This window comes from Mya arenaria, chromosome 13 (genome assembly GCF_026914265.1).
Source record: "Mya arenaria isolate MELC-2E11 chromosome 13, ASM2691426v1".
NCBI classification, from domain to species: Eukaryota; Metazoa; Mollusca; class Bivalvia; order Myida; family Myidae; genus Mya; species Mya arenaria.
Genome location: NC_069134.1, coordinates 56,804,207 through 56,948,385, shown reverse-complemented (window position 1 = coordinate 56,948,385; position 144,179 = coordinate 56,804,207). Strand labels below are relative to the sequence as shown.

Below are 144,179 nucleotides of genomic sequence, written 5' to 3'. Positions count from 1 at the left end.
CTAAGTTTTGAGATGCAATATAAGGATCAATTTCCACAAAATCTATTAGTTTTTTAGTATGAGCATTTAAATCGCCCATTATAGCAAAGTATGCATTATCAAATTCTGAGTAAATATCGACAATATCGCGTTCTAATTTATCAAAAATATCGATAGAACTGTATTTTGAACCTTCAGGTGGTATATAAACTGTACCGACAATTACATCACTGGAAATGAATTTAAACCAGAGGCAATTTTCATTGCTATAATCAAGAATTTTAATTTGATCAGCCAAATCCTTCTTAATAAAAATTCCTCCACCTCCAGATTTTCTCATAAACTTTTCTCTACATATACCTTTAAAAACATAACCATGCAAGACAGGAACATCATAACTATCTAATTTTGTTTCTGCTAAACCAATGACATTATACTTGTTAATAAGATCAACAAACTCAGGGTATTCAATTTTGGACATAAGTCCACAAACATTTATAAAGGCTAGTTTCACAACTCTGGTATCAACAGACAAACAATATGAAGTATGGTCGACATTATTAGTAAAAGTGATACAATTATCATCAATACTAAAGTTTGAGGCAGCTGCATCAAGTGTTTTAGCAACACCATTATTTGTAAAATCTACAGAACAATCAACAGATTTATGAAAACTGGGAGTATTAATTTCAGTTTGACTATCTTGCACAGTTTGAACACATAATGAATTTACATGACTAGAATTAATATGTAATGGATAAACAGAATTATCTAAACAATTTACAAAATTCTCATTTGTATTAACATCAGACAAACAACTTGACATACATGTATGAGCATGATCATTGCTAGTGGTAATAGTACATTTGATAATACTAGAACTTGTAACCTTTGCAACATTACTTGTAACATTAATATTTGCAGCATTGAAAGCATCATCAACATTTTTATGAAAATTGGAAGTATTCACTACAGTTTGATTATCAATTTGTGATATATGTGCACATAATGTATTTACGTGTTTAGGAGTAGAACTAGTATGTAGTTGATATACAGTACTACTTGTACCATTATCAAAATTCGGAGAAACAAATGAACTTTTAACATAACTGTCATAAACAAAGTCATCGGGGATTTCATCCTCCTCCTCTGGATCCTAGATGTATCTCTGCAGACCCATGTCCTTTAACATATCATCTGTAACATTCACACCAAGCTGACCAAAGATGTCATCAGGTGAGGACAGGATGTAATGTTTACCCTTATACATACAATGGATATTACCATTTATAACAAAAGTTTTTTCCACGCCTGGAAGTTTCGAGACCACAGCTTTAAGCTTTATGTGCAAGGGAGTCAGGTCATCCATAATGTAGATATTCTTATAGTGCGGGTTAGGACTGGATTTGAGATTCTTCTTAAATCTGTGTAGTGTACGGATTGGCTCGCGCGATACAAAACGTACAATGATCTGCTTCTTTGCCCCACGCGACTTGGGATTAGTGTAGTGACAGGCACTTATGTCAGCCCTAGTGATGACAGCCTGACGAGTACTGGGAGAAATGACAGATTGGCTGAGCTCCTCCTCCTCCTGCGAAACATCATTCATGGCTTTGTTTTCCAGTGAAATAGCATGGTTTAACATGCTTAACACAGAGTCAGTTAAGTCTCCATCCGGGTAGAAGTTGCCGATGCGAATATTCTCCCGTTTAGTATATTGGGCCACATTGACATTTTCGTATCACAACACTCTGATGTTGCTTTTGGCAAGTTGGAATTCTTCCTGTTTTACACAATCTTTCATTATGCATTCTAGTTTATCAAAACGTTGATTCAGTCTATTCTCTAATTCATCTAGGTCAATTCCAGACTTCGGACCACGTTTCCCAGCCATGTTAAAATGGTTGGTGGGGTAATGACGACAAACGTTGTTCCCTGATACAAGAAGAAACTCGTTGTTTCCGTTGATGTTTATCTTCTTTAATGATGAAAAGTAAAAGAAGGATTTCCAGAATGAAAATAAGTTTATGGCGTGCACAGTTCCGATTTTGAGTACACAGCCTTCGCAAGGTGACAATTATGTACAGGAAGATCCAAATTCACCTTATGTATAATGTTTATGTTACTTGATTTTGTTTCCAAGGATGAGAGAATAATTGTTCTATTAACAACCCTTAATTTTTATTTTTAAAAAAATGGAGTCCTTAATATCCTACTTTAGTAAAATTAATGTAGAATAAACCATAAACTAGCCCTAATGTCTTGTTGGTATATATTTATTGTATACATTATCAAATTTTCATTGAATCAATTATTCAGCTATTTTTCTTAACCTGGTTTTAATTAACACCATGCAGGTTGTGATTCAACCGTTTAAATGACCTTTTATAGGATATTATATTTCGAAGGCAAACAACAACAGAGAATGGTTGTATTTAGTTAAAGAACTTCAGCTACCTTTTTGGATGTGTTCGCTGAAGAGAACGCCGTATCCAAACCCTACCAGAATTCGTGACATTTTTATGTCACGCTGTTATTTCACTTGTATGCATTGTACAGACAAAAATAACAATAACAAATTTGGAATAAATAAATTGTTTTTACTTAACAAAAGGTATTTTCAGCCTTACTGCAATTGGATTCAACTAAATGAACAATGTGAATCCGATGCTATAAATAGAATCCATCGACGTCGTCATGGTCATGTGATTGCATTGCATCATCACACTCAATTGATTTTGGTTGACTTTACTATGGGGGTTACGCCATAACTTTAATGTGTTTTAAACATCAAAAAAAAAAATATCAACATTAAAGTTATGGAAGCCAGAACTAGGTTGTATTATAATGTTATTAATTAGGTAATTGCATATTGGCCTAGGCCTAAAAAAAAATGCTTGGTTAGGGTTACATCCTTTTCAAAAATAGGTAGGGTAGGTAGACTTTTTTTTTATTAGGCTTTATATAAGAATGTCATTTTCATCATTGGAGAATGGTGTTAAAAGTTATCTTCTATTTAAACTACATATTGAAAAGCAAAAAAAAAGAAATTTTTCGCGCTTGTACAACGTTTCCATCGCGACAATTACCGATCGTGTGCCGCTTCTACTACGTTGACACCACGATGTACACGACCCTACTACGCTGGTAGACATACTTAAAAGACTGCTTCACGATGTCGCCGGGTTATTGTCGTCCACACTACGGTCTCTCCACGATTATTGCACGATTGGATTCGATGCGTATATATAAATTGAGGGATTTCAAACAGCTTTTAGTTCTCTCAAAAGCGTTTAACAATGAACAGGCCAGAATTGTTACAACTACCCAGTGTGAACGGGGTATTAAAAAGAAAGAAAATCGTTAATATTTTTCGTCGTATATATAATTATCGTCTGCATATATATCCCCGGTTCTGACCAACCTTTCCGGCGTAGGTACTCAGTGTGTTAAGTCGCGGGTGACGGTGTCGTACAGATGCGGCTTCTCCTCATCCGAGTCACGTGCGCGGTTGATCCGGGTCGCCACAAACGATTGCACGCGCTCCAGAAGCTTGTCAAGCCATCTATAGGTCATGCAATGTTGAGAAATGATATAAAAACCTCCCCTTAAGGGTAAATTATTAAGATATAAGAGGTGAAATGGAACAGGTGTCAGCCCTTCAGTCAAGATAACTCGGGCTCGAATCTCAGAATGTAGCACCTATTCTTTGACTATCAAAAAACACCAGTACAAGGTCCATATTCACAGCTTGATTACAATCATATCCTTATAAAGAGATAAGATCACGCAGCTTATGTCAAATTGACCCTTTAGTGACAGCTTTATTTGAAAAATAGTTATTCCATTAAAGAAATTTAACACATTTTGAGGGAATTTAGTAATTATTCAGGGTAGGAACTCTTTCTCATTGTCGAAGGTTCAATTGTCCGCCCTTATTTATTTTGGCGCCTTTCTCTTTTGTTCTTTAGTTTAAATCCGGCCAAAAATGGCACTAGTCCCTAAGAAAAAAGTATCAAAGCGTACTGCAGCATTCAAGAGCATTTAAGAGCAGCTGGTTGGTCATGAAAATGAAGTGGTTCGTATGAAATCAGATTTATATAAGCTGACGCCAAAGAAACATCTCCTGATAATGAAAATACGTGATGAAATTTTGCGTGAGCGAGCGCGGCTTCAACAGCGCCGTCAGTCGGCTGAGACTCGAATAATTCGTAAAGAAATTTAAAAGCCACGACGTCAACTTGATGACCACGTCATAGCAGATAGCAGCAAGTCGGTCTTTCCAGAGTTTGGCCCAAGAGGCCCCGGCACAATGCATGATCTGCGAGCTCCTGATGTCCTTTACCGGAAGGCGGATATGAAAAAGCCAACAGAGATCAGCGATTCGTTAGAAGGTTTTCATCAATGGCAGAAAATAAGACCGGTACAGTCAATAAATACGCAGACATTCAAATTAAGGAAACTCAACTCTGGCCAAGTGCTCCAAGACGTCATTACACTCTGCGCGGTTCGGAGTTAAGCACAGTGAAGCACGTTTGTGCGACGTGCATTTTGAAAGATCGGGAACTAATAGAACTAAGAGACCATCCAGAGAGCTTTGCGTCTCACTAAACACCAAGAACTGAATGTATTGAACTATGTCATAATCCTGTCATATCCGGATAATATGTGGTGAACAGTTATATCGCATTGCTTCTAGCGATTTTACGATTCCCGAGTTCTTCGTCGTTCATCACTGAGAGCTCATGTTCGTCTATGGATTCTCACGTAAACGTTGCTTGTAAACCTAATGTTTGTGGTGATATTATTGTATGGTAAACCATGAACTTGATGACATTTGAAAACGTCATAATATTGTGTTTAACCCAGGTGTACAAAAATACAAGGGTGGAATATTTCCTTTTTACGGTCAGATTAAATGAATTATCATGATTATAAAATATGTGATTTTCTTGAATATGAGTTTATTGGTTATTGTAAGGACATTTCACCTGTATTGGACAGTATAAATCACAAAGGATACCGAGTTTAATTTGAAAGAACTGAGCATAAAACACAGTATTTCTACCGTATGATACTATAGTAGACCACAATAATTAATATTTTCTATAACCGCATTATTTAGCAAGTAGTCAACGGGTTATCAGTCAGAACTGATGTTTGTTATATAGGTGTATGTATTGATTTTGAATAAGAGTGTCACATTAATTTTTTGTCGGACAAGTTATCAATTATATATTTGTTCTTATGGTAAATCCTATTTCTTCCCACTATTATTTAAGGGTATTGGATATTGTATTATGTTCTCACTTTATCATGCTTTCTGATGTGGTGTATCAATACATGGAGGATTTATGACTGCTTGTGACACCAGCTTTATATCTATGTTAATTTCATTTCCAATTTATCAGCCTATTATTTCGGACAAATTAAATTTATGTTTTACATTTTACTTTGTTCTTCCTGAGCGCAATAATTACAATTGAAAATCCTCTGATACTGGTTATGTTAATGATACAACCTGTAGTGTTTTGTGATTTTTCCAAGCAGGCTGGAAGACACGAATTGCTCAAATCCCTCCATGAAATATTTCAATTTTTCCGTCCGACCCAATTTGTTAGCTTTGTACCGCCGGCCTAAAATGTAGTCATATTATGAATAATGTATTCTATATTATCTCTATATTTGATTAGTAATCACATGTAAAATCAAATGAATTTCGGATGCCAGGCGACCCAATATTTTTGGGTATTGTTTGAATGAGGTTAATGAGCACAAAAAGAGGTAAATGAACCTGGCTACACATGGCCTTATAAAGGCCTTTAAACATAATCGTCGACTTTAAAGTACAGCTTTATGAAATGAGCTGAGAAAATACTCAAGCGAACAAAATATACACGTATACCAGGTGGGAATATGAAGGATTACCAAGGAAAAGTTCTTAGTAATAGAAAAACATGAATGAAATGCGGACAAGATAACATTTTTATAGAAGCGTAATGCAAGTTATTTGTGTCAATATTTGTTTTTTTTTGTAGGTATTGACTCATTTCAAACATTTTTGAAAAAAATACACTGAGCATTAGCATATCAACCTTTATCTTCTTGACGCACACCAGCGCCAGTCCTGGCTGATATAATGTTTCTAATGGCGGGGCTAGCAATAATTATTATTTTAGCTAAAGCGGTACCTATCAATCCTTGATAAACATATCTATTTTTATATAGTATATATGCACTGTGTTGTTTGTTGAGTTTTGTGATGTTGTTCCATATTTCTTGTTTGTGATTTTTTGATTTTGTGTTCTATGTCTTTGGCGTTTACCCTGTGCTATTAAACGGAGTTTATGTTGAAACTTTTAGCTATTGGGTTTGTTTCTGGGGTAATTCACATAAGTATTGACTCGATGCTCTAGGAGGAAGTGTGCCAAAATAGCCAATGTAAATGAGGCTCGTGGAGCCAGTGTGTTTATTGCTCAAGTGGCATTGTAAGAGGAATATTATTTGTAAACTGGAATCCCAGTTTGGAGGCAAATGTGGAGAGCGTTGGAGACGACTGTGGAACGTGTCGGGGACGAATTAAGAGAGTATAAGGAGACGAATTGGGAAATAATAAGGAGACGAATTTGGAGAGAATAAGGAAACGAAGTGGGAACGTGCCTAGAATGTATTGATAGTGACGTGTTCGGATTAGATTTTGCCAGTAGTCGGATACGAATTGGGAGAGAAGAACGAAGCGAGTGGAAACAAGGTGGAGAGCAGTTGAGAATGTTTGGAGTTATGAACGCAAGATACAATCGGAGACTTACACATTTTTCTATAAACTTGTCATTATATTATGAACCATTGTTATCATTTGATCCTAATTTAAAATTAGTCAAATTGTTTCTTGTTAATCTTACACTCATTTAAGGGACTTGAACCGAATGTCACTATAACATTATAACCTAACATTTAATATATTCAAGAGGAAATCCAGGGTTTGGCGCTAGCGGGCGCAACTTTGGCGCTAATACTTAGACATATTCCCATCCATAATAACTTATTTCTGATCATAGGGATATATTGGTCTGCATTTTAACAGTATTTTAGCTGAAATGGTGCTTTTCGGTGTATTTTATTTAATTGTGTCCTTGATATTGACATAAAAAAGTTTACTTTGACAATTTAAAGCGCACTGGTGATAGCTATGTTCACAGTGCACGTGGTATCTTGCTTGTGTTACCAAGCATCAAAATGTAACATTATGGCCAATGCCACGCTTAAACAGAAGTCTTAAAATGTAACATTATGACCAATGCCACGCTTAAACAGAAGTCTTAAAATGTAACATTATGGCCAATGCCACGCTTAAACAGAAGTCTTAAAATGTAACATTATGGCCAATGACACGCTTAAACAGAAGTCTTAATTGTATATTCAAAATAACTATTTTAGCAGTGTACAATCACACTTGCCTGTGTAGTGTACATCTTGTACACGTGGTCCCGATTGTAATTCGGGAAATATTTCCCCAACTTATCCAGCGTGTCTTCCCAGACCTTTTTCTCCGTCCCCGGTTGCCTCCCTTCCCTGTCCTCGACAATGTCCCACTTGTTGCAAACAAACAAGGTACAAGCCGGGTCGAACCCCGACATGCCACCTTTCTTAGCGTCCCTCTGCTGTTCTCGAACGATCTCTACCAACTGCATATTATGCAATTGCAATAAATATATGGTAATTTTAGTGGCACTCGTATTTAAAATCAATACATACACACGTTTAACAAATATAAATTTCAATGATAAACCTTGAGCTACTTACTGAATACTGCAGTTATGAAAAATATTTATAACTGAATACACAATTGTAACCTCGTATTTAATAGCTGATAACGCTCAATTATTAATTGACTGGTGGTCCTAACAGATTTTCAGTGATCAACTTTAGTCTCATATTTAAAGGTAGAAATACCGTGTTTTTCTGCACCTTCTGTCAAAATATACACGGTTTTCTTCCTAAGAATCATTGTTTTCGATATGCATGGATCCTTTTCGGTTAATCAAAACATTTGTATTAATATTGGTTCATCTTTCTTCGGAAGTTAGAGTGTATCTTCAAGAAAAATATATATGAATGCCCATCCTGTTACACACAAACATTGCACAAACCCAGACATGTCACATTCACATAGCGTCCCTAACCTGTTCACGGACGAAAACTACCAACACTGACTACAAACATGTTTGATCTCAACTAAGCACAAAAGTTCTGCATGGTTTGTTTTAATAATAAAAATAGCAACCACAGACTATCCCAAATAGAATTATACTTTTTCAAACGAACAATGAAAAACTATCCATTTTCGTTCCTTGCATATTTGTTTTAGCAGGATTGGCTTTTATCTGGCCAGGCACAAATGTGCGTAAAATTAGCACCGCAGCACCTTATCACCGCTGTACCGTATCACCTCAACACCGCGGGGCAATCACCGAAATTTTACCAAAACATATTTATAAATGATACAATTCGTTTTTATCACAGTCCTATATGAATTGCGTATGATTTACGGAAGGCTAGATGAGTTTCAGACATAAAATTTGCTAGTTTAAGGTTGTTTTAGCAAGTGTATCCTTGCTAAAGAGAAAATACCTTAACCGAGAAGGGGGGCCAGAACTACTTATAACACATCGAAGCCTAGGCATTGCCCTAAGCTAGAGCATAGGTCATCGGACTGCGGTTTACGCAGGTTTTGGGATTCAGATCCATTTAGGCAGACACGTTGGCGCGTTCTAACGTAATTTCATCAATGTTAAGCATTGATGCCTTAAAACGAGAAAGAGGACCTAAGCCACATATTCTATAGCGTAGCCTTGGCCTTGCCCTATGTCATGGCATACTTCATTTGTCTACGATTTTAGGCAGGCTGTGGGGTTTGGGTTAATTTAAGTGAGTTCTCTAAACAATTCTAACACATTTTATCAATGTATGGGTCGCTACCTTAAAAATGAGAAAAAGGTACATCGTAGCCTTAGCTTTGTCCTAAATCTTTGCAAAGGTAATTAGTCTGCGATTTAAGGCAGGCTGTTTACTGTTTGGTCCATTTAGGCAGATACCCATTAATTAGCACGAGTGCCATGATATGTCAAAGAATTACTAGTAGATTGTAAGACAGTCGGCAAGTAGAACATACATTCGTTGTACACAATAATAGTTTTAATCAATGTTTACTTCAGTAATTTATATTATCCTACAGGTTGTGGCGATGTTGGTGACGCAGATAACGACGAAGATGCCGATTGGGGTGTCCACATAGTAAATAACTATGGGGAGTACAGAGGGTTGCGGATCGAGAGGCGACAGCGAAAAGGTTAGATTAGATGAACGGAACGAGAACGATCCTTTTGACTCTTAACCTTCTCTGTATGACACTTGTTTAAAATGGTACCTTATCTTCCTGTATTCCACCGGCATTTGCGCTGTTGATAACGTAGATGAACGCGATGGCGTTTGGTAGGTAGCGGAAGAGGCGGCTGGTCATCTCGCCGCTTTCTCCCACTCCCGGGGTGTCCACGATCGTCACTTGGGTCTGATGGAGATAACGGGGTATTGGGAGATGTTTTTTTTTACTTTACACGTTGTCAACACATATGAATACTTATGTGAAAAACTACAATTAAAAGTCCTGGGTAAACGCCAAAGACAAAGAACACAAAAACAAACAATCACAAACAAGAAACATGGAAAAATAGCACAAAACTTCACAAATAGCACAGTGCATACATACTGTATATAAAATAAAACTAGGTATGTTTATCAAGGATTGTTAGGTACCGCCTTGGAACGGTCATCAAAATGAAAATTTACTTAGGTGTTTCAGCAAATTTGTGTGCACAACCTCACTCTTATCCCAACAATCCCGAATAAAGTAAAAACATTGAATCTGATTAAAATATGCATTAACTTGGGGAAAAATAAACTCCGTGTAATTGCACTGGGTAAACGCCAAAAACATGAAACACAAAAACAGTCACACACCAGAAACAAGGAACTACAGCAAAAAACTCATATAATTCATATATTAAAAATCTACGGACGTTTATAAAGGATTGTTAGGTACCGCCTTGGAACGGTCAGTAAATATAAATTTACTGGGGGTTTAAACCAGTTAACGTGCACAAACTCACTCACTCCAAACAATCCTAAATACAGAAAAAGCGTCAAAGGTAAATCTTATCAAAGTATGCATTAACTTGAGTAAACTTAATAATAAAACAAATAATAAAACAAATAATAATAAACTTATAGGTAAACCCCAAGTACTTCAATGATAAGTGATCCTAAATCTATCTGCAGACGGGGAAATACTATTCAGTGCACCTAATGCAAACACTTTTCAAAAATACGATGCAGTCATTGTTTGAAACTATGAGCATCACGCACAGTATGTCTTATAAAATGAAAGGTTTAAAACTGTTTGATCATAGAGTTTCATTATAAAAAGCACCACTGTACCAAAACTTGGAACAAATAAAGAAAACATAAGTAAAAATAAAAGCGACATATATAAGCTAATCTTTTCTTTCCCTGTAATTCCCTTCATGTAAAATCTTTGAAGAAAATGACGTCACATGCCAAAACACTCCGAGTCAGACTAAGAAGGTTTTAAAGATAACATGAATTTGCATTTTTTTATAAAATCAAAGGACCGAAAGCTTAATTATGCAAGGATGCTATATTAAACCCCATATTTTGTTTCAGGCATTCATCTTCAAAAACTAGAAGGCAAGTACTCTTCAACGTATAGCTTTTATATCCACGGTTTAAATAAAATCCAAGTAATTCATTGAGTCTATCTACCCAACCACCTGCTGGAAACGTTTTAATTATACGAATTTTCTTTATACCATCACCATAAAAATCGGGATGAGCAATACTTTAAGCAATCAGCGATTTAAGACTACTGTTATTGTACTTTGATATAAGATTATAATGACCATTAACAAAATTTGAGAAAGTTTCCCTAATTTATAATACCTGAATCCCTGTTTAAAAGATTTTCCGTCATAAGTTTACTGCGAGAGCTAAGATTTTTGACATCTGTACATATTTTAGCAAATCGTATCAACTGTGCAATAAAAACTAGGTGAACTAGGAACATCTCCATATAAAGAAGTGTAATTAATTATTTCAAAATTCAAATTATCACGTTTATCATAAAGATTGAAAACATTGACTTTGATATCCTCTCCGCTACCATAGCCGCTTAATGCAGACCCCAAATTCGGGTGTCCCCATTACCTCTATCGTACACCAGCGAACTACCGCAGCAGTGTAAACCGTACACAAATTTTCGGCTTCTGATTACCGCTATCGTACAGCGTGGGAATACCGCTTATTTTTATAATTGTACATGTTTTGCTAAAAGCAGAGACTTAAATCTCACGATTAAAATGCGTAAGCAATTAGGTAAAACGTTATCAATTTCGAAACAGTACAAATTTCTAACACAATTAATGAATTTATTACAAACATTATATAGTACATAAAATTATATAATATAACACCCTTATTAAATCAAGTTTGCATTTCAAGAATTAGTGACATATACATTATCCTTAATTAGGTAAGGTTCTAGTAAAAATGTACATTTTTCCTTTTACTTAAACCCTTTTATAGACATATTTATACACTAAAATGCATTTTATCGGTTTTATTATGTAAAGTAAATTAAAATATTAACTTATCATTATCATTAACTCTCATTAATACACTACGGATATGATGATTATTGAAGAAATGTAGCAATAACCGTAGACGTGTGTTGTAGTAATTTAATTGAAGATCATCATCAGTAGGTAAACGCACATGCAAGAAAGCGCAATGGTAATCCTGTGAAAAGTAGATGGTGGTATTTTTCATCTTCGGTATTAGCTACTTTTGAAAAAAACTCCTATAGGCGAGTTTTGTAGATAGGAATTGCTTCTTTTAACAATTTGTTAAATACATAAAGGATAATAATATTCATTAATACACTCTGGTAGTTCTAGTACAGACATTTCATCTATATGTATTTCAAAATTGCCGTAGACGTTTAATGTTATTATTAATCTTGAAATTACACCACGTGTGCGTGCATATATCATTGCTTCTTCAACAGATATGTATCGATGCATGTTGTATTAAGTCATGCTACTTTCCCATACAGCTTCCATAAGAGAGGTCACTGTGAATCCAATGAAACCTTGATAGCGACCTTGGGATATTTGTCCGGTTGGTTTAATTTCTATTGCAGTGGTCTCCATGACAACTATAGAGCTATTTGGTAATGAATGGTCTGTTGATATATTTTGCAGTCACTATGGTTTCCATGATAACGTTATAGCGACCAGGTAATAGAAAGCCGGTTGGGTTTAAAAGAATGTTATAGCTTACATTTCAACAGTTAAAAGGAGCATAACTAGCGTTAAATGACCTTCAAATGCAAATTCATTCGCCTTTGAAATGGGTTGTGTTATGTTGATTACGTATTATGTTTATACCGGAAATACCGCTGCGTAGTTTTGCATACTTCTACCAAAGTAAATTTAAGTGACTGATTATAGTTTAATTCAATCATGAAATGTCTACCTTATCGCAGCTAACATGCCGCGGCCTGTCAGTCAAACTCGCCGGACTATATCCGACTGACAAATCAGCGTCCAGATAAGGCGGGGCTTATCAGTTGCCCGTTGCTATCCGCCATGACCTCCGACAATCTGCACTTACCAACAGTAGTGTAATTACTCTGTTTTCTGTATATTAAACACAAAATAGGTTTTTTAATAATAGAGAGATAGTAAAGACAAGGAAATTTATAATACTGACATTTTCCCTTATTGCTGCTCAAATTATGCAAATTATGCATTTTTAATGTGAACGTACATATGCTAATATACGTATCTTTTTCGTTAGTCATAAAACACGAAATATCCTTATGAGTATTAGTGTATAATATTGATGACATCTCGCGATTTATTTATATTTTTTTTATTTTTTTTCTCAATATGCGTAAAGTTTTAAATCCGAAGCATATATATAAATTTGCTTTTAAATGTGTTTGTACAAACTGTTCATATAGCTAAAGGTCACAAAACGTATATAGTATAGATAAGACAAAATCATCTTCGTAAATGACGCAAATCAATGTATAAACATGTACATTTATAATGACTATGATCACTTCTAACTCCTACATGTATGTTCCTTGTAAGAACAGTTTTGCATTTCATTTAATACGGATATTAATTCATTGAGCGAAATATTACGGTAATTATATCAATAATAATAAATCACTCAACTTGTATAAAAGGTGTTTTTTAATGGAGAAAGGAAGAAAAACAGCAAAATCCATTTCATCTAGACAATAGTCATTATTTTGTTGACTTTCGAAAGGAAATTAATGCATGTTTTGTTTTCCTAAATTTTATGTTTACATTACTACTGAAACAAATTCCGATGTTTTTTAGAAATTAATCATTTTAAAGTTTAGACATTAAATTATTTCTACCTGAATCAAGCATTGAATTTAATTAATTATAATAATTAAGTGATTTAATGTTATACTTGTTTTTATTGCTATGTTTTACCATGTTCCATGCATTTTTTGGCTGATTGTAAATAAATTATACGATTATTCTGTATGATTATCGTCTGCTTCTGTGTTCATGTCGGAGGGCCCTTAATGAAGGGTAACGTGACACTGTAGGCGTAGCCTTATCGTAATCGGCGTGGTGTCAGTTAACACACAGATCCGTGAAACAAATCTCACAGTAATACCAATACGCAGTTTTGCTGATTTTTTTAATTTAACAGTGATACCACAGCGTACTCTTGATACAAGAGGAAAAACATAAGCATGCTGTTTTATTAAAGCAAGTATACAAAAGCCAGAGCCGAAAAATGTTGAATGATGATTTTTAAAGAAATACCGTTGCTTATTTTTGCATAGCTATTATATTGGAAAGAAATTCCGTAGTGTAGTTACTGTTTCTAAGACAAAGTACCATAGCGTACTAATGCTGTTTTTAAAATTCACAAACCTTATTTTAATGAAAAACGTACCATAAATTTTGGAAAATGTGCATTTTGCGGCTGTGGAACTGGATGTACCTATTATTTCGGTACGTTTTAGTCGTCTACAGTATTCCTACAGTAAAACAGTAGCGGTAACCAGCACCCTTGAACAATTGGTCTGCAGTAGGCGGTTACGGTAGCGCGTCGATGTCCGGTAGCGGTATTCGAAAGGATATTCGTAAGCGATCAGGCGGTTGAGAATGTTGTGGGAAAATTGTTTTTGGAAATAAGAATTTTAAATAAACTTTTTGGAAAAATATTTGTGGTGACATGGCTGGTAATGTTTCGGTGGGAGACATTGGTGACATTATCGATGAATGTGAATCGGACAATGATGAGATTTATTCACTCGAACGCAAAATCGATTAAAACAAAGGAAAAAGGCGGCGATCGAGGCTACGAGACCGTCTCACGAAAACGAAAGAAGGGGGGGGGGGGGGGGCAAGGTAGCATAGACAGGTTCTCACTTATGAATATCGATAATAAATTGATTTGGATATACGCTCAATTGAACAGAAACTATGAGAAAGTCACAAACGTTGAACACCAACAGTATAAATGTACACAGGAAATTCAAGATATCACGAAGGCGAACACAGATCTAGATAAAAAAAGGACATAACCTAGAGAAATATGTAGTGCACAGATGAAAGCTTCAAAAATACTGACATATAAATCAATAGATAGCAAAGTCAGGAGCATGAGAAATAACATTGTTGTATATGGACTAACTGAGAGATTTTAAATGAGCTTGTGAAGAAGACGTAGTTAACAATTATTTTAAGTATGAATGGAAATCAGAGAAAAAAGAATTGTTTGTCAATATTTTAACTAGTGATAATGTGACACAGAAGCTTTTAACCGTTTGTGAAAATACACATTCAGCTGTATACTTGTGATGTTGACAGTCGTCTCTCAGATTTATGTAAAATTATTGATGATATTTGTGTACCTTTATTCAAAAAAGAGGTTAGAAGTTTGAATACAGTATCAAGTCAAAATGTTAATACATGTTTCTTTGATGGATGTTGAATGTTAAGAAAAGAAAATAACAACTTTTTTTTATAGATATTTGAATATCTATAGAAATGTTCCAAATACAGGAAATAGAATAGCCATAGTCGAAGCTAGCAGCAATTACAAAAACTGTCAGAAAGGAAAAAAATATATATGATAGTAGCCAGACAAAAAAGTTAAAATGTGCAAAGTTGTCAAATGCTAAGGCCTATTGGATATTGTTAAAAGGAAAGGTTAGTAAGCAATTCTCTTCAAAGTTGTCAGCAGCCAATGATATTTTAGCATATTTTTAAGCTATTATATAATGACCTGATGAAAATGTGTATAAATATTTTAATGAAAGGTATTTAGATGGTGAAATGCTGAAAATGTTTGATGAGCTAAACATACCATTTTCATGTGAGGGGATTTTTAAGGCTTGAAAGAAGCTGAATTGAGGTAGTCAGCTTGACCGGACTTAGTGCTAAATGAATTTTTGAAATATGGTATTGAGTCTGAACAGTTTTTGTCATATATATAGAGACACAATCAGGCTTTAGAAAGCAAATGGGAACTGTAGACAATATATTTGTGTTACATGGTATCATAGAGCATTTGTTAAACAACAAGAGATAATTATTTGCAGCCTTTATTGAATTTACCAAGTCGTTTGATTGCATAATGAGGGATAACATGTGGTTTAAACTCATAAAGGCTGGTGTTAGAGGAAAACTATTAAATATAAGTAAGTCAATATATGAAAAAGTTAAATCAAGGGTCAGATACATAACGAATTAAGTGATGACTTTCCTTGTGTGCTCGGTGTTCGGCAAGGTGAATCATTATCACCTTTTTTGTATGTATGTATATGATATAGAAGAACACTTTATGCTTCAATGTTTTGAAGGATTTGATTTAGATATGTTAAAATTGTTCATGTTGCTAAATGCAGATGATATTGTTATTTTACCAGTATCTGAAAGTGGGTTACAGAATGGATTAGTACTGCTAGAAGATTATTGTTACATGTGAAAACTTAGTCTTAATGCAAATAAAACAAAGGTGACGATATTTAAAAAAGGGGACAATGTTAGAAGAAATATTCAAATTAGGTACCAAGGTCCGGGCAAGGATAAGAGCTAGAGATTGTAAACTAGTTTACTTATCTAGGCTTGTATTAACACCGGGTTGTTCATTCAGTACAACTTTTGAAACCTTGTCAGGACAAGCTATGAAGGCTATATGTAAGATTAATTAAGATCTTATTAAGTTTCCTGGTATATCAATAAACCTCTATTTGTCATTATTTGATAAACTTACATACCCAGTGTTAAATTATGGCTGTGAGGTCTGGGGGTTAAACGATAGTGTAAATATAGAACAAGTTCATTTAATGGATTTTAGGTGTAAGAACCCAAACACAAAACAATTTATGGAGAACTTGGAAGAACACTATTAGTTACTAAAAGAGCTGTAAGCGTTATAAAGTACTGGTTAAAATTTTTGCATTGTGATGCATTTGTCAGTTTATAAAATATTGTGTAGAGACCTAGTTGTAAATCATGGGCAAAGAGGGTAAAACAAACATTAGGATTTAATGAAGTTTGGTTATTTCAAACTGTTTGTGACGTTGATATATTTATATATGAATTAAAGCAGAGACTGCAATGTGTTTATATGCATAACTGGTTTGCAGAAATTAATAACTCACCCAGAGCAAAAACATATGTGCCGTTTGCAGATTTTAAGTTACAATCTTACTTGTGTGATGTTAATATTGAAAATGTTCGGACAGCTTTTACGACTTTCATCACATAGACTGGAAATCGAGTCCGGTAGATGGCAGAAACATGAATTTATACTTGTAAATGAACAAAAATTTGAATTTTTCAATATTCTCGAAGATGAGTTTCATTTCTTGTTAGAATGTACATTATATAATGATTTAAGAAAATTCTACTTCATTAAATATTATTGGAAAAGACCAAATGTACCGAAATATATTCAACTTATTGCCAGTGAAAGGAAAGCTACATGTAGAAAATTATCGATATATGTACATAAAGTTTTAAAATTAAGAAATACGTTTGTTTATATTTGACATATCTAATAAGTTTATATTTATATAGATATATATGATAGATTGTGTTTTAGAATAATATAGTGTTCTTTATTGTAAAACTTTGTAACTATGGCATTGTATTTGACAACTGATCTATGAATTGTCATGATACGTGCATATATGCATAATTCTTGAATGCTCATGGGCATATGGCCTTTATGCATTTGAAATAAACTATCAACTATAATTACTTGTACTCATCAGATATAAAATCATATACAGTGAAATATATTCACTGGCACCCTGTTGTCAAAAGATGTGATCTGCTACACAATATTACTTTCTAATGGATCGCATAACTCATTTTTATACAGAGAACAGTGGACGTGCCATAGAACAACTTAAAACTCAATCACTAGTATTATTTGGCCAAGGGACAGTGAAAAATGTATACTTTATAATAACGCTTTTTGTCTTGCCACTGTATATTAAAAGACTCACATTTTCCCCTAAGAGTGGTATGGGCCAGTATATCTCGACATGGGACCAGTTATCACCGGGCGAATTCCGGTCCTCGCTGACAGCGCGCTTCAGTCTCTCCAGAGCTTCCTTCTCGCGGCCTTCCTCAACTTTGTGACAATCCCCCGGGCCGCCACTTTTCGGGTAGACAACGAAGCGGCGGCGATCCGTGCTGCGGATGTTACGGAGGAGGCAGATGGTGGAGGTGGAGGAAAGAAGGGAGTATGGCAGGATGTCCATCCCCAACAGCAAGTTCAATAGGCTGCTCTTACCGGCGCTTGTCTCACCTGGAAGATATCCTTTTCACATCACTAATAAACAATGACGTAATTAGCAACGCATTTTATAAATATTAAACAGCATTTCATATGACATTTCTCTGACAAAAAAGCTTTATAATAACCCATTAAAGGCGGAGTCCTGTTTTACAAAAATGAACAACCTACTGGAACAATTATTTCTTGAAATAATTCCGCTTTTGGAAAAAACAACAACAATACTCTGTAAAGGACAGCTGCCTATGGACATCAAAACATGATATAAAACCACATCAAAACAAACCCGCTACAACAATGGGACAATCCCCGTCCACCAGCTCCCTCTGGTTCACCTCCAGACGGGCCGCAAAGTTCTTTCCGTAAAGCTCGTCAATAAGGTCTCTTAGCTCACCGTTAAGGCCGGTCTTGATAAACGCAATCACTCGGTCGAATATCTCCGCCAGCTCTTGTTTCATCACTGTGTCACTGTGTCCCTGTTCAGCGTCATGGTTATGCTATCATACTTGAAAAAAATAGGTTTTTATACAAATATTTAATAATAAAATGTGTTTATTGCTTCGATGACAATTATTTTCATCGTTTGTACTTTTGGTTTAAGTACCTAAATTACGTAAGAACCTGAGCGCACTATTGAAATAAATGGTAATGGAAGTTTGTACATTCAATGAATGGGCTGATCATGCACCTTTGTGTTTCATATACCCACAACTGCATAATGGAAAAAAAAATATTTGAATGCCGAATAAAGGCGAAATATAATTGCAATATTACCTGAGTTTAACACTAAAAATTCATGTAAAAGTAAACTTACCGATATTATTGTTAATATTTCGGATCCATTATTTTGTAAAAGTAAATTATACATGGAGAGGAAATATAGTAAACGTAGTACCAAAGGTCAGGAATAGCGCAGAACGGGGGCAGTCCAATTAAGTGTAAAGAAACACAATTAACCCAAACAATAATGAAATTATTATTAAAATATTATATTATACAATATTTTTCATACGTCATAAAAATACAAAAGAAATGAAATGCTTCAGTCATTCGAAAACAATAAGTATACTTCCTTTTGTATGAATTGTTCTTCAGTGAAGAGATATGATTTTAGTCAGTTCTTTAGTACTTAATATGATAAATCCTGGTATAGTTAACAAGCAGCATATAATGCCGACATTGGCCTGAATTTTCACAAGGATCACTAACACTCCGACGTCAACAAACAATCCAACGACGATCACACAGAGTCTCTTATTCCCATACTCCGATGTCACACGAATGTCGACGCTCACGGAAGCACACCCGACCACACAAACTATCACACAGCGTCACGGGCTCCGCAATTCACGTCCTCCGACGTCAATCGATGTTAACATCCATAGAAACTGGCATAACCGACGACCACACAGATATCATAATCACATAATTGCTTTGGTCGTATTGGAGTATCCGTAGTCAACTTAATATCATGCTTACCAAGGGTGGTTTATCCCGGCTTTGTTGGCAAAACGTCTCGGAATTCAGACAGCATCTGCGATAAACTACTAACCTCTTCCGTTGATAATTGTTCACTGATATGACATTCTTTTTCTGCCTCATTTAAAGACGTAGGTTCTTCAACAATTTCGCCTCCTTCATGACTAACTCCACTCTCACACTCAACATCAATCACTGCGGTGCTTACGATCCCAGCACACAGTTGTTTCGATATGGATCGCGCTCCACATACAATTTCAGCATATTTGCATGAAAGGTTTTTACCTTGTTACCAGCCTGTGTCTTGTAGTTCCAAATCACCCCCTCTGTCAATCACTGCGTGTGACCCTCGCCACTGTAACAAAAGCTTATTGGACTTTGTGGGCAAAACAACTAAAACCTTCTCACCTTCTCACCTCATCTTCATCTGTTTCACCCTGGCCGTGCGATTGTAGATGGTCGCATACCGACTATTCGCCTTCTGAAGGTTGGAATGAGGGATTTATTAACTATACTCAAGTCTTTCTTTTAAATCAACCACATCATCGTAAACTGGCTTTACCTCTTGGTCAACAAAGTCTTTGGTCAAAAACTCCCTTCGAATTCTCTTGGGACCCCTAACTGAACGTCCATATATATCATCTCGAATGGCGTAAAGCTTAAACTTTCTTGGGGTGCATCCCTAAAAACAAACAAAACCGGCCCTCAGTATCTGTCCCAATCCTTTGGTCGTTCTATACAAAGTCTCTTTAACATCAGCTTTATGCTGCCGTTGAACTGCTCAACCAGACCGTTACAGATTGTAGGGAGAGGTAGTAAGTTGCTTAATGGAGAAAAGCCTACTTACCTCCTTTATAACCTCAGATGTAAACTGTGAACCTAAGTATGTAAATAACTCTCGTGACACACCTAACCTACAAAACATCTCCACCAACGTTTCAGCAACTCTCTCCGTTTATATTGACGGCAGCGCTATAGATTCTGGATATCAAGTTGCATAATCCATAAGTGTAAGGATATACCTATTTCCCTTTGCCGATCTGGGTTTTATAGATCCAATTAAATCTACAGCAACACGCCGAAATGGAACTTCAATTAGGGGCATCTTACCGAAGGATGCTCTCTTAACTTTACCCTTTAGAATGGATCGTTGACATGTATTACATGACTGGAAATGCCGCTTCACATTGGCTTGAACACCAGGCCAATGAAACTCAGACAACACCTTCGTCATGGTCCTCTTCACAGCAAAGTGTCCTGACATTACAGATTCATGTGCAAGTTCCATAACTTTAGAACGGTGTTTTGCTGGAGCTATTAGTTGTAGAAACTTCTTACCTTTTTCAACCGTCGGTGAACTAAATTCACGTTAAATCAGTCTTTTGCGCATGATGAATTTAGCTTTCCCTGTATCTATCTTCGACCACAAAATCTCTGACTTTTGTAAGTCTGTCATTACTTTGTTGATCCCTCATGATCTCGTCTGGACCAGCGTTACTGTCCACTGCACTCAATACATTCAATCCTTTAAACCTCACATTTTCTGCCGCAGATTTTACCTGATGGCGCGTGTTGACCGCTGCCACCGGTACCTGTGAAGATACTTCATGTAAAGCTGGACCACTAGCTCCCGTAATATTCCCAATTATAACATCATACAGTGGAGCTTGCATACACCAAGCATTTAAACATTATGTGATAAACGGTGTCTCAATATAAACACTTACAACATGAACTTATACTTTTGAACCATCTGCTAAAACACAAATCTGGATCGTCTTGGTAAATTGATCAGCATTGACTAATGCCTTCCTACCTATCACACCACTACATCCCGTGTCTCTTAAGACTTGGACTGGCTTATTGTCTAATTAACATGGTGCTGTTGGCATTTTACCCGATGTCGAAGCACAAACATTTGTATCTAAATCGGAATTTGAATAACACCGCCGTGCATGTAACAAAAGCCGCACAAACATTTGCACCTGCACCCTTCTGTGAATTGTCTTTATGATTATTATTAGCAAGGTTCACCTGTTGCGGTATTTGTCCCTTGTGTCCTCCTTCTTGTTCCGCTGCTGCATTTCTTTCTTGATTTCTACCCGGACAAGCACGGTTTGTGGTATGTTTCTCTTTCCTCTGAAACAAATCATTCTTTACCTTGGGTTTATCTGTATGGTCGTTCGCTTACTTTATTTTGAACGTTGTTGCCCTGTAAGCTTTGATCAAATGTGCGTGGCTTACCACTGGTAGAGAAACATAATGACCTAATACTCACGACACGTGACTCTCTGAACTGATATTCAAGAGTGACCATAGTTTCAACATCCTTGGGAACGTGTTCTCTTAAAACAAAGCAAAATCTTGGAACATAAATTTACGAGTTGCTCTCTCATCATCGTATGATTTTCCTGTCCTTGATAGCTCAATCCATCTGCCCAGATATCCCAATAGTCTATCACTATACGGCAAGAATGTTTCACTATTCTCGGGTAAGCTAGATTTAAACTCACTCCTGAAACCATCTTCACTTAGCTCAAACCTCTTTAAGCTGAGCTGTCTTTAACTCGATGTTATCTTATGGTTTCTGACTAGGCAATCTAGCATATATATCAAGTGCTTTACCTTTTAACAAAGCACTCAAATGTATGGCCGACACTGATCTATCCCATTTATGAATAATTGCATACCGTTCAAAACTATTGAGATAAGAATCCATTTGGTCTTTATTTTCTTCAAAAGCAGGTAGTGTAGGAACCTTAATAAAGTCAGTACGCTCAGTACTTTCAGCATTATGTTTTACCTCAGTTCTATTGAGCACCCTCTCATGCTCCATACGTTCCCTTTCCCTTCGTCGCTCATGCTCTAATTCCTCCCGAAGTCTATCATACTCTAAACGTCTCTCCTCTATCAGCAGATCATGCTGTTCCTTAGCAATGTTTTTTTAACTCATTCCCAGAATAACCCTATTCTTTCCCACTATTTGTCAACTTCTAGAACATCCATGATTCATTAACTTCTTATCCCTCAGAACAATACCAACCACAGGCTAACAATTTTTAAGAATATATTAAATATTTAATAGTGCAAACACTAGCTTTGTGCAATTAAAACAACAATATACACCTAATCAAAACTATGTATGGACATGACGACGTTAGTTCCTTAACTGTTATTGTTGCCCGTCAATATTGTCAATGTCGCAGGGTCATTTGTCTATGTGTTTGTCATTGTTTGTTTGTCTATATGTGTCTAATATTATTCATCATAGTAATAGTAGAACCTAACCCCTGTCACTCACTTTCACTTTCAGTCTGGTCTTCTTTATTCTTTCACTTTCATTTTCACTTTATTTTTCTATATCCGTTAACCTTAACCTTTCACTCGTGCACGAGGAATCTGCGCACTCGTATATTAGATTTTGGACATCACAGACGTGTTTTCTTTATTTCTTATAATTATACTTTGCGTGGCTATGTCTTCAGGTAAATTTCATTTATATTTCATTCTGTATTCATTTTATGCCTTACATGCTGTATTTGTATTTAAACACTCGTATATTAGATTTTGGACATCACAGACGTGTTTTGTTTATTTCTTATAATTATACTTTGCGTGGCTATTTTCTTCAGCACGCCTGGGTTTTGAACCCTCGTACTCCGAGTATCGCGACATCAATAACGTCAGATGTTAGCTTACAGCACACACAGTACCGTCTCAACTACGTCTCCAGCATTTCAAAGCGACATGTCTTCAGCCATTACCCATTTACCATGTACCAGAGAATGAACCGTTTGACCAACTAAATCCAGTGTTATTCCTACACTCCACTTCTCCTAAATAACAAAAGGGCATTAAAACACAAACAAAAGAATCTAAACAATTAAAAATAAGATGTTTCAGACTTTAATGATAAATAAGGTTTCCTTCAAAACTCATAGAACTGATCGCAGAACGTGGGCTAGTGGTGTCAATAATTATCGACGAAACTATGTACTGGTATTATAAATAAACGAATCACTGATTGGGCTGAAAGCAATGTTATGATAAGTGATGCACAGTTTGTCTTTCGGAAGAGAAGGTCAACAGTGGATGCTATTTTTGTTCTTACTGCTGTTATTAATAAATTCTTAAAGGAAAACAAGCGATAAGCATGTGCATTTTGATAGTATTTATTGAAATGGGTTATGGCTAAAATTGTACACTTTAGGTATTCGTGGAAAAGTTTTGCGCATAATTAAAAATATGTACGAGAAGGACAAGGTTCGTCTTAGATGCTGCATTTCTTATTCAGATTTATTTTAATGTTCTATTGGTTTAAAACACGGCGGTTATGTCGCCTTTACTTTTTCCATGTTTTTGGAATATTGAGAAATGTTTTTATGGATAGTGTTTATAGCGGTATAACAAACTATGATATATCATTGATTTTAATGTTGTTCGCTGATGACATGGTCATGTTTGAGGTAAATATCGAGGACTTGCAAAATAGTCTTGGTCTTTTATACGAATACTGCAAAAATGGGTATTAGAAGATAATCCTGATAAGAGTAAAGTTGTTGTTTTAGGATAAGAGGTAAAAATGATAATAAAAGGTCATACGGTGATAAAACCCTAGAAGTTGTAGATGATTTTAATTTCTTTGGTACTGTATTTATATACACTGGAAATTTTGTACTCGATCAAAGTACTTTAGCTGGTAAAGGATTAAAGGCGCTAAACACATTGTTAGTAAATGTAAAAGCTTTTGGTTTTAGGCCTAGTACGGTTGTTTGATGCCTTTTGTGTTTCTAGATCTAGATTACGGATGTGAGATGTGGGGATTAAGTAAAAAAAAGGAAATAGGACATATTCACTTAAAATTCTTGAAAGCATTGTTATATGTCAAAACATCAACATCTATACCAGCTGTGTGTAGCGAGCTAGGAAGGTACTCATTGTATATTAATACAGATTTTAGGATTATTAAATTTTGGTGTAAAATACTATAATCTAATAATATTATTGTACAAAAACTATATGAAAATATGTTTAATCATATTTCTCAAGGAAAAAGTAATTGTGCATCTAATGTCAAGAATTTATAAGACAATGCAGGTATCTCAGATATCTGGAATAATTCAATTAATATAAACTTGAAATTTTCGCATGTCCTACTCAGAAAAGGCTGTTAGATCATTTCAAGCAAATATGGTTTAACTCATTACAGATAAGTCCTGTTTAGTATTTGTACAAAGAGTGTAATAATGCATTTGTGTTATCATTATATTTGGATAATCCTCCGAAAACTCCGCATTGCATTTACAAAACTAAGGCTATCCTAGCACTCCTTAAGCATTGAAACTGCTAGAATAGAGCATTATCAAGGATACTGTCTTATATGTGGCTTTTTTATTCACGTGTATCCTTAATAAACGCATCAACACATTCCTCTATGATAATAATTTGTCAAACGAGAACCAAGCCGGATTTCGCGCAAATTATTCAACCTGCGATCATATCCTTACATTGCATTTCCTTATAAGTAAATTTAGAGCCCAGAAAAAAGAAACTGTTTTGCTCATTTATTGATTTTTCGGCCGCATTTGGCTTTGTGCATGCGAGCTTCGTGTGTTGACCGTTTGGTAGGTCTCAAATACGGTTTAACGGGTACGTATTATGCAATTTTTGAGTATAAAATAACAAAATATGAGTTTGTAAACCTTTGTTTTATCCTGTTGGTATGTGTGCATGCGCGAAGGGAAAATTTTCGCACGGGTGCTGGTCCGGTGCCAACGCATTTGCATTTGGGTGCGGATTTATAGATTATTTGTAAATAATTGATAAATTATTTTGTTAAAAATTAATTATCTTGTCCTTTGTTGTTTTCCATTTCAGGTTAGATGACAAACAAATAGTAGGATGAGGAGGTGGAGTGGCTAGTCCTTGATGGTGTTGGGAGCCCACCAGTACTCCGGATTGATTTCGATCCCGAAAAAAAACCATCTAGGTATTGCGCGAAGTTGGTCCAAACGATTGTTGCTGTCCGGTAAAGGAAAACCTGATCCGGGAATTGTTGAAAACTTAAATGAGAAGTCCCCTTTCGCCAAAAGATTTGGTCAGGATTGACTTCTCTGTTAATGTTTTGTTAAGCTTGGCAGGTAACACTAGTTAAAAGCAGTTCCTTTGGAGGCTGCGGTCAAAGTTGCCTCCTGTTTTCTCCTGTTTTCTCGCCAGTCCGCAGCAGGACGATATACACGGCAAGCGATCCTGGATGTGAGGCCGATGAAGGTGAATAATCTTCGGGTGATGAGCGCCTGCGTGAAAATATGGAGCAGGCCAACGCATTTCTGTCCCAGTACTACTAGAGACACAGGTAAATGTATCTTATGTAGCCAACAGAGGTTCATGGGCATCGCCATTTAATCCCAGGGCAGACATGTCACTACCGCATGGTCGGTCTGAGGCAGCAGGGGAAGGTATGCTGCTACACCCCAAGAGACGGTCATCTTAGGAGGTATTAGCTATGCTACGAAGAAATTAACAGTTTGACGGTAAGAGTAATTTAGCTATGTTCCGTCAAAAATTTAAATAAATGTTTTGCAAACCTTATATTTTTAAGTAATTCTGTAAAAAAAATACAAACTATGTCATGACCCTTTTTTATTTTTGAGACCGTTACCATAAACACCGATTTTTCTTTTTTTGGTCTACTTTAGGCCCAACTCTTTTTCAGTCGAGCATACCAAAGTTTACCCTTACTAAATACACACAAAATCCTCTAGCATTAATCAGTCACAGACTTCAAAGTAATAACATGTGACGTCTCCATACCAGTATAATCCAGTAAATATTGTAGGGGAGACAGCCTTCCAAATACATGTACCATTGCGTATCGATAGCCGGCTCATGTCACTGTATACGCGCGTACCATTCAATATGTCACGGTTATGTCGCTGGCATGTGCACCCTCCTGCCATAGAATTAAATGCTTAAGATTGTCAAATATTTATTTTTTCTGATTAAAATATATATGATTCTAAATACAAACAAACTTTTCATAATTAGTAGTTTATACCTAATATTAACCAATAGAAATACCAGGAGCTCACTCCATTCGTGCGACTGTATCAATTCGAGACAATAGAAAGATACATGTGAAAAAATAACAATGTTACGACGATTTGAAAAACGACACAAGTATGTCTATGTTGTCAATGCCATAAGCTTTCGGCATCCGCGCATGCTCTCTTTCCACATCAACCAAGCGGCCATCTTGAATGAATATCACTCCGATTTTTTCTTGCGCCCACTCCACGATTTCATTGATGACCGGTGTATCCACTCCAACCATGTCAGCTATCTGCTTTAATACCACAAGTCCGTAAGGTATGTCCTCCACAATGTATCTGTATCCGAAATCAGGCACGTATTTCCCGTCTTTTGTCTTCGACATTGGATGCTTAAGGCCCTCATAACCGCTGTTGGTTTTCAGACAAGAAACTAATGTTGACTTGTCAGCAATTTGGTCTCCATAGTGATGGATAAACCAATCTTGCATTGTTGGAATGCCCAAGAAATCGTGCTGAGGAAACTTCTGTGAAAGCCTTTCAGCAGTTGCTATAACTTCATTGTTGACGCCATCAAGGTATTTAGCAGCTGTCTCGTCAACACCTTGGTAAAACAGAGGCGGGCTCTCCAGCGGTCCACCGTCCCAGTCTTTCCACCTGGCATACATGATCGGAGGATGAACTGTCGATATGGCCATCAGTGTAAGCTTAACATAATTCTCGCAAAGCTTCACCACTGGCTTTGGTCCAATCAAAGTCTGCAAGAGGGTCATCAGCGAATCCTTTTTTGTCGTAGACCCTTCCGGATTAACCATCGAGCAGTAAACCTCTTCCTTTGTTCCGACTATATCCACCTCCTCTCCATATTTCGTATATCTGCAAGCCCAGGGTAATGTCTCCAAAGCAACGATAGTGTTGCTCTTTCCATTTTCACGTAAGATAGAACCACATTGGTATTCGAATCCAGCATGTCCTGGCATTCCAATCACTATTGCTGTTTCCTTCAGGTGAGGTGTAATTAGTTTGAGGTACGTCTCGTGTGCATATGCTGGTACGACTGAAAAGACCATATCCGACCTTGAAATAACACCAACATCACGTGTAACGCTAAACTTCGTCTCGCCAGGGCGCTGTTCTCTGACTTCTCCATTTCTGTATTTGACTCTGAACCCATTCTTTACCAACGTCGCATTCCAGCGCTCGGCCTCGTCTTCGAATATATCAAGAACTGTCACGTGAGCATTCTCGACCAATGACGAAATCCCTGCAAACGCATGCGCACCATTTCCTCCACCGCATATGGTAACGGTTAATCCTTCCATTTCCACTACTTAAGTATGTATGTAAATATGTATGCGGAAAACTGGCTGATCTCTATGGACGTTAGGTTAAGTGTTTCTAACGGCTAAAAGTGTTTAGATGTAACTCTTTGGTGTTCCCTTAAACATTTCGTCCATGATATAAATAAAACCTATATTCAAAACACCTTTAAACCTAACTTCTTTCTTCAAATGTTTATGATCCAAATTTTTCTAATATCTCCAAAACACTTTTGGACGTATGTTAACTTGCTTCGATTATAAACATCACATCTTTCTAGCTTCATAGTCATTTGCAATAACTGAAATGATAAGATGTTGATATCGTGTTTGAAAGCATAAAGTAGGTTAAATCATACATGGAAAGCAACGATGTGAATATATTAATACTTGTAAGTTCTCTTATCTCAGTATTACTACACGAGCATTTAGCATATGTCACTCGTTATTTTCGCGCTAATTCGCTGAGTACATCGTACACAAGATACAAAATAAAAGATACGAAAATCTTTATTTAAAGTCGGATATATGAGATGATAACGAAAATAACAACAATGAGCTATTTTCCGACATGAATAACAAACAATACATAATGAACGTTGTTCAATCAATAGATGACCTGGAAATAAAAGCATATAGCCATGTCATTGAAGTTACATATCTTAACATTACGTCACTGTATGGTAGGCCGACCATGACTCTGCAAAAAGTATCTGATATCGTTTAGGCATTTCAAAAGTTATTTGTGATACTATATTATTTAAGGGACTCAGTTATGTTTTGTTCCGGTAATGCATCTGATACCGAAATTGCAGGGGAAAAATACACTTCAAGTATAAAAAATAATAATCTGGTTTTAGTTGGGTCCAAACCCACACCTGTTCAGTGAAGGAGAAAATAGAAAACTGGCAACAAAACTTTACATCCACGAAGACTCATACACAAACTCTAGGATAATTTAACATATAAGCCTTTTGTTAAATCGCTTTTCAAAAGCATTAAAAGGAACCGAGCATTAATGGAGATCTAACTACTGTACAAGTTTCATCGAGATACAATCAAAACTGAACACTGTATCGTGTTCACAAGAAATTGTTTACAGACGCACGGACGCACATTACCATCGCATAAGATCAAAAAATCAATCTAACTACAATCTAACTCCAAATGTCCTATCATAATCAGATCGAGAAATACCTATTAACTCGTTATTATTATATCATTTTGATTCTTATTTTCTTCTAATAGAGAAGATATGAAAATTATACAATGAATCATAAACAAAACATATCGTAATTGCAGCAACTAATCCACATGTGCAATGCAAGTGTCAACTTGTAAAACGGATTCTATTTATAAAATAAATTGCTGGCCGACCTTGCAAACGAAGATGTAACTCAATGAAATTCCAAAATATTTGAGATATATAATACCCTTATTAGGTCATGCGTGTTACGTTTTTTTGCACGAATGATGTCAATTTAAATGTTTGCATTTTGAATTATTGCTTCGATGGCAATTATTTTCATCGTTTGTACTTGGTTTAGGTACCTAAATTACGTAAGAGCCTGAACGCACTATTGAAATAAATGGTAATGGAAATTGGTTTGTACATTCAATGAATGGGCTGATCATGCACCTTTGTGTTTCATATACCAACACAACTGCATAATGGAAAAATATTTGAATGCCGAATAAAGGCGAAATATAATTGCAATATTACCTGAGTTTAACACTTCCTGATAATATGTTAGCCAGTATGAATCAGGAATATGTTAGCCAGTATGAATGCTAAAAATACATGTAAAAGTAAAAATACCGATATTATTGTTAATATTTCGGATCCATTATTTTGTAAAAGTAAATTGTACATGGAGAGGAAATATAGTAAACATAGTACCAAAGGTCAGGAATAGCGCAGAACGGAGGCAGTCCAATTAAGTGTAAAGAACCTCAAACAACCCAAACAATAATGAAATTATTGTTAAAATATTATATCATACAATAATTTTCATACGTCATAAAAATACAAAAGAAATGAAATGCTTCAGTCATTCGAAAACAATAAGTATACTTCCTTTTGTAATAAATTGTTTTTTCAGTGAAGAGATATGATTTTAGTCAGTTCTTTAGTACTTAATATGATAAATCCTGGTATAGTTAACAAGCAGCATATAATGCCGACATTGGCCTGAATTTTCACAAGGATCACTAACACTCCGACGTCAACAAACAATCCAACGACGATCACACAGTCCCCTATTCCCACACTCCGATGTCACACGAATGTCGACGCTCACGGAAGCCCACCCGATCACACAGACTATCACACAGCGTCACGGGCTCCGCAGTACACGTCCTCCGACGTCAATCGATGTTAACATCCATAGAAACTGGCATAACCGACGACCACACAGATACCATAATCACATAATTACTACAGTACTCACTGTCGGATAGTTCGATAACTCTAAGATCAATCATACTCTTTACCTCTTCTACAACTGTTTGCTTCAACGTAAAGGGGACTGGGTATTGCTTTGGTCGTATTGGAGTATCCGTAGTCAACTTAATATCATGCTTACCAAGGGTGGTTTATCCCGGCTTTGTTGATAAAACGTCTCGGAATTCAGAAAGCATCTGCGATAAACTACTAACCTCTTCCGTTGATAATTATTCACTGATATGACATTCTCTTTCTGCCTCATTTAAAGACGTAGGTTGTTCAACAATTCCGCCTCCTTCATGACTAACTCCACTCTCACACTCAACATCAATCACTGCGGAGCTTATGATTCCCAGCACACAGTTGTTTCGAGATGGATCGCGCTCCACATACAATTTCAGCATATTTGCATGAAAGGTTTTTACCTTGTTACCAACCTGTGTCTTGTAGTCCCAAATCACCCACTCTGTCAATCACTGCGTGTGACCCTCGCCACTGTAACAAAAGCTTATTGGACTTTGTGGGCAAAAAGAACTAAAACCATCTCACCTTCTCACCTCATCTTCAACTGTTTCACCCTGGCCGTGCGATTGTAGATGGTCGCATACCGACTATTCGCCTTCTGAAGGTTGAAATGAGGGATTTATTAACTATAACCAAGTCTTTCTTTTAAATCAACCACATAATGGTAAACTGGCTTTACCTCTTGGTCAACAATGTCTTTGGTCAAAAATTCTCTTAGAATTCTCTTGGGACCCCTAACTGAACGTCCATATATATCATCTCGAATGGCGTAAAGCTTAAACTTTCTTGGGGTGCATCCCTAAAAACAAACAAAACCGGCCCTCAATATCTGTCTCAATCCTTTGGTCGTTCTATAGAAAGTCTCTTTAACATCAGCTTTATGCTGCCGTTGAACTGCTCAACCAGACCGTTACAGATGGTAGGGAGTGGTAGTAAGTTGCTTAATGGAGAAAAGCCTACTTACCTCCTTTATAACCTCAGATGTAAACTGTGAACCTAAGTATGTAAATAACTCTCGTGACACACCTAACCTACAAAACATCTCCACCAACGCTTCAGCAACTCTCTCCATTTATATTGACGGCAGCGCTACGGATTCTGGATATCTAGTTGCATAATCCATAAGTGTAAGGATATACCTATTTCCCTTTGCCGATCTAGTCCATAGGTCCAATTAAATCTACAGCAACACGCTGAAATGGAACTTCAATTAGGGGCATCTTACCGAAGGATGCTCTCTTAACTTTACCCTTTAGAATGGATCGTTGACGTGTATTACATGATTGGAGATGCCGCTTCACATCGGCTTGAACACCAGGCCAATGAAACTCAGACAACACCTTCGTCATTGTCCTCTTCACAGCAAAGTGTCCTGACATTACAGATTCATGTACAAGTTCCATAACTTTAGAACGGTGTTTTGCTGGAGCTACTAGTTGTAGAAACTTCTTACCGTTTTCAACCGTCGGTGAACTAAATTCACGTTAAATCAGTCTTTTGTGCATGATGAATTTAGCTTTCCCTGTACTTCTATCTTCGACCACAAAATCTCTGACCTTTGTAAGTCTATCATTACTCTGTTGATCCCTCATGATCTCGTCTGGACCAGCGTTACTGTCCACTGCACTCAATACCTTGAATCCTTTAAACCTCACATTTTCTGCCGCAGATTTTACCTGATGGCGCGTGTTGGCCGCTGCCACCGGTACCTGTGAAGATACTTCATGTAAAGCTGGACCACTAGCTCCCGTAATATTCCCAATTATAACATCATACAGTGGAGCTTGCATACACCAAGCATTTAAACATTATGTGATAAACGGTGTCTCAATATAAACACTTACAACATGAACTTCTACTTTTGAACCATCTGCTCAAACACAAATCTGGATCGTCTTGGTAAATTGATCAGCATTGACTAATGCCTTCCTACCTATCACACCACTACATCCAATACAATGTTAAAGTGAATAGAAATTTAGCTATGTATATACATAAGGCATTTAATGTTAGAAACCAATACCATTATTACTATGAATAATATGTGTTTTTCATGTACACAATGATCTCTCGCTGTCATATACATGTACATAATGCTATATTGTGTCTCTATTATGACATGAAACATGAATATTTATTTATATGATCATTGGTGATTTATTTGACCATTTGATTACTTACATGCATATAATTCTCTATTTGTAAATGTATACTCATGGACATATTGTCTATTGTATTTGTTAATAAACTAAAACTAAAAACTAAACATCCCGTGTCTCTTAAGACTTGGACTGGCTTATTGTCTAACTAACATGGTGCTGTTGGCATTTTACCCAATCATTTGTATCTAAATCGGCATTTGAATAACACCGCCGTGCATGTAACAAAAGCAGCACAAACATTTGCACCTGCACCCTTCTGTGAATTGTCTTTATGATTATTATTAGCAAGGTTCACCTGTTGCGGTATTTGTCCCTTATGTCCTCCTTCTTGTTCCACTGCTGCATTTCTTTCTTGCTTTCTACCCGGACAAGCACGGTTATTGGCATGTCTCTCTTTCCTCTGAAACAAATCATTCTTTACCTTGGGTTTATCTGTATGGTCGTTTGCTTCCTTTATTTTGAACGTTGTTGCCCTGTAAGCTTTGATCAAATGTGCGTGGCTTACCACTGATAGAGAAACATAATGACCTAATACTCACGGCACGTGCCTCTCTGAACTGATCTTCAAGAGTGACCATAGTTTCAACATCCTTGGGAACGTGTTCTCTTAAAACAAAGCAAAATCTTGGAACATAAATTTATGAGTTGCTCTCTCATCATCGTATGCTTTCCCTGTCCTTGAGAGCTCAATCCATCTGCCCAGATATCCCAATAGTCTATCACTATACGGCAAGAATGTTTCACCATTCTCGGGTAAACTAGATTTAAACTCACTCCTGAAACCATCTTCACTAAGCTCAAACCTCTTCAAAAGAGCTTTCTTTAACTCGATCTTATGGTTTCTGACTAGGCAATCTAGCATATATATCAAGTGCTTTACCTTTCAACAAAGCACTCAAATGTATGACCGACACTGATATATCCCATTTATGAATAATTGCATACCGTTCAAAACTGTTGAGATAAGAATCCATTTGGTCTTTATTTTCTTCAAAAGCAGGTAGTGTAGGAACCTTTCAGCATTATGTTTTACCTCAATTCCATTGAGCACCCTCTCATGCTCCATACGTTCCCTTTCCTTTCGTCGCTGATGCTCTAATTCCTCCGAAGTATATCATACTCTAAACGTCTCTCCTCTATCAGCAGATCATGCTGTTCCTTAGCAATGTTTTTTTAACTCATTCCCAGAATAACCCTATTTTTTCCCACTATTTGTCAACTTCTCTAGAACATCCATGATTCATTAACTTCTTATCCCTCAGAAAAATATCAACCACAGACTACCAATTTTTAAGAATATATTAAATATTTAATAGTGCCAACACTAGCTTTGTGCAATTAAAACAACAATATTTACACCTAATCAAAACTATGTATGCACATGACGACGTTAGTTCCTTAACTGTTATTGTTGCCCGTCAATATTGTCAATGTCGCAGATGTTAGTTACAGCACACACAGTACCGTCTCAACTACGTCTCCAGCATTTCAAAGCGACATGTCTTCAGCCATAACCATTTACCATGTACCAGAGAATGAACCGTTTGACCACCTAAATCCAGGGTTATTCCTACACTCCACTTCTCCTAAATAACAAAAGGGCATTAAAACCCAAACAAAAGAAGCCTAAACAATTCAAAATAAGATGTTTCAGACTTTAATGATAAATAAGGTTTCCTTCAAAACTCATAGAACTGATCGCAGAGCGTGGGTTAGTGGTGTCAATAATTATCGACGCATAACCCTTGTAAGCTGTTTTTCGAAAATATTTACTGGTATTATAAATAAACGAATCACTGATTGGGCTGAAAGCAATGTTATGATAAGTGATGCACAGTTTGTCTTTCGGAAGAGAAGGTCTACAGTGGATGCTATTTTCGTTCTTACTGCTGTTATTAATAAATTCTTAAATGAAAACAAGCGATAAGCATGTGCATTTTGATAGTATTTATTGAAATGGGTTATGGCTAAAATTGTACACTCTAGGTATTCGTGGAAGAGTTTTGCGCATAATTAAAAATATGTACGAGAAGGACAAGGTTCGTCTTAGATGCTGCATTTCTTATTCAGATTTATTTTAATGTTCTATTGGTTTAAAACACGGCGAAGTTATTTCGCCTTTACTTTTTCCATGTTTTTGGAATATTGAGAAATGTTTTTATGGATAGTGTTTATAGCGGTATAACAAACTATGATATATCATTGATTTTAATGTTGTTCGCTGATGACATGGTCATGTTTGGGGTAAATATCGAGGACTTGCAAAATAGTTTTGATCTTTTATACGAATACTGCAAAAATGGGTATTAGAAGATAACCCTGATAAGAGTAAAGTTGTTGTTTTAGGATAAGAGGTAAAAATGATGATAAATGGTCATACGGTGATAAAACCCTAGAAGTTGTAGATGATTTTTAATTTCTTTGGTACTGTATTTAAATACACTGGAAATTTTGTACTCGATCAAAGTACTCTAGCTGGTAAAGGATTAAAGGCGCTAAACACATTGTTAGTAAATGTAAAAGCTTTTGGTTTTAGGCCTAGTAAGGTTGTTTGATGCTTTTTGTGTTTCTAGATCTAGATTACGGATGTGAGATGTGGGGATTAAGTAAAAAAGGAAATAGGACATATTCACTTAAAATTCTTGAAAGCATTGTTATATGTCAAAACATCAACATCTACACCAGCTGTGTGTAGCGAGCTTGGAAGGTACTCATTGTATATTAATACAGATTTTAGGATTATTAAATTTTAGTGTAAAATACTATAATCTAATAATATTATTGTACAAATCTATATGAAAATATGTTAAATTATATTTCTCAAGGATAAAGTAATTGTGCATCTAATGTTAAGAATTTATAAGACAATGCAGGTATCTCAGATATCTGGAATAATCCAATTAATATAAACTTGAAATTTTCGCATGTCCTTCTCAGAAAAGTCTGTTAGATCATTTCAAGCAAGTATGGTTTAACTCATTACAGATAAGTCCTGTTTAGTATTTGTACAAAGAGTGTATTAATGCATTTGTGTTATCATTATATTTGGATAATCCTCCGAAAACTTTCCGCATTGCATTTACAAAACTAAGGCTATCCTAGCACTCCTTAAGCATTGAAACTGCTAGAATAGAGCATAATCAAGGATACTGTCTTATATGTGGCTTTTTTATTGACGTTTATTCTTAATAAACACATCAACACATTCCTCTATGATAATAATTTGTCAAACGAGAACCAAGCCGGATTTCGCGCAAATTATTCAACCTGCGATCATATCCTTACATTGCATTTCCTTATAAGTAAATTTAGAGCCCAGAAAAAAGAAACTGTTTTGCTCATTTATTGATTTTTCGGCCGCATTTGGCTTTGTGCATGCGAGCTTCGAGTGTTGACCGTTTGGTAGGTCTCAAATACGGTTTAACGGGTACGTATTATGCAATATTTGAGTGTAATAACTAAATATGAGTTTGTACACCATTGTTTTATCCTGTTGGTATTTGTGCATGCGCGAAGGGAAAATTTTCGCGCGGGTGCTGGTCCGGTGCCAACGCATTTGCATTTGAGTGCGGATTTATAGATTAAAAATTAAAGACAAACTATGTCACGACCCTTTTTTATTTTTGAGACCGTTACCATAAACACCGATTTTTTTTTTTGGTCTACTTTAGGCCCAACCCTTTTTTCAGTCGAGCATACCAAAGTTTACCCTTACTAAATACACACAAATTCCTCTAATCAGTTACAGACTTCAAAGCAATAACATGTAACGTCTCCATACCAGTATAATCCAGTAAATATTGTAGGGGAGACAGCCTTCCAAATACATGTACCATTGCGTATCGATAGCCGGCTCATGTCACTGTATACGCGCGTACCATTCAATATGTCACGGTTATGTCGCTGGCATGTGCACCCTCCTGCCATAGAATTAAATGCTTAAGATTGTCAAATACTTATTTTTTTTTCTGATTAAAATATATATGATTCTAAATACAAACAAACTTTTCATAATTAGTAGTTTATACCTAATATTAACCAATAGAAATACCAGGAGCTCACTCCATTCGTGCGACTGTATCAATTCGAGAAAATAGAAAGATACATGTGAAAAAATAACAATGTTACGACGATTTGAAAAACGACACAAGTATGTCTATGTTGTCAATGCCATAAGCTTTCGGCATCCGCGCATGCTCTCTTTCCACATCACCCAAGCGGCCATCTTGAATGAATATCACTCCGATTTTTTCTTGCGCCCACTCCACGATTTCATTGATGACCGGTGTATCCACTCCAACCATGTCCGCTATCTGCTTTAATACCACAAGTCCGTAAGGTATGTCCTCGACAATGTATCTGTATCCGAAATCAGGCACGTATTTCCCGTCTTTTGTCTTCGACATTGGATGATTAAGGCCCTCATAACCGCTGTTGGTTTTCAGACAAGAAACTAATGTTGACTTGTCAGCAATTTGGTCTCCATAGTGATGGATAAACCAATCTTGCATTGTTGGGATGCCCGAGAAATCGTGCTGAGGAAACTTCTGTGAAAGCCTTTCAGCAGTTGCTATAACTTCATTGTTGACGCCATCCAGGTATTTAGCAGCTGTCTCGTCAACACCTTGGTAAAACAGAGGCGGGCTCTCCAGCGATCCACCGTCCCAGTCTTTCCACCTGGCATACATGATCGGAGGATGAATTGTCGATTTGGCCATCAGTGTAAGCTTAACATAATTCTCGCAAAGCTTCACCACTGGCTTTGGTCCAATCAAAGTCTGCAAGAGGGTCATCAGCGAATCCTTTTTTGTCGTAGACCCTTCCGGATTAACCATCGAGCAGTAAACCTCTTCCTTTGTTCCGACTATATCCACCTCCTCTCCATATTTCGTATATCTGCAAGCCCAGGGTAGTGTCTCCAAAGCAACGATAGTGTTGCTCTTTCCATTTTCACGTAAGATAGAACCACATTGGTATTCGAATCCAGCATGTCCTGGCATTCCAATCACTATTGCTGTTTCCTTCAGGTGAGGTGTAATTAGTTTGAGGTACGTCTCGTGTGCATATGCTGGTACGACTAAAAAGACCATATCTGACCTTGAAATAACACCAACATCACGTGTAACGCTAAACTTCGTCTCGCCAGGACGCTGTTCTCTGACTTCACCATTTCTGTATTTGATTCTGAACCCATTCTTTACCAACGTCGCATTCCAGCGCTCGGCCTCGTCTTCGAATATGTCGAGGACTGTCACGTGAGTATTCTCGACCAATGACGAAATCCCTGCAAACGCATGCGCACCATTTCCTCCACCGCATATGGTAACGGTTAATCCTTCCATTTCCACTACTTAAGATATGTATGCGGAAAACTGGCTGACCTCTGTGGAAGTTAGGTTAAGTGTTTCTAACGGCTAAAAGTGTTTAGATGTAACTCTTTGGTGTTCCCTTAAACATTTAGTCCATGAACTAAAAACAATCCTATCTTCAAAACACGTTTAAACGTAAATTCTTTCTTCAAATGTTTGTGATCCAAAACGTCTTTAAAACACCTTTGGACGTATCTTAACTTTCTTCAATTTTAAACATCACATCATCCTAGCTGCATAGTCATTTGCAATAACTGAAATGATAAGATGTTGATATCATGTTTGAAAGCATAAAGTAGGTTAAATCATACATGGAAAGCAACGATGTGAATATATTAATACTTGTAACTTCTCTTATCTCAGTATTACACGAGCATTTAGCATATGTCACTGCATTATTTTCGCGAAAATTCGCTGAACATCGTACACAAGATACAAAATAAAAGATACGAATCTTTATTTAAAGTCGGGTACATAATAACAAAAAAACAACAACAATGAGTTATTTTAATATATGAATAACAAACATACTTAACATAACAATACATATATATGTTAGGCCGACCATGACTCTGCAAAAAGTATTGAACGTCGTCTAGGCATTTCAATCGTTATTTGTGATACTGTATTATTAGAGGGACTCATTCATGTTTTGTCACCTTTTTTCCAAGTAATGCATCTGGTACCGAAATTGCAGGAATAAATACACTTCAAGTATAAAAAATAATCTGGTTTTAGTTGGGTGCAAACCTACGCCTGTTAAGTGAAAGAAACATTTGAAAACTGACAGCAAACCGTCACTTTCACGAGGACGAATACTCAAACTTAAGGATAACTTAACCTTTAATCCCTTTGTTCAATCGCTATTCAAAATCGTGTTTGAATCTTAGTTTTAACAATGCTAAGGATTTGTCATACAAAACAGTACATTTTACAAAAACATGAGTGAGTTTCTTTAAATAGTACACTCCGCCGCTAAGATAAATGTTCAATCCCACCTATAGCAGTAATGTTTATACCAGAACCAATTATGGAAATTAATAAGATACGCTATATTTCATTTCGTTTATGGTCGACAGGCATAATAACATTAGGTAATAGCTATTTTTCGACATAGCAGGTAACCTGTTCAGGTAAACAAATGGTCTAAAAACGGAATTAAATTAATCATTTTTTTAAATTTTATTTAGTTTTTCATCGGGTGAGGAGGGGGGGGGGGGGGGGGGCTTTTCGTACCTTTTTGTAAATTTAACTTGAAAATTTCATGGTCGTGAAAAGTCGTACCATTGACTTTGGTCTTTAGATTCACTGATGGATACATTGATGGTTGAACTCTCATTTAGTGTATTAAATGTCAGTGTATTCTCTACTTCATCATACTTAATTATTTCAGACGCGTAGGAAGCAAACTGACTTTAGGGCCGGGAAAAGGGTGGGCTCGGGAGGGTTATTCCCTCCCTTTCGAGACTTTTTTCAATTTTGAGCATTGAAAGAGTCGTTTTCCAGTGAGTTCAGGTATTATTTTCAGGTTTCTTCTATACCTTATTTTGGTTAAAATAGTTGATAGATATAAAACTTGTTTAGTTACATTTATTTTCTGTGAAACCGTCGTTAATATGATAAAACAGTAAATAACATGAAATGTTATCTTAGATATTAGACTGGTAATTTCAATAAAAATATAGAGTAAACGCCTTTAAAGTGTATACTTTAAATTAACACAGCGAGCTTCCCTACCCTCGGAATCTGAGCGTGACATACCAATGATATTTAGCTTATAAATACGAGTACAGTCACTACCTTAATTGTTATTGAATGCCTATCATTTATTTATATACCATGATGAATGTAAAGTTAAAAAAGAGAGAAAATCTTAACGAGCAAACGTGATACTTATTAAAGGCCGATATAAACGCTTTCATGGGCTTGAATTATAGATTATAACCTTCTTGGCTGTAAATGTAGGTTATTATATACTTAATTTATATTATTTTTATTAAAAATGTATACAGGCAGACGTATACGCATGTATACTTGCATCATGTGACTTGATATTTAGCCTTGCAAATAAAGATAGTCAAGATAACGCAAATCATTAAAGGTACTTGCTCGTGTTTTTGAACAAAATAAATTATCCCGATAATGCATATGAACACTTATTTTATCATTGTTTTACTCCGTGATTTCGACTTTTGCCGAAAGATATTCAATTATAGTATAAAAAAGTGTTTTGGTTTTAGTAGGGTGTGGGGTGCAAACCTACGGCGGTAAAGTCAAGAAAAAAATAGAAAACAGGCGCCTTCACCATCAGCCAACCATGAGCTGTACACATGTTATGGATATTATGACCTTTTAACAATACATTGATAACATCACATGATAATGTCAATCAACCAATCACGCATTAACAAAGCCGTAATTAAGCGACCATTTATAATAGCGTTTCAAAAGCAAATGAACATTGTGGTCTTCTAATACGATATTTTAGCAAATATCAACATTAGTTGCAGGGTTCCAGCCGTCAGTATCTTAGTTTTAACACGCCTAATAATTTGCAACACTTTATACAAAAAATGCAAAAACGTTAGCAAATCCCTTTAATATCATTCATTTCATTACTCGCCGATAACTCAATGGGTGACATTTTACTTCCTGGCTCGCTTAATACTTAAAGCAACTGAAAAAGAAAGTATTCTTAAATGTAAAATACACATTTGTAAACTGGAAAGTTTGTTAGTGTTATTTATGGACAGAAAAAGTGAAGGAATGGAAACTGGTGAGTGTATCATTTTGAGATTTTAATTAAATTTTAAAGTTAACCTATCTAATGTTACATTTACGTCTTTTTAGGTCAAGTGTTAAGAGAGATAGAGTTGAATTTCCTCTTTCATTAACAATTAAATTGTTAATATTCTTGTCTAACGGTATTATAATAGCAAACACTTGACCGACCGTTTCATAAAACAGATGCATTACTTCCTTACTAGGTAATTGTTAGATGACATGAATTAAAATCTTAATGATTAAGAAGGGGTGAAATGAGCGTAGCAAACGAGCCCTTCTTAATCATTTAACTTCTAATTCAGGTCATCTAACATCTAAGGACATCTAACAATTACATAGTAAGGAAGCAATACAACGACATTGGCTAACACATTGTCAATGCAAAATCGGACGCAGGGATTGTGTATCGAGTGAGTAGAAGTGGACGGACCTTTAATCACCCGCGGAAGTTCTTATATCTTAATAATTAAGCCTAATACTTAATGAGCGCCTGCCATTTGATTGGATGTAAATGTAGGTTGTGTTCTAAATAAAGAAATACTTATTTGAACATCTGATACCATAATTTAAAAACGACATCGGAACTGACTCAGTTAGCCAAATATTTAGTAAACAAGATTTGACGTCAGTCTGTCAGCGTTTGTTTTGACGCCAGTCTGTGGAGGTGTGCGACGTAACAGACTGAGTCCAATCTCAGTTGACGTTGGTGTGTGTTTCATCACATGGATGCCAGTTTGGCAATGCGAATTGGATTTTTTGTCGTCAGTTCTGTCGAGGTGAGCGACGTCAAAGAGTGAGACCAATCTCAGCCGACGTCGTTTATGTCTGAGCGTGATGCTAGTTTGGCAATGCGATTCGGATGGTATGGTTTTTCGGTATTTTCAAACATTCTCGCAATTCGGACGTCATATGTTGGTTGTAAAGTGCGATTTAACTGATTACTATTATTCTCATTCGAATACCATTATCTTTTAGCTTGTTTTAACGTCGCATTAAAGAAGCGTTCATTTTATTAGAATAACACACCAAACATGGCTGATGGCGGATCTCTTCAGCGGGAAATTTATAGTCGTGTAGAATCGCACAAGGACAACACTACGGATGGAACAAGCGTCATCGGCAATAGTACAGACACAATGAACGGTGACGCTGACGACGCGCCTGCGCTGGACCCTGGTAGCGACATCCGGTTGGAGGACGTCGAGAGTATGGATCTGGGAGATGTCTTCGACTTCCTGGAGGCCCGAGAGGTGCCGTGTCCGGACGTGGTGGATCTGAAGGAGATGCACGATCTTGTCCGACGGACCCTAAGACAGGAGGCGGACAATGCACCGTCTTGCCCAGCCGCCGGCGCCGATGATGGCAGGGTAGGTTATTTTGTAGTGCGCTAATTTAACCTGATAATTATATATTTGCGTACCAAACAATCTGTTTTAATAAAGTCTTGTATATGGACTATTATAAACGAATGAGGTTGAATACATGTATGCACACTGATGGAACTTGAAACCGTGACTTATGAGTCGCGACAAGTCAAGTCAAGTCAAGTCAAGTAAAGTCAAGTCAAGTCACACGCCGTTTATTCACTCATACCATTATACATGGCAAATAAAATTATAAACACAGTACAGATAAATCACTGTTGGGTTGGGCATGTTTTTCGAGGCGATTTGCGCAGATGATATAGCACTTAACTTGCAAGCATGGGGTCGATGGCTTGATCCCCTGACGGCACGATTACTGTCATTCTATGACATTTGCCAGCCAAATTTGAACCATGCTTGAGCGCATTAAGAAGGGAGGGGTGCTAAACATGCGTTGAATGGGGAAGACGTTACTACTGTTGTTAGAACTTGTGTCCAACCCATTTGCTTTTTGTATACTCTATATCACTGCTATAAATTCCGATCATGTTGAAAGAAAAAAGGCAATAAAATATGTTTAAATCAAATCATGCGGTGATTCTAGATACTAACATTAATTGTAGTCTGGGATTCAAGTACACAAGGGATAGGTATCACAGAAGTGAGTTGTTGGGGTTTTGAAAGTATCTAGCCTAGTTAACGCAGTTGGCAGAGCACCTTGCTTGCAAACAGCGGTCCCGGGCTCGGAACCCGAACTTGAATCAGTATGTGACACATGATACAGGTAAAATAAAAAAAAGCCTGGAGGCGAGAAGATAGCGGCGTGGTGTCTTAAAGACAGGTTGACCTGAACAATATAATAGCAGCATCTGGCTCGAAGAAGTCATGTGCGATTAGCGAGCGACATGGCGACTTGGCAGCGAAAAGTTAGCGGTCTGGCGACCTGGCAGCGACAATTTAGCGGCCTGCCAGCCTGGTGGCCTAGCGACCCTGTCGGGTGGCTTAAAAATTATCTAGCGGCATGACGGTTTGAAGTTGTCTAGTGCGTTAAGTAAGCGGATTGACATTTTATAAAGCGGCCCGGTAGCGGGTTTTTTCTTTAAATATAATTGCATATAGTACTTAACTTGCTCAAATTTACGTTACCGTTGCATATACAGTCGAACCTCGTTGGCTCGAACTCCCAGGGACCGGCGAAAATACCTCAAGCCTCGGAAAATTCGAGCCAAGCGGTATTGTTTACCTTCAGAATAAGTAAACCCGTCCTTTATATCTGCTTCGAACCAACTTGGAGTTCGAGCCAAGCGAGTTCGAGCTAACGGGGTTCGACTGTATAGTAAACTACAGGAGTTACAAAGTGAATAAAGCACGCGTTATGATGTTATAACCTTTTGCGCTAATTTTAACCTTTGTTTTGTATGTTTTAGAATCACCATAGAATGTACATGTATAGAAAGATTGACGCGTGACGAAACAATCAATGGCAATTTCCAACGTCGAAAAAAAATAACGTCACTGACCAATTATCATACTGGTTGACTACTTTTTATATAAATACAAGATGGTAAACGAAACCATTCAGTGTGTCTATACCGTTTTAAATCTTCCCTGAAGAATTTTCCCAAATTTATTATATCAAAAGTATTTTTTACAAGGACGGTCACCTAGCCGAGGCCCTGACTAAGGACACTGTGATGAAACAAGAGCTGGCGGAGATATACGACCGTGTGATTCCATTTATACGGACGGGCCTCAATACTGATCTACGGGATCCCCTTATCAAGCTGTACGGAACGAACTTTGAGGCCCGTCTGGAGCAGAACCGGAGCGAGCTGTTGGATGGAGAGTGTCCAATCGTCGTAGCGGGTTTGTTGTGTTATGATTTTATTGTTTGTATGGTCTTCTTTTGTAAACAAAGATTCATGGATCACAGTCGTAGTGTCTTGCTTTTTTGTGCGTGTGTTTTGCTAACATTTCCGTTTTCAATCAGAATTAGAATATATTCGAAGAAACACACGGTCTAGTACTCAAATTAGAATTAGGCCTTATTTTAAACGCCGTTCAGCGAGTTTAAACCCGGAGACAAGCCATACTATATGCATTCGATTAAGTGTCACTATATTGACGCATAAAGCAACGTAGTTCTATACTTCTCAAATGCGTCTCGTGTATGTCATGTTTTTATCAGTGTGGTTGGAATATAATCCTTTCAGGGGAGACAAGCGCGGGTAAGAGCAGTCTACTGAACCTGCTGTTGGGGACGGACATCCTGCCACACTCCCTTCTTTCCTCCACCTCCACCATCTGCCGCCTCCACAACATCCGCAGCACGGACAAGCGCCGCTTTGTCGTCTACCCGGAGGGTGGCGGCGCGAGTGTGTGTCACAATATTGAGGAGGGCCGCGAGAAGGAAGCGCTGGAGAAACTGAAGGTCGCCGTCAGCGAGAACAGGAGCAATCCTGGGGAGTATTGCTCTCAAGTCGAGATATACTGGCCCATACCACTCTTAGGGGAGAATGTGAGTCTTTTTGATGTTCAGGTCGTATGAATGATCGAGCTATTTAGTGTCATACCTTGCGTTTGTCTGTGTCGTTCTCCTCAACATAGAGCTTGCGTCTTTCTTTTGTTGGAGTTTAAGCATTTAGTTTCCACTGTTTGCTAAAAAGGAGTTTTGCAACACATTATAGAAAAGCAAATGTGTCTATAATTTTTAATGTTGTGAAAACTGTGTACCAGTTAATACATTTCCCTTCCCCGTTATCTTCCCTAGACCCAGGTGACGATCGTGGACACCCCGGGAGTGGGAGAAAGTGGCGAGATGACTAGCCGCCTCTTCCGGTACCTACCACACGCAATTGCGTTTATCTACGTTCTCAACAGCGCGAACGCCGGTGGAATACAGGAAGATAGGGTACCTATATTAACAAGTGTCATACCGAAGCGGTTCTATCTCGTTCTTTTTCTCATGTCACTGAAAAACATTTCGCTGTCCCACTTGACCCACAGCCCTCTAAACACCATATAATACTAAACCATGTAAGCACCACCGTCTTTCCCAACGTCAGCAAATGTGCGAACGCTGTAGGAAAACAGCAATATAAGGTTAGTGTCATACGAGATCCCCCTATTTTACTCCACCACCATTTTCATACACGTAATCAACAGTGCAAACGCCGTTGTCTTAGAGGGATATAACACATGCCATACGCAACCTTCTGGTAGAATAACAGCCGTCTCCATCCACGTCATTAACAGTACGACCGCCGGTGGCTTACTTAAGGTAAGCGTCATACGCAAGCCGCTGTTAACCCCACCGCCATCTCCATCTACGTCATCAACAATGCGCACGCAGGTTGCAGACAAACGATTATTAAGTAGATACACGTGTCTATAGTAAAAATATTTTCTGCAATGAATGTGTTTTATACTCGCCGCCTATTTTAAAATCTTCTATTTATTATTGTACTGATGTCACCCCGTACCATTCTTAGTTTTTTCCATTATTTAAAAAAATAACTACATGCAGTCGAACCCTGTTTTGTTCGAACTCGCTTGTCTCGATTTCAACGTTGGCTCGAACTGGGTGTACCAATTTCTTTCAACTGAATGTAGGCATTCCGGTTGGCACGAAATTTCCGAGGCTGGGGATATTTTCGCCGGTCCCTGTGAGTTCAAGCCAATGGGATTCGTCTGTACCAAATGCTCGTCATTTTATGGCGTTCCACACGGTTAGAAAACTGATCGACCGGAAGCAGAAGAGGAAAGCTTGGAAAGGCTATATGCCGGGGTTTGGCGATGCTTGCACGATCTGTGTTTTACCTATCAGCGTGTTTGTGTATATGATCATAATAATTTACGCAATTCTGCTTCTCCTAATTTTACGTGTATCCGTAGACGGCATTTTCGTTACCGAACAACAGAGGGACAGTTTCGACATCTCGGGGTTTGGCCCTGCTTATAAGACGTTTGTGTGTAGCCGGATCGAAGTTTTGTTAAAATGGCCATGCATATACTCAATAAAGCATTATGCTTATTTCAATATGAAGTCATGAACGGTAAGAAAAGTTGATTGTCGGGGTTTCATCAAGCTTGTAAAATGCGGACATTCATCTAACAAACGGAATTATTGATAGTTAAATAATATATAACCATGAAATTGTTAAAGTAATTAGAAATTTCTGTACTTGTAGCTGTTAGAGATCGTTCGAGAACAGCAGAGGGACGCTAAGAAAGGTGGCATGTCGGGGTTTGACCCGGCTTGTACGATGTTTGTCTGTAACAAGTGGGACATAGTCGAGGACAGGGAAGGGAGACAACCGGGGACGGAGAAGAAGGTCTGGGAAGACACGCTGAATAAGTTGGAGAAATATTTCCCGAACTACAACCCGGACCTCGTGTACAAGATGTACACCACACAGGCAAGAGGGATTGTATACTGCTAAAATAGTTATTTTGAATATACAAATACGTGTTTTGTTTTATCGTGTCATTGGTGGTAATGCTAAATTGCCTGATTGCCTTGGTCCATATTTACCAGGCGTGTAGCTGAGAGGAAGAGAAAGCGGCTGAATCCACATGATTCTGAAAACAAAATCAGCAAAGGTTGCAGTATGCGTACTTAACTACATACTTAATTAAGCACCTCAGAACGCCAAGAATACAGCATATTGTTACAATGTTTTCAAATTTTTCCGAGGGAGCATGCCCCCGAAACCCCCCCCCCCCCTAGCACAATAATGAATCCACATAAATGGAAAGTTAGCTACGCCCCAGGTGTCATTGGCAATAACGCTAAACTGCCGGATGTCTAAGTCCATATATACTCACGTCTTGAGTCTAACTTTGAGACTCAGACTCAGAAATCTGAATTCTTTAAAGGGGCTGTACTCCGTATGATGAAATAGCGAAAAAAAAATTGTCGAAAACTGACATAAACTTGGTATCGATGTGTACAATGCATTTAAACTTACTAACTGAAGTACAACATAATTTACAATTAATTTATTTTCGATTTTTGTTCGATCGTATTTTTCCATTAAAAAAGATTAAACAGGTATGTCAACCTAGTAGAATTCATTCCTTATGCGTGATTGGCTAGTCGATGTTATCACGTGACATTACCAAGTTAGTTAAATAACTTAAATATTCCAAACGTATAGGGCAAGCCTTCGTAGCACAGTGGATACAACACTGGAATTCAATTTTGGCGACACCGGTTCGAACCCGATCTACTACTCGTTTTTAGGCTGTAGGCCGCTAGGCCTGCAGACTTTTATAACAGTATGTCGGAAATCGCATCGGCAGATCGACATAACATTTTTAACTTTTGGCGAATTAATGCGCGCACGGGCATATCAACCCCAGCGCGGTAAGAACTGCAGTGGTCACCGACCTAATTTACATTAACTTTTGCATCGAAAATACCTAGTAAGCAATCTGCTCTAATAGCTACGGACTGCGCCTTGCATATTTATTAGCTTGCTATAAATAGCGCAGTAATGAGTTTATAACCTATGTTAGGCGGTTAGTATAGTTCGAATAAGCTGCGTTTTACGTAATATAACGCAATTGAAATTGTACAAAAAGCAAATATTTTCGTATCGGCGAGATACAGAACACAATATAAAAAGCAGAATTCTATATACCTGTGTTTAGATTTTGCTTCGGCCGAGGACCGATGATATCTTCATGTACATTGTAGTTAAGAATAGAATGTGGGTCATCGCATTCGCACACGTTTATTCCCCGGAAATAAACTCCGGGAAGTCGTTAAAACCCGGAAAAATTATGGATCGTATTTGTGCATTTAAATGCTAATTAGGCGTAAAATATCAATTCATAATGTTTTAAATGATATTAAAATACTTTAATTTATCCAACAATCAGTTTTTTTGGTGATTGTAGTGCATTCATAAGCATATTTTCTGCGTTTTAAATTGCCTAAAGCTGCTATTTCCAGACGTTTTTTTTATTGAGTTTTTTAGTTTTTACTTATGTTTGTAAAATCTGTGTCGCATTAAACCATTCTCTTGTGTAAATACATACTTACAAACTTTTAACCATTACTAAATGAATATTTTACATGTTTACCATTTAAATCAAATCGTTTAAAGCGTTGGCAGGCTATCGACCTGCTACAATTTGTGTCATGGTCATGAAATGCCGAGTGAAACGGAAAGTATGTGGATATTTCTCAGTTTGTCGCAGTCATTTCAGTCCAAGATCTTTAGCATGTAGCATAATGCATATGCATATTAAAAAAACAACCTGATATTAATCTGATCATACTGTCCACTATTGACATATGTTGAGAGCATTACTAAGGTACATGTACATCAAACATACAGAGAATAAATGGTATGTGGGTGATTCGATCCAGAGGTATTTGGCGTTGTAGAAGGAAGCCTTAAACATAAACCTAATTGATGTGTCCAATGCATTTTGTCGGGATGCATTTGGTCTAGCTGGCATACCCTGGTAGTAAATCAAATACGCCTGAGTCAAGTATGAAGTGAAGAGTAGATTTTACTTAAACTTCATTAAAGCTTCATCCGTGGCAGTACATTGTTTATGAAACCAAAACACCAGATAAGGTTTTATATTATATTGGGAATTACTCGATACCTTATAACTAACTATTTGGCGTATTCTACATTTCAAGTGACTTATACTTCATGATCTCATTGAGAATCTACATTAAACTTTTGAAACGTTTCGCGAAGAATATTATGAGCGAGAATATACTATCTTTAGATGTTAAATATTATGTTTTACAATTGCATGACTATACTCACAAAGCATTGCAGGCCGGAAGCCATTCAACGCTTTAAGCGCTTTGATTTGTTTTTACATTTTGGTAAAAAAAAATACAATTACGATATGAAAGAGTAAAACATTTTATTAAAGAATTGTCCTGAGATTCATTAAAGAAAAAACTTTTTTTGTGCCAATCTGGTGTACAGCCCCTTTAATGTTTCAAATTATCTAAATTATAAGTCAAATTGACGTGGTGTGCGGTTGTATGTAGAACAGATTACTTGAAACCTTTACAGCATTTTTTTACAATCTTTACTCCTATAAGAACATTTGAACAACAACATTTTTATAAATAATAATAATAATAATCTGTGGATCAAACTTAAACTCAAAACATTAATGCGCATGACCCAGGAGCGGCTTTATTTTATTTTTTTACGGGACCTGCTGACACAATACAAACAATAACAAGATAAACAATTGCAATGTATATTGTTATGCGATGATTCACGATCCGATGAATGGCCTATTTTTCAATCTCCGAGAGCCAAAAAAGTTTGTTTCCAATATGGATATCGGTATATTTTATGCACCAAACTCGGTGACCAGTCAATTGAAACCACGCCCCCAGGTCCGGGGGTATACCGGGGATAGCAGGGGAAATGGGGCGTATTGTGCCGGGTAAATGTAGTGGCCGAAAATAGCGGGGGATGGGCCTTACCTAGGGTTACTGGGGTGCGGAGGCATTTGGCGGGGATTTTACCAGCCGTTCGTTGCCGCAGGTCGGGGATTTTACCCGGGTTTGGCTGGACCGGAAGTCAAAGTCACCGCTATTCCCCGGACCTTGGGGGGGGGCGTGGTTACAATTGACTGGTGCATTATACATACCCTTTTTCTGCTCATAAACTCTTTCAAACACTACCAAAATAAAATGTTTTTCCGAAGAACCCGGCATTCATGTTTTTGTACCATTCGGAACACATCGAAAATTGCCGAGGTGTTCCGAATGGTAATTTACATCAGAATTCATTATAAAATAGCTTGCATTGAACTTTTTTTCATTGTTTTCTTCGAGTTTGCTTGGATAATTACATAGACATGTAAATCAAAGTAAACAGATATGCTTAAACAAGCAATATATTTTAGGCCCGGCGATACCAGGCTAACAAAATGGGTCGGACGGAAAAACTGAAACGCTTGATGGAAGGATTCGAACAGCTCGTGCCTGCCAGCCTGCTCGGGAAAATCACAAAACACTACAGGTTGTATCATTAGCATAAAGCAGTATCAGAGGAATTTCAGTTTTAATTCGTATGATGGAATTATCGCTTTTATAAGAAAACTGTCACATTAGGGTTAATATTAATCGGAACAACTCGGCCATCTCCGGCAAGCTTCGGAATATCTGTTGGAAAATGGCCGAAGTGTTCCGATTCGGTCAATTTAAAATATGGTGCACAATTTTATTTGCTTTTTAGGATATGATTTTACTCAGATTGCTTTAATCCCACAAAGCGAAGACTCAGGCTCAGAAAAGTGAATTTATACCATCAAATGTTTCCAAATATCTTCAATAAACAGATCTTTTCACAAAACGAAATGTACTTCTTGTGGAAACGGTTACCATTATTACATTTTTACCATTATTGCGCGTGTAAGAGCAATTTGATTTTATGTAAAAGAAAAAAAAATACAGTACAAAATGCAAATGATAGTTTTAAATCGCAAAATCGGACTCAAAACGTTATTGAATATTGGCCAACTACTCATTTTGACAGTCAAACAACACGTGTCAGATGTTGCGACTGGAGCCAAAGGCATCTTGTCTGAGAAGCTGACAACTATTCCACTTTACCACTCCCAGTATAATTCACCCTTTAAGGGCTTTATGTTTATTCTTTATCATTTCTCATTATCACGTGACCTATAGATGGCTTGACAAGCTTTTGGAGCGTCTGCAATCGTTTGTGGCGACCCGGATCAACCGCGCACGTGACTCAGATGAGGAGAAGCAGCGCCTGCACGACACTGTCACCAAGCGACTCAATACACTGAGCATGGACGCCGGAAAGGTAGGTACCGGTTATTCGCGCATGCGCAGGCAAATTGGAATGTAACGATGAAATAATGCTCAGGGGTTTCTATTTTTTTCAACAACGATATCTGTTTACAGATAATTTGGTTAAAGGCACTTAAGTAATTGTTTGGATTTTTTGAAAAGCTCGCTTTTTAGAAGCTAAATATAGCTTTGCCTAATACTGCCTTTTAAAACGCTAGAACTCCATTATTGTTTATATACATGCATGTACATACAACGAAACATTAAAACATATACTTCAATTACAATAAATTTGTGTGCGTGGTTAGGTGAAGGACAGCCTTATGAAGAGGGCGCGAGAGGCTTGCGAGGATATGTCGCGCCTTTTGCACGGACACCTCAACACACCGGAAGTGCAGGACCAGCTGAAACACTGGACGGACCTGGAGGCGCCCTCACTCGAGGCGGACGACATTGAGGCCACACGTTTTAAAGGTACTCAATCGCAGTTTGTGTATACCACGTGATAAATTGCGTCATAAAATGCTACGTCGGAAGGCAATATTTTGATTTGTAAAAAAGACTTTAAACAAAGATAACTTCACTATTTCTTCAGCATTTTAAATGAAACATGAAGCAGTCTACGCTGCTTACGGAGTCCCAACTTCGGTCTTTTACCAGAATTTGATTGCGAGTTTAGTTTCTTAAAACACCTCGACAAACCTTTTCACAATACGGCCGTCTGGCGCACAGGCATCTGAATCATTGTTTGCCACTAAAATATTGTTTAAAACCATTTTGGGTACAAACAATGAGATAAACAACACATCTGAAGATATTTAGTGTCTTTGATATACAAAAAAGAAACTAAATATCTTCAGATGTGTTGTTTATCTCATTGTATGTACCCAAAATGGTTTTAAACAATATTTTAGTGACAAACAATGATTCAGATGCCTGTGGTCTGACGGAGCACTGTCAAAACATTATTTAGGAAACAGGTTTGTCGAAGTGTTTGATGAAACTAATGACCTCATCAAATTTCGAAAATAAAACAAATGCGGGGCTCAATAGGCGGCATAGACTGCCTTTTGTTTCATTTAAAATGGTGTTGTAAAAGAAAAGTAATCTTTGCTTTAAGTCTTCATTTTAAGCAAATTTTTGCCTTCTGACGTAGCATATATGACCTAATTTATCACGTGGTATACACACACTGATTCGGAACTCTTCGGCCATTTTCTATCGCAAACAACCTCGGATGTATATCAGTTGAAGGACTTCAATTTAAAAAAAAAAACTAATATTGATTAATAGTAGTGTTTTGCAGTGGCGCATCTTCCGGGGGGGGGGGGGGGCAGATAGGGTTGGCAAGTAATGTTTTTTGGGGGGCACATCTTTATTGGTTTAACTGTACAAATAAGTTGTTTTGTCACAGTTTAAATTTTATTTAAGTATTTGAGCAAGTAAACAACCTAATTATCGAGTATAATATAATATACGAAACGAAAAAGTATTTTGAAAAATGACATCGGGGCCAGAACATTCGATAAAAAAAATCGGCATAAGTTTGCTGTTTTCAGAATATATCATATACCAGAAATATAAGTTGTTTTAAACTTGCTTTGTTAACATTTTATGTTAGTCATTGCTTTTAATAATGTCAGTGTGTGCCAACAAGATATGTGTGTGCATGACAAAAGTTTAAATTCAAAACGTTGCCGCTTTGAAACTTTCCATTTCGGCCTTTATCATTTATTATCGTCTAGTTCTCTAAATTATGCTAGAGCCTTTGTAAATTAAAACATAATAATTTATTTGAAACCCTTTTTGGAATATGTTGTCAAGTTGTTTTTGCTTCAGTTAACTTAAATTTATAACAATGACATCTCAGTAAATGATATCTTTTTAATTCAATTAAATATCTGCCAAACATTATTGACAGTGAAGACAAATGTTAATTCCATGTCATTATATGATTAACATAATGCATCAAAGTATGATATATATTTAGTTGTGCCCCCCCCCCCCCCCCATTTAAAGTCATGAAGTTTATCTGCTAAATTGAAATTATCACGTGATCTACATGCAGCGAAGTTAAAGCTGCACTCTCACAGATAGAACGCTTTGACAACTTTTTTTTTTGTCTTGGAACGAGCCAATTTTTGTGAAAATCCATGGAAACCAGAAATATAAGACTGCTGACAAAAAATTAGATCACAGATTTTTATATTTAAGTGAAAAAAATCATGTTTTATGCATTTTTCCATAAAACATTAAATTTCGAAGGGAAATATGCAAATCTGTGCTCTGATCTTTTGTCAGCAATCTTTTATCATTGGTTTGCAGATATTTACGCAAAAATTTGCTCTTTCCAAAACAAAAAAATAAAAAAGTTTAAAAAACGGTAAATCTGTGAGAGTGCGGCTTTAAACTGTTTAGATTTCTGACATTGAAACGTTCCATATACATCTGAGGTTGTTTTCGATGGAAAATGGTCGAGGTGTTCCGTATGAAAGGTACTAAAAGTTGAAACTGGTATATATCAGGAAAGTCAGTGTTACTTTGCAGAAATCTACAAATGATAGAAATCGTATACAGTAACTTTTCAATTATTAAAATGGAACGATGTTACTTTTTGAAAAGTGCACAGTGCCTAACGATGTTAGAACTGTGTTTCAATGATATTTTTTTTCACGAATTATTACGAAATTTTTGAAAATTCAAGTGTTAATAGGGGTGGCGCAGGTAGAGCGGTCGCGAGTGTTTTTAACTTTGTAAATAAATAAAGCAATGAAAATAATACCACAATCTTACAAAATGAAATGGTTGACGTCTAGGCGACAATGCCATAATGGAGCGGATTCGCGGAAAGATTCGCGACTGGGGGCACGAGACAGGGCACGTGAGGCACGCGCTGGAGGACCTAACGCGCCGCTTCCGGGAGAAGTGTCGGCTACTTTCCGAGGAGACGAAAAAACTCGAGGTCATCATTGAAGGCGATCCGCTAGGGGACGATGTCGCGTTTCCGCTAGGTACATGCGCTGGCATTTGATAATATTTTAAGTATTTAGATAATACATAAATAGAGGCGGCTGAAGGGATTTTTCTATGCCATTTCACACTCGAGTTTTAAATCAATTTTTGGATTTACTCATTGCTTAAAATCTTTCAAGCTGCACTCTCACAAATGGTCTGTTCTGACCTTTATTTCTATTCTAAAGTTGTCTTTGAATGAACCAATTTTTCGTATTTGTCTAGAAACCAGTGATTTAAAGCTGCACTCTCACAGATTGAACGTTTGACAACTTATTTATTTTTTGTCTTGGAACGAGCCAATTTTTGCAAAAATCCATTGAATCCAGTTAAATTATACTGCTGACAAAAAATAGATCGCAGATTTTTATATTTAAGTTCAAAAATTTATGTTTTGTGCATTTTTCGAACGGAAATATGAAAATCTACGATCTGATTTTTTTTGTCAGCTATCTTTTATCATTGGTTTGCAGATATAACCTCAACATTTTTCTCTTTCCAAGACAAAAAATCAAAAAGTTGTAAAAATTGTATTTCTGTGAGAGTGCAGCTTTAAAATGAAGTTTTCAGCCGTTTATCGAACAATCGAGGTCTGTTGTGTTTTGAGAAATGATGTAGGACTGAATTGCATTGATGCCAAAATAAGCTGATTCTAAAATAAAAACTAAAAAATATATGTCAAAACCGTCAATCTGTAAGAGTGCAGCTTAAATAAAATAAGATATTTTAGATCGATTTTAAACAATATCGGTTCATGCTATCTTTAAGTCGATGTTTTCGAAATGATGCAATGCAGATAAAAAAAACAACATAAATAAATAAAAAAAATAGAAAATTACATACCTAACTTATGTTCAATCAAATAAAAAAAACAATATAAAAATGAAACTTATTTACTATCCTTTTAGGAAGAAAATCAGTGGCTGTAGAGGACACACAGTTGTTTTCCAAAAGCGAGAAGATTATCCTGGTGGTGGCGGCGCCGCTCTGGGTTCCCATAGTGACGGCGGCGTCTCTCCTTTTTCTTCCGGTCGGTGTTGGCATGCTTATCCGTGAGAGCATAAAGGTGAAGTCGCAGCGGGTGGCATACGAGGCGGACAAAGCCGGAAGTATGCGGAAATGGACGGAACTGATTATGTCCGCCATGTTTACCCGAGAAAATATTAAGGAGTTCATTTTTGAGACATACTTTAACATGTTCGAAATGAAAATCAATGAGTTGTGTGATAAAAAGATTCCGGATTTGATCGCGGCAGATCGAGAACAAGTGAGGAACATACAAAAAGACAGACGAACTGCTAAAGAAATTTTGGATGACTTTAAACCGGTGCAAGAAAAGCTGATGACAATACTGGGACATCTGAGGTTGTATGAACTACGTCACGTGGCCACTGACGTCATCGATGTGACTCAACTGCGACGAGAGAGGGAGGCCGGGAGCGGAAACTTTTCGACGGTGTATAAGGCGCGCTTGGAACTGCCTGGGGAGGGAGGGAGTCACGTGGTGGCGCTTAAGGTGCTCAAACGGCGGCTGGACGGGGAAGAAATGTACACACAGTTGACGGAAGTTGAAAGCCTAAGGTAAAATACATGCTTTAAGCTTTATGCTTATAATTTTGCTAAATTGAAAGCAGAATGTTTAAAAGTTATATAGAAATCGGATATAATATTACTGATAAAACGTATGTACTGAGTGGAGAAAAAACAACACGGCAGCGGCTCAGTAATTTACATACACATGTATAAAATTATACCCCCGCCAATCTAAGTTCGACGAGGGCATATTAGAGTCACCCTATGGTCGGTCCGTTGGTTGGTTCGTCTCAATTTGCCTTGTGAAGGAATGATGGAAGATGGAATCTTATAAAATTCATCCAATGGTAAAGCACAATGAGAGGATGAGAAGTAAACAAGGACCATAACTATATCCAAGCTTAAAATAGAGTTATTGTCCTTTGTTACTTTTTCTTCTCGGGAGCATAACTTGAAATCTACTTGATGGAATGTGATTACGCTTCATACATAAGTAAAGCACAAAAAACGAAAGCGCAGTTTACTAGAACCATAACTCTGTTATAGCAAATTACAGAGTTAATGCCTTTTTTGTTTAAAATTTTTGTCCGGGCAAGAACATGCAAACTACTGGATGGAATTTCTAATCAATTAAAATGTTGTCCCTCAGCTTTAATAACTCGAAAACTTTTGATATATATAGGTTGCCATGTAAGCTTATCACTTACCAAAAGACCTTTACTTTCTTATCTATAATCAAGACGATCCAAAAATAAACAAGCATAAAAAATAACCTCCACAACAATGACACTTTTAGGTGGTATATCTAAATATGTATCAGCCATTTCTGATCATGGCGGTATTCGGGGATATTAATCACATTCAGTGATAGCTCTTTTTTAAGGATATATGACTTAACCGATGAGCTAATTAATGCTTCCCTAAAATTAAATGTTTACGTTACAGGCGGCTAAAACACGAAAATATCGTGGAGCTGATGGGTGTTTGTTACTCGGATTTGCTGCCGCCGTTTGGTGCCCAGGGGGAACCCGAGCCCCAGAGTGCTCCTAAACTCATGATGGTACTTGAGCACTGCGACACCAGCCTAGAGACACTGGTCTTTGATAATGAAGATCTCAAGTGCGGGTAAGGGGTCACGTGATTACCTGATTGTGATTGTGCTAAGATTTGAATGTGATTAGTGTAGCCATTTTTCACGAACTTTGTTCAATAGCAGCTCTTTCATTACAAAATTATATATTTCAAAAACTTGGAAACCGCATTGAACCCGGATTTTTATTTTTACAAATGGGATTTTGCTACATGGTGTATGTTTATAGAGGAAAATGTAAATGCTGCTGACCCATTGGCCCGACCTTATTTTTGACCCGCGATTACCCATATTCACACTGGCACGACCTAGTTTTTGACCCGCGACGACCCATATTCACACTGGTACAACCTAGTTTTTGACCCGCGATGACCCATATTCACACTAACACGACCTAGTTTTTGACCCGCGATGACCCATATTCACACTGGTACAACCTAGTTCTTGACCAGCGATGACCCATATTCACACTAGCACGACCTAGTTTTCGACCCCCGATGACCCATATTCACACTAGCACGACCTAGTTTTTGACCCGCGATTACCCATATTCACACTGGTACAACCTAGTTTTTGACCCGCGATGACCCATATTCACACTAGCACGACCTAGTTCTTGACCCGCGATGACCCATATTCTCACTAGCACGACCTAGTTTTTGACCCGCGATGACCCATATTCACACTAGCACGACCTAGTTTTTGACCCGCAATGACCCATATTCACACTAGCACGACCTAGTTTTTGACCCGCAATGACCCATATTTACACTGGCACGACCTAGTTTTTGACCCGCGATGACCCATATTCACACTGGCACGACCTAGTTTTTGACACGCAATGACCCATATTCATACTGGCACGACCTAGTTCTTGACCCGCAATGACCCATATTCACACTAGCACGACCTAGTTTTTGACACGCAATGACCCATATTCACACTGGCACGACCTAGTTTTTGACCTGCAATGACCCATATTCACACTGGCACGACCTAGTTTTTGACACGCAATGACCCATATTCACACTGGCACGACCTAGTTTTTGACCCGCAATGACCCATATTCATACTGGCACGACCTAGTTTTTGACACGCAATGACCCATATTCACACTGGCACGACCTAGTTTTTTGACCCACAATGACCCATAATATTTACACCGGTTCAATCAGTCTAAAATATTCTGAGCTTTGGAGATTATTGACACAAAAGAATAAGGAACTTTAACACAAAATTAAATAATCGACCTATTTACGTAGTTATTTTTACCTACATACTTGACCCATAGTCGTACTGATCATCATATCATAATGACAAATGTTCCGACTAAGTTTTCTGAACATTAACCAAATATTTTATACTGGTCTTAAATACCATGCAGAAAAATATACTGACTGAGTTTTGAAACTTGAGCACAAATATTGTCTTAAAATTTGACCTAGTTGATGACCTGAGATGTCCCATATTCAAACTAGTCTTATCATGCTGACAAATATTCTGATTAAGTTTCATGAATTTCGGATTGAACATTGTCAAACATATGTACCTCAATTGTTATGCACCAGTCAATTGTCCCCAGGTCCGGGGAAAAGTTGGGGGGACGGACAGATGGTAAAATCCCCGCCAAATGCCCCCGCACCCCAGGGACCCTAGGTTAGGCCCATTCCCCGCTATAATTAAAGCGAAGACAAACCCATCGCATTCACCCGGCACTGCGGGGCCACATGAAAGGTAAAAACACGGCCCATTTCCCGGGCGATACTATTTCCCGGTCTCTCCTCGTAAAATCCGGTCTCATCCGGTCTCATAATTCCCGATTCATAACTTATGGCCCCAGGCAACGGATTGTGTTGCTGATGTTTAAAACACGATTTTGACAATCTTATTTGTTTTTATATGTAACAAAATGGTATAATATATATAAACATTATGTCTTAATTTATGCAATTTGTTATAGGTCTACACTATTTATGCAATTCGTGTTTAAGGTGTAGAGAAAGATGCGATAGCAGTACAAATGCTCATTTTTTTGGCATAAAAGATTGAGGGCGGCTAGAGTATGAAGTAACTTAGAATTGCAACTTTTAAATTATGTTATGTCAAAGTTGTTTATTGTTCTTCCTTTTTTGTTTCCCCCCCCCCCTCCCTCCAGATTATATTTTTTAAGAATTAATGATTGCAATTGAAAAATTCCATGTTTGCATATCCGACTCATATTGATACGATACGATATGTTTATTGCGTAAAACATTATTCAATGTTCATAGCATGTAAACAAGTAAATCAAAGAATGGAGAAAAAGTACACAAACACATTTTCTAGAGCTAATAGTTGCAATGTTATAACATCCTATTATAGTAAGTATGCGTGTGCTTAGACATTAAAGCTACTACATGAAGAGTGTTTATTTGAAGTTGCGCCATTCTTAAGTAATCAACACATTATGTCTCCATTTTTCGTTTATAATTTTGTGCTATTCGCTAACATTGAATACATTTGAATACATTCGTCATTATTACACAACTTTAAATAGCCGAATATATTTTATTTGTCAACTTGAAGTTTGCAATAAAACTCTAGCTGTTTAAGAAATCTGATGCTGATTATTTTATTTATTTTTGAATTTGGTTATATGTTATCATCGTATTATTTTTAATCAAGATTATTAGAGCCTTTGCATAACAATCATTTATTCTATAAAATTGCCTTTATAATGAACAACAATATTTTTAGGGTATGAACCGAACAGTAGCCGTGCGTGTGTAATAAAAACTGGCTTATCCGTTTATCATGCCCTTAACGAGGGACATTCGCTAATCTCTTACACGCGTAATCTTTGTAATCCTATTACCCCCTGCGGTCATTAACACCTTTTTTATCACGCCCGATAGCTACTATAAAATTTGGAAAACAGAGACCGGAGGAGACCGGGACCGGGAAATAGTATCGCCCCCATTTCCTGGCTATCCCCTCGGACCTGGGGGGGGGGGGGCGTGGTTACAATTGACTGGTGCATTAAAATTACAATAAAAAATAATCGTATTTTTTCAGCATGAAAGGCGACGCAAACTTGTATATATGTATTCATTCAAATAGGCTTTTTCCTACCAATTCAACTCCTATGCAAAGAAAAGTACATTTTCGGCGGGCATATGTGAGTGCCTCACCTCACTACTGAAGGTTTTGTATCCGTGAAGTGTAGAGATGTTACATGAGTTATCTCCCGCCACTTCAGGTCCCAGTCAGACAACCGGCGTAAAGATGCCCTTGCATTCTACCAGCGGACAGCAGCGGGTATTTGTGAGGGCCTCACCTACATCCATGACAAGAAGTATGCGCATAGAGATCTCAAACTCTCAAACGTCCTGGTGAGTTACCAGTGCATGCTATTTTATTCAGATAATACCAATTTAATAAGGCTGGATTGTGAAAAAAGTAACAAGTCAATTTCTTATATACATTTAAGTCCATTCCCTTGGTATAAACCGCCATTTCTGGGATGTCATGAGAACGTGTTGGTCCGGAATTGGTCCTTACAGGGCAGTATTTTATACCCAAACAATTGGGGCTCCACAATCTCTTGGACAAGAGGTTGACGCCTATATCATAAGACTTGGATGATAATAATTACATTTGCTCCAAGCACGAGACCACTACTATTAACAGGTCTAGTGGGACCTCTGATACTGGACTTATCAAAATACGCTAAGTATCTGTGGTCGAATTTGGATGAGGCTGTTTTCGTGGGGGAATTGACAGCCCTGGGACTATATATCCAAAGAATCATCCCATATACTAATAATATGCCACTTATTTGATATCAATTTTTCTTTACTTTGAAGATGAAAAGAGACGTAGCCAAGTTATGTGACCTGGGATTCGCGAGACAGGAAGTAGACATCACAGGAACGTTCGTGGGCACCATGTCTCACATGTCTCCAGAAATGCTCTCCAACAAGCGGTACACATACAAGACAGACATTTACAGCCTCGGGATTCTCCTCTGGGAGCTATGGTACGGCCGTTATGTGTACTCTGAGGACGAATACCGTACCATACATTGGACTGTTCTTATTGATGCTATCAAAGCAGGGACCCGGCCTAGATGTGACAAGAAATACGCCATGGTGGATAGTCTTAGAGAAATGGTTGAAAAATGCTGGGATAATGATCCAACAATTCGTCCTGAAGCAAGGGATGTTGCTGTTATAATCAAGGCTTTGTAGAAAAAAAAAAACAACATTACGGCATTATGCTTATAATAGAAGTTTTTTAGAATAAACATTTCAACAGAATTACGCTTATATTTATGGTTTTTTAAGAAGAAAACACATTTTGCCTTTATGCTAATGATATAGGTTTTGTTAGACTAAACAACTTGACGGCATAACGCTTATTATCAAGGCTTTTTGAGAAGGAACAACTTTATGGCATTACGCTTATCATCAAGGCTTTGTAAGAAGGAACAACTTTGTGACATTACGCTTATCATTAAGGCTTTGTAAGAAGGAACAACTTCATGACATTACCTTATCATCAAGGCTTTATAAGAAGGAACAACTTCATGACATTACGCTTATCATTAAGGCTTTGTAAGAAGGAACAACTTTATGACATTACCTTATCATTAAGGCTTTGTAAGAAGGAACAACTTCATGACATTACCTTATCATCAAGGCTTTGTAAGAAGGAACAACTTCATGACATTACCTTATCATCAAGGCTTTGTAAGAAGGAACAACTTCATGACATTACCTTATCATCAAGGCTTTGTAAGAAGGAACAACTTCATGACATTACCTTATCATTAAGGCTTTGTAAGAAGGAACAACTTTATGACATTACGCTTATCATTAAGGCTTTGTAAGAAGGAACAACTTCATGACATTACCTTATCATCAAGGCTTTGTAAGAAGGAACAACTTTATGACATTACGCTTATCATTAAGGCTTTGTAAGAAGGAACAACTTTATGACATTACGCTTATCATTAAGGCTTTGTAAGAAGGAACAACTTCATGACATTACCTTATCATTAAGGCTTTGTAAGAAGGAACAACTTCATGACATTACGCTTATCATTAAGGCTTTGTAAGAAGGAACAACTTTATGACATTACGCTTATCATTAAGGCTTTGTAAGAAGGAACAACTTCATGACATTACCTTATCATTAAGGCTTTGTAAGAAGGAACAACTTCATGACATTACGCTTATCATTAAGGCTTTGTAAGAAGGAACAACTTCATGACATTACGCTTATCATTAAGGCTTTGTAAGAAGGAACAACTTCATGACATTACCTTATCATTAAGGCTTTGTAAGAAGGAACAACTTCATGACATTACGCTTATCATTAAGGCTTTGTAAGAAGGAACAACTTCATGACATTACCTTATCATTAAGGCTTTGTAAGAAGGAACAACTTCATGACATTACGCTTATCATTAAGGCTTTGTAAGAAGGAACAACTTCATGACATTACGCTTATCATTAAGGCTTTGTAAGAAGGAACAACTTCATGACATTACGCTTATCATTAAGGCTTTGTAAGAAGGAACAACTTCATGACATTACGCTTATCATTAAGGCTTTGTAAGAAGGAACAACTTCATGACATTACCTTATCATTAAGGCTTTGTAAGAAGGAACAACTTCATGACATTACGCTTATCATTAAGGCTTTGTAAGAAGGAACAACTTCATGACATTACGCTTATCATTAAGGCTTTGTAAGAAGGAACAACTTTATGACATTACCTTATCATTAAGGCTTTGTAAGAAGGAACAACTTTATGACATTACGCTTATCATTAAGGCTTTGTAAGAAGGAACAACTTCATGACATTACCTTATCATCAAGGCTTTATAAGAAGGAACAACTTTATGACATTACGCTTATCATCAAGGCTTTGTAAGAAGGAACAACTTTATGACATTACGCTTATCATTAAGGCTTTGTAAGAAGGAACAACTTTATGACATTACGCTTATCATTAAGGCTTTGTAAGAAGGAACAACTTTATGACATTACCTTATCATCAAGGCTTTGTAAGAAGGAACAACTTCATGACATTACGCTTATCATTAAGGCTTTGTAAGAAGGAACGACTTTATGACATTACCTTATCATCAAGGCTTTATAAGAAGGAACAACTTATCGGCATTACGCTTATTATCAAGGCTTTATAAGAAGGAACAACTTTATGACATTACGCTTATCATTAAGGCTTTATAAGAAGGAACGACTTTATGACATTACCTTATCATTAAGGCTTTGTAAGAAGGAACAACTTTACGGCATCATGCTTATTATCTAGGCATTGTAAGAAGGAACAACTTGACAGCATTGAACAACTTGAAAGCATTAAGCTTATTATCAAGGCTTTGTTAAAAGGACCTACTTTATGGCATTAGGCTTATTATCAAGGCTTTGTAAGAAGGAACAACTTTATGACATTACTCTTATCATCAAGGCTATGGGAGAAGGAACAACTTATCGGCATTACGCTTATTATCAAGGTTTTGTAAGAAGGCACAACTTTGTGACATTACACTTATCATCAAGGCTTTGAAAGAAGGAACAACTTTACGGCATCACGCTTCTTATCAAAGCTTTGTAAGAAGGAACAAGTTGACGGCATTACGCTTATTATCAAGGCATTGTTAGAAGGAACAACTTATTAGCATTACGTTTAATATAAAGGCTTTGTTAGAAGGAACAACTTTACGGCATTACGCTTATTATCTAGGCATTGTAAAGAGGAACAACTTTACGGCATTATGCTTATTATCAAGGCTTTGTAAGAAGGAACAACTTAATGACATTGCGCTTATTATCAAGGCTTTGTATTAAGGAACAAAACTTTATATGGCATTACCCTTATTATCAAGGCTTTGTATTAAGGAACAACTTTATGGCATTACGCTTATTATCAAGGCTTTGTAAGAAGGAACATCTTAATGGAATTAACATGTGACAGAAAAATGCTAATCATCAAAGGCAGGACATTGTAATTTACTGGATTTGTTTTTGTGCCATGCAAGATTAAACTCTGTGATACAATATACTAGTTATTGGTACATCTGCGGGAACACACACACATACATATGTTCACACATTTTGTTTACCCACATAAATATGTATGTTCACACACATACCAGTAAAATATTCACATACTATGTTCACACACATAACAATGTTCACACATTATGTTTACCCACATAAATATGTATGTTCACACACATACCAGTAAAATATTCACATACTATGTTCACACACATAAAAATGTTCACACACATACAAATATGTTTGTCACACACATAAATACTCACTACAATGTACATGTGTATGTACACACACATATAAATATGTTCACACACATACAAGTAAATATAATTACACACAGAATTGTGTAATATGAAAAGTATGAGACATCAATTTGATGGCTTATTATACGATGTACAGTACTTAACTCATGTTTTTTATTTGGAGGAATGTCAATCTGGTCTGGGCCCTCAAATTAACATGGCGCAAATAGGAGCCTTTTAATGCCTGGCTGATCAGAGGTGGTCAAACTTAATCCACTGGCCCCATTTTCTTGAAATTTCTTAGGGGTAACATGCTTAAGAAGCTTAATTTATTAAGCCAAATTTCTAAGTCGAATCGTGATTTCACTTAATGAAAAATAACTAATTGTGATGAGCACTACAGATAATTTTCTTTTGAAATAAAAAAAACCCTTAAGAATGTTAATAAGACACAGATCATACCAAAATAAAAATAGTGAGCTTTGCTTTATCCTGTTAAAAGGGACTTAAGATGTTTGGAGAAATTGGGGCCTGAGGTTTATACGACCATGTTCCATTGATTTTTATACTAAGTATAAACCCTTGAATGATTGATTGACAACCATTGAAGTGTTAGATATAACCAGTGATTCATTGAAACTATGATAATGTTTTCATGTAGGTTTTAATTTCAACATTTTTCATAAATTAGCATATTCATGTACAATATGACAGATCATCAATAAATGCAATTGTGTTGCTGTTAATAGCAAATGATTATTTTAAATACTCATAGCAATTTTCTTGAAGTAGCTGTGCTTGTGTGGTCCTTGTGACAATAGTTGTCTTTCTATGAATAAACAATAGCACTATACTGCCTTGTATTCCTTTATATAGTTTAAAGTTACGTTTCCTTCAACAATTTCAAAGAATCTGGAATTTCCTTTCATTAATTACAGCTATAAATTGGAAAAAAAAAATTCCCTCATTTCCGATAGGCAAAATATCACCCTCAAATACTACATACATTTGGACGTGTACAGTTGACTATGCTACTTATGACAAAGGACAAACTTGACCTGAAGCCGTCAATCCACCACCTCTGCACTTTTTAGTCAATTGTCTGCTTGTAGAAACAGGGATTGCATACCAGAAATTTGCTTTAAATAATTGAATGGATGACAATTTCATGACATAAATGCCTGATTGTAATATAATCTCTTTAAACTCATCTTTGTATCACCAGTAACCATACACAGTATCACACTGTATTGGTGAATATTTCCCATATAATTGGCAACAGACATCAGCCTATTGTTATAAAGTCAAGACAACAAATTTATTATTGGCAAGCATGTTTCATCTTTTTCTCTTATTCCACTTCTTCCCTGCTTTTGTTTCCACTTTTCCTTTATCAGAACTTTGAATTCCAGAGAAATCTTTGTGCAGGAAGTTCCAAAGTTGCTTTGCATTCTGGGCATTAACCATAATTCTTGTGAGTTCCTCTTCTGTCAAGGTAGACAACTCTGCAATGTCAGTCATACTGTTCATGATGCTCTTGTAGTTCTTGGAATTCACTCCTGGCATTCTTATCAACATATCCTGAATTATAAATTGCAATTGATGTTATTTATACATACACAACATACATCTACATTCATTAATTATGCATTAAGTGTCGGAAAATAGCTCATTGGGTTAATGTTCTTGTTAGCATATACCTGACTTTAAATAAAGATACTTGTATCTTGTTTTTTTTTGGAAACTTTTCCACTGTTTATGCTTTCCAAAATGTGAACAATATGAGACATTGGGAAAGTGCCATGACAACAAAATAATAAATTTAAACTCATTTTACATGTAAAATTTAAAGTACCTAATTAGAGCTGTTTTTATGAGATTTTTATGTTTTTTTTCAAGAATGACATTGGATTAAAAATGTTTCTAGCAAATTGGGAAATATTATGAATTTTAGGGGGAAAATGGGCAGCAAACTGCACAAGAAAAATCACTTGTACCATGGCTTAAACTCAGAAGATATTTAGATAAAGATACTTCGTGCAAATTTTTGAACTTAAAGTAAATTACATGTATACAGATACTGTATATTTATACCAAACAAAATAACCATACACCTGTTCAAATTTATTCCACACCATGAACACTTTCAAAGGTCTCATAAAATAGACCAAAATACTGGGGCCCGTTCCATAAAGATCCTTATTATTCGGAAGTATCATCTAAGCTTTATTTTCATTAAATAAATACATCACCATGCATATACACATATTATAATGAACTCATATTATTTCTTGTCCATGATCAAGAGTCATTTTGATCTATTTCATTGTATTTAATTATGTTCAATGTTTGAAGAAAATTTATGTTCTGTTCTGTTCTAGTGGAAACCAATAATACAGTTGATACCATCTGGGATGTTTTCTTTAGTAGATGTAAGTTGAAAATATTCAGTAAAAAGTTTTATGAATACAGCCCATGGTTTTTATGGCCATTGGGTATGAAAGTATTACACAATGAGTCTTACCTGTGGACCATGGCTAAATCTATCTGACCAGTCTATTCCCTCCGCTAGCGCGGTGACTGTCATGGCAGTACTGGCTTCCGGCTGCTCTCTGCCTGCCTGAAAAAAACAATGTAAATACTAAAATTGAGTCTCAAAAACAAACAGTCGATATTCTTAAAAAAGGTTTTTCACAATATGCTATAAAACAATAATATAAATAAAGATTTCAAAGAAAACAAAGAATATATAAAAAAAAAATTTATTTCTTTTTTTTTATATTGTGATTTAATTCATGATAGTTCTGAAAAACCAATTTTAAGTTTAAAAAGTACCATATAATTTAAAAACTTCTAAAATAATTATAACTATAAATATATTGTAACAAGAGAAAAGCGATAAAGACATGGATGGTCATACTTTAAGTTCCTCAAACAATTCAGCAGTAGCATATGGACTCTGGCACCATAGGATGCGAAGTTTGGGGAAATGGATTGTGAGCAGAGTGAGTCGAGTTGTTGTCTCCTGCATCGACACATCATTTGACATCGGATACTTTCCCTGAGGTAAGATAAGATTACAACATACCTTATTTGTTCAAATAGATGCCCAATGCCCTTGTCATTTTTCAGGCTCACTAGCAAACAAATTATTATTCAAATTTGTCAGTAAAAATTGGTGGTGTGTAATCAATGACTTTTACACTAGGGTACAGGATTTATTGTCAACAAAATGGGCAACAGATATATCCTTTCATAGCAAAAAAAGGTCAAGTATATTATGTTTTTTAGTTTTAAACTTATTTATTTTACAATGTTTGTGAAACAAGTTATTACAACATTATATCAATAACTATCGCTTCCATGATGTTATGTGAGTGTGGTCTTGTGTTATGTTTGAATAGTTTAGTTTAAACTTATTTATTTTACAACCATTGAGAAACAAATTATTACAATGTTATATTAATCAATCTCATTGGCACGGTGTTACGCAAGAGTGTGGTCTTGTGTTGTGGGGGAAACTGGAGTACCCAGAGGAAACCCACTTGTCCGGCTTGGTCACCAAAAACCGAATTCACATGCAGTAATGGATTGTGAGCAAAGTGATAAAAATTGTTGTCTTCTGCATTAACAAATAGGGTTATTGCCTCGGAGGTAGAATATCTTACACCAAGTAGAAGAATACTGGTTGTAACAGTTGTAGTTTGGAGTTTACATACTAGTATATGTTTTCCATAATTAAACTAGTACACGATTTTTGCCAGAATTGTACATATTAAGCTGATAGTTATCTATGTAATATGCATGGTTATTAGTATAAATTTAGGAATACTGCTTGTGGTTACCTTTAAATAATACGATATTAATGAACTCAATTTTTAAATGTACTAATCAAGTATCATTTTCATAACATTGTTTTAATGAGGCAAACTGGTAAAGTGCTCTAATGAAGGTGTCTGTCTTTTGCAAAAGAAACACCTGGTCCACTCCAAAAACAAATTTTAAGTAACATTTTAAGCTACATAATATCAGTACTGTTTACTATCGGGACAAAGAACTGTTAAAGCTGTTTTTACAGTTGTAAATTAATTAGAATAGACTAATCTCTCACCTGTATTGAGAAAGCCTTGTTGGGATCAAACTCTATGAGCAGAACGGGCCGCTTGTAGTAGCGAGTCATGGAGACACACTGACTGTACAGTCGCCCGTTGTTCAGGGAGCCAATCAGATCAGACACGCTCTTACGCTCCACACAGATCTCCGGGGTCAGGATGTAATCGCCGACCTAGGATTATACTTTTTTTATTTCTTCATATCATGGTGACAGATTACCTATGCAATGCAGATATTTAAAAAATGAAAAGAAATATGAAATTAAATAAATTTATCATGTATTCATAAGGAAACAACACAATTGACAACTTTGTACCTAGTGTCATGTTTATTGCATAACATCTAACAAATTAACAAACAACAGGTACAAATTAATTATGATTCACTAAATAATACCGTATTTCCCTGACTAAACAGTGATCAGCTTATAAGAGGACAAGGCAATCTACATTATACCTCGAGTGTGACTGGTTCAATATCTATCCCTCTTCTGTGGATGAGAGACGGCAACTCGCTTCTGAACTCACGCATGTCGACAATCACCTGTAAAAATAGAGTGGTTTGTTCACTTTAATGAAAAAATCGGAAATGGAAATGTTTACCAAAAAAATCGACTTTGTGGTTTGAGCACAAAAACTTTTTATTTAAATACTGAAAGACTTAAGTCCATGAGCTAAAAATATTTTCAAGGGTTGTAAGATCCATACCTTCCCCTTGCCAGATGATGTGGGATTCCCGCCTTTTCTAGTGTTGACTGTTGCATTAGCAGGAGTTGCATCCCTTTCCAAGTTTATATCAGTCTCCATTTTGCCTTCTCGCTCCTCCGGAATAACCATCGTCTGGAATGAAAATACTGAAGCATTCAGTTTTGCTATCTAAAAGTAAAAAAAAAAGATCTAAATCTGCGTAATTAAAGAATACTTGCTTTCACCAAGATAATCCACAGATCTTTGTCAGCTACCCCAGTCCATATTCTGTTTACACTACAGTGGTACTGTGTAAAAAACTGACTGACAAAATTTGGTTTTCATGGATATTTATGATGAAGGGAAGGAATCTCATATTTCAATTTAATACCATCAACTTCAGAGATTTACCTACTTAATATATAAAATAAAAAATGAAGTAATTTTATTGGCTAACTTCCGTTCCCAATTGGGCACCAAAGAAAATGCCTCATTCATTAATTATTCATCATTTTGAGATTTTTTTAGCAAAATGCATACTCAATGAAGCAGAACATAATAACGAACTGCGAGTATCCAACAATACCTTAAGATAAGATAACACAATTTGTATTGTAATTTGGCAAGTTATAGAAACAAACCATCATAAGCAGTATAGAGCTTTTGAACTGGCTATGTTATATAACAAACGATAATATGAACACCGGTATAAACGAGTGAAAACTAAGACTTGGCAGATTGATTGCCAACTCTCGTCCATTATTTTTTATTTGTTTAACACTGGGCATCACATGATAATTATCAAAGCCAGAGTTATGGACCCTGTTATAAGATTATTGTCATGGCAACATGTGTACCAAGTTTCAATAAATATCTTAAACAGTTTCAGAGTTCATGCCAAGGTGAAAGTTGACAATGACACCACGGTTATGACAAAATCTCCCTTAAAATAACCCGGTAGTTTGTTCCTACTTTAGACAGATGTATTTGATTTGTAGTAACATCAAGCCTCATAATTATGTGGATCTTGTTTTGATTTTCTTCGATAAGGTCCGTCTATATTCCCAAGCAAATAATTGTTGGAATTGAGTTCTGGGGCCATATCCATAAGCACATTAGTGAAAAAAATTAACTTCATGAAAATACATTTGTTTTTTAAGTTTAATTTAAAGCAAACTAACAATGTGTTTACACTTAAAACATGAATATAAGCTAGAAAAAGGTTCTTGTAATAAAGGCATATGAATGCATTTGATAAAACAAGAGGGTATTTAAAATATTTCATTCTTAAAATTTGAAAATATTCAAGTTGAAAATGTTTACTAAGAAGCTTATGAATACAAACTATTGTCTATATGCTCACTGACTGTACATTACTATGTTTAATTAAAATTAGCATCATGAGCAAATGCTGTTTTTATGAGTCAGAAGAGGAGCAAAATCTTCAGCCAGAGTTATGTACATGTAACTTACAACATGGTTGCATTGCCATTCTTTACATGTGTAACATACTTCTGCACTTGTAAGGCAATACCACAGCTATAACAATTCTTCACCTTTAAAAAAAAGAGCCCAAAAAAAGCTTAAATTTAAACTTCTGAAAACGTACGGCTTTTTCCCTGATGATGGACTCAAATGCCTCCTTCTCCTTGCGTAGTGTGGTGAGGTAGCGTTGTTCCTCCACAGACCCAGTGTACATGAGGAAATATACACGTAGTGGAGACTCGGGGTGGCTGGCCTTGTATACCTGAACACAAAAGTTGTGATTTACAGTTACTTAATGCAGCCACTTAAAAGCACATTATATGCACTCTTATTCTATGTAAAGAACCATTGTTTACGACATTTATTCATCCTTTTGGGATATTAAAACAATTGTATTAATTCTGGTAAATCTTATTTCGGAGAAAGAGTGCATGACATGAACTACTTGCTTACTTTGCAACATGGCCCAAAATCATGAAACTAAGACATGAACTATTTGCATACTTCACAAAATGGCCCAAAAGTCATGAAACTAAGACATGAACTATTTACATACTTCACAAAATGGCCCAAAAGTCATGAAACTAAGACATGAACTATTTGCATACTTCACAAAATGGCCCAAAAGTCATGAAACTAAGACATGAACTATTTGCATACTTCACAAAATGGCCCAAAAGGCATGAAACTAAGACATGAACTATTTGCATACTTCACAAAATGGCCCAAAAGTCATGAAACTAAGACATGAACTATTTGCATACTTCACAAAATGGCCCAAAAGGCATGAAACTAAGACATGAATTACCGGGTATTAGCATACTTCACAAAATGGCCCAAAAGTCATGAAACTAAGACATGAAATATTTGCATACTTCACAAAATGGCCCAAAAGGCATGAAACTAAGACATGAACTATTTGCATACTTCACAAAATGGCCCAAAAGTCATGAAACTAAGACATTAACTATTTGCATACTTTACAAAATGGCCCAAAAGGCATGAAACTAAGACATGAATTACCGGGTATTAGCATACTTCACAAAATGGCCCAAAAGTCATGAAACTAAGACATGAAATATTTGCATACTTCACAAAATGGCCCAAAAGTCACGAAACTAAGACATGAACTATTTGCATACTTCACAAAATGGTCCAAAAGTCATGAAACTAAGAGATGAACTATTTGCATACTTCACAAAATGGCCCAAAAGTCATGAAATTAAGACATGAATTACCGGGTATTTGCATACTTCACAAAATGGCCCAAAAGTCATGAAACTAAGACATGAATTACCGGGTATTAGCATACTTCACAAAATGGTCCAAAAGTCATGAAACTAAGAGATGAACTATTTGCATACTTCACAAAATGGCCCAAAAGTCATAAAACTAAGAGATGAACTATTTGCATACTTTACAAAATGGCTCAAAATCATGTAACTTAAACATACACCAATACTTTAATCAAAAATTGCAAATTTTTACTCCATACCTCTAGCTGCCTCACAAACTCCATATCTGGGTCATAGAGAACGACGTATCTGGGCTGGACCTCAATCAGCGTGCGCACGAGACTAAATGGATCTGAGCACCCGTGCAGTGGATGAATCACTGTAACGGGGTCCGGCAAGATACCGTAGTACGCATCTGATGATGTACAGGGGGGCTTTTCTTCAGGCTGGGGGAGCAGGAAAATATATTTATTTGTATTTTAATGAAAAATTATGTACATAAAAAAGCTGACAAAATCTATCAACAGCAATGAAGCATCATTTGATCATTTGTTTTCCTTTATAGTCATCAAATCAAAGTTGTAGATTTATCGTTAACCATCAGTGTTTAATGTTACGTGTTGTCATTACAATTTATGTTAAATCTTAACACTAACACGCCGGGGCAGTAGTAGAGCCTCCTTATTCTTCAAATAGTCCAGCTAAACCCCCCCAAAAAACATTAAGATAATTTTCTGATGGAATGTAATACCTCTGAGTCACCTGCCCCTGTCTCCATATTGGATGCAATCATCTGAGTGAGGCTGAGGGCATCTGGATCCTTCACAGGCTTGGCTTTTCGCTGGGCTATTCTCTAGGAGGACAGAATATTGTCTGCATGTTATACTCATATGCAATATCAGAAAGCATATAAAATAACAACTAAAAGTCTATATTTTTTTAAATTGGGGGCAATTTTTAACTGTTTTACTTTTGAATGTGTTCATGCTCTTTCTTATTGTATAATGGACAGTAAACACGAGTTTCTAGACGAAACCCCAACATGATCTAACAATTCTCCTTTTTAATGTGTGATTGCTATACATCGACACTGTAGTAGTAACACCATCATCAATCCACTTTTTTTTCTGTCAAAATACACATTAAAATGAAGTACCTTTTGTTCCTCAATATATTCCCCCTTCGTGGCCAGTGACTTGGTATACAGCCTAGCCAGCAGACTATCCGCTCCTTCACATAGTACCTGACAAATATGATGAAATATAACTCCTGCATATTATACCGGTATTGTGGTTTAGGTGCAGCCTTTTTTTTAAAGCTATTTTATCACTTTTATAAGGTTTATGAGTGAACATGAATGTAAGTTGAAAACTTTATTAATTATAAACATTACAGAATGTAAACACCAATCAAAATTAAAGCAATTAATAAAAAAAAGTCTCATAGTACACAGAAATCATGGGAGGAAACTGATGAGTTTAAAATAATGTGCGTTAATCCCTTTCCATACTTCTTTGAGTTGAGCACATGTCCTGTCATCCTCGGCAGCGATGAGCACCCTGCCGGGGCCCAACTTGGGGTCAGCCTTGCTATTGTGGTCTGTGATTTCCGCCATCACCTCTGCCAGGGCCTCCCACTTAGGACAAACATCAAGTTTTGCAGCCTCTGGGAAGGATAATTTACAGGATATTTTGCTATATGACTAATCAATAGTTTGATAGCTGATCATAGCTGAATTTTCTTGTGGGTAAAATATTTTCATTTGGTATATTGCACATTCTTTCATTTTGCTATATTTACAGTAACAAATCTATCAGAGAAAATCAGACATTTATTCAATGACGTGTTGGTTGATAATAAACATGGCTGAATTATTTTGTAAAAAACCTCGTAAATGGAAGCACTAAACACATAACAATAGCATAATAAGGGATGAAAACACAACAACCATATGGTAGACTTATCTGGATATTTGATGGCCATATGATAAATTAAGATCATAAACCTAGAGCATTTTTGCCTTTGTCTGAATTCTGTTTCTTTTCCTTTTCTCTATTGCCATATACCCGGTCTCTTGCATGCTGAAAAGGGTTAGAATCAAGCACAAGTAAATAACATGTAGCACAGGATAATTAAAAACATGCATGTAATGAAAGCTAAATTACAAAATGTCAATATGAGAATGGGACTAGCCTATTTTCCTAACAGACACTTCAAGGGTGTGCCAATTTTGAAACTCTCAAGAAAGTTATTTTTTATCTAAAATTGGAAAAAAGGTAGAAGTACACCCAAAGATCAAGGCATCAAATTGGTCTGGCCTTCAGCACAATTTATGTTAAAAATGTCTATAACCAACAGTGTAAGAGCCGAAATAGAGGACAGTCCTCTATTTCGGCTCTTACCTCTGAGGTGCACCACCAAATGTAGAAGTGCAGTTGTATTCATGAAACAGCTGGTGCACGTTCAGTAAGAAAATAGATATGCACCTCTTTATTTAGATTTGCACCTTTACATTTAGAGATGCACATCTAGTTTTTATGTAACAACTACTTAAGTACCTGAACTGGATATTATAGTAGACTCACCACAAACAGACTATCAGCAGACTCTAGGAACAACCAGCCAGTATTCTGTCCAAACTGTTTCTCGCTCGTTCTGGTATATATTTTACAAAATAACAAACCATCAGATATTTGCAACAAAAAATCTTTTTATGCCAAAGAAAATTCACACATTAGTAATGCACTCCGTCATCATGGGGAGAATAACACAAAAAACATTTAAACAGTCGAAAATATTCTTTATATTTTACCGTGAATATTACTGGAGTATTCTTCTAACATACAATGGACAGCTTAGGAATGAAACAATCATATCAAAATTTCTAGTACACCAAATTTTTCTTACACAGATACATTATGACATATAATGCCAAACAAGCTCTTTCAAATACGGTAATTTCATCAAGCACTTACAGACACCCTTAACTGTTCAAAAGCATGATTCAGATTCTACCAAATCATGACAGTCATGAAATTTTATGGCATTACTCAACAGTACTTGAAAATCAAAATGGAACATGCATATTTCACACTTAGGACAACATTACACTTACCTAACAGAGTTAACCATGTTGAAGAAAGTCACACAGTCATACTGGGTTAAATGCCTGAAATGTACAATGTGCAGAGTGTTCAGAACTTTGTTAATGAACAACGTGTTTAACTAAAAGCTATCTTCTGTACAAGCATTTAAGGTTTAAACTTAATATTAAAAAGCAATTAAAAAAAAACGAATTTTTTTTTTTTTTTTTTTTAGTTTTTCATTTTTTTTTCAAACTGACTATAAAAACGGTAGGGTCGGCGCCTATTCCGTAGGTAGGGTCGGGTAACCCGAACCAAATGTTTTTGTTTTTTTTGCTCTAAGCAAAAGTAATAGGCGATCTAAAAAGAACTTTCATAGCACGGAGCCACTTAATATTTTGTTAGCCTAATAACCAAATTGACCGATTTATAACAAATTGGAACTAAATCAAAACAACGTCAAGAATGACAAGATGGTTTCAAAATAAATTCTTCAACTTGTTGTCTACAAAATATATAAACCTACTAGTTCTTTTAATTTAAAAGAGAAAGCACCACAACTCTGGATCTACTGAGGGCAATATCTCCATGATCAAATGCAGGCACCTGAGAATGAGCCTGACCCTATCTCACCTGAGAATGAGCCGGACCCTATCTCACCTGAAAATGAGCCGGACCCTATCTCACCTGAAAATGAGCCGGACCCTATCCCACCTGAAAATGAGCCTTACCCTATCTCACCTGAAAATGAGCCTGACCCTATCTCACCTGAGAATGAGCCGGACCCTATCTCACCTGAAAATGAGCCTTACCCTATCTCACCTGAAAATGAGCCTGACCCTATCTCACCTGAGAATGAGCAGGACCCTATCTCACCTGAAAATGAGCCTTACCCTATCCCACCTGAAAATGAGCCTTACCCTATCTAACCTGAAAATGAGCCTGACCCTATCTCACCTGATAATGAGCCGGACCCTATCTCACCTGAAAATGAGCCTTACCCTATCTCACCTGAAAATGAGCCGGACCCTATCTCACCTGAGAATGAGCAGGACCCTATCTCACCTGAAAATGAGCCGTACCCTATCTCACCTGAAAATGAGCCAGACCCTATCTCACCTGAAAATGAGCCTTACCCTATCTCACCTGAGAATGAGCCTTACCCTAACTCACCTGAAAATGAGCCTGACCCCGCCTTACCCTATCTCACCTGAAAATGAGCCTGACCCTATCTCACCTGAAAATAAGCCTTACCCTATCTCACCTGAGAATGAGCCTTACTCTATCTCACCTGAAAATGAGCCTTACCCTATCTCACCTGAGAATGAGCCGGACCCTATCTCACCTGAGAATGAGCCTTACCCTATCTCACCTGAAAATGAGCCTGACCCTTTCTCACCTGAGAACGAGCCTGACCCTATCTCACCTGAGAATGAGCCTGACCCTATCTCACCTGAAAATGAGCCTTACCCTATCTCACCTGAGAATAAGCCTGAGTGTTTTAAGATCATTGACAAGTTGCTTGGTTTTCGGGCCTAGTTGGTGCCATATAGGGTCTAGTTGCAGACGAATGGTTTGATCAAACGACTTTGCTATCGCATTTTCTACAGTGATTTCTTCTGCATCAATCTGAAAATGAGATGTGAGGTATAAATTGATTTAGGATATCATCTTGTTATTCAAGCCATTGTTTGCAATATTTCATGGTTTAAAATTTGACTACTTCAATGGCTGTATTAAACAAGAAATGGCTTGGACTAGAACCCATTTCTAAATACATGTAATATCAGGTTTAGGGAAGATAACTTAAGAAATATGTTGGGCAGGATATGATCTAGCTGTGGCCTGACATTGTAACAATGTTTTAACTTACCGCGGAGGTGCATTTCTCCTTAATGCAGGCATTGAGGAGATCCTGCAGAGTGGCCTGACATTGCAACTATAATGTCTGTTGTAACTTACCACAGAGCTCCTTGATGAAGGCATTGAGGAGATCAAGCTGGGGCCCGACATTGCAACTATACTGTCTGTTGTTACTTACCGCTGTGGTGCATCGTTTGAGCTCCTTGATGCAGGCATTGATGAGATCCAGGAGTGCGGCTTGACAAGCGACCATGTTGTCAGTCAGCTGTACATGAATTTCAACAACATCTACCTGCATTAAAAAGGCATTTTGATAAGCATTAGTTTCATCCTCTGAAATAATAATATTTTGGATAATTTTATATTTCATGAAAAGCTGAAGGTTAATATTACTGTAGATCTTTAACATGTGGACTTTGTGGTGCATTACATGTGGATTTAACTGCTGTCCGTTGATTTATTTTGTTACCCGTTAATCAAGGATCATACCTAAAATGTTGTTTTTAAATCCTGAGTCATGGGTTGCTACACATGTGCTTATTGTCATTTGCAAGATGTATGCAGTTGTGCATATTAATGGGTTTGGGGTTAGGGCAAGTTTGGTAGTTTTTCCACAAAGCTGTCGAAGCCAACACTGGAACCATGAAAGATTAGATGCCTCAACCTTTTTTCTTTTAAAAGCAGACAAGCTTAAAACATTAACAAGGATGTGATTTATCCATGGATATCAACCGATTTAATGGCTCCAGGGATCAAAAGAGCCCTATGGAATATTTTTTATCCAATTACAAAAGGTTCACTGGTTGCATTAATTTTGATTATTACTTAATTTGTTGTTAGTATTGGCATTTCAGTTTGCTACAAATTTTAATCAGGAAAACCCACAAAAGGGCTTCTGCAACAGAGTGTTTCACCCCCTTTGGTGCCCAAAGCACCCCAAAACCCATAATTACTGTTAGCCCTTCAGCTGTCAAACACATCCTTGATTTAGCAGAACAAAATCCCATTTCTTAAATAACACATGAACAAAATCAAACTTTTTATTCACAGAATGATAAACACAGTTAGACTACCCAAGTACCTTATGTTTCTCCAGAGTTTCCTGGACGTTGGCCTGAAACCTCGGCCATAAGAACAGTTTACGTACAAACAGATTCTTCATTGTGCGTTCAACGTGGCAGTAGCCTGTCATAAATGCTGAAGCATTGTGGGAAAAGGCCTTGATGAACCCAGTCTGCAATATAGGATCATAAACTATCGGTGAAAATTCTAAGAAAGGGGGAGCAATGTTGACTTAAAAGTTAAACATCTATGCATATTTGGATTATACTAATTTATTTTAGCTCGAATGAGACGAAAGCTGATAGCTTATAAGATCACTCTCGAGTCTGTTTCCTGGGCAGAAACCAGTACTGTGTCCTTTTTGAGAGGCCATGAGAAAGTTCCCTAGTGGGGATCGAACCCACAACCTCTTGGGTGAGAGGCGGACACCTTTACCACTAGAACACTTTCACCCCTTATGCATATTTCTTTTAAGAAGCTATAGAAATTCATTGCTTTTTCGCAATTGGGCCCAGGGCCTTTCTGATTCAAAAAAATGTGTCATTTTGAATGAAATTTTGCCTAGAAATAAAAAGAATGCTTATTTTTTTTCTATATTAATTATAAAAGAATGTGCTTAAATTTATTTTCAGAATAGAATTACACATCAATACATAACATGTCATAATGACAATTGTTAATCAATCTACTTAACATTAGTTTGACTTCTAAAAGTTTAAAAATTGGCATTGGGGCGGAATTTCTGCCAGAATTTGTCAGAAAAAATACCCACTGAAATTAGACTTTCGCATTACTATTTATAGCTCATTTTAAAGCTGCACTCTCACAGATTGACCATTTTGACAATTTTTATATTTCATATCCTGTTTTAGTGTAAAATTCAATTATTGTACCCGCCGATCAACACTACAAGTAATAGGACAGTGCTTACAGAGTAAAGCTTATTAAGATCACTGTTACAGCCATAATGAACCAAAATAAAGTCACCAACCTTGTTTTTCTGTCTGTAAAGCCACAGAATAAATGCCTCCTGACAGGATTCAAATATCCTAGAAAAATAAAATATGAAAATAAATGTATTTACTTTTTAACATGGTTCATAACCTTACAGTTACCTAGTTTTACAACTGCTAACATTAACAACACTTGCATTTGGGCCAGGAAAATATATCCCCAAAACTTGTTATGTGACAATCTATGAGAGTCTCCTTTTAAGTCATCGTCAAATACCCGGATACACACTACGCTATGCTTTGTTGTGTACCATGGGCAATATGGCTAGGAAAACCTCGTCATGAATAATTAATTAGGCAGTTTCATTATCCCTGCAAAGTATCGGATGCTTTGCAGTTGAAAAATATTCTGGTGAATGCCCGACTTGAACCGGGCTAGCCTTTTCAGTACAATAATATTAGGCAGTAGCCAAGACCACACAGCCGCGGATCAATATTTGAGTGTAACATGCCAATTCATATAAACAAGAGTTGTCTCTCCTGCCTCTTACATATTCATTAAAACCGAGATTTTGTCAGTGAATTGTTCCACGGTATGTATTGAAAGAAAGTACTGTGGTTTGCGGACAATGCCTGTAAGTGTAATGCAGCTTAAGTATTGTGTCAAGAAACATTTGTATGCTTGTTTCCACATTGGGCAAAGGGGTTGTATATCTTCTCCACCGTCCATTCCTGATTGAGTACATCCTCATTGGAATAAAAACTCAAAGAATCGACAGACATTCTTTAAAATGAGAAATGTTGATAGTACCAGTGGTTGATCTACCCAGCGGGATGGCAAGTAACGTTTTTTTGGGGCACAACTTTATTGATTTAGCTGTACAAATAAGTTGTTTTGTCACAATTTAAATTTTATATAAGCATTTGAGCAAATAAACAACCTGATTATCGAGTATAATATAGTATACGAAACGAAAAAGTTTTCTGAAAAATTACATCGGAGTCTGAACATTCAATAAAAAAAATTGGCGCCGCATTTTACACATACAGCTGATCAAAAGTAGACCAATATGGCTGCAGTTATACGCGTAAGTTTATTGTTTTCAGAATTATATCATATACCAGAAATATAAGTTGTTTTAAACTGTTAACATGTGCACATTATATTTTCGTCATTGCTTTTAATAATGTCATTGTGTGCCAACAAGATAAGTGTGCATGACGTGCATTTTACAAAAGATATATTCAAAACGTTGCCGCTTTGAAACTTTCCATTTCGGCCTTTATTATCGTCTAGGTCTCTGAATTACGCTAGAGCCTTTGTAAATTAATACATAATAATTTATTTGAAACCCTTTTTGGAATTGGTTTTCAAGTTGTTTTTACATCAGTTAACTTAAATTTATAACAATGACATCCGAATTACGTACAGTATCGTTGAGTGCAATCAATATACTGTAGTGTAGGTTTATATAGCACTAATTTTAAAGTATAAATATGTCTGTCTCTGTCGGACGAGTGGTTAACGACTTAACCTGTTAATCCATCGACCCTGGTTCGATTAGATTAGAACGGTTAGATACCTTTATTGTTTTTTGAAAGGTTTATCTCACTAAATGATATCTTTTTAATTCAATTTATCTGCCAAACATCATTGACAATTAATCCCATGTCATTGTATGATTAAAATAATACATTAAAAAAGTTTGATATGTTTATCCGCAGCAGAGTACAGTGTCTGGGGACTACTCAGTCCAGCATTAGAGGCTTCATACCGGGTATCAAGAGTCTCTAAATCACAATAAAATAACTTCCACAAATATTTCACTCAGAAATACAAGAGCACCAAAAGCAGGTGCCAACACTCGACCATATTTCTTGGTCAATCAAGGGGAATAACTTAAGAATGAATAAAGCCAGAGTTATGGGCCTTGCTACACATATGAACACTGTTAGCCCTATGATAAATGTTATGCCCCCAAATCATGTACCTGTGAGCCCGACAGACGATAATGCCCGTCACATTTTCCACAGGGACCCTGTCTGTGAGGAGATCGACAGTAAGAATTCTTGATGTGATGAACAGAACTCCCCCTTGCAGATAAAGCTTCTGTCTGAAAAACACATATATTGCAGACTGCCTAAAGAAAATTGACAAATTAGCTTTCATATTTTTTAAGGGATGCAAACGAATTGCAAAATTGATATTCGAATATTCGGTAATTCTTTCGATCTAATATTTGAATATCCGATTATCGAAAAACATATTTTGGAAGATTAATAAACTACTATTATTATTCGCTTAAGTAATAGTAGCAGTTTCACCCTACTTTGTCGTAGCAAGTACGCGCGGGGGACCCCATTTTCCCCAAATGAGCCTTTGAAATTCCCATTTTTCAGGAAGAAAAAAAAACAATACATTATAAACAGACAAACAACAAAATTGAATAATTTCAATTCCGCTGCCTTTATAAACAAGGTGAAATTAGATGGATTCCTAGTAAAACAGCGTTTTGCACCAATGGAGGGTCTTTCCGTAGGACAAGCAGCCTCGTTCTGAGATTGACCTTTAAATTGTTGACATTTGAATACCAAACCATATTCGAATATTCATTTGCATCCCTAATATTTTTTCATGAATCATCCTGGAAATAAAAATGGCAAAATATTAATTTAAAGGTATATGTCAAGGATGAAACAATGGTGTTACATATTTTAGAGTTCTGTTAATTGCTCAAACTAAATAAGCCTGATCCTTTTCCTTAATTAATACAATGTACAGCTATATACCACTAGCAACAGAAAATAGGACTGTGTATAAATGGTGAGCAGTGTTTTTTCATTGCATGGCATAGCAAACACATGTACATGTAGATCACAGACATATTGTGGATTGTTTTAATTATAAGAGTTTTTGAAAATAGATCTGTCATGTTGGAAATTAAAACAAAGCCAATATAATAAATTCACAAACATCTGTCTATAATTAAACAGTGCCCCACCTTCGCACCGTAGTAAGGAAAGGAAGTTCAATGGTTCTGCCGATAGTCAATATGCATCAAAATTACCAGCTGCTAAATGAATAAAAGGGGGCATAAAAAATTATTACCAATCTATTCACCTTGAAATATATGTCACCGTGTGACTTTCTCTTTCAAATTCTGTTAGAAAATTTATTGTTCTTTTTTTTTAGTTACATCTTATTTTTCTATGATATTTGCTTTCATAATTTCCTAAAGAGACTTTTGTCAGTCATTCTATTTGCAATTGAGTGTTTTGACATTTCTGATAAGATTTTACTGCTTCCTCTTCTTAATTATTATCAGTTAATTATCTCAGATCATAATCATAAACCTTACTCTTTGAGACTTTGACACTTCTCAATTATCTCAGACTTAATCTAATTGTAAATTTTATTTTTGACAATAATTATTTTTTAGTGACACTTTCTAAAATCTTCGATCATTATCTTTTTATCACTTAATTCTGATTGGTAACTTCTACTCTTTAAGTTAGTATATAAGTATGTACATTTTTCATTTAGGGAGAGGAGAGAAATATATACATTAGATATACATATAAACTAGGAACTTTGTACTTCTTCTTTTACTAAGGAAATATCTTTGAACTACTTTTTTTATGACTAAATAATTAATTCACTTACTTTCATAACTTAATATATCACATGGACTATTGAATGTTTCTTGTTGAATAAGTCTTTGGATTTATCTTTGTTAACTATTCAACTTAAATGTGGAATTAATAAAGAACCAACTTTTAAACATCTTAATTGGACTTGAGTTGTTAATCAAAGTGAACCATTAAACGTGATCTGAACTTAAACGGTAACTCGCAGTTGTGCCAGCTAATTCCCCAAATAAATGGCCAACTGCACGTGCCCCTTAGACAGTGTGGCTCGGGCTCGGTGACCACCCCTACTATACCGGAGTGTATATACTGGCCCGTTCCCGACGCTGCACGACTTAACTAGGGTGCGCGGTACCATATACCTACATGCCATATTTGATCACCATAGTCTAATTTGAATTACGAATATGAAGTAAAAACCTTTTTTCTATTTTTAGTAACAGTGTCACCTTGACATCACGTACACATCATCAGTAGCTCACAACATCATTGCCAAGGTTTATGACTCTTACTCTCATACTTTTTATAGGTACCATAAGTGTATCACTAAATTTCATGAGCTATATGCCTAATTTTATTTATGTCAGTGGGCCATAACTCCACATGGCACATCCACAAACAAGCCCAGGATGCACAGATGCACAACTTCACATGCTGGTTAACATTCCTCGGTAGTGTCATGACTCCGGCTCATATATTTATCTAGATAGGAGTGACACAAGATTCCATTCTTTTTAATGCATTTTTTATTGACTTCCTTTACTCTGCACTAGCTGATACCTAGGATATACGCGTGGCAGAAGATTGCATGCTCTATAGTCAAGGGCCATAGCTCTGTACTTACTAGGTGCAGTCACACTTGAAACCCAAGGTGGTGAACAACAACTTGCTAATATTCATTGTTGAGCAACAACATATGCTGGTTAACATTCCTGTCAAGTTTCATCACTTTGGCTAAGGGCTTTTCCATTTAAATATATAACCTTTGGGGGAGGGAGGCACGTCTATATTATACCAACCCTCTACAGAAGCAATTTTACCCTTTTGGGGTCCAAATTAGTGAAAAAAGACACCCACCCATATACTTTGATACTTTGCCTTCCACCGGTGGGTTATGTGTTTTACTGGAAAAGCCCTTATATACTTTTAGAGATGCATTCGACACAGGATATCATGCTCTATAGGCTATTTATCAACTTAATCAAGGACCATAACTCTGCAAATATTGGTTGCAGCCAGACACATAACCAATGCAAACAACTTCACATGATGCCTAACACTCCTGTAGAGTTTTATTACTCCGACTATTATACTTGTGGAGATACGCAGATACTAGATGTTCTGCCTTATGGAAGGACTTACGGTTTACTAAATTCATGGGTTACGAGGTTTTCCTTTCTTAAAAAAAACTCATATCAGGTGTTTATATTCACATCTCATATAGAAAACTATTCAAAAAGCCCCAAGCCCTCATGTTAATAAAACCCCAAAACTTTACATGTTGATATGCATGGACAGATGGACAAGGGAAAATATGTAAGTCCCCCTCTTTAATGCGGCCTACAAGAGAAAAACAGATCACCTCTCTGTAGCATTGTACTCATTGGTGACAGTCTTTGGAAGTGGGGAGACATTTTCTCTCTCAAGTTGCTCAATGTAGAAGTCCTAGAAACAGAAAGCAACTTGTAAAACGAAGTTCCAATCATAAAAATAGAGTTTAAAGGACACAAAAAGTATGAAAAAATCTTAAGACTTATTAAGTGATTATGTTGAGTGAAATAACTAGGCTCTGATTGGGAAATGAGACATACTTTTTTGGGAGAGGAAAGGGGCCAAATTTCAGGCCATAAAAACGGCTCTATTCATTCTGTTAAATAACTGCAACAAATATCCTTCAATGAATTGTACATCTGTGTACATTTGTACGTGTCACTATGATCAATTTCTGTCAACAGTACAATACTTGATTGTAAGTAAATATTTAACATTAATTAACAAATATCATTTATAATAATATTGCCATCCAATAATTTATCAACGCATTAAGATCTACACTAATTTTTTTGCCAATGGGATCACTGCTAGCATTCACACCAGTGGTCGAAATTAGCACAAGCCCGCAAGCCCTGCACTGGTAAAATGTCTTTTGGGCTTGCTCAAATTCTAAATTTTATATAGCAGGGCTTTTGAAAAAGCGCTTGTCTCCCTCCCCTATTGTGTGGTCGTAGCTGAGAAAAAATAAATGATGGACATGAAATTTGTAATTTTGGACTGGAGACAAACCAACAGTGAAGTTTGGTTTATTCACCCGTATCAAAAAGTGAACATCTACTGTGACCTTGACCTTTGACTTACTGATCTCAAAACCAATAGGGGTCATCTACCGTACTTGTCATGACCAACTAGCAAACCAAGTATGAAGTTTCTGGGTCTAAGCGTTCTATAGTTATTGAGCGGAAACGAAGTGTGACGTACAGACTGACTGACTGGCTGACCGACAGGGCAAAAACAATACGGGGGAGACATAATTTCCATTTATTCATTGACCGGTCATATTAAGTGTGTAATTCAGAAGCTGACTAGTGCTTGTTGGCTAGAGAGGCATTTCGAACTTAACACTAAAAAGTAAGCATTTTATTATTTCATTATCTTGCTGATTTAATTTTCTTGTTAGTATGCATAAGTGAGTTCTTCATATCCCACTTAATAAAACCAAATAAGGTCTTAATGGAAATTTAGCAGCTGTTAAATAAACACTAACAATTACATAAAATTCTTACTTCATCCAACGGTGTAGTATTTAAAACGAGGACCAAGGTAGATGGATCACAGTACACTTTGAAGAAGTTCACCAGTATCCTCTCCAGTCCAAGACCCCTTAAAATTAGAGAAACACTATCTTAAAATTAGAGAAACACAATCTGAAAATTATAGAAATACTACCTTAAACAAGAGAAATACTATCTGAAAATTAGAGAAATAGTATCTTAAAATAAGAGAAATAATATCTTAAAATAAGATAAATACTTTCTTAAAATAAGAGAAATACTATCTGTAAACTAGAAATGTGTCCATAGGACACGGATGCCCCCACTTCGATTTTTTGTCACAGAAAATAAGCCATAATGATTATTCAGGATAATCTCAAGTCTTTTTTTGCAAATAAAGGGCCGTAACTCCTAAATGACAAAAGCGATTTCCATGGCTATCGAACTTGATCAAGATATTATGGTCACAATCATGTATGTAAAGTTTGGTGAGGATTGGACACATACTTTTCAAGAATTAGATTGGAAACATATATTTTTAAAGTATTTTTGGCAAAAAAGGGCCGTAACTCCTAAATGACTAAAGCGATTTCCATGACTATCGAACTTGATCAAGATATTATGGTCACAAACATGTGTTGAAAGTTTGGTGAGGATTGGACAAACAGTTTTCAAGAATTAGATCGGAAACAATCTTCGGGACGTACGTACGTACAGACAGACAGACGTACGTACGGACAAGGGCAACCCTATATGCCGCCACTTTGTGGGGGCATAATTAGAGAACCACTATCTTAAAATAAGAGAAATACTATCTTAAAATAAGATAAACACTTTCTTAAAATAAGAGAAATGCTATCTGTAAATAAGAGAAATACTGTCTTAAAATTAGAGAAACACTATCTTAAAAACTATCTTAAATTAGAGAAATGCTTTCTTAAAATAAGAGAAATGCTATCTGTTAATTAGAGAAATACTTTAATAAAATTAGAGAAACCCTATCTTAAAAACTTTCTTAAAATAAGAGAAATACTATCTTAAAAATAGAGAAACACTATCTTAAAAAAGAGAAATTCTAACTTAAAATTAAAGAAACACCATATAAAAATAATAGAAATACTTTCTTCAAATTAGATAGAGTTTATCTTAAAATAAAAGAAACACTATCTTAAAATAAGAGAAACATTACCTTAAAGGTAGAGAAACACCAACTTAAAATAAGAGTAATACTATCTTAAAAAAATAGAGAAACACTTTCTTCAAATAAGAGAAACACTACACATGTAATATAAATATTAAATATTTTAAAATTACGTTTAAGTCTTGTATGAAAACATTTTGGTAGTGCACAGATAAGTGATGGCCAAATGTTAGCATAAACTGATGAACAGTAATGAATACTTAAACTTTCAATCATTCATTTTTCAAGAGATAGTTCACAGGTATTCTCTAAAAATATGATTGTTTGACTGAAATGATTGCCTGCATAGTAAAGATAGATTTGACAAACTTGAAAATGGTTTTAGTTATTTTTCTGTGTATTCTAAACATAGTATTGTTATTTACAAACTAATTTTTCTCACTATTTTCCCCACATAATTTTATTATCTATCCTCGGTGTTCTCAATAAGAACCCGCTTCTGGACAAAATTGACAACTTGTCTAGCTGACATTTGGGCTGGTTCAAATTAAGTAAAATAAGTAGTACCGTACCTGGTAGGTTACTTTACTATTTGAGATGGTTCAACTGAAACTTAGTGGCAACCCTGTATCCTAGCAGATTGTAAAATATGTTAAAACTTAGCAAACCTGGCAGTGATGAGCAGACCATCATCGTGGAAGGCGTCCAGGAAGATCTGCTGTTCATACTCCAGCAGCTTCATTTTAAAGGGAGCTGCTCACGTTTTAATTAGGGTCAGTCATCTGAAACATAAAGTTGTCCGAAATGTGATAAAAATGCATGATAAAATGATTAAACATCATCAAAAGTTTAAATCAGACCTCTATTCTTCCTGATAATTTCAAACAAGAGGCCCATGAGGGCCTATACTATACTCGCATGGCTTGTTTGGTCATTTCCATTCCAGGGCATACGTATGGGTAATAAGCAACATACTGATAGTTCACTTATGTCGGTAAAAAGCTATACACAGCTTATGTTTCAAATGTTATAAATATGGAATCCGACAATTAACAAATATTGACATGACTTCACTTGAACACTTTGGTAGTTAAGTTTTGTGCACATCAAAAAGAAACTGGGGGCTCTGTTCTGTTCACATGCTCAAATATAGATATTTTGTAAATTTCAAGGGGCCATAACCCAGTCCTGCTTGAGGGATGTGGATGGTTGTTGATAGGACCCAAGATTGCGTAAATATCTAATGTCACTCGTTATGTTTAAGTTTAGTAAACACTGGATAATTAATGGAAGCTGTATTGTGTACACAAATCAATTATAGCAATTTTGACAATTTCAAGAGCCAAAATCCAGTCAAGCATAAGTTTTCAAAAAGAAGTGAGATTTCATCATTATTTGATTATTGTCCAAGTTTGATGAAGATCAGGGGCTCTATTGTGTTTACAGGCCATATTTTAGCAATTTTGACAATTTCAAGGGTTATATAATCCAATCATGCATGAGCTGGTTTTCAAAAAGAACCATGATTAAGTCAACATCTAAGACTAAGTTCTTAGGTAAGTAAACATCAAGAAATAAAAAAGGGTATTCAATCAAAATCAGTCAACCCTCTTTAACAAACAAATAAAACAAAAATTAACTCTACTCTCTGAGTATAGGTCGCCTCTTTCAGCAATTTTGACAACTTTAAGGGCCATAATCCAGTCATGCATGTGCGGTTCTGGCAGGTTTACAAAAGAAACGAAAGCTCTCATGGATATTTATCTACAGTATACAATAAGTATGCTAAAGATACAATTAAAATTGAAGACTTCATCTTGTTCACAAGTGACTGTTCACTGACAGACAGACAACAGACATAATTTGGCCAGTAAGGGTTTAAGAGACAGAAAATTCTCTATGTTACCAAAAAGTGTAAGTAATGTTACATGCGTATTGATACCAGTAATTGAAAATTGACCTTTTCTAGGCTTAGGTTTACAAGATTATGATAAAATTAGTAACTGTTGTTGGTTGCAACAACCAGCATGGGCCAGGCAGGGTTAGAGAAACTGGCCTACAAACCCCTGGTTTACCTTCACCATCACTGCTTGGCATGCAAAAGATGCCAAACATGGTTCAAGCAAAACTACTATTTAAATTTCTGCTGGTAATGAGACGTCAGCATTGTCAAGTCCATGAAAAGTTAAGAGCGCTCACAGACCACTTACTAGCTAAATACTAGGGGTTGGTTGTCCCATGGATTGAACATTCGGAATAAAAGAAGGAGGAAATGGTGTTTCTCAATCGCTAGAAGTGGTGAATATCTACACCCCTTCATTATCATTCTTGCAATCCACCTGCAATAAGTCCTATTGTTTGCCACTGCTAAATGATGATAAATGACCTAGGAAGAAAAGTGTGCCCGGTGTGATGCTCAAACCTAACCCCGCTGGAACACTAGCACAATGCTTTAACCAACTAAGCTAACCAGGCGGCTGATTCTAACCCTAGTCTAAAATAATAGACGTGTTATACGGGATTCTTCCAATTCCTAACATCTAAACGAGTTTGTGTGAAAAACGGAGGTGTTTGAAAAATATTGAAATTGCATTACCAGTAAGTGAAGTATTTTATGGTTGAAATGGATAAAAAAGGTTTATATTCATATTTTACCATTTAAGTGAAAAGTTATTTTGCACAAAACAAGCATTTAATGCATTAAAACACATTATTTGCCTTTCCAATAAAACTAAACTTAACTGACACAGACAACAATTATGCCAAGCGGAACAACTCGACCCAATTGTATTAACTCGGCCACCTCCGACAAGCTTCGAGATAGTCCCCATAAATACAATTGTAACAACTCTGCCAAGGCCGAAATGTTCTGATTGTTTTAAAATTGTGAACTAAAGTGTGCAGGTGCCCTTCATGTAAATATCGTTATGTTTTGACAGAATGAAATGAAGAAAAACTCGTCAAACTCATAATTATTCGTTGGATATTTATTTTTTGTGTTCGGAACTATAAATTAACATTATCTGGTAATATTTCTTGTTTTTATGATATTTCATAGACGCGATATGCTTAAATCTGGAATCCCGATCGGAATAACTACCCGTTTTTGGAACAAAACAATTTGTACATGAAGGTTTTGCCATATCAAACATCGTAAAGAAAATCCGTCAACGTACAATTATTTGGACTAGTTCTAACCTAACTCCAAATAATTGTACGTTGACAGATATTTTTTACGATTTTTGATGTATGGCAAATCCTTCACGTACAAATTGTTTTTGTACCAAAAGTAGGTAGTTGTTACGATCAGGATTCTGGGTAATATATGAATATAACCTTTATTATCCATTTCAAACATAAAATACTTCGCTAAGGCCACACCAAATTAATGTTTAGTTCCTCAGATTTTTGCCAAAAAAAATTGGAGCGAGGGAGCGAAAAAAATAAATAAATAAAATTTTGTCAGTTTTCATAAAAAAGGAAGCGAGCGAAGAGCGAAAATATATTTTGCCTTATATTCAATATAAATAAGATTGTTCAAAATAATTGCCCTTAAACCCATTTTAATGCCATCTTGAACTGAACCTCTAATGGACATTGGGAAAATGTCGGAATACATACTATTTATTCATACTAAAGTACAAACATTATATGGATAAATCTAATTTCTTTTATAATTAAAACGTACTAATGATCATTCATAATAATAAATAGCCCTGCATTTAGTAAAAAGTTTGAAACGACTTATATAAATCTACCTGAATCAGTTTAACATCGTATGCAACTGTATTTAGACATAACTTGATTTGGGATTTGTAAAAAATGATCACTTATACAGGTATCATCAAACATCAGACTCCATATAACATAGACTAAATTTTGTTTTTGTTATCACAGGAAATGCAATGACATGTGCTTATTAAAACAAAAAGAACAAGGGCATTTTTCAGAGTACTTTTTTTGGTTATTTAGATGTTTTTATGCACCAGCCAATTGTATATGCCCCCCCCCTCAAGTCCAGAATAGCGGGGACTTTGACTTCAGGTCTCTCAAAACCCGGGTAAAATACCCGACCTGCAGGGACACACTGCTGGTAAAATCCCTGCCAAATGGCCCCGCAACCCTGAATACCTATGTGGACCCATTCCGGACTATTTTCAATATGAAGACAAAACCACATTCACTAGACACTGCAGGGCCACCTGAAAGGTAAAAACACAGCCCATTGCCTCTGCTGTCCCCGGTATACCCCTGGAACAAGGGCGAGGGGTGGGCGGGGCAGTGGTTACAATTGACAAGTGCATAACAATGCCGGATTATGCTGCAAATAAAAACAAAATATTAGATGATAAACTTAGGCTTACTTATGTTGAGGTATATCCAGAGCAGTGTTTCTATCGCTATTTGTGAAAAGATATTTGTTCAAAATTGTTGTTTTGTCAGAATTTGATCAAAAATGAGCTTGATACATCAATTTGGACCAAACAATGACTCATGTTCCAGTTAAGTTGACCTGTCCGATTTCCATTCAAAACGAGTCACTAATTACGCAATATAATCGCTACCAGTCTTAAATACACATGCTTTATTGCATAATGATTGCTTTAAATAATGATCCTTTAGTGCCTGAGACGATCAACAATGACTTCAAGCATGCTCAAAACATATCTATTATCAAAAATAAGATTTAATTTCCAAACTTCGAGCCACATTGTTTATACCAGAAGCCGCCATTTTGATTGAATTTATTGAAACCCATGCTAAACCGATCGATATAAAATATAAAAACACTACGCATCGGTAACTTCCCTTTACAAAAACACGAAAACTAGCGTAGAAAAATTATTCATGAATATTTTTAGCCTTTTAATAAATTATTACTTGAAAAATATCTGCTTGGCTAACAAAATGGAAGTGCGGGTGCACAAAAAAATAAAAATATTTCTTTTGCATTTTCAAAAAAATAGGAGCGGTAAATCCGCGGAACGAAATATCAATTTGGTGTGGCCTAAATACAATTTCAATATTTTTCAAACCCACCCAGTTTTTGCACAAACCCGTTTAGACGTTAGGGATTGGAAGAATCCCATAGATAACACGTCTATTATTTTAGACTTGTTCTAACCCAAACACACTACTACAATTATTATGATCATGGTTTCAATACATTAACATGTATTGTCAACAATAACACTTAATTTGTAAAATTTGTCTCAGTGTGGTGGATATCGCCTGTCAACATTCTCTTTTATCATTGGAGGCTATGGAAACGTGAATTAGTAGACTCTAACCTGGATCACGACAGTTCTTCTTATTTTCTGGAGAGAGTTAAATTGGCAAATAATTTTAATGCCAATGTCACGTTCTAGATTTGTGAAATAACATAAAAGAAAACTTTTTCTATAACTAATATTTTGATGTTAATCTGTATTTATTTAATGAATGTTTTCTAAAAAGATTTCGGTAACCAAAATCAATGGAGGCTGACATATTGCTGTGCTTGATCAAAACATTAAGAATAATCGATTAATAATTTTATCTCCTTGGGCACATATGTGTTGCCCAAGTATGTAGGTTATAGGTTGCTTCAAAACTAGATTTTTTTTCTAACTTTAAAATAATGCATTATTAAGATTAACTTATTTAACTTTAATGATCAAACAAAAACATATGATTTGAGTACTGTACAATTACTGTACAAAACATTGCTCTTTATACATTAATTAAAGCTGCACTCTCACAGAAATACCATTTTTTACAACTTTTTTTATTTTTTGTCTTTGAAAGAGCATTTTTTTGCATAAATATGTGCAAACCAATGATACAAGACTGCTGACAAAAAATCACATAATAGATTTTCGTATTTCCATTCAAAAATTAATGTTTAATGGCTTAAACCGTTACTAACAGTTTAAGAAAAACGCATAAAACATATTTTTTTAAACGTAAATATAAAAAGTTGCGATCTAATTTTTTGGTCAGCAGTCTTAAATAACTGGTTTCCATGGATTTTCACAAAAAATGGCTCTTTCCAAGACAAAAAAAGTTGTCAAAACGTTCAATCTGTGAGAGGGCAGCTAATAGAGCTAAACAAAAGAGACAAACAAACACAACAAGACACGGAAATCAAAAAGGGTCCCTATGAATGTAGTTAGTGGCAAAATCATGAATAAGTACAAATGTATTAAAACATTGAGTCGAGAAACAGGAATATCGAGTAAAGGTTATACTGATTACATGTAAAATTTGTATAAAAAGTTCAATCAGAAAATCCACAACTGAAGATATCCAAGCCTGTCTTTTGTCGACTAAGACCAACTAACCTTCCCCTGACAAAGTTAACCACAAGAAATACGTGTCTTTGCAGTAAGCTCCAGAATATTGCTATGAAGTTAAAGTGCCCCCCACAATTGGAAATTGGTGTACATGTATCTTCAAATCCCGAAACAGCTTGCAATTGTATGTCAATTAATGACATGTCAGATCTGTTGTAAGATGGTCTGAAAGCTATCAATCAAATTAAATTTAAGGAGTGGAAACGAGTTGATGTTGAAGGCAAAAAGAAAATGAAGATCATAATGTTACACTGAGTAAAATTGAATTTCAAGAATTTATAGACACACAGTATGACGATTTCCTGAAGCAGGTAGAGAGAGTGAAAGAACAATATAGTGCCATCAAAGACCCAAAAAATAACCTTCCGGATAATGAAGTTGTTGTCCATATGGACTTCGCTGAAAACTTCACATGCAGTAATGCTGATGAAATTCAAAGTACTTACTGGAATATAGCACTGCAGTAACATTGCATCCAGTAGTTGTGTATCACAAGACTGGGCAAGATCTTGAACACAAGAATTTTATCTATGTGTCCGATGTAACTAATCACAACTCTGTACGTGGCAGTCTATACGATTTTGAAGAATTGGTTCCAGAGTTGAAGTCTCTGTTTCCATATATGACTATGATTCATTACTGGACTGACAGTCCGTCATCACAATACAGGAATAGGTAAATGTTTGGTGTTGTTTTGCGACACTCAGATTTGTTTGGGGTGAATGCCAGGTGGATTTTTTTTAATCAGGGCATGGGAAAGGTCCATGTGATTGTTTGGTGGGACTGCCAAACGACAGGCTGGAGAAGCTTCCAAGCAAGGCAAAGTTATAATTCTGGATGCACTGGCATTTTTTACAAATGGGCTTCAAGTCAAAAGAAGAGTATAGAGTATGTATTTTACACTGCAGATGCATATGAAACAACACAAGTTGAACCGAATGGCAGAGCACTGAAAGCTATTCGCGGAACAATGAAATTGCATGCAATACTTGCAAGGGAGGGAAAACTCTATACTGGAACAGTGTCATGTTACTGTAAAGAATGTCTAGGGCCGTGTGATAAATGGGACATTAACACAAGTACTGTTGTAAAAGATGAATCTGTAGAGCATGGGGGTAAAAGGAAAGTTCAAGAAAATGCTTATTTCCAAATCAATGAAGATAGGCAGAATAAGAAAATGAAACAGGCTGAAAGAAAAGATGTCTGTGAATGAATTGCCAAAGGTGAACAGCTTTGTATTGGTATAATACGATGAGATGATATATCCTGCAAAGGTACTAGAAATAGGTGAATATGAAGGCGATGCTAAGGTATCTTTCATGGGAGCAAGTAAGGGTAAAGGAGCACATGCGCTGTTTAAATGGCCGTCTAAGCCAGATCATGAATTATGGGTTGATCTGGAACAAGTTCTTCACATAATAGAGGAACCTCTTCCTTGTGGAAAAAAAACAAAGAGACAGTTCAAGCTGTAAGATGGAGACTACAAATTCCCGAAAAACTAATAATCACTACAATGTTCGATATTAGTTTTAGACTTGCATGAATACACTTAAGTTGTGGCATTCTCTTCATATATTTTAGCAAAAGTTACTGAGAGAATGCCAGATTTTAAGATTGTTTTAATATTGTTAGATGTATTCATTTTTTTTTTTTACTCAGAACATGTATTGCTTCATGGTAGTATAGATAAGGAATACAATACTTATCTCCTCATCTGAATTATACAGTGTATTCAAAGCCCTTCTGAAACTAGGAACTCTTTAACACTAAAGTGAGGCCGTTGAAGTTAATGATGAGACGCAGTGTAAGATACGTTAACTTGTTCATGAAACTTTTTTTTGTTATTCAGTTTCACTTCTTGAACTTTTAACATGTTTATCCACTGTTGCGGCGCCGGTTTTCTTCTTTTTAAAAAAATATTTTGCATAATACCATATTCTTGTAAGGTACGTTACCAACTGCTACTAAATTCTATTTAAAGGCTTACATGTATATGTTGCAAATGATGCATGCAATGCTAGTCAATGTTCACAATGTAAATAGAAGTGAGGTTCAGGGTTGCGATGTTAACTGTTAATTAATGTTATTAACTTTGAAAAAATACTATTGCTTACAAAAACCACGGACTGATTCTATACCAAATATAACCTGATATGAATGATGTGTTCTAACATGGGCATCTTCCTTGTACAATTTATATCCGTTGTTAAAAAGTTAACGTATCTTACAAGGAGAAGTATATACACATGTATGCTTTTGTTTGACTAAGTCATGAAATATTGATTGCACAGACAGTGTCCCAATGTCGGTTTCCTTCACTCTCAAATATTCATGTCTTGTTTTATTGCAATAAAATTTGAAGAAAAAAAACTAAAGTAGGATTCAGCTCAGTTTTAAAAGTGAAAAGGCTTCTTTAGTTGACAATGGGCGAGATGTAGTACGCGGCGTCCATTAATGGTACGATATTGTATTGGTACGAAGTCTCCTACATCCCCCTTTCGTTATTAGAATGCAGTGAAAATAGTGATAGTGACTATGATATTTAAATAATGCCATGCATTAGGGATTCAGAACAAAAAAACACGGCCTCAATTCTTGCAATGAACTCGCGTGGGCTATTGGACTGAGTATCGAGAAATGGTTGACTGCGACTAATTCGATCTTGAAACCGGTTTATTCAAAGTTATTGATTCTAATCAAAGCGATCGTGTGCGTGTGATTTTTCAAAACATTGAGCAATTTCGGTAATATTTCAAAAATGTTCGTATTGTTAACATTTTATCACAGTAAATTACATAAATCAACTTATTTTCTATCATTAAATGGATATTTATTTGTAAACTCGCCATGTGACCTAGTATAACTTATGATAAGTGTGGTTATATATAATCATTCTTGGAACCAATACAGACACGACTCATCCATTCTTCTTGGAATAATTTCTTTGCTTAGGTTTGAACAGACTAGTTAAAAAAGTTTAAGATACTACGTCTGACAAGACTCAAAAATCTGTCAGTCCGTAACAGATGGAACAAAAATCATGAAAAAAACATTTTTTATTAAGTATTAAATATTTAAGTATTTCTTTCTTCTGGGATCTTTCAGTCATTGATAATTCGCTTTTATTGCCTGACATGGCAGCTTTGATGGGTTCTTCTATGGGCACTTGTACCAAAAGCTACCAAAGCAACCAATGAAAACACATGTTTTGTTTTTCTAACACATTAATGATACAACGCGCAGGGTTTCACATAGGGTAGTCGCTAACTCGATAAATGCAAGTCAAATTCAGAAATTGTAAGTAGAATTTCTTGCTTACTCGATATTTTTAGCAAATCACTTTTTTCAAGTTCAAAACTAAGTTATTTAAATAAAGATCGATAAGTTAACAAAAACCTCCAACAATAGTCTCAGTGATATGCACTTTTGAATTATGCGCATTAATAAATTGATCCCGCACCTGTCCCTTGTTTTTGTAAAACCTGTTTGCACTTTTGATGTCATACTCCCAGAATACTAAGAATGTATGTTGACAAATCATGTGTAGATTTTTGAGTTGGTGGCGACTTCGCTATTTTCAAGTCAGAGACAGATTCGCCGAACTTTACGATGATCATAGAGCGATAATTGCTCTGCCCAGTGACTGTGTCCATTAGCAGCAGTCAAACTCAATGATGTGAATAGCTCCGCCCATTATGCAAATTTACAGATACCTTCGGGAGTTTTTGCTGTGATGGCTTCGAAAACAAAAATGCTAAATAATCAAAATTGATATCTTTTTCATTTTGTTCAAATATGTTTTTTTATTGGCTAAAATTAAAAGATGCATCTTAAAGTTGTTAATTCAAAACAGAAAAATATACATTTTTCACACATCGTCTTAAAATCGCGGGAAACAGGTGCCTGTTTATTTCCTGCCAATCGTAATGAAAGTGAAAGTAGAACAGTTGGACAAAATCAAATCGCTGTCAGTGTAAAGAACAGTAATGTTCTATTCTATACCTTTTTATTGCTTTGTCATTTATTTAAAAGGACGATTATTGACCATGCGGTATACAATATAAAACTGAGATTTACTGTCATTGAAGTGATTTTAAAACTGGCATTATGATTTGTTATTGGTCCCAGATTAAAGTGAGGAATAACGGTCTCTTACCTTGTTGTACATTAATAAACACAAATCCATCACATGAGTTTTAATTTTAACTAGTTTAAATCCAAATAATATTGAAAGCCATGTGATTTAAAGATTTTTTTAAAAAGCAAGTAGATTTGACAATTTAGCAAGAAAGTTTATAGGAAAAAAAGCAAGTGGCAAAAAAGTTAAATTTGAACCCTGATGCGGTTACCAGGCTATAATGCTTAAATCTGGTTATCAGGGTGAAAGGCCGACAGTTGACTTTTGGACTGATTTCTGTTCAGTAATTGTTTGACCTGATCAAAATTTGCCGGTCATGCCCGTCGACGGAAGATTTTTAGGTGGTCTGTTTTGAGTTTTAGAAACAAAAAAAAATAAACAATATTACTTGATTTAAATTCACACAATATGTTTGTCCAGTTTTCATGGTATTCCCCCTATTCACTGAAAAACAAGAACAGCAAACATTGGTATCCGCTTGCACAACTCTGTACAACTTTTGATGTATATTTGAATAATGATAATACCTTTCTGAAATTCCTTTCCAGTAAACAATGGGTCGTCGCAAGGCTAAGAAGAAGCCACCACCAAAGAGGAAGAATATCGAGAAGCTAGATGTTAACTTCAACTGTCCCTTCTGTAACCATGAACGCTCATGTGAAGTCAAACTGTATGTTTAATGCTTAATGATGAAGTTAATGTTGAAGTATTGTGTTCAAGGGTGAGAGTGGTATAGTGTCTGCCTCTCACCCAAGAGGTTGTGGGTTCGATCCCCACTAGGGGTACTTTCTCATGGCCTCTCAAAAAGGACACAGTACTGGTTTCTGCCCAGGAAACGGACTCGAGTGATCTTATAAGCTATCAGCTTTCGTCTCAATCGAGCTAAAATAAATTAGTATAAACCAAGTATTGTGTTAATCTCTGCCCACCTTCAGAGTCAGCATGACTGCAGTTATGTTACGACAATATGATCTTCCTGGACGTAAAATGCAATTTCATGGCCATTCTTTTTATTTATTTATTTAGAAGCGGTAGATTTCCTCGGGACAGTGGTAGGGGGCTCTCAACAGCGGTTGATATTAACTTCGATAGAGTTCACATGTCTATATCTATTGTACTTTTTTATGGCCAAACTTAAGCCCCAAATCATAAAGAAAACAAAGGACAAACTCATTAGTCCAGTTTTAATCAAAAACCTTGTTTAGGGATGGCTACATGTAGCAGGTTTATTCTTAGTGTAGTATGAGTTTTCCTTACATAAGATATTACTTTGGAATTAAATAAATAACTGTATAGGCTGATTATGTAAACGTACGATATATAATAAATTATGCAGATCTTTATTGTAAATTTTGGAGCAAATGTTTAATAAATACTGTATTGAATGGCCACTCATGTAATAGTTATACATGTATCTTCAATTCATAAATCGTATGGTTTCAGAGATCGCCAGCGGAACACTGGAACAATATCGTGTGGTGTGTGCATGGAAGACTACCAGACAACCATTAACTGTATCCTTTCTCCATTGTTATATTAATAGCAATGATGTCATGTCAGTCTGCTTCTTTCTGGAATAGTCTCAACTCTCAACTTTGTCGGAAGGTATCAAATTGATAATACTTAAATAGTGTTGGGAATCGGTTGCAATTTTACTATCGATGATCGGTTCCACTCAAGTAACCGATTATCGATAGTACAATCGGTTTTTAGCTCACCTGTCACGTAGTGACAAGGTGAGCTTTTGTGATCACTCTTCGTCCGTCGTCCGTCCGTCCGTTCACAATTGCTTGTGAACACAATAGAGGTCACAATTTTGACCTAATCTTTATGAAACTTGGTCAGACTGATCATCTCTATAAAATCTAGGTCAAGTTCGATATTGGGTCATCTGGGGTCAAAAACTAGGTCACTAGGTCAATTAGTAGAAAAACCTTGTGAACACAATAGAGGTCACAATTTTAGCCTAATCTCAATGCAACTTGGTCAGAATGGTCATCTCTATAAAATCCAGGTCAAGTTCGATATTGGGTCATCCGCGGTCAATAATTAGGTCACTAGGTCAATTAGTAGAAAAACCTTGTGAACACAATAGAGGTCACAATTTTAGCCTAATCTCAATGCAACTTGGTCAGAATGATCATCTCTATAAAATCTAGGTCAAGTTCGATATTGGGTCATCCGCAGTCTATAACTAGGTCACTAGGTCAATAATTAGAAAAACCTTGTGAACACAACAGAGGTCACAATTTTGACCTAATCTTTATGAAACTTGGTCAGACTGATCATCTCTATGAAATCTAGGTCAAGTTCGATATTGGGTCATCTGGGGTCAAAAACTAGGTCACTAGGTCAATTAGTAGAAATACCTTGTGAACACATTAGAGGTCACAATTTTAGCCTAATCTCAATGCAACTTGGTCAGAATGATCATCTCTATAAAATCTAGGTCAAGTTCGATATTGGGTCATCCGCGGTCAATAACTAGGTCACTAGGTCAATTAGTAGAAAAACCTTGTGAACACAATAGAGGTCACAATTTTAGCCTAATCTCAATGCAAATTGGTCAGAATGATCATCGCTGTAAAATGTAGGTCAAGTTTGATATTGGGTCATTCACGGTCAATAACTAGGTCACTAGGTCAATTAGTACAAAAACCTTGTGAACACAATAGAGGTCACAATTTTAGCCTAATCTCAATGCAACTTGGTCAGAATGATCATCTCTATAAAATCTAGGTCAAGTTCGATATTGGGTCATCCGCGGTCAATAACTAGGTCACTAGGTCAATTAGTACAAAAACCTTGTGAACACAATAGAGGTCACAATTTTAGGCTAATCTTAATGCAACTTGGTCAGAATGATCATCTCTATAAAATCTGGGTCAAGTTCGATATTGGGTCATACGCAGTCAATAACTAGGTCACTAGGTCAATTATTAGAAAAACCTTGTGAACAAAATAGAGGTCACAATTTTAGCCTTATCTTAATGAAACTTGGTCAGAATGATCATCTTAACATAAGCTAGGTCAAGTTCCATATTGGGTCAACCCAGGTCAAAAACTAGGTCACTAGGTCAATTAGTAGAAAAACCTTGTGAACACAATAGAGGTCACAATTTTAGCCTAATCTCAATGCAACTTGGTCAGAATGATCATCTCTATAAAATGTAGGTCAAGTTCGATATTGGGTCATCCGCGGTCAACAACTAGGTCACTAGGTCAATGAGTACAAAAACCTTGTGAACACAATAGAGGTCACAATTTTAGCCTAATCTCAATGCAAGTTGGTCAGAATAATCATCTCTATAAAATCTAGGTCAAGTTCGATATTGGGTCATCCGCAGTCAATAACTAGGTCACTAGGTCAATTATTAGAAAAACCTTGTGAACACAACAGAGGTCACAATTTTGACCTAATCTTTATGAAACTTGGTCAGACTGATCATCTCTATGAAATCTAGGTCAAGTTCGATATTGGGTCATCTGGGGTCAAAAACTAGGTCAGTAGGTCAATTAGTAGAAATACCTTGTGAACACATTAGAGGTCACAATTTTAGCCTAATCTCAATGCAACTTGGTCAGAATGATCATCTCTATAAAATTTAGGTCAAGTTCGATATTGGGTCATCCGCGGTCAATAACTAGGTCACTAGGTCAATTAGTAGAAAAACCTTGTGAACACAATAGAGGTCACAATTTTAGCCTAATCTCAATGCAACTTGGTCAGAATGATCATCGCTATAAAATGTAGGTCAAGTTTGATATTGGGTCATTCACGGTCAATAACTAGGTCACTAGGTCAATTAGTACAAAAACCTTGTGAACACAATAGAGGTCACAATTTTAGCCTAATCTCAATGCAACTTGGTCAGAATGATCATCTCTATAAAATCTAGGTCAAGTTCGATATTGGGTCATCTGCGGTCAATAACTAGGTCACTAGGTCAATTAGTACAAAAACCTTGTGAACACAATAGAGGTCACAATTTTAGGCTAATCTTAATGCAACTTGGTTAGAATGATCATCTCTATAAAATCTGGGTCAAGTTCGATATTGGGTCATACGCAGTCAATAACTAGGTCACTAGGTCAATTATTAGAAAAACCTTGTGAACAAAATAGAGGTCACAATTTTAGCCTTATCTTAATGAAACTTGGTCAGTTATTGACCGCGAATGACCCAATATCGAACTTGACCTATATTTTTCTAGAGATGATCATTCTGACCAAGTTGAATTGAGTTAAGCCTAAAATTGTGACCTCTATTGTGTTCACAAGGTTTTTCTACTAATTGACTGGCCTCTAGGGGCCATACTTTTCATTGGATCTTTATGATAATAGGTCAGAATGTTCACTTTATTTAGCAAAGCTACAGGTGAGCGATACAGGGCCATCATGGCCCTCTTGTTAAAATACTAGATAGTACCTGAGTTGTAGTTTTATTCATGTACAGTATTAAACTCTTAATTATTATATGCATATACCTTATGTCTATGATTGAAGTTATTAAGTGTTGTTGTATAAAAAATAGTTTATTTTCTTGCTCATTGTGGCTTTCATCAGCCATTTTGTTAAAGATAACATCTGAACACTTACTTTAAAAAAAATAATATTTTTTTTGATTTTTTTTTTTGATTTTTTTTCGATAATCGATTATTACTAAATACTATCGATTGTCGCCGATTTCAGGCCCAACCAATCGATTTTCGATTATAATCGATCATCGGAACATCTTTAATTGATAAACATGTATGTGTAACAAAACTTGGTGTTCTTATTCATAAAATTGCAGTATTTGTGTTGTCGTGTAATGTAATACTGCCTGTTGGGACTGTTCCCTAAAATAGGGATGGGATCCCGGCTGGTATGAAAATAGCTTTTTATCTTTAAACTCTGAAACAATTTGACCAAAATTAGGACTAGATATGAAGTCACCATGAAAAGATCATGAAGAATGCTTGTACCATAATTGAGAGTGCTCCCTTTGTTTTCTTTTATACAATAATTCTGATATCAGAATGGTAGCAATAGGCGGAGTTTGATCATTCAATAAACAGAGTGCGGATAAATTGCAATGCTATTACTTTATAACACACTAATTACTAAAATTTGGCATGGGACAAAAGATTTACATTGCCGATTGGAATTATAAACTGAAGTGCTTGTGTATAATTTCAATAGTTCAATATTATAAGTGTTGTAACAATTACAATGTTAAAGTTTTTATATCTTCTAAAAGAAATATAATAAAAAAATTCAAAAAAAAATTCAGAAGGCCCTACAAACTTTTTGCTTTCCCTATTATTAAAGATGTAGAAATGCATGTAAAAAAATTGACATATTTTGACAACTTTAAATTAACTATCTATATAAATAATATTTTAAAATTCACAGTGCTTTGTGTCTGTTCAACTCTTGCTAGCCAGAAAAATAAGCTAGGGTTAATAATGAAAATGACAACTGCCAGTGGCATAGCTTTCGGTAGACCTACACATCGTTTTGCCGGTTAGTTTTCCCACAGACCTATAAGCTTTTTTCCTTTATAGTGCTTGTTTTTTCTATAATCAAAGAACAAATGCTATTCCAAAATTAGACCTTTGTTATTATGTAAGCATATGATGAACATGGTATGCAATGAGCTCAATCAAGTTATCACACCTTAACTTAACCTTAAGATTTATCAGAAGCTATAGATGTGTACAGTGACTGGATAGATGCGTGCGAGCAAGCCAACCAATAGCCGAGGGGATGCCAGGACACTGAGGTCCTGCTCCGCTTGTGTTCATTCATGGATCTTGATAGATTGTGAAAGAAGCTTATGGTTCTAGAATGTATAAAGAGGCATGGATAGATTAAAAAAAAAGAAAGAATTGACATTGTCATGATGTAAGATAAAATCTTATTATTTCATTTTTTGTTGCTATAGTAATAAGTATGGCACTCGTCATCCCTGATTTTTTTACAGTTTATATAACAAATAATTACTGACCTGTAAGAGTATTTCAAAAGAGATACCGGTAATAACCCAAAATAACATGATTTGCACTCGTTTTAATAGCATTTTTTAAAAAGAAGATAAAAATGTAATTTAAAAAGTTTTATACAAATTGCTAGTGTCCCTTTAAAGCTGCACTTTCACAGATTGACTGTTTTGACAACTGATTTATTTTTTGGCGTGGATGAGCAAAGTTTTGCACATATGTCTAGAAACCTATGCTACAAGACTTGTGACAAAAAGATCAGATCGCAGATTTTCATATTTACGTTAAGTGTTACAAATGCTTAAAAAAAATAAAAAAAAACGGCAGTTTTCTCTTTTAATTGACATCCGTTCTTTTGTGATTTATCTTATATAACCTAATTGATGCCAAAATGAGCTGATTCTGGAAAAATAAATTCAAAGAGGTCAATATTTGAGAGTGCAGCTTTAATTCAGAATGTATTTGCGTCTGACAGTTTAAACAAGAAAGTTGATACTTGAATATGTTTGAGTGAGAGGTTTATAGAAGTGACACTTCATCGCTTTGATAAATTTGTTTGCATATAACATGTGGGTTTTTTTAACCATATTTGATTTAAAATAAAGCTTCACTGTGGGTCATGCATTTTTTTGCCATTTTATTCATGTTGAAAGATTCGTCTTCATTCACAGTTTCTTCCATGTAAACGAGAAGTGGAATTATTTTTAAACAATATCAGCATTTAAAATGCTTAACTCATGCATTTTTCATCACTTTTTCTCTCTGTAAAATTTGTACATGTCTTTCAATTTGTCTTCATATTCCCTTTTTCCATGTTAACGATAAGTAAACTTAATTTTTATCAACAAGTGCATTTTAAATGGTAAAAAATGAAACTTGATGAATCCAAATCATGCATTTTTCATCGCCATTTATTTTTTATAAAATTTGTACATTGTAGACTGATTTGTCTTCGCTTGCAATTTTAACCATGTAAACAAGATGTGAAGCATGTTTTGATGTTGTTAATCTTTGCAGAATATTTTGTAACATTGCGTCACACTGTCATTAAGCTGTAAAGTGCAGAACATTTAATTAATCAAGAATTGTTTCTTTTTGTGGAGATTATAACGAGGGGTTATTTCAATTATCTGATGGCTGATATATGTAAACCATTTGCATTTGTAAAGCATTTGCATTTGTAATTTTGATTTTTTTTTATAAAAAAAATAACACAACAGAGTTTGTGCATACTTATAAAGACATTGCATTGTAAATAAAACTTCATTTAATGGTGCACTTGTGTTCTCCTTTCATTAATTTTGTTCATATTGAAAATGTGAGGTGAGAGATCAAACTTACTTAGTGCCACTACTGCGCCTTCTCATTGGACAAAATATATTGTTGACCACTAAGTCAGTAGTCAACAATACAGTTTGTTAAATGAGACGACAGTATTACTCAAAGATTTCGCATACATTTATGATTGTAAATCAGCAGTCAGTCGTTATTGACTTTATCAGGTGAAACGGTATACAAAAATTGACAGCTGGGCCAATTAGTATGTAGTTTACAAAATATTATGTAGACCACTAAAATATTACAAGATTGATTTGTTAATATGTTCTTGCACAAAATAGATGGCTTTGAGTCATTTATTTTTGTAAGTACATACTAACATTCTACATACATTAAATAACATTACATAAAAGATCTAACATAGGTGGCCATTCGATATGGAATTTATCCAAAAAGTTTCATTAAGTTTATTGAAATGAGCCTTGGGGAGTTTTGTCAGTTTTAGTAAACAATTTTAATAAATTTCTTGTTGAATGACCATGATTGAAATATTTCTTTGCATCATGATTACTAATTTGGTGATTTACAGCGATAAATATCTTAAACTTTGCTACATTCTAAACACTATTCATTTATGATGTCACTTCAAAAGTTATTACAGTTACACTAGTTTAATATGAAAAATATTAAATGATGTTATTTCATGATGGCAACATCATTTATAATATAAAAAAAAATAAAAAATAATAGAATGAAAGTTTTTTGGTACTGCATGGACAAGGATTATCTTGTTGTTGTTTTCATGTGTGTGTGCTTAACTTTATTGCGAAAATTCTTCACATTTTTTTTCCATCTTTGTCAAACTTTGAAAATATATAAAAACTTCATATTTGTAATAGTGTATAAACAGATGTTTGAATCAAGCTTTTCTTACATGCTTAGTTGTTTTTGGAAAAACATGTTATTTACAAATTGAAGATATTTTTGGAAGATATTACCAGATCGTTCATTTTGTCATAAAATGGAACAACAATGTCAATTTGTCTAAAACAATGTTCATGCTTAGACATATTGCAAAATGCCTATCATTGAAATACAGTTGTTTCAGCAATGGCGTTGTTATATTGTTATATATCCTTTTTGACTTCCTTCAGGTGTATCAAAATAAGTTTCAGGCATTAAACAAATATAAATGCTGCCTTCTGACGAGCTATACTGTGACTTTTTGACCGACTTTCTTTCTTTTACCTTATTTTTGAAGCTCTAGTTATGCATTTTGGACCATGTGTACAGTTTTAAAAACAAATATTAATGCAGTGCTTGGATAATTTTACGCACAGCTACAATTGACAATACTGGACAATTAGACCAATTGATCATAGTCTAATGTTAGTTGCATCGCCATAAAGCAATAAACTCATTAAAAGGTTTAAAACGTTCACGAGGGTGAGCGATTTAGGGCCATCATGGTCCTCTTGTTTTTATTGCCAACCAAAAAATCTGACTGATATTTTTTAATCTTCTTTTTGGATTAGTTTTCATAGTTTGTTTTACACAGGACAGACATGTTAATGTACCTAGACTAATGTAGGTTTAAAGTGTGGAAATCCTATTAAGAAAACAAATATCAATGTTGTGAAAATAAAAACAAGTATTGAAATGAAATCCAAACGTACCCACCCAATTGGTGTCAATTAAGAAAAAAGGTCTGCCATTACACAAAACCATATGCTATTCAAATGAAATTTAATCATGTTTGCCAAAAACAATTTAGCAACACATTTAGGCAGAGGCAATTTGGTATAAATGCTAGCTGCTGGCAGGAATAATAATTGAACTGTCATGAAATTACAAATATGTAATATTTAATGCAGGTGTTAACAAAATCTTGGTTTAGAAAGTGGTGAGTGTCCAATTGTTATCAAGCAGTTTCGACATGTGCATGATGTGTTGTAATAAAATAAATGAAAGTTGTGTGCGTGTAATACGATGCAACTAATTCATAGACTTTCCACGTGGGTAAACTCATGCAACTTGATCATACAGCTAAACATATAATGTACAAGTGCACACGGTGTAAAAGTACTGAAAAAATGCATAAAATGATGCATTACTATACATTTTATTGTTTCAACTGCAAAGATTGTCAGGTACTTGGGGATTTCTTCGTTACAGCATTGCAGGCGCAAGATGTCGTCGGCGGTGTCACACTTTCATTTCCGATCAATGACTTGCATGATGGGTTATAGTACTGTTCTTGTTATGCATATAATCAGTACATGGCCCATATTGCTGACTCGGGCAGTAGGTCATGGTCAGAAGATGACCCATATTATTCATTGGATCAGCCGGTCATGGTCAGAAGATGTCCCCTATTGATGTTTGGGTCAGCCGGTCATGGTCAGAAGATGACCCCTATTGATGTTTTGATCAGCAGGTCATGGTCAGAAGACGACCCCTATTGATGTTTGGGTCAGCCGGTCATGGTCAGAAGATGGCCCCTATTGATGTTTGGGTCAGCCGGTCATGGTCAGAAGATGACCCATATTGATGTTTGGATCAGCCGGTCATGGTCAGAAGATGTCCCCTATTGATGTTTGGATCAGCCGGTCATTGTCAGAAGATGACCCATATTGATGTTTGGATCAGCCGGTCATTGTCAGAAGATGACCCATATTGATGTTTGGATCAGCCGATCATTGTCAGAAGATGACCCATATTGATGTTTGGATCAGCCGGTCATTGTCAGAAGATGACTCATATTATTGATTGGATCAGCCGGTCATGGTCAGAAGATTTCCCCTATTGATGTTTGGGTCAGCCGGTCATGGTCAGAAGATGACCCCTATTGATGTTTTGATCAGCCAGTCATGGTCAGAAGACGACCCCTATTGATGTTTGGGTCAGCCGGTCATGGTCAGAAGATGGCCCCTATTGTTGTTTGGGTCAACCCCGGTCATGGTCAGAAGATGACCCAGTTTGATGTTTTGATCAGCCTGTCATGGTCAGAAGATGACCCATATTGATGTTTTGATCAGCCGGTCATGGTCAGAAGATGACCCATATTATTGATTGGATCAGCCGGTCATGGTCAGAAGATGTCCCCTATTGATGTTTGGGTCAGCCGGTCATGGTCAGAAGATGACCCATATTGATGTTTTGATCAGCCGGTCATGGTCGGAAGATGGCCCCTATTGTTGTTTGGGTCAGCCGGTCATGGTCAGAAGATGACCCATATTGATGTTTTGATCAGCCGGTCATGGTCGGAAGATGGCCCCTATTGTTGTTTGGGTCAGCCGGTCATGGTCAGAAGATGACCCATATTGATGTTTGGGTCAGCCGGTCATGGTCAGAAGATGACCCATATTGATGTTTTGATCAGCCGGTCATGGTCGGAAGATGGCCCCTATTGTTGTTTGGGTCAGCCGGTCATGGTCAGAAGATGACCCATATTGATGTTTTGATCAGCCGGTCATGGTCGGAAGATGGCCCCTATTGTTGTTTGGGTCAGCCGGTCATGGTCAGAAGATGACCCATATTGATGTTTTGATCAGCCGGTCATGGTCAGAATATGTCCCCTATTGATGTTTGGGTCAGTCGGTCATGGTCAGAAGATGACCCCTATTGATGTTTTGATCAGCCGGTCATGGTCAGAAGACGACCCCTATTGATGTTTGGGTCAGCCGGTCATGGTCAGAAGATGGCCCCTATTGTTGTTTGGGTCAGCCGGTCATGGTCAGAAAATGACCCAGTTTGATGTTTTGATCAGCCGGTCATGGTCAGAAGATGACCCATATTGATGTTTGGGTCGGCCGGTCATGGTCAGAAGATGACCCATATTGATGTTTTGATCAGCCGGTCATGGTCAGAAGATGACCCATATTGATGTTTGGGTCAGCCGGTCATGGTCAGAAGATGACCCATATGGATGTTTTGATCAGCCGGCCATGGTCAGAAGATGCCCCATATTGATGTTTTGATCAGCCGGTCATCGTCAGAAGATAACCCATATTGATATTTGGGTTAGTAGGTCATTGTCACTAAACGACCCCTATTGATCCGTTGGTCCTTATGTCATGGTCAGAAGATGACCCCTACTGATTATTGGGTCAGTGGATGACCCTTATTGATGTTTGGGTGAGTTGGTCATGGTCAGTATATGACCCTTATTGATGCCTGTGTCAGTAGATGACCCCTTCTGACGCGGACGAAAATACGGGCTTCTTAAATTGATTTTCAAGAGTGTATGAGTATGTTTATATGATGTCCCTTACGAATAGCATTTGGTATTTATTTATCGAAAACAAACGGCAGGGACGCCCTGTGTCCGCGGAGTAATCATTCAGTACCCCTATGGCTTACATTCGGGCACCTCGCGATTGGAATCGGGATAACTTAAAAGGGCACCCTGAGGGAGCCGCCGATCATGTGATTGCTACACGGATGCCACGGACCCTCAATTTCCCGAAATCATTTTAAAAAAACCCCGTCGCTTAAGAAATTCGGTAAATGGTTTATGTATATTATGTTCAATGTTGCAATATATATATACATTGAATATATCCCATTAATTGTATATCACGTTTCGTACCTACTTTATAATGCAGAGCAGGTGCATTTTGAAAACTGCTTTTGGTACACTATTATACATAAAAATAACATGTACGTCTTAACTCTTTGTAATAAAGGAGCTATTGTATAGTATGTATGTTTAGTTCATTTTTAATCTGCGCCTTATGGAAAGAACCTATATACTTTCGCTTCAAAATTTATTTTAATATGTATCAAAATAAACTATGTAAATGCTAGCAGTGGCTAAATTTTAGTTGTAAATTGAAATTATCATTATTTCGTGTGTGTTTTTTGCTGCTTTTGAGTGATCATGAGGTTTGAACAAATATTAAAGCTCAACTCTCACAGATTTGACTAATAATACTTGTATTAAATTTTACGAATTACTTACATGCGAGGTAGTTTTCGATGGAAAATGGCCAAGATGTTCCGAATGTGTAGTTTGATAGCATTGGTGTCATGAAAGTCGGCGTCTAAACGCTTTATCCATTGTCATAACTCAAAAACCGTTTAAAATCATTCAAATGAAACTTGGTACACTTGTTGTCTGTGAGAATATACGGACGTGTGTAGCAAAGGTTATCACTTTCAATTGCATTTAAAACAAACCTGAAACTAATGAGTAAAGAAATGTGTTTGGTTTAGCATTTGAGAAATAGATAAGATTTTATTCAAACATCAAAGAAAGTTAGAAAAGCTTGGGAATGTGTGTCGCACGTAGCATTCGTGCGATCACTTAAAGCTGCACTCTCAAAGATTGACCGTTTTGATAACTTTTTATTTTATTTTTGGTCTTGAAATGAATCAATCTTTGCGTAAATATCAGTAAACCAGTGATATAAGACTGGTGGCAAAATATCAGATCGCATGCGCAGTTTTTCATATTAACGTTCATAATTGATGTTTTATGGCTATTAGCGTTTAAACGCTTAACGAAAAATGCATTAAACATCAATTTTTGAATATAAATGATTAAAAATAAAATCATGCGATCTGAGTTTTGTCAGCAGTCTTTTTTCACTGGTTTCCAGACATATACGCAATAAAATCGCGAGTTCCAAGACAAAAATTTAAAAAAAATGTTGTTTTAACGGTCTATCTGTGAGAGTGCAGCTTTAAAAGGTCATTCCTGGTCAGATGTTCATAGTACATGGAAAAACTTGCGTCTTAGCCGTAACTGTTCGTATTTGTGTTGGATTTCAGCCAAACTTAAGCGCTATGTGATGATAAAGATATGTCGACAAAAATAGGTAGCGTTTATAATCGAATGACAATGCGCGCGCTCTCCCCTAAAATTATACAAGTAAAACCTTTAGCATGTCAAAATAGTTTACCCAATATGCATATATACACCAGAGTGCTATGTCGACCATACAATAGTAGCGTTCATATTCGAAGGCCAATGCGCGCTTTACCCTAAGATTGTACAAAATGGTACACCAAATATTCATATAATACACCAGAATGCGCCATTTAAAACTTTAAGATTCGCCATAATGTTCCAGGGGAGGTCCCCGACACCACATATCACATTTAGAGTCAAATTATGTTTTGGTTTTTAGGGAAGGGTTGCCCCAATGCCCCCCCCCCCCCCCTTACTTCAAATCCTGGATCCGCCCCTTTCTTTAAACATCGCTGTCGATGCGTTGGTTGATAAAAATAGTATTGAACAATGCGGTGTAGCTATGACATAAATTCACTAGATATGAAATAAATCATCCACATATATCCGTTTAATTGTCCAATATAAAACCCTTGATTGGGTTAAAGCAGCTTTCTCACGGATTGACAGTTTTGGCATTATATTTCATTAAATTATTTCAGAATCAGCTGAGTTTGGCATCAAACCCTTCAATTCAGTCGAATAAGATAACTCACTATAAGTCAAATCTAAATTATTTGGGAAACTGCCGAAAAATTATTTTTCTTAAAGCGGTAGTTACGCGTAAACCATAAACCACAAATTTTGAACGTTAATATGAACAACAGTGAACTGATATTCTGCCAGCAGTCTGATATCACTGGTTTCCAGACATTTGCACAACCACTGGTTCGTGCAAAGACAAAACAATGTCAAACCGGCCAATCTGTGAGAGTGCAGCTTTAAGACTGTCGCATAATTAAACGCGACACAAATTCGTATTATAAGTTTAGAACTTCAGATGTTATTAAAATCCATGGTATAGAAATAAATAAACTGTGAATAGAATAGTATTTTTGTGTGTGTGACCCATTGAATTTATTATAAAGGATGCCACTTTTGTATTTTATCATTGCCACGTATGAAACAGATTGTCATTTATATCGGAGGAAGAGATGTCAATTGTTGGTAAATAAATATATAAAAAGTCAGTGAATAGAAAGCTTTTTATGGGAATTTAAGTGTTATCGGGGCGGTTTACTTTCAAGCGCATTTTATATCATTTTAGACCTATTACCACAGCTGGATTGAAAATGTAATCGCTTTACATGAATGGGTTGTCTTAAATGGTTATCATTAACCGACCATCGTTAGGGCTACTGGCTAGGATGGCTAAGGTATCATAATTGTATCGGCTTGTTACATTATACAGAAGTGGGCGTTTAAAGGAAACTATTGCACGGTGAAGTGTTCGTAGGTAAACACAATGATACTGGTGGATTTGACAGTATCCAGATCGCGTAAAAATAGCGTAACACTGATTATTGATTACGAGTTAGGTAATTAATACGGTATTTTCGCTGTTTAAATAATGATTGTCTCGTATAAATGAACACATACTTAAAAAAGAAGGTTGCACGGATAAGCAGTTTAGCATTCAAGTGCAGGAGATAAAATGGTCTAGTTTTGATTTACAACAAATTGGGCACGTGAATCGCTTTTTAAAAGGGTTATTTATGGTGTCTGGCATTTAGGTGACACGTTAAGAATACGTACGCCACCAAAATGGATAGTCTAAATCCAACAGCTTTACCGAGATTAAAACGTTCTATGATTGTGATGGTACTATTGGAGATTATTATAACATTCCCAGTGAATTCCGCGGAATTACCAAACCTCAACCGCGAAGTATCTCGAAACTCGAGAGATTCTCCACGCCTCATAGACAATGCGGAGTCAGACTCGCGACTCCTGCGGCGGTCCAAGCGCTATATAGAATGGGGACCGGATGTCGCCGGTCCATACTGCGCCACGCGGCGCGGTGGCTGCTGCCCCAACCGCATTGACTCGTGCGCCGTGCCGATTCTAGACACCTTGTGCTACTGTGATGAGTTCTGTGACCGAGAGAGGAGTGACTGTTGTCCCGACTTCCGGTCCTTCTGTAGGGGCACGCGGCCCACAACGCCCAGTAACATTATCGGTAAGTCTATATGGCTAGAATTTATTAAGTTATGGTGGATTTAGAAGACGTACATCGCTGCTTTAGACCAATTTAAAATAATTGTTTGATTTCATTGGGGGCAGGGGGTGACAATTTACTTTTCTTATTTAAAATATTTCTTTAAGCTAGATGACTGTTTCACCACATGTGTTCATACTCTTGTATTGCATAAGGGCCATATACATGTACATGTGTTTCTAGACGAACCACGAACGCGATCGTAACATGTCACATTTTTATATGTGAATGTTTACATCGACACTGTAGGTATAAATAAACGCCGTTCCCGGACAGTACCGGACCAATACGCAAATACAGACCCTAGTTCGACATTTTTATTTGAGTCAATACAATTTAAAGGCCTAGTTTAAGGAATGTTTGGCATGACAATCCCCTGCTGTGCATCTCCTGTTTATTGCACGGGTGTCACAGTCGGGGCCAATTTCCTGTGTATTCGTTTATTGGCTCAAGGCCATTTAGGGTCCATTTCTATAATAAAACATCCAAAACTGCGCAGCAGGATACTCAGATCGGAGATCTGATAAGACAATTAGGCAATTAGATTAAGATCAATGAACAGAGGTTGTGTACAAATCCACGGTTTTGGTGGGGAGGGACGGAAAAAAGAGGGGGCGGGCGGGGCTGAAAAACCAGCAATTAATTTATAGTCGTCTTTTATATTCATACTCAGTTTTCAAGGTATATTTCCATGCAGTTTATCTGCTTGCATATTATGATTTGACTCATTTTTCAACAAATTGACAAATTCTATAAAAATCATCTAAATGTGTTCCATCACGAATTGAAACACTTTTTTGTTGTTTTTTCACAAAAATGATATTGTGATTTCGTGATTTTTTTTAAATTAACATTGTTCTTTGCCAAATGTGTCGTCCATTGTGAGCGTCCACATGAAGCGGGCGCCTTTGATGTTAGCTTCTATTTCCTTCCGTCTTGTTAGGGCGTCATTAGACTGCCATCGATAACACGGTAATTGCAAAAGATAATATTGTTTCACTTTCGGAAATAGTTTTTTCCCAGGTTTTGGTATTTTAAGAAAGCAAGCCCACAACCACAGTTATTTTAACTATATGTCTCATATAAAAACCAACCAATACAAATCCGATTAACTGTACATTTTCAGATCAATGGCTTCAAGATAAAAACAAAACAAAAACAAGAAAAAACTTCATGTTGACCGGCAATTTTGACGTTCACTTTCGATTTTGATTTCAATGAAAAACCTCTTGTCATGCATATAAACATCCACATTTTATTAAATATGATATTATATAGAAATTGATGCTGGACGTTGGATGTGGTACTCCCACCACAAGGGGTGCGATGGGGGAGTGGGCAGGGTGGTGGTGGTGGTGGTGGTGGTGGTGGTGTGTGTGTGAGGGGGGGGGGGGGGTGTAATCCCACAAGCTGTAACGTGGGTACGGACAGATGTGACCGAAATTATTTATTTATAATTTGACATACTTTGAAAAAGAAATCCAACCCAATTTTCAGAAACTACACTAATATTGTATAAGCTGTACATGAATAAGAAGCACATATGAAACGTTGAGAAAAATAGCTTGCTAGTTATGCACCAGTCAATTGTAACCACGGCCGCCCAGGTCCGGGGGTATACCGGGATAGCCGGGGAAATGGGCCGTGTTTTTACCTTTCAGGTTGCCCCGAAGTGCCGGGTTGAATGCCGTGGTTTTGTCTACGTTTTAAATTAAGCGGGGAATGGGACTTACCTATGGTCCCTGGGGTGCGGGGGCATTTGGCAGGGATTTTACCATCTGTTCGTCCCCGCAGGACGGGCATTTTAGCCGGGGTTGGCTGGACGTCCCCACTATTCCCCTATACTATAAAATTGACTGGTGCATAAGAAGCACATATGAAACGTTGAGAAAAATAGCTTGCTAATTATCTTAAACTCTTTCCCAAACAATCAGGCGTAATTTCAGGATTCTATAAATTAATCCATTTTATGATAGGATTCTCCGTAATCAAAAATCGTTTGAAAGATCCTTTTAATGTACATTTTTTTGGACCTTCTATTTGGAAGAATTTGGAAATAAAATCGCACTCAAATAGTTATTTGGTGAACTTAACAAAACGTTTTAAATCGTATACCAACAACTGAGCTTATGGACTTAAAGATGCACTCTCACAAATTTGCTTTGATAACATCTTCATTTTTTGTTTTGGGAGAGCGATCTTTTTGCGTAAATAGCAAAAAACCAGTAATATTAGACTGCATCGCAGTTTTTCATATTCAAGTTCTAAATTAATTATTTATACTAAAAGCGTTACAAACGCTCATACAACATCAATTTTTGATCATAAATATGAAAATTGCCATCTGATTTTTGCCACCAGTCTTTTATCACTGGTTTCCATGTATTTTTCGCAAAAAATGGCTCGTTCCAAGACAAAAATAAAAATGCTGTAAAAACGTTCAATCTATGGCAGTGCAGCTTTAATATCTAGGACAGTGATTACGACCAGTCTCAAGTATGAGTTCACCCCCAAGAATAATAATGGCAAGTCTTCATTTCATTGTAACTTTCCTTCTAGCAAAGCATTGATGGTGAACTTTGCTTAATCATGTTACTATTTGAATTTGTACTAATACTGTATTGAAAAATCCATTTTTGTTTGTGAACGAAGTGGAATAAAGATGATTTGTTGATGAATAATCCATTTTTTACGAAGTGGAATAAAGATGATTTATTGTTCCATTCTGTGTTTAAGTCTAGACTCAAGTTTGAGACTTTTTGTAATCGTGGCTTTTGCAAACAGTATATACCAGTCATGAAAATAATTTATATACTGTCATCCGTCTTTCTTGTGACATAAATAAAACTTCAGAGGCTTGGATGCACAGATGTAAAATAATTTATATACGTTACACACTACTGATTTATTTTCCTATACATTCAGTGCAAACAGACGACACTTCAGATTGAAAAAATGTCATTCCTAGGATTTCACGTATATGACAACCATACATGTCCCAAAAATTCTGTTCAAACCGAATTGATTTAATAAATAAAATACATATGTCGCGTTTCTCCAATAAAAAAATCACCCAGATTTAAGTCATGCACCGTTTAATGCACCAGTCAATTGTAACCACGCCCCCCCCCCCCCTGGTCCGGGGAATAGCGGGGACTTTGACCATCGGTCCAGCCAACCCCGGGTAAAACCCCCGCCCTGCGGGGACGAACTGATAGTAAAATCCCCGCCAAATGCCCCCGCACCACAGGGACCCTAGGTAAGGCCCATTCCCCGCTATATTTTGCGCGAAGACAAAACCACCGCATTCACCTGGCACTGCGGGGCCACCTGAAAGGTAAAAACACGGCCCATTTCCCCGACTATCCCCGGTGTACCCCCGGAACTTGGGGAGCCGTGGTTACAACTGACTGGTGCACAATTATCAAGGAATCCATGTTGCATCAGGCCGGAAGACAGCAAGTTCTAGTTCCAGAAAAAAAAATCTCTGAGATATTTATGTTTTTTGTTGTTGTTTTTCTCTTTGAGTGCAGGAATTGGACTGTGAATATATATATGTATATATTTAAATTATGTGCATCACTAAGACATAAATAAGATATCAATCTAAAGAAGCATTCTCATATTTAAATATATATATATAGGGTATCCTGGACCACATCCTGTTATTTTTTTGGATTTAGTCATAACGTACCTATACACGTACATACGTTTGAATACAACTGATAAGCATAAATTTCAGATTAAAACGCAATGAGAATGTCACATCATTGATAACCTTGCATTAATTTACTGACCTAATTACCTTGTTTGTCATATGTCGGTAGATAAAAGCTTAAGATAAAAATCTTTATGTCATATATCATAAACATTTAGTTTAACATAACAGATGATACATCATGGCGCCTTTGAGCTTTACAGTCGTATAATAAGACATAGATTTATTGATATCATGATGTAAAAATAAGAAAAACTGGGGACAGGTTTTTTTATAAGGCCTTAAAAATATATTTGGTTCGGGTTACCCGACCCTACCTTCGAAATAGGCGCCGACCGTACCGTTTTTATAGTCTGTAGGTAAACATATATAATATATACATGTATTTGTTTTCAAGTGTGTGTTTCAATATGTTGTTAAAAGCCTTTAAAGCTTTATAAAGGATATTATTTTCACACCATTCTCCAATGATAACGATAAAGTTCTTATTATTAAACTAATAAAAAAATGAAAAAGCCTACCTACCCTACATATTTTTGAAAAGGATTTTATCCTAACTTAACCATTTTTTTTTGCCTAGGCAAATATATTACCGCTTTAAGAGCGCAATTTAAATTGGGAATAAATATGAAATTAAAGAAATGTTTGTATTGAAAATAAAAAGACAGCCTAAATAAGATCGGTTTACATTTGTAAGAGTTCACAAATTTAAGTATCGTAATGATATAACTAGATAAATATTTGTATAGTAGGTGTCATATATAGTCAAATATATACACGAGCTTGTCTGTCTGTTTTTCCAAATTTAGAAAGGTCCTTCTATATCTTAAGTTACAAGTTTTGAAATGTTAATGCTGCACTCTTACAGATTGACAGGTTTGTCTCTTCTTCTTTGCTTGTCTCATATTCAGCTTATTTTGGCATCGATGCCTCCCATTCAGCCATTAGATAACTCACACAATAGAACATATCACTTTTTTTTGTAAAAACGCCGAAACAAATAATTTTTTCTTAAGTGCTAAGCTTTATAGCCATAAAACAAAATTTTCAAACGTAAATATGAAAAACTGTGATCTGATTTTGTCAGCAGTCCAAAATTACTGGTTTCCAGACCTTTACACAAAGCATGGTACATTCCAATACAAAAAAAAATAAAAAAAAAGGTGGCAAAACGGTCAATCTGTAAGAGTACAGCTTTTAAAAGAGACTCGTTCACAGAATATTTATTGTAATGTTCTTTTAATTTGTTCAATTTGGGTAATTTGAATACATATTATTATATTACTTAAAAATACACAAAACAGGAACTGGAAGAGTCTCATTTCAACTGAATTGTGTTAATCGAACGTCATTAAGGCCTAGTTTAAGCCTTATATAAGTGACCCCAACTCCCCGGCCCCTCAGTCTGTGCATAGTACAAAACTTTTGTGTATTCATCATCATCATCAGATCTGAGATCTGAGTGTCCTGCTGTGCAGAACTGAGGGTTTTATCATATACATGCATTATTATTACAGTTTTAAAAGTGTTTCTAACATTATCGGAGTAATGATGTTGTATCATTGAAACAAGCACTATGTTCATATCCTACACAAAAATCTATGCTTCACCCCATACAATGTGGATGTGACCCTTTAAAATCATGATGAATTTCATTATTTGTATAGGATTATTTGGTTTGGATTATTTGGTTTGAATAAGATTGCATTTTGAAATACCGCATCAAATTGCGCTCACCTGAACAATCTTGATAGTGTTGATTTAATTAATCGCTCCACTCACTACTGGGGCAACTTCAACGAAGCTTCATATGAAAATGATATTTGATATTTTGGCAGACTAAGTATTTTTTCAAGTATTTTTTCATATAAACTTTAATTTCACATGATCGGCCCTCTACCGAAGTTCATGATAACATTACAGCATGAGTGTATGTGACAAAGAAATACATAATAAGAAACATATGTGACATATATGTTATGCGAAAAATGATATCACACCTGTGATAAATATGATCACATTCTTCACAGAGGTCTGTGAAACTATGCTCATATTCAGCAAGTTATTAATAAGGATTTTTTAAGTAAACGATATGATCTTGTAATAATAATATAAATGTTGTGAATTTTCAAAAATAATAATTATTTTTATAAATAAGAATCATTTTTCCATTTGATATAAACATTTTTCTCTAATATGGGCGTTTTTGTTGATATCAAACTAGTTATATTTTCGGTTTCAAGGGTTTCGTCGGTGTGGAAATCTGTTTTGCTTGTAGTAAAAATGCTTGTTTTTTTGTATACACCTTCAACAACATGGTGGAGCTTCTATATGTAGCAATTATTACTAAATTTCTACAAAAAAATAATTACCGCAGATCCTCGTTTGCCTGTTTTAACTTAATGGGGTTTCAAAACACGCGTTGGATCACTGTCCGCCATGTTTTGTTTTTTTTCAAAGTGAGCTAATTTTCGGATGGAACATACCGACGAAACCTCTTCTTGAGGGGCATTCGATAGTTACATATTTTTTCTGAAACTGTCACAATAAATGTACAGTTTGTGAAACCAATATAAAGCCAAAATTAGTTTATTACCATTAAAAACGCCCCAAAAACAGGGATGACATCGCTAATTTGTAAAAAAGAGGAAACTTGTATAAAGGAGTATCCCAATCACATTATATACAAAAAATTAGATCAGACAAAAGGCATCGATTTTGATTTTAAAGTTTTGTGGCCAAAAATGAGGAAATCGGCTGAAAAGAGAAATAATGGCGTCCCTTTAAGAAACGAAATAGCATACGACTACGATAAAACTCAGCAAAATGTGGAAAAAAATGCAATTCAGATATGGAGAGGCACATATTTGTTTATCATGCACATTTAAATTTAAATATGAAATATGATATAGCATGTCACATCAAAAACCTGCACCAATCTCAAATGTCATAGAAAATGTCGCATAGCTCTCAGTTCACAGTTTTATTCTGCTCTCAACACAAAATACAAATATGTGTTTTGAGGTCATCAACATGAATAATACAAAATGTTGTATATAAACATGTAACATAACAATAATGTACATTAACCGGGCTGTATGGTTAGAAATGAAGTACTAAGCAGGTACAAATATAACTAGTTGGAGTACATAAACAGATAGAACTATTTATAAGGACAGTGGATGCTATAATTAGTGAAAATCAAGTAATTTAGTTAAGGGTTGCCAGTTGGTGTTTTAAAAGCTTGACATAGAATTTTGACAAATTTGCTGAGGTTATTTAGCTTCAAAGAATCATTTTCACACATAACATTTTTGAAGATAAATATATCAGTATTATGCATGTTGATATAAGGCAAGTATCTTTTCCTATCATTAACAAAATATGGGCACAATAAAAGATAGTGGAATTCATCACCAATTTCATTTAGAGTACATAATTGGCATTTTCTATAGTTTCTGTCCATCTTCCTTTTTCAATTGGTAAATGATTATTACAAAGTCTAAAATTTATTAAAGACTGGACAAGGTTCTCATTTCCATTAAGATAACATTTTTCAATTTCCAATTCAGTTTTATAAAATTTTGTAATTGGTACATTTGGAGGAATTAAAAACATCACTATTCCAGGTCTGTTTGAACGGGTCTTTTAAACAAATTTCGACTAGATTCAACAAACATTGCCTTGAAGCAGTATAATATTGGTTCTACCATATATATCTCAAACTACATTCATCAAGAATAGCTTTGACATTACTAAACCATCCATAATAATGTTCATGAGCAGTAAAATAAAATATTTCAATAGGATATTATACAAAATAGATGATATATTGTAATGGTTATGGGCCAGTTTATACCAAAATCCTACTACGCGTTTGTAATCATAAAACTTTTTAACATTCAGAATATGCTTCATAAAATCAGTGTGCACCTTTTCTATTAAATTAAGATCGCCGTAGCCCCAAACTTCACAGGCATAGAGTACAATAGGTGCAACAGTATTGTCAAATAACTTAATTTGGCATTCTCATGGTAGACATAGATTTTTAATCTTCATATACAGACAAAATAAAGCTTTTCTCTACAACATGTTTTTTTTTTATAGTTGGTGAACCGTTCATTTCTTTAAAAAGTTACACCAAGATATTTGAAAGCGTCTACAACTTCAAACTGTTTGTTATTAACAAAGATATTTCTATTGCGTCTTGCTCTATCACCAAATACTAAAACTTTTGTCTTTTCAACTTGAATATCAAGCTTCCATTTATCGCAGAAATCAGCAAAATTATTCAATAAAGAAATCAGCTCATTTTCTGATTTAGCAAACAGTACTGTATCATCTGCATACAATAATACTACTATTTCAAGATCAACATCATTTATATCAATACATGCGTTGCTTTTACTTAATAACATTTAATGCTCTAAATCATACGTAACATTAAATGCTCTAAATCATACGTAACATTAAATGCTCTAAATCATACGTGACTATGTTTTATGAAAAATGAGATCCCATTTATCACACCTGTGACGAAGAGGATCTTATTTTTCACAGGTGTGAAGATTGTGGTCTGTGAACAATTTGGTCCTACAGACGTACAAGGACACACTATTGTTTTCGTATCGATGGGAGGTCGGCTGTGGCCCCAAATGCGCACCCTCTGATTTCAACTCTTTGATTCGCCGCCTTTCAGATTATTTTGTCATTATTAACATTTGACAATCGTCCATTAAATGGTATTTTAGCACCATATGCGAGCAATAAATTGTATATATATTTTGAAAAGAATTTCAAATGGCACATACAAGATGAGGCGGTATTTCAAAACGCAATACGATCCAAACCAAATAATCCAATCCAAATAATCAATAATCATCATGATTTTAAAAGGGTCTCATTCACATTATAGAGGGTCAGACATAGATTTCGTGTTTAATGTGAATAAAGGTCGATTATAATACGAACATCTTTATGATTAAGAATGGTTCAGCCAGCGAATCTACCTCGTGTTTTCAATAGGCAGTGAATTGTTAAGATGTAAAAACTGCTATTCTTTACGATTTTAAAATGGCGGGACTTAAATGTGTGGAATGTATTTGCTTACATGTGTATGCAAATACGCCAACCAGTACGCTGATGCCTTATTTCATTTCGAAATTAATCAGCCCTCTTGTTATTGCCTTATCTAAGGGGAAAACGAATTTAAGCATTATATGGACAATCTGAGGTCGTATTCAAACATCAATGGTAAACATTTTTTGGAAAGAATTGCATATAGACACTGTCATTTATTTAATCCTTTACATCCGAAAATAAAAGCTCCTCGCGGCACTTTGGATACGAAATGAATCCTTTGGCGAATATCCCATCAACCGATGGGAGTAAAACCCCCCCTTTGGCTTCAAAATTCAGTTTTAGTCACACTTGGGGATGTGACGGGTTCAAGCCATAATGCAGCCATTATAGGGCGGGGCAGACCTTTATAAACTCAACAACAACAACAATAAAAGCTCCATTTAGCCAGGGCCTAAAATAACAAGTCACATATTGAGTGTCCTTCTGACCGAAGCACAATGGACAGCGCGTGCCAGCGTATTAATTACAGCCTGAACCAGGTTGAAGTCAACTGTTTAATGTCTGAAGAGGTTACATCAACTGTTCAAGTGTCTCGAATTTCAATAACTACTGGTCATCGTAAGTTTGTGGTCAGTGTTGGTCAATGACGGTCAAATGGTAATTAAGTGACTGCATCACGGTCAGTTGCGACTATTCATAATTGCAATAGAAGTGTGGTTTGTCCGCGAAAATGGCTAGCAAAGGAGACACTCACTTCATAGAACAGACACAGGCGTAACCGAAGGTCATTGATGAACTTGTTGGTCATATCTGAAAAAGGTCATTTACAAATATGTCATTTTAGACAATGACGTACCAGGTGCGTAGCTGCCTATGCACAAGTACACGGCTGAATCCACATGATTCTGACAAAAAAAATAGCAGAACAATTCAAAATGTGGAATTCGTATTTGACTATTCACGCTGTTACAGAAATAAGGACATTGACATTGAAATTTAAATATGCAGTTCAATGGCAAAAGGACGGAAAATTAGACTTCTGTTAGACAATATGAATGTTATTTACATAATCGGGGCTTATTTTTTTGCTATTTTAGAGACAAGATATCTGCCAAGAAAATGGTTTATTTGTTGAGTTATTATCCTAAAATAAAACTGTCCATTTCCTAATACTAAATAAACGCTTAAGAACGCTCAGAATGTACCAGATTGTACTATTATTTTCATAATTTTAAGTCTGACCTCCTAGCACAATTATGAATCCACATTATAAGAGGGCTAAGACCATGAATACGTAAAGTGTAATCCAGTACACGCTTAATTTGATGGAATCACAGACAGTCATTGTCCGAATATAACATTTTTGAATTGCATTCGGAACTACTCGGCCATTTTTTCGAAAACAACCTCGGATGTGTTTGGACGGTTTACATACTCAAAAATTGGTACGTTTAAGTCCGCTGCAAGTAGATCGCATAGTAATTTTATTTAGCAGTTAAACTTAATGACTTAAATTTTGGGAATCTTAATTATGTTTGCAATAATACACTTCACTGGCAATCAATTTAAACTTGATACATATATACAACTCTAAAACACTACATTTAATTAATAATATAATTTAAAAAAAAAACGAACTACTTCAACTGATGTACCGGCATACATCCGAGGATGTTTTCGATGAAAATGACCGAGGAGTTCCGAATATTTTGAATTGATGGGTGAAATTTGGAGAGCTTTTAATTTGTTACTCGGGATCATAGGCAATGTAGACAGGTAAATTGTTTTGAACTGTCTTCCACTATGAATCACGTTTTAAAATGGCACATATAGGGTTCCCTTTGTCGGAGTAATCACTACGAAGACCCGGGGCCGTGATTACGAACAGTCTCAAGTCTAGACTCAGACTCAGAAAAGCATTTTTATAAAGGAACAGAAAATCATGTTTATTCCATTTCTGTTACAAAAAATAGGTAAATAATAGTAAAACATTCAAATAGCAATATATTTCAGCAAATTTTACCATCAATGCTCTGATAGAAGGAAAATTACAATGAAATGAAGTTTTGTCATAATGAGTCTTGAGAATGAACTCAGACTTGAGATTTTTGGTAATCACTGCCCCTGGGTAAAAAAAAAATGAATTGGTTAGGAACGTTAATATTGTCTTCATTGGAGAATGGTGTTAAAGTAATCTTCGGCCTTAAAACTTCAAAGGTTTTAAACTACATATTAAAAAAAAAACACTTTTTTATTATTTTTATTTTATTTAAAAACTTTCCAACTAACTTAAAAACGCTAGGGTCGGCGTCAACTTCGTAGGTAGGGTCGGGTAACTCAAACCAAATGTATTTTAGGCTCTGTCTGGGCAATTTGCTCCTATTACCATAATCAATTATTAAAAAACCCATAGATGTACTCTTTCCCAGAAAACTCGAATTAGTAAAATTGGATCATGAATGACCTATTCTTAAGCGATCAATAAAAAAATGTTCGTGTACATAATCATAATATATAAAATTAAGGCATTCTGGTAATTAAATATTTTTTTTGGCACAAATGTCTGAAACATGCGATACTGATTTGCTAAGTATCAATGATATATGGTATTATGAGTGAATTTACGACCTGTTATCCTGTATATAAATCAAAACCAGGTTCTGTTTTCATGTGATTTTGTCTGCAATACGAAACTGAGACAGACAGAAGTCAAATTTGATTTTCATTTGAATGACACACATTGATCTTAATTTGAACAAGTGCACTTGAACTGTGCGTTATCAACGCTTCAAGTACTTCTGACTTCCTTTTAACTGCGATCGGGTAATCAAGCTTTTTTGTTTCTTTTTTGTGTTTGATAAAATTTGTGTCAGTAATCGATGTCAGTACGTTAAGATACTGTGAAATCATTTATGTCCGTGGGCATGAAATTTCGTGGTTTGCCGAAAAAAATAAAATCGAAGATGCGATCGTCCTAGATCGTCTGCATAATATCTACACGCTGGCCCGTGATTTCCGTCTTCTATGTCACTCGGTTTATGACACTCGCTAATGTGGTACGACATGCCAATTAGTGCATATACCCATGTCACTTATCGATTTAATTGGGAATAAAGGTAATAAAAGAAGATGTACCCTGATCATAAATAAAGATGGGGGAAGCCATTGAATGCCAATTAAGAATTTTGCAAACTGTGAAAACACCGAAACGTTGCGTATATTGTCACGTTCGGTGCTTAGTAACCTTCAATGTACTAGTAATCGATTAATTATTTCATTAAATAAAAAAATCGAGTATGGACACTCATCACGCGCATCTTGACTTGAACTTGTAAACTTGGAGATTTTCATTAACAGCACACGTTTAAACACGTCCTTATAACTGTCATTTTGGTTCATAAAACACATTTAATTGATTTGGTTCATTATTTGTTAAAGGCAGTTAAAGGCAGGTGTTAACACTGTATACTGCGATCTCTGTAAAGAATATACTAGAGTATGTACATAACAAGGCAATTGAAAAAGTGAATAAAGGGTTTATATTTCGTGGGATCTTGAATTCGTGGATCACCCAACCCACGAAAACCACGAACATTAATGCCCCACGAACATTAATGATTTCACAGAAGCAAAATTCCCTAGAGATTGGATTTATATTTCCGTCCTAGTTAAACTTATATTTGGGTCGATTTCCTCGTTGGCTCGAACTTGATGTAAAGGACCGATTCTATACACCATGTAAGAATTCTCGCTTGGCTCGATATTCATGAGGCTCGAAGAATTTTTACCGGTCCCTGGGATCTCGAGCCAACGGGTTTCGACTGTAAATCGTTCACTTGACCAAAATCACGACACAGGGGTTGTCTCAAAGGCCATAGGGTTTTTTTCTTGTAAGTTTCCTTTTGCTTTCTTAAAGCTGCACTCTCACAGATTTATCATTTATACAAGTTTTTTTTTTTTTTTTTTTTGCGTAAATATCTGCAGACCATTGATATAAGAATGCTAACAAAAATCAGATCGTAGATTTTCATATTTCCGTTTGAAAATTAATATTTTATGGCTAAACCGTTACTAACGGTTTAAGAATAAATGCATAAACATGCAAATGCAATATTGTTCGTCCCGGAAAAATCATCTATAAGGGAACGGTTAAATTAAAAGTTTTGCAACATTATTTCTGATGTTGATCACATAAAGAGCGACAAAAGGTCAAGACCACACTTTCCAGAACTCTTCATTATGGGTGCTTCGACGTTCCTTAAAAAAACTTATGTGGTGGTAGTGGAAATTCTTTTTAAGATGTAAGGATATGACGTACACTATCATTTTTATGGTCGATTATTGAATATAATTATGACAAAATAAACTGAAAGGTGTCGAAGCAAAGAGTTGAAAATAGATGGTGCGCATTTTGGGCGCAACATAGGACACGCATCCTTTTCTCCGAAGCTCCAAAACTTGGTAGGAGATAGGGCGACCTTCCAAAAGGAAATTGTGCATTCTTGTGTTATTTATGCATTGATATCTGTCAAATTGCCATTTACATTTCACTCCCTTTATTAAATAGTGAGTGATAATGCGACTATAGGTAATAGCATTAAAGCTGAACTCCAACAGATATATTTTTTGTTGTCGTTTTGCTTGTGTTTTTGCTTACGCTTCGGCAGTTTTCCAAACATTTGTAATGAGATATGTTTTATTGTGAGTACTCTTATGCGACTGAATTGAAGGCGTTGATTCTGAGACAATTATTTTTTCAAAAAATATCAAAACTGTGAATCTGTGAGAGTGAAGCTTGAAAGTTATGATTTTTTTAAGTGAACGGAAAAAAATGTGTGCCATCATTTCAATATTCTAGTGTATTTGAATAGGTAATGTACCAACAAAAAATGTGAAGAGGCAAAAACTATTGACGGCACTTGGCGCTAATATAAACATAGGCCGCGGGTGACAGATAAATCCTACTTCGAATATCTTGGCCAATTGTTCATGGCTTAAAACAGCCCGGTATGATAAGGTTATATCCCATGTACTGATGATATAAGTACTTAGTCTTGTCGAATGTCTTTTGTCGACTTAACGACAAATAACACGACATGTTGTCAAAATCTTATCGAATTGTCCAATTAATAAATGGATAATCGGCTTACGTTTTTGTCGACAAAATAAGGATAATCGATAATAAGGGAAAGAGTCGACATGAATTAGTGAAATTACCGTGATAAACCTCGTGATGTCGGAATAAAACAAGTCGACACGACTATACGATGTATATATACGATTTGCGCTTCCATAGGCATACAAATGAAAATACATTTGGCTCGGGTTACCCGACCCTGCCTGAGAAATAGATGGAGTCCCCACCGTTTTTATAGCCAATTGGTAAAAAAGGCAAAAAACCCCAACAAATACACGCTAATAGACTACATAAATAATAATAATAATAATAATAATAATAATAATAATGATAATAATAATTTTAAGTGTGTGTTCTAATATTTGGTTTAAAACCTTTGAAGCTCTAAACAGAAGATTACTTAACACCATTCTCCAATGATGACAATAACGTTCCAATATAAAGCCTTGTAAAAAAAAGAAGAAAAAAAAGACTACCTATTTTGGAAAGGATGTCACCCTAACCAAGCCATTTTGCCATACATGAGAGAAAATTGCTTTTATACAAACAATTTGTTTTTCTCGGCAAAATGCGCATCGAGTCAACCACATTCATTTCGTTTTATCCAAACTGACCTTTAAAATGTCGATGTTATGTATTTATGATGTAATCATATTGCCATTTCAGCGCCATGTGAATATAAAGACCGCTATTACAGACAAAACGACACTATTCAAGAAAACTGCAATTTATGGTGAGTGAGATAAAAATCATTATTTGCATACAATACTCTTTTTAAAACATGTTAAGCATGTAAAAAATTAAACTCTGTTGAAATGGGCATGCATATTTGAAAGGGCAGTCGGTCTGTAGGTCTTTCGTTCGGTAGACCCACTTTTTCGTACAATAATTTGGCTGAAATGTTAAAAAATATTCTTATATAGTTTGACCTAGGGCTATGAAACTTCAGTGGAGGGATGGTCTTGATCACTACATGACCTAAAGGTCAAGTTTTTAATGTTGTTTGGAAAATTTTGTCCGGAACAGTCTTACCTGGCACTATGCCACTTCAGTAGAAAATATCTCATTGATCGATGAATGAATTTTTGGGGGTCAGTAGGTCAAAGGTTAAGGTCACAGCGAACAGTTTTATGAGACCTTGTCAGCACAAAAAGGTTTGAACCTAGAATTTGCAATTTAAGTGCTAGGTAGTAAATGAACAGAAGATGACCTCTATGCTTTTGTTTTTGGGTTCAGAAGGTGAAGGTCATAAAACATATTGTTTGGAATTTTTTATCCGCATGTCTTAAAAATGCTTGACGAAGGATTATGAAACCTTATTGGTAGCTTGTACATGATCGGTAGTGTATGGTTTAAAATTAGCATTATTTATTTCATGAACATTTTTGTAACAGCAAGTACAGTACGCTTAAAGATAGTAGGTACTGGTGGATCATACATTACAATGAACCTAATTAAAGGGACTAGACACCAGATGGTCTGTCTAATCGGCAAATACTGTATTTCCTGAAAACAAGCCTATAATTTTCAATACTAGCTAGTATGAGGCCGATAATACATTCTTTAGCTGTCTTTACCCGTTTAAAAATAGCGTATACTGGTTTCCCAGTTTAAAGTGTGTATATTTATCATGTGAAGGTCATAATTATACCGACGCTACTTTTAAATTTCCTGAAATTGACGTGGTAGACAAGCCAAGTCAATTTCGCATTGGAAAATAATGCTAAACATTGCCAACTTTGGAGAAATCCGCTGAAGCGAAAGTGCGTATAGAGTTATATAGGGAAAATATGGTTAAACAGTTCTCACGACTTAGTCTTTCAACAAATCAACTTACTTCCTACATATATGTTAAGATAATTCTTGCCCTTTAAGATGATGGTTTTGTATTAATTGTATGATTTTTACATTTTGTCCTTTTTAAGGGTTTTGTTGGTCATTAAAAGTTACATTGAAATAAGAAGGAGCTAAAATTGTTTTGCTATTTAAAGTCATTATAGACATCCGATCGCTTAGCTTCCAACGGATTAGGATGCAGAATTTTTTTCTCTTTCAAATGCACTTTTCGAAATAATGGATTTTTAAATATCTTTTGGTCCTTTTTGAACATTTATATAAAATTTGTAGAAAATCGATGCCCAAAAATTGTGTATTCAACTGTACAACAGCGGCTGCGAAAAATACATGTGTCGTAAGCGACGTTAATCATCAGAAAGTAAGATTCAATGCGTTGTGAACAATTATATCATTTTTTTGTATGTTTAATGATATTTCTTTTCAATGGTATCATCTGGTGTCTAGTCCCTTTAATAACACGGATGTGTGCTGCAGACAATACTGGGTCCAGTTTCAATCCTGCTGAGAGAGCTCGGAAACACCCGTAAAGATACGAGTAGAATGCTTTTGATAAATGGTCTTATGTTATGTTTATTGAAACGCTGTGTACGCAAAAAACGGGCTTAAGGAGTGAAATTTACGATCTTAAAGATGCACTCTTTCTCCAAAATAAGATTTAACACAATTAATTCGAATGTTTTATTATATCAAAAAGGATGAATAAATGTCGAAAACAATGGTTCTTATGAAGGATTCCGAGTTTAATTTGAAATAAAGGTGCAGAAAAACACGGTATTTCCACCTTATGAGACGAATGTAGATCAAAGTAAATCTTTCAGCAATCACCAATCATTCAATATTTTTAAATGTTCAGCTATAAAATACACGGTTACATTCGTGTTATCAGTAATTAATATTTTCCATAAATGCATTTTATAGGAAGTAGTTAAAGGTTTATCACTTAAAATAATGATTGTTATACATGTGCATGTATTGATTTTGAATAAGAGTGTCACTTTAAGCCTTCAATCTTTATTAAAAAGGTTTGAAGACGACAAACTGATTACAACTTTATGAAAATAGACTTATCTGTTAGTAAAGATTATCAGTTGAATAATGATCCACTTTTTCGTGCAAGAAAATATATAAGTTATTGTTTGAGGTCAGTAGGTCTGCGTTAATTGCATATAACCTAAATAACAAATAACTGTAACCTAAATAACGTACGTTTTCTTTGTTTTTTAAGTCGCTGTGCCCCGGACTCTCGCAGTAAGAGCGGCTACTCATTCAAGTGTGAAAATGACGTCTGCCTCATACGTGAAAACGTAATCAACATCGTCAACAACCACCCTGAAAAATACTGGTAAGGCAAAACAATACGGTATGCATGATCCAGGATTTAACGTAAGAGAGGGTGTAACTTGGGTACTAAGGGGCGTAACAAGTTTGAACTTGTGCCCCTTCCTCAGAACAGAAATCTATTTGATTTAAAAAAAAAATCAGTGGTGGTGGGGGATACTTTTCCAAGAAAAAATCACAATTTCTTTTCTGAAATTGTGCATTATTGAGCGTACATTATTATTTTTTCTCTCCTAAATTGAAGTAAAAAAGTAAACTGGGGCGACTTTATTTTATTTATTTTTTGGGAGGTGGGGTAGGGGAGGATGGGGTTTCGTTATCGGTATGGTATGTTCCTATACTATGGTATAGTGTGATGTAATACGCTATGATATGACATGGTCAATAAGATATAGTGTGTGTATTATGTATGAATTATTGACGATACCTATATTTTGGATGAACTTGAAAATAAGTCTGTTCAAATAGCATTTCTAATGACGCTTGTATTGCAGCCATCTTTTATATTTAAACACATCAATGTTTACACATTTGTGTGCGTCGCTTTTAACCATATCGATTGAAATAACAGGTGGCGCGCGTCCAACTACTCACAGTTCTGGGGACTCAGTCTGGCGGAGGGCCGGAGGTACCGCCTGGGTACGCATAAACCGGACGACCTAGTCCTCACCATGACGCCAATAAAGGTTCGTACCGAGAGCGATAATGTTAAGCGTAGAATAGTTTATTAGCTCGATTACTTAAGAGTTCAACATAAAGAGGAAATTATGTCATCTTCGCCTCGATTATTGCTGAATCATTCAACAAATTTTATACAACAGTTGCATGTAAACTTGTTGAAAAGTTGCCAGAAAGTGTGCATAAATTTAGTAAGAATTTTGTTAATACTTATTATGCAAATAAGGGTGCTTTTGCAAACAGTTTTTCTTTTTCCATTGTTTCTGAAAGTAAAGTTCTTAAATACTTAACTTCATTAGGTGTCAAAAAAGCTACTGGTTTAGATGGTATACCTTCTCGTTTTATCAGAGATGGATCCCCAGTTATTGCTGGTCCATTAGCTCATATCATAAACTTATCCCTTATCCAAGGTCAAGTCCCTGATGATCTTAAATCTGCAAGAGTTGTTCCCCTCTATAAAAAGAACGACAAATTGTCTGTTGGTAATTACCGGCCTGTGTCCATTTTAAATGTTGTATCTAAACTGCTTGAAAAGGTGGTTTATGACCAGGTTGAAGCTTATTTTAAGGATAAAGATCTGTTATATAAATTACAATCAGGTTTCAGGAGTGGTTTCTCTACTGATACTTGTCTAGTTCACCTTACAGACTTTATCAGGTATGAAAACGATAAAGGTAATGTTGTTGGTATGGTGCTGCTGGATTTGCAGAAAGCGTTTGACACAGTCGACCATTCCATTCTTTTAATGAAACTACAAGCATCAGGTCTTAGTATTGACGTCCTAAATTGGTTCAAATCATATTTATCAGATAGACAGCAGCTTGTAGATGTCTCTGGTACTTATTCTTCCAATTCCAAAATAACATGTGGGGTTCCTCAGGGCTCAATCCTTGGACCCCTTCTCTTTTTAATTTATGTAAATGATATGTCAGCTGTGGTCAAAAATAAATTGCTTTTATATGCTGATGATTCTGGTATCCTGGTATCTGGTAAAAGTTTATCTGTTGTTGAAAAGGCGCTGACAGATGATATGGATTTGGTCAGCCAATGGTTAGTGGACAATAAGTTGTCACTGCACTTGGGTAAAACCGAGTCAATTTTATTTGGGTCCAAGCAAAAGCTTAGGTCACAATCTAACCTGCATATAACCTGTTCTGGTACATCCATTGAATCAACTTCATCTATCAAGTATCTTGGGATTACTATAGACCAAAATCTGTCATTTTGCTCCATGGCCGAGTCTGTTCTTAAGAAGGCCAACTCTCGGTTAAAATTTCTTTACCGCAAGAAAGAGTTTCTTACTCAGCATACCAAGAAACTTCTGGTTATGTCTCTAATTCAGTGTCACTATGACTACGCATGCTCTGTTTGGTATAATAGCTTGACACAGTCTTTAAAAAATAAGTTACAAACTTGTCAAAATAAAATAATGAGATTTGTACTTGACTTAGATTCCAGAGCCCATATTGACCCATCCCACTTTAAGTCCCTTAGCTGGTTACCGGTCCACAGAAGAGTTGAACAGATAATGTTGTGTCATGTTTTTAAGATAAAAAATGGCCTGTCTCCGGATTACATGGGTGAACACTTTATTTCGCAAGATTCCGTACATAATTATAGTACAAGACTTAGTCAAAAGGGTGGGTATTGTCTACCTAAAGTCAAAAGTCATGGTTCTAAGTCCTTTGCTTTCTCTGGAATTAAACTATGGAATGATTTACCTGTAGAGTTAACGGAGATCAACAGGTTACAAAGTTTTAAGGTTGCCATCAAAAGGCATCTTATGAACAGTATTTAAAATTGTTTTTAAATATTTCGGCTCAGGATTTTAAATTGTTTGCTAATATCTTTTTACAATTTTAGAAATGTGTTTTAAATCCTAGCTGCAAACAGGAGTGTCACTAAATCAAGATTTGACTGTGATATACATTTTTATGACTCAATAGTACTTTTACACATGATTATATTTAGGTCCGCCTCTCTGTGTCATGCCGCCAATACAAAGGACCACAATGGAAATAAGGGCTTGCCCTTTTTTGTGTTATCCTTGGTGTTGGTGTGTATGTCATAGTTTTCTCGTATGTGATATAGTATTTAATAATGCTCATTATTTTATCCTATGTTATGTTGTTAACTATGTATATGCTTCCTATGCCGAAATAAATCTATCTATCTGACGTCGCCATGACACTGTGATTTACATTTTGCGTTCATGTCATATATAAGGCACATTTATCCACTACGTTAGTGTATAATGCCAACGTATTCAAGACTTAAGATGTCATTCATCGCAGATCTCGCAGCAATATGGGTCCAAAATTACTATTCGTCTGAAACATTAAAAAGTACTGTTTGAAAGTATTTTTCAATATCGTTTGTTAAATGAAAACCCGTAATGCCGCTGTTTAAGTAAGTTAAATACATGAAATGAATTAAAAAGATATTCATTATTGTATTTTTTGTATTTTATTGGTAAATTGTATTTTCACGTATCGGGTTCTATATGTATATTGGGCTACCCGCTAGAACGTACCCGGCACGCCCGTGCCCATAGTCGCAACCCATAGATTATTGTTCAGCCTCTCTTGAAACTGTTATGTTCCACATACACTTTTTAAGCATTACCATAAGCACAATTTCCACAGAAAAAAACAACTGATTTAATCACAACAACCATTTTATTGCCCAATTTGCTTAATACTTTACTACTCATCATGGCGAACATTCCTGGAAAGTTTCTCGAAAATCCTAATTCCAATGGTGAATATAGAGTCCGGACATGGCTCAGTCCGGACCCGAGTCCTATCAACAGAAAACGTTTGACATTTGACCTCTAAGCGTGACGTTGACGTTTGAGGTAGAGATCTAGGGTATTGTGCTCGACACTTCACCTCATCATGGCGAACCCTTATGGCAAGTTGCTCGAAAAGTTTAAAATGCACGGTCAAGACACAGCGCGGAAAAGGATCATTTCAACCTTTGAGCTCTTAGCCTGACCTTGATGTATAATCCTTAGTCTTGTGCGCGACACGCCATCTTATGATGGTAAGCATTCACGTTTTTTTTGAAAATCCTATAAGGCATGGTCAAGATACAAACCCGGACAAGGACGCAATGGCACACGCACGCGCACACGCATCCTCACGAAACCGCCATTGTAATAGTTCTGTCTCGCCCGCCGCAAGCGGGCTTGCCAAAAAATATTCATCTCTTTGCTTCATTTCCTGCAGATACAACCAAACGGACGACTTCTTCAGAGTTTTGATGCACGGATAAAGTGGGGACGTTTCGTGCACGGGATAAGGGATCAGGGTAACTGTGCATCCTCCTGGGCGTTCTCCACCACAGGTACACTGTCACACAGGGCTTATCAGCTTCATAAACGATTTTTGTTTGTTCAAATGTTGGATCAGAATGTATTTCACCAAGTGAACACCAAAAGCTACCAGTATATTTCAATAGTGGCGCAGTTCTCGATTTTACACTGAAACAAATAACTTTTAACAAATTTTGAGGAAATTTAATAATTATTAAGGGAGTGAACTCTTTCTCATTGCCTAACGTTCAATTGTCCACCCTTTTTTATTTTGGCGCCTTTTTCACTTGTTCTTTAGTTTCTTTAATCCGGTTCGGACGTGTGTTTTCTCCCTTCCTCCCGCCCGGTTCTTGTGAACGAAACGTTATGTCGGAAATAACGATGTTTGAATCAAGGCCATATTTGATTGGAAAAGTGAGAGCCCGCTAAAATATCAAAACATTCCCCAATGATGTTCTTCGATCTCAATTTTATATTACGTCACAACAAAGTTTTTATTTTTTATCAGTGCTAAAAGGTTTTAGAATACAACCTACATTTACAGCCAATGAAATTGCAGATCATGGCAATCATCAAGTACTAGGCTTATTCATTATGAATATCAGCTTTCGCGGATGTTTATAGGTCCGCCCACACCGCTCTAGCCGATACATTATCCCTACGACGTTAGATTCTGAGTTGACAATGTGTCAGCCAATGAGATTGTATGTCAGTTAAATCATCCGAATTAAATTTAAATGATTAAGAATGGCTCGTTCGCTGCGCTCACTCCACCCATTCTTTATGATTCAGATTTTAATAAATGTCTTCAAACTATTACAGAACTCCTGCTTTCATTATTTGATTATATGTTGCCAATCAGATGGCTATATTTACAAGAATAAGAAGTGTTTATTTAATGTGGACGATAAAGTCAATAATCAATAATAATATTAGTCAGCATCTAAATAGCATTTAAAATAATACATAGGCACTTTTTTCTGATCTAAACAATTCTATATAATACAAATAATGTGTTTGAACTATTTTTTGCAAGTGACTGTATATCTATTTTCTGACTTTTTAGCCATGGCAGCGGACCGGCTGAGTATCGAGTCTAAGGGCGTGGCTGCGCAGAATTTGTCCCCTCAGAATCTGCTCTCGTGCAACCGGCATGGACAGGACGGATGCCGGGGAGGCAGCCTCGACCGCGCTTGGTGGTACATTAGGCAACGAGGGTAACTCTTCTGTTTTGCTGTGTTGTTGTTGTTGTTGTTGATGGTGTTGTTGTTGTTGTTGTTGTTTTTCACGTTTTTATATTTGTCTTCTTCGACGTCGTCATTGTGTAGAAAGGTTCCATTTAGTATGACTAGAATACCTCAAATATCATTTTCGCGGGAAAAGGGCGTGAATGCGCAAATGCGCCAAGTAGCAGGATGAAACAAAATGATCTAGCGAACATATGGAAGCGCTAAATACGAAACAGTATAAACATACGCCATTTCATCCCTATGATCCCGTCATTGGCACACTTTCGCTCCTCCACTTGGTACATTTTCGCACCGCAATATGGCGGGTTTTAGCATTGTCGCCCTTTTGATGCCAAATTGCGAAAACACGGAATGGCGAAAATCCACCACCATACGTTTTGTTACTGTTAGCATAACTTTATTATGTGTGATACGGGTATAATCATTGTCGTCTGCATTCGGGAACCCTTGTATTTTGTCTTGGGCCCCCGCATTGTCACAGCGTTCTTCTGCCCGTTAGCATACTTGTCTGGCTACGTTACAATCGGAACGTAATCGCCTATTTCCGAAAGAAATATACGAGTTTGCCGGAGATTGCCGAGCAGTTACGATTGGCTATGTCCATGGCCAGCACAATCATAACAACTCGGCCATCTCCGGCAAGCTTCGAGATAGACAATTCTGTTGGATAATAGCCGAGGTGTTTCGAGAGTGGCCAGCATATATGTATCACTGACATTTATAAAACACTATATGTCCCATTTTTGACACCATTGACTAATTAATGCTTACATATTATTACCGCATTTATTGTGTTTATTATTTTTTTTGTTTTTTTTTAGATTGACCACGGAAGACTGTTACCCGTATGTGAGCGGAAGTACCGGCACTGAGGGGCGGTGTCAGGTGCGGGAGGGACAGACGATCGGGCCGTGTCTGCGTGGAGACCGTGTGTTCCAATCTACGCCCCCGTATAGGATAGCTATGAAGGTTAGTCTAACAGACCCGAAGAAAATTGATTTAAATACATGTATGCATATAAATATTACGATTAATTAAAAACACAAACACACACACAATTAAACACAACAACAGCAACAACAACATCACCACCACCACTAACAACAACAACAATAATAACAACAACAACAACAACAACAACAACAACAACACCACCAACACCAACAAAAACAACAGCAAAACCATAAAAATGTTTTACTTAAATATGTTGTGCGATCGTTACGTTTGCATTTTGTATTTCAGGAATATGACATAATGACGGAAATAGAACAAAACGGACCCGTCCAGGGTATGTTGGTTTATTTATATAATATATTCTAACCGAAAAAGATTGTGTGTATACACATGTGTGTTATAACACTATGATGGACTTAAATTTCATTCAATACTTTAACAACTATTCTCACTATTTTGGGATAACATGACAATCTTAAATTCCTTTACGGAGAATTAGCGAGAGCTTTATACTTCTAAAAAGAGTTTCGCTTTTAATATATATGCTAATTGGTTTATGTCTGCCCCAAACGTTGTTGTAACACTATATGCATTACAGTAACTACCAAATGATTCAAAAGAATCTTGATTTTTTTTCCTGCAAATTCTTTTTGGACTATTTATTATGCGGATGATAAAAAGAACGCCAAGCTTAAAAACCAAGGGCGACAAGTGCTTTTACCATTCACATTTGCTCTCGCATTTAGTTACCTTTGTGGTATTTAAAGACTTGTTCTCGAACTCTTTAAGTCGAAATAAATAATCAAATAAAAAGAGAAACTGTAAATATAAGTATTGATTCGTATTTTATTGTGCGTTCATAGTATTAACGCTCGGTCGCGTTTTGCATATTTTCAAAGAATCGCTGGCGCGGTACACGGCTATGCAAAATCGCGGCCGAGCGTTCATACTGCATGATCGCACAAAAAATAAGAATCAGTCCTTAAATGAACTGATAAACATTTTTTTCATGCCTGGAAAATTATTTTAATTTAATGGAAATGTATATAAAAGCCTCATAAATTTATATCTTGATAATTACATTTTGATGTTTGATTTCGACTAATGTAACATTTGTTACTTCGGTTCCATTTCCAAATTGATGTTTATTTCTATATAAGCAAATCTACTCCCAATTTTGGTGAATTGTAAATAAATTATAACACCTTTTTTCAACAATAGCGACGTTCAAGGTACAGGCCGATTTCTTCATGTATCAGTCTGGTGTCTACCGGTACTCGCGTGTAGGGCCAGAACCCAGGGACGAACGGAACCTCTACCACTCCGTCAGGATCATTGGGTAATTTGAGAAGGGCTTTGAAGGGAGGGGGTAGGGGGAGGCGAGAGTTGGGGGAGGGCCGGGAGATGTATTCAGGTGATTCCAAACGAAAAGGGGGATAGGAGTGTGTTTAAATCTTATAAGACATACTCATATAAATCAAATGACAATGTCAAAGTAGGGAATTAATGTATATGAGATATAATAATAAAATTTAAAATATAAATGAGTTAATTGGGCAATTGTGGAATTGGACTTCAGCGGTGGCGTACTTTTTTCTCTTTGTTTTTTTTTTGAGGGGGGAGGGGGGCAGGGGCAACTTAGGACTCCCCCCAAAGTAACCCGACAATTACACAGTCTATAGGTGGTTGGGAGGGCCCTCCTTCATGCATATTTTGGACTTTAAGTTGAAAATGTAGCATTATGCATAATGATATGAATTATAAGTATATGTTTTCTCTGATATTGACTTTAGACAGTTACCTTGGACAATTTTAGGTGGTAGCAAGCCAGTTGCCCGCAGCCCCACCCCCTTAATCCGCTTTTGAATAATTAGATACATTTTTTTCAGGTGGGGAGAGGAACGTGTTGGCCGGCGAGTGTTGAAGTACTGGGTAAGTGCATTCGATTGGGAACCGGGGTGACTTTGATTAAATAGATCTGTAGGCGCGTCTCAAGATATCCCAAATCTTAATTAAAACATGGGTAGCCTATAACTATTTGTGTATTAAAGGGGCTTGACACCAGACGATATACTTTTAAGATTTTTTTTTTGTAAAAAACTTACATAAAATTGATATCGTTGTCTACAACGCATTAAATTTTACTTACTGATGTGTCAAATTGCTTTCGACACATTTATCTTTCGCAGTTTTTTGCGTATTTTTCCAATTTGTCTACCACGTAGATCCCAGTTAATTTAAAAATAGTGTCAGTATATGCATCTGTACTAATTCAATGACATTCACATGCCAAACATACGCTATAAACCTTAAAACCATTATTCGCTATTTTAAACGGGTAAACTATCCTTTTTATTTTAATCATGTAAAATTATGTAATTTCGGCCTCATACTAGCACGTATTGACAATTCTAGGCGTGTGTTGTGGAAATTTTGTATTTGCCGATTTTGGCCCTCTGGTGTCTTGTCCCTTTAATGCCTAGTCATAATGATGTGTCTGGGGAAACGACAAGTGTGTTATAAACATGTTTAAGCCCATTAATGTATATACATACAGGGACTAAACAAACAATTATTATAATGAAGATTGTACCATTGAAATCGAACTTCAAACAAATACGATATGTACATTAGGCTATACCAGATCGTTTGTATGGTTTCAATTTAAAGACAGCTGCCATACGCGTTATGCACCAATCAATTGTAACCACGGCCTCCAGGTCCGGGGAATAGCGGGGACTTTGACTTTCGGTCCAGCCAACCCCGGCTAAAATCCCCGTCCTGCGGGGACGAACAGATGGTAAAATCCCCGCCAAATGCCCCCGCACCCCGGGGACCCTAGGTAAGGCCCAATCCCCGCTCTATTTAAAGCGAAGACAAAACGACCGCATTCACCCGGCACTGCGGGCTACCTGAATGGTAAAAACACGGCCCATTTCCCCGGCTATCCCCGGTATACCCCCGGACCTGGGCGGGGCCGTGGTTACAACTGACTGGTGCATTATGAAAAAGACAAGAACAACAACAACAACAACAAATGCCATAACACATCTTATTCCCCTCAACAAACTCCGTTGCTTGCAGTTTACACTCACAGAAACCATAAAGAAAGCATTATATTTATAACATAAACATTAGCAAGAATATTGAACTTCCCATTGTAAATGATACATTTCTTGACTCAAATCGAAGTTATCACTAGGACACAAATATTTAAATTAAATATAATTTAAATTTGGTAAATTGCCTACCGCCCCGATTTAGCCTTTAACATGTACTCAAATTGCTTTCAGCGTTGTGCAAACTCATGGGGAACTGATTGGGGTGAAGATGGCTACTTCCGGATTGCGCGAGGTGAAAACGAATGTGAAATAGGTATGACGTCATTATTTATTTATTATTTTTTAGCAACGTCATAGCACTTTAAAAGATCAATGGTATCAGGGATATTACAGAGCCTTGTACATGTCTGGAGTCAGCTATCGACCTACATTAAGTAATAGTTAGATTACATGAATATATATATTAATGATTAAGTGTGGGCGGAGTGAGCGTAGCAATGTGAAGGCAAAATCTGCCGTAGAAAGTGTGTATCGGAGGAGTGGCACAGTGGCTTGATGACAAAGGCTCATTAATGTCACAATAAATAATTTAACTAGAATTATATTTTATACATACTTGAACATGTATATTATCAATATAATACATTGCCATAAACATAAATTTTTGAATTTTGTCAAATGTCATTTTATGTTTATGGCAATGTATTATATTGATTATATACATGTTCAAGTATGTATAAAATATAATTTTGGCTTGCTGAAATTATTTATTGTGACTTTAATAAGCCTTTGTCATCAAGCCACTGTGGGAGAGTGGCAGTAGGCGGACATTTCAACACCCGCGAAAATTCAATTTCTTTATGATTAAGCGAGTACTTAATGAATGCAATTTCATTTACAGAATATTCGTAGGTTGAATTCTAATAATAAATGGTGACTTATGCAATCTTCAGAATCGTTTGTGGTCGGAGCCTGGGGAAAAGTGGCGGGAGATGACGAGTTGCAAGCATTGTTGTTAAGCTCGCGCAGAGAACGCTATGAACGCTTCGAGGCAAACAGAAGAAACAGACGACATTTGAGAAGACGAAGGAAACGTCACCATAAAGCCAAAAATTAGGGATTTTTTTTACTCATTTTTTAGACATTCTAATTCATCAGAGGTTTGATAGTGTAATATGTACGTGCATCATCGCTCTGACATACGAGAAGGTTTTTTTTAAATGGAGAGACGTTATGATTAAGATCTACTATGTACGTTATTCGAGTCACGTGCAGAGATTTACGTGTATGCAGTCAGGTTTAGTGAATAAAACAACTTCCAGGCGTGAAGTAGATATTGCGTTCATAACTAAATAACTTTCGTACACCGTATACCGAATATAATCTAAATTGTTTTACATTTATGTAAATATTAAGTATATCGAACCGAGAAAAGTGCGTGTTTTACACTGTATTCAAGACATCGAACTGCTAAAAGTGTAGATAGACGCTGATGAATACACTTTCGAAGCGGCAGAAGGAAAAGTGACGTTGCAAACGTTTTATAAATAGTGCCCACGTCCAGGGTAAACTTTGTGACATTTTGTGCTTAATAAATTATTGTAATCTCGGTTGCATAATATTCATGATAAACATATACCACGATGCGTTGCTGAAGCTCCATGAAAGCGTCACCCATTCCCACATACCGTTTTTTAAAAGCGCTCCAACGCTTTTAGCGTCCATCAAATCGGACCATCTCGGTCCATTCGGAGTTCCTCGGCCATTTTTATCGAAAACATTCTCATTCTCGGATGAATGTCGTTACATCAGTAGAGTTAGTTAGTAAATAAGTGTTTTAGCTTGTGTTTGTTTTTCTATATTTAAATTGATACCCAGTGAGGTGTATTATTGCAAACATGATTAAGATTCCCAAGGGTGTCATAAAGTTTAACTGCTAAATTGAAATACTTCGCGATCTACTTGCAGCGGACTTAAAAAATACCCGATTGCTGACATTGTAAACCGTCCATATATATCCGAATGCACCTCGGTCACGTTCTTCGAAAACGACCACGGTTGTTTTTTGTCTTGGAACGAGCCATTTTTTTGCGAAAATCCATGGAAACCACTTATATAAGACTGCTGACAAAAAATCAGATCGCAGATTTTTATATTTAAGTTCAAAAATTGATGTTTAATGCATTTTTCTTAAACCGTTAGTACGGTTTAAACCATAATTTACTAATTTTCGAACGGAAATATGAAAATCTACGATCTGATTTTTTGTCAGCAATGTTATATCATTGGTTTGCTAATATTTACGCAAATATTTGCTCTTTCCAAGACAAAAAATAAAAAAGTTGTTAAAATGATCAATCTGTATTAGGATAGTAGACCACGTGATGTCTATCTACAGTCAGTTGGTCATGTGATCGCAAAAACGGACTTTTTTCTATTCTGAAATGTCAGAGGAAAACCACAAATAATGATTCAATATCTTACCAATAGTCCGCCAACAACCGACGTCAACAACCACCCACCCACCCATAAAGTCCCATCACTCTGCAAAATAATGACACTGGCAAAACAATCGACCAGAAAATCTACATGTGATGCGAAAATCTTACCCCATCCGCAAATGCTGGTTTCGGCTCACCCGATGAATTCTTCCGCCTTGCTAGATAAACTTCCTTCGTCCACGGCACTAACCTAGTATTCTCTATTTACGTATTCGGTAAACGGTCATGTTGGGCTGCTTTATAAGGCAGTGCAAACTTTCGGTTCTGCAAAGTTACAAACCAAGAAAGGGACAAAAGTCGGACTATGTTTTTTTGAAACAAAAAGCTTTCTCAAGCGTTCACTTTAAACAATATTGCATCCCCGCGCAGAAAAAAAATACTGTGTGGAGTTTTGGTTTGCTAACCATAATTTTGATATAGACAAATTTCAAAAATTCATACTTTCGTTTACATTTATACTTTCGTTTACATTTTTCGATATTATACCCCCCCCCCCCCCCCCCAAAAAAAAAAAAAAAAAAAAAAAAAAAATATATATATAATGAATAATCCCATTTCACATCAGATGATATGTAAATGTATTGGAAGACCGATGGTGCTATGAATATCTTTTAAATACATTTTTTCGAATATATCTTTTATTAGATTTAATTTTGAGATAGACAAATCCCAGAAATCCAAACTTTTGTTTACATTTTTTAACATTTTACCAAAAAAAATCACATTTAACATTATATCAAGGTCAAGGTCAACATCTTTATTTCCTCCTTAAAGGATATATGCATACATATGAACAAATATATTTATATCTTATTTCTAAAGCATTTTAAGGAAACATGTCAGCAATGTGTAATTTAAAAAAAAATGTTATTACAAATAACGTGTGACCATACATTATCCCAGTTAGCGGGAATCGTCTTCACACAGCAGTACAACATGTTCGTAACAATTTATACACATGACAGACAGTCAGTAATAAACGATATCAGGAGAAAGTCCTTATTGTCAATATTGTCAAGCAATAGTCGTATTAAAGTTATGTTATGCTGCGGTATCTTATCTAGTAAATACCTGAAAGTCTGGTATTTTTATTGTTTAATCCAAGTTTGATACATACAACTTCCAGAAATTCATACTTTCGTTTATAATTTTCATCATTTTACCCCCCAAAACACTTTTAACAATATATGATGTGCCTATACGTTAGGTATGCTATGGCGCTGTTTATTATCTAGAAACTTAATCTGGTATTTTTATTGCTAAATCCAAATATTATACATACAAATTCCAGAAATTCATACCTTCGTTTACAATTTTTAACATTTTACCCCAAAACCCTTTGCACCGTTGACTATTTTATACCTTTTTCCACACACAGCAGATATCAAACAACACAAATATGCAAAATTAATTTCTGTGCATGTTTCTTTATTTGGATTTTCAGCCACAGGATCACTTGACTAGAATTGACCTGGTTTGTTTGAAACTACATATATAGAAAGCATATAAGATAATGAAACGTAAATGAGAAATTGTATTTAAATATTGTCACATAACTATTATAATTGTGCGGTGAAAAGATGTCAATACGATCTGAAATCTGATTACACATCAAAGCTCTTTCGCGCCTGCACAGAGGGCAAAGCGATCTACGAAATAAGACGACTGTACAAAATCATACGGGCCGACAAAGTATTCTCTACGAAAATGAATGTTTGTATTAACCGTCCAATCTGCTCTACATGATACTGAGATACAGAAAATGTGCTTTTACAACTTTGTTCATAGTTCCAGTATATGAATATTTATATAAAAAACTACAGAAACAAGCTCAGTAGCCAAATGTTTAAACATAAACCCCATTTAATGGCTCAGAGTAAACGCCAAAGACATATAACACAAACACAAAAACAATCAAAAGCAAGAAACATGGAACAACAGCACAAAACTCAACAAACAGCACATTCATATATACTATATAAAAACTAAGTGTGTAAATACCGAAATACCAAAAGTTATGCACCACTTCAACAAATTCGTCATTAATTGTCAATATTTTTTCCTGCTTTCAAACATCGATATTTTATATACAAATATCTTGATTTTTGAACCACATTTCCATGAACACTGAGAGAACAGAGAATGAGGTATTTTATAATCTTACAAGATCAGTGGTAAACAATGCGATATTACCAACAAACAATAACATTAATGTAGATAGTATCAATATCTGACTCAGTTAAATTGTGGAAGTCAATATGAATCATTGATGCATACCATTAACAAAAGGGGCGATAATGGCTCCCCTTGTTTCAAACCAAGTGGAATATCAAACATATCTGAATAAGACAAACACAAGCATCATTCATGCAAACCTCAACAATAAGGTATCGTCAGTTCTACTTGACATGATACTAGTATGTTAAAATAATTAATGCGCGTGAGTTACAAAATGGGACGGATGCTGTTGTACGGTTTGAAATAGTGCGAATAAATATAACTTTATTTAAATACGCTCAGAAGATTGCAACTTTAATATACAGAGTTGACATTAAGATCCTGTCCTACATGTGCTATTTATCTCGGACACTAATCTACCCAGCTACCTTCTTCGGCTGTGTATCCCGGCCAGTAATATCTTTCTAGGACAAGAGACGAGGTTCTGTCCATGCCTGGATGTTCCATATCATTGTAAAGACCTGAAAGAACTTGCGTTCTATAAATCCTGGGTAGTAGTTGTTTATTCTAATCATCGTTTTTTTTTCGTTTCTCTGTAAAGTAGTCCGCTTACTACCCTGAATTGTTGAAAATGCCTTGACATAGTATGATGTTGTCTGTTATTGACATTTAGCTGTCTTTTAGGATAACAACTAGCTTTGACTGCTCTAAGCCAGATTTCTATAATGAGATTTTCTCGCTGTGCTTTTCTCAGTTTCCGCATTTCGTTCTGTACCTCAGTATGGCTTATGTCTCAATTAAATTTAAAATATCCAACGTTGATCATGGCAAAACTTTATTGTATGGGAAATCAAAAATGGTATTACAAAAGGCTTTGATGGATTTAAAGTCTATAACGTAGTCGTCTTGTACTTTATATCCTGGATAACTAGATAAAACGTCCGCATCATTGTTGCTTTTGCCTGGTCAGTATATGATGTTAAAATCTTATCACTGAGTGCTGCTTCCCATCTTTGTCCTGCCTGTCGCATCCAGTTTTGCACTAGAATATTAGTAAAAGGGATTATTTTTTATATAAATGTACTGTCTATTTACTATTAAACAATCGCTAAATGAGTCTGTTATCACCCATTTAAGCGCTAAAATCCATCTTAGAAGGCTGAATAGTTCTTCTTAAAGAACATTGTGTGTTGTTATTTAATTCTATGTTTTCCTTTTATCCACTTGCCAATATCTGAATCCGAATATATAGCTTCATGTTTGTTTAGAATACTCAATACACAGGCATGATGTTCTTGAGAATTGTATGTGCCTATGTGGATCTTGTTGAATGCATTTGACTTCTTGATACTTTTCTGATTGATTTTCAGGTAATCCACTATCTATCTCAACTGGTTGAAGTTCTGCAATGAATCTTGGACAACATGGTAACTGTAGGTGTTGGAAATAGTAATAAAATATTCTGCTTTTTTCTATCTCTGTAGTTCAAAACGGCTGTACTTACATCAACAAAATCCGTTAATTAAAATTGGTTTGTTTCATGGATCAATGGACATTTTTGTTAAGTGGCCAATTTCATTATCTGTGTGACATCTTATACTTATTGAATGATTTGGTCCAATGGGGAACATCCCCTGTTCAGCACTTCTAAGAATTGCAAGTTTTTGCGATCTATAATATTCTTTTTCTCTTAGTACTAT

The 144,179-nt window shown here is 36.0% G+C and overlaps 6 protein-coding genes across 9 annotated transcripts; 3 read left to right on the top strand and 3 right to left on the bottom strand.

The window, feature by feature from the left end:
• Window positions 1-26,502: 26,502 nt before the first annotated feature.
• LOC128215513 (opine dehydrogenase-like) lies at window positions 26,503-27,806 on the bottom strand. The gene has a single exon (XM_052922196.1). The coding sequence runs from the start codon at window positions 27,773-27,775 to the stop codon at window positions 26,558-26,560; it is 1,218 nt and encodes a 405-aa protein (XP_052778156.1). The 5' UTR covers window positions 27,776-27,806; the 3' UTR covers window positions 26,503-26,557.
• Window positions 27,807-36,528: 8,722 nt separating this feature from the next.
• LOC128215410 (opine dehydrogenase-like) lies at window positions 36,529-37,746 on the bottom strand. Its single transcript, XM_052922095.1, has one exon. It carries the CDS (start codon window positions 37,744-37,746, stop codon window positions 36,529-36,531), a length of 1,218 nt encoding a protein of 405 aa, XP_052778055.1.
• A 2,664-nt stretch (window positions 37,747-40,410) lies between these two features.
• On the top strand, window positions 40,411-61,353 carry LOC128213158 (dual serine/threonine and tyrosine protein kinase-like). Its single transcript, XM_052918710.1, has 14 exons — window positions 40,411-40,549; window positions 41,574-41,924; window positions 43,577-43,787; window positions 44,135-44,439; window positions 44,692-44,832; window positions 46,112-46,339; window positions 49,824-49,939; window positions 50,608-50,749; window positions 51,045-51,210; window positions 53,553-53,747; window positions 54,657-55,329; window positions 56,227-56,406; window positions 59,610-59,742; window positions 60,217-61,353. The coding sequence occupies exons 2-14, from the start codon at window positions 41,589-41,591 to the stop codon at window positions 60,598-60,600; spliced, it is 3,210 nt and encodes a 1,069-aa protein (XP_052774670.1). The 5' UTR covers window positions 40,411-40,549; window positions 41,574-41,588; the 3' UTR covers window positions 60,601-61,353.
• A 2,994-nt stretch (window positions 61,354-64,347) lies between these two features.
• On the bottom strand, window positions 64,348-91,212 carry LOC128215547 (DNA repair endonuclease XPF-like). 3 transcript variants are annotated; one of them, XM_052922232.1, is made up of 23 exons: window positions 91,013-91,212; window positions 86,390-86,503; window positions 84,593-84,689; window positions 83,395-83,477; window positions 80,156-80,278; window positions 78,203-78,260; window positions 77,231-77,383; window positions 76,328-76,441; window positions 75,767-75,915; window positions 74,319-74,372; window positions 73,789-73,858; window positions 73,209-73,284; window positions 72,714-72,868; window positions 72,360-72,446; window positions 71,955-72,056; window positions 71,464-71,649; window positions 70,093-70,230; window positions 68,505-68,636; window positions 68,254-68,340; window positions 67,796-67,969; window positions 66,605-66,745; window positions 66,209-66,304; window positions 64,348-65,265 (listed from the first exon to the last, which is right to left on the bottom strand). In XM_052922232.1, exons 2-23 carry the CDS (start codon window positions 86,461-86,463, stop codon window positions 65,023-65,025), a joined length of 2,592 nt encoding a protein of 863 aa, XP_052778192.1. In that variant the 5' UTR covers window positions 86,464-86,503; window positions 91,013-91,212; the 3' UTR covers window positions 64,348-65,022. The 3 variants fall into 3 exon arrangements, with proteins under 3 accessions (XP_052778192.1, XP_052778193.1, XP_052778194.1); XM_052922233.1 differs by having other exon boundaries at window positions 73,224-73,284; XM_052922234.1 differs by lacking the exons at window positions 84,593-84,689; window positions 86,390-86,503; window positions 91,013-91,212 and having other exon boundaries at window positions 80,156-80,274; window positions 83,395-83,461.
• A 3,539-nt stretch (window positions 91,213-94,751) lies between these two features.
• On the top strand, window positions 94,752-103,454 carry LOC128214861 (transcription elongation factor 1 homolog). 2 transcript variants are annotated; one of them, XM_052921548.1, is made up of 4 exons: window positions 94,752-94,800; window positions 96,743-96,864; window positions 97,638-97,708; window positions 101,873-103,454. In XM_052921548.1, the coding sequence occupies exons 2-4, from the start codon at window positions 96,749-96,751 to the stop codon at window positions 101,935-101,937; spliced, it is 252 nt and encodes an 83-aa protein (XP_052777508.1). In that variant the 5' UTR covers window positions 94,752-94,800; window positions 96,743-96,748; the 3' UTR covers window positions 101,938-103,454. The 2 variants fall into 2 exon arrangements, with proteins under 2 accessions (XP_052777508.1, XP_052777509.1); XM_052921549.1 differs by having other exon boundaries at window positions 94,756-94,816.
• Window positions 103,455-110,409: 6,955 nt separating this feature from the next.
• On the top strand, window positions 110,410-139,444 carry LOC128214875 (uncharacterized peptidase C1-like protein F26E4.3). Its single transcript, XM_052921578.1, has 12 exons — window positions 110,410-111,369; window positions 126,012-126,078; window positions 128,428-128,544; window positions 129,112-129,226; window positions 132,449-132,566; window positions 133,601-133,751; window positions 134,606-134,753; window positions 135,027-135,072; window positions 135,960-136,077; window positions 136,628-136,670; window positions 138,032-138,113; window positions 138,754-139,444. Exons 1-12 carry the CDS (start codon window positions 110,955-110,957, stop codon window positions 138,915-138,917), a joined length of 1,584 nt encoding a protein of 527 aa, XP_052777538.1. The 5' UTR covers window positions 110,410-110,954; the 3' UTR covers window positions 138,918-139,444.
• Window positions 139,445-144,179: the final 4,735 nt, after the last annotated feature.

Excerpts from the sequence above, each read along its gene's own strand:
- LOC128215410 (XM_052922095.1), bottom strand. The coding sequence starts at position 37,746 with ATGGAAGGATTAACCGTTACCATATGCGGTGGAGGAAATGGTGCGCAT.
- LOC128215513 (XM_052922196.1), bottom strand. The coding sequence starts at position 27,775 with ATGGAAGGATTAACCGTTACCATATGCGGTGGAGGAAATGGTGCGCAT.
- LOC128214875 (XM_052921578.1), top strand. The coding sequence starts at position 110,955 with ATGGATAGTCTAAATCCAACAGCTTTACCGAGATTAAAACGTTCTATG. Across the intron at positions 111,370-126,011 it reads AACGCCCAGTAACATTATCG|CGCCATGTGAATATAAAGAC; the intron begins GTAAGTCTATAT and ends TTGCCATTTCAG. Across the intron at positions 136,671-138,031 it reads GGCGAGTGTTGAAGTACTGG|CGTTGTGCAAACTCATGGGG; the intron begins GTAAGTGCATTC and ends AATTGCTTTCAG.
- LOC128215547 (XM_052922232.1), bottom strand. The coding sequence starts at position 86,463 with ATGAAGCTGCTGGAGTATGAACAGCAGATCTTCCTGGACGCCTTCCAC. Across the intron at positions 72,057-72,359 it reads AATATATTGAGGAACAAAAG|AGAATAGCCCAGCGAAAAGC; the intron begins GTACTTCATTTT and ends CTGTCCTCCTAG. Across the intron at positions 66,305-66,604 it reads AATTGTTTGAGGAACTTAAA|GCAGGCAGAGAGCAGCCGGA; the intron begins GTATGACCATCC and ends TGTTTTTTTCAG.
- LOC128213158 (XM_052918710.1), top strand. The coding sequence starts at position 41,589 with ATGGCTGATGGCGGATCTCTTCAGCGGGAAATTTATAGTCGTGTAGAA. Across the intron at positions 41,925-43,576 it reads CCGGCGCCGATGATGGCAGG|GACGGTCACCTAGCCGAGGC; the intron begins GTAGGTTATTTT and ends ATTTTTTACAAG. Across the intron at positions 51,211-53,552 it reads TGAGGCCACACGTTTTAAAG|GCGACAATGCCATAATGGAG; the intron begins GTACTCAATCGC and ends GTTGACGTCTAG.
- LOC128214861 (XM_052921548.1), top strand. The coding sequence starts at position 96,749 with ATGGGTCGTCGCAAGGCTAAGAAGAAGCCACCACCAAAGAGGAAGAAT. Across the intron at positions 96,865-97,637 it reads CGCTCATGTGAAGTCAAACT|AGATCGCCAGCGGAACACTG; the intron begins GTATGTTTAATG and ends GTATGGTTTCAG. Across the intron at positions 97,709-101,872 it reads CTACCAGACAACCATTAACT|ATTTATCAGAAGCTATAGAT; the intron begins GTATCCTTTCTC and ends CTTAACCTTAAG.